This window comes from Hesperophylax consimilis, chromosome 19 (assembly GCF_061612785.1).
Source record: "Hesperophylax consimilis isolate HC1 chromosome 19, BYU_Hcon_1.0, whole genome shotgun sequence".
NCBI lineage: Eukaryota > Metazoa > Arthropoda > Insecta > Trichoptera > Limnephilidae > Hesperophylax > Hesperophylax consimilis.
Window position 1 is genome coordinate 1,200,744 of NC_142854.1, and position 144,179 is coordinate 1,344,922.

General features: G+C 34.1%; 2 protein-coding genes across 3 annotated transcripts; one reads left to right on the top strand and one right to left on the bottom strand.

The window, feature by feature from the left end:
• Positions 1-10,930: 10,930 nt before the first annotated feature.
• Inx7 (innexin 7) lies at positions 10,931-72,640 on the bottom strand. 2 transcript variants are annotated; one of them, XM_089643556.1, is made up of 9 exons: positions 72,620-72,640; positions 71,387-71,526; positions 27,271-27,507; positions 25,968-26,145; positions 24,555-24,702; positions 19,007-19,196; positions 14,592-14,742; positions 13,771-13,960; positions 10,931-12,764 (listed from the first exon to the last, which is right to left on the bottom strand). In XM_089643556.1, exons 2-9 carry the CDS (start codon positions 71,405-71,407, stop codon positions 12,512-12,514), a joined length of 1,368 nt encoding a protein of 455 aa, XP_089499682.1. In that variant the 5' UTR covers positions 71,408-71,526; positions 72,620-72,640; the 3' UTR covers positions 10,931-12,511. The 2 variants fall into 2 exon arrangements, with proteins under 2 accessions (XP_089499682.1, XP_089499683.1); XM_089643557.1 differs by lacking the exons at positions 71,387-71,526; positions 72,620-72,640 and adding an exon at positions 49,378-49,549.
• A 64,115-nt stretch (positions 72,641-136,755) lies between these two features.
• On the top strand, positions 136,756-139,534 carry Inx2 (innexin 2). The gene has a single exon (XM_089643571.1). The coding sequence runs from the start codon at positions 136,823-136,825 to the stop codon at positions 137,900-137,902; it is 1,080 nt and encodes a 359-aa protein (XP_089499697.1). The 5' UTR covers positions 136,756-136,822; the 3' UTR covers positions 137,903-139,534.
• The last annotated feature ends 4,645 nt before the right edge of the window (positions 139,535-144,179 follow it).

The window sequence follows — 144,179 nt, forward strand, 5'->3', positions numbered from 1 at the left end:
AAAAAGAAAATAGATTTAATGTCATCAGATATTTTAGAACAATTAATAACGGATCTCAAAAAAGCCATCAAATTTTCAATTCAAATCGACGAATCAGTTGATATTGAAGATTTCCCACAGCTGTTGGTGTACGTAAGATACAGAACTCCACAAAATTTCAATGAAGAGTTCCTGCTTTGTGAAAAGCTCTCTGAAACTACAACTGGGGCTGATATATTTCTTTTAATAGACAAGTTCTTTGTGGAACACCAATTACTGTGGGACAATTGTCTCGCAGTCTGTACAGATGGAGCACCGGCAATGATAGGGAGTCGCATCGGGTTTTGTGCCAAAGTCAAGGAACGAAATCCAGAGGTTGTTTTAATACACTGCTTTTTACATCGAGAAAACTTGGCTACACGTGATATGCAGCCAGATCTACATCAGGTGTTACAGGACGTAATACAAATTATAAATTTCATAAAGGCACGCGCTATGAACTCTCGGATATTTCGACTGATGTGCGAAGAAATGGGTTCAGAACACCAGAATTAATTATACCATTCGGATATTCGCTGGCTATCCCGCGGAAAGATTCTAGCTAGAGTTCTTTCTCTTAAAACAGAAATAGAAATATTTTTGACAGATAAAAGACACGAATGTGCTGATCGCTTCAGTGACAACAAATGGATGGCTAAATTGGCATATTTGGGTGATATTTTCCACCACTTGAATCAGTTGAACACAGAAATGCAAGGTCAAAATCGCACTGTAGTAGACATTTATGAAAAAATTACTGTTTTTAAAAACAAAACAAAACTTTGGCAAAATAAAATTGCTCAATGTCAATTGGCAGCGTTTCCAACATTAAACTTGTTTTTGGAAGATCTTAATCTTAATGGCAACCGTATTTTCGTGGAGACCATGCCTATTTTTTTAGAACATTTGAGAAGACTTGAAAATGAAATGGAAAGATATATTCCACAAAATGTCCATATCGTGAAATACAGTTGGGTAAGAAATCCATTTGAAGTAGATGTAATGGGCGTTGAAAACGATTCAGCTGGATTACAAGAAGAATTGCTCGAAATGCAAGGTGATGCACTTTTAAAAGAGAGATTTGCCAGAACGAGTCTCACAAAATTTTGGGCACAATTATCTGGGAAGCCTGTTCTGAGCAATGAAGCTGAAAAAGCCCTGCTACCTTTCCCAACTACTTATTTATGTGAAGCAGGATTTTCATGCCTTGCTGTTATGAAGAATAAGTACAGGAATAGGTTGGATCCTCAGCATGACATGCGGTGTGCACTTTCTATAAACATAACTCCACGTATACATGATCTTTGTTCAAAAATACAACACCAGGGTAGTCACTGATTATTTTGCTGTAAATTTTTTAACTGTTTTAATGCTGGTCTGATTTTAATACAGAACATTTAAATAAATTTGTTTATTTCTAATTTTACCAATACATCGTATAAATTTTATAGTATAAAATTACATAACCTGTCAATGGAAAAAAAATAAAAAATTAGATTAGGGTCGCGTACTTCAAATATATTCGTACCTTGGGTCGCCAGCCAAAAAGGTTAAGAACCACTGGTTTAGAGTTTATTTCCGAGGTTTCGCTCTTCCCTTCTCATTACAATTTCCTGAGCATTTCCCTTGAACTGAAATCCGCCCTGCCGATAGAGAAATGAATGCGCTGTTCATAAACACTGAATGCCTTACTAATAAACGTATTTTTAATTTTACGCAGCTGATAAACATCTATTTTTATAAGCAATAATTGTTCGCCTGAAACACTCATCCACATTGAAAAAATCTCCTGATAAAAAATACATGACGCCAACGGGACTCGAACCCGTGTCCATTCGATTTCCGGTCGAAAGCTCTGACCACTGAGCTATGGAGGCTTATCTCTTACCCGCGAAATTATTCAATATATGCTAGTGTTTCATTCAACAATTACTGCTTGTTACATTTTTTTCACCTGAGAACAACCAACTTTATTTTATATGAGAAAGGCATTGTAAGTGCTAACTCTCTCACTAGATGGCGTTGAGACAAATTGTCTACATTTAAGCCTCCATAGCTCAGTGGTCAGAGCTTTCGACCGGAAATCGAATGGACACGGGTTTGAGTCCCGTTGGCGTCATGTATTTTTTATCAGGAGATTTTTTCAATGTGGATGAGTGTTTCAGGCGAACAATTATTGCTTATAAAAATAATTGTTATCCTTTGTGCTATGCATAAATAAAATCTTGTCTTAAAAACATTAATTTATCAAAAAAAATAATAATTGATAAACATCTGTTAATGTATGGTGCATTAATACATGCACGTAGAAAAATTAGTATTGCTAATCTCTTCAAATGGTTGGTAATCCTGTTCAAAATGGGATATCAGGTCATTTCCTGAAAAACTTTTATTAAATTCCTAATATATCAGAACACGTGTTCATGCACCTGCATTTACCTTGATCATATAATATGACGACGAAATGCGAAAACATTAGGATTTTAATTAACACGTGTTACGACATAATTTAACAAAAGTTTATCAGGAAACCTGTTCATTCGTTCGTTAAGGCCTTGCAATCTCGTTTTTAACCGTATTACGAATAATTTGAAGATTTTTTAAAAATTAGCAAAACTCATTTTTCTCCGTACTGTTGTTTATTGTAAAATTTAAAACACCTTTATTGGGTGAGAAAGCTCCCCCGTTTTAACGTTAATATCATCAATACAACAAATGAGAACATTAGCCACAGAATTTGGAGGCTGTCTGGCAGCTTATTGTTTTTTGCGCGTTTTCATTTAACCTTAAAAAATTTTAAATTAAAATTTTTTTGGATAGTCAGTATTGGAAAAATTAAAGAATTTCAATTAGTATTCATCAAAGGTCTTAGATTACGAATCTAGAGGTGGCGGGTTCAAATCCTCCTACTACCACCACAGTAAGCGGAAAATGTTGCTCGTGTTGTGATGGAGGACTTAGCCAGCGGAGGAATTGAACACACTAAGCATGGGTGGGACCCAAACGTGATGCCGACTCAGGCTCAGCCACCGACCGGTCTAAAAAACGAGAGTAAAATGAGCTAAGAACTCTGTGTGGTCTTTTGATATGGATTCAATTTAGTAGTAACTGCGAGCTGCCACTGCAAACCTCCCCACGTGAATGCTATAGCTACGCTCATGACTACATCACATTTAGAATGACTTGATTTTATTTGATCTACAATCTCTATTTTCCGAATTCCAATAAGTCCTACTCTGTTTGCTCATATAAAAGTGACAGGTATGACCAATGACCATATGGGTATGACTGGTTTTAGCGTCCGCCCATGAATACCTTTACCAGGTAAGTAACTGAGCAAAGGAGACTGGGAGACAGAACTTGGACAGGCTGCATGATGCTTGCTGTGCTGAAGTGGGTTTGTGGAGAGGATACAGCTGTGTAAGTAGTACAGGTAGGTATTCCTCATACAACCGAGTTTCGTTCCTACAACTAGGTCTTAGACGAATTGGTTGATAAGCGAGCTTAATCGTTATTGTCTATTCTTGACGAAAAAAAAGTTAAATAACGTCAAAATACGTCAAATGCGCTGGATAGCTGGTGTTAAACAAGATAGATTATTATTTTTGTAACAAACTTAAAATATATGAAATAATTATAAGCAATAATTAGTCGCCTGAAATATCAATACAAATTGAAAATATCTCCCGAGTAAAAATAAATGCCGTCAACGGGAATTGAACCCGTGCCTTCTGATGTCCGGTCAGGTGCTCTGAAATCACTGAGCTATGTCGGCTTATTTCCAACCCGCCAAATGATTCAACGTGTACTAGTACCTCAATCTAGTACTAGTACCTGTAAACAACCAACTTTATTTTTGTAGGAAAGGCTTTGTTAGTGCTGAATTTCTCACTAGATGGCGTCGAGACATATAATATCTTCATTTATTGGTGAAATATATTTGACTTGTTAAATATTATTATTTTTTAATGATAAACTAATGTTTTTATAAGAAAAGGTTTTATGCATAGCATAAAGGATAACAAATAATTTTAAGCAATAATTGGTCGCCTGAAATATTTGTATTGATATTTCAGGCGACTAATTATTGCTCATAATCATTTGTTATCCTTTATGTTATGCATAAAACCTTGTCTTATAAACATTAGTTTATCATCAAAATAATAATTAAAATATATGGTTGGTAAAAACAACCCACATGTACCGTTTTATGTACTAAGTAAATTATTGAAATAAATACCGTGTACTTACTTATTTTAAGAGATCCTGAAAGTAATGGCAACACTGAGACATGTCTGTCCACTATTCAGACCGCATCAATATAATGCCTCGGTAGCACCGGGCTACCAGGAGCAGAGAAACGAGCGGGGGTCAACAAACGCAAGTAAACTCTGCTTCTTGTTACTGTTCCCAGTGCGCCGGGCAACTGCGACTGCCAATATCCAAAACACCAATCATTGTTACACAACAATAAATAGTACAGGTAAAATAATGTATGATAAATGACAAAATTCGTACATTAATTAAACTTTGGTCATATATTCTTCTTGACAGTATAAATAAAGATCTGCAGAGTTCGCCCACAGGAACACAGGCGAAAGCAGAGGGAAGAATTTAAGAAAAATACATATTTACAAACTAGGCGTGTGAGGTATCGTTTATTACGTTTTCAATCTTGCTGAATCGAATGAGACAACTTCCAAGTCGATATAATCAATCAGGGCCTATGTCGTCTGTGGGAATGCATTTAAGTTCAAGCAGTTTTTGATGAATTTACAAGATTCAAGAACTTGTGGAATCATTATTTGTGAAAATTCCGGAATAATGTTCATATCTGTGTGGAATAAAATTACTTAGAATTAAAAGTACATAGACGAATCAGACACTTCGGCGCGCGACGTTCTTATCAAATATAATTCTACACACCTAATAGAGCCGATAATACGTACTGCGTATACCGGCCGTAATAGCGCAGTGTTAGTGTTTGACAGATTTTTAAACCGCCCGACCCCCCAGGATTAAGGACGTATTAACGTCAAGGACGTATTTACGTAAAGGACGTATAACCGTATTACTCCACAGTCCATATGGTGAATTCAAGTACAGATAATAAAACACTCCACAGTCCAATGGTGAATTCAAGTACAGATAATAAAACACACTCCAGAGTCCATATGGTGAATTCAAGTACAGATAATAAAACACACTCCACAGTCCACATGGTTAATTCAAGTACAGATAATAAAACACACTCCACAGTCCATATGGTGAATTCAAGTACAGATAATAAAATTGCCATAAATAAGCAAGGACGATAATTAAGTGTAGGTACACTCTTTCGGGACTATTGCTAATTTATTAAGAACCTCTTGAAATTATTGGTAATCCGGATAAAAACGGGATTGTAGGCCCTTATCTGATAAATATTTAGTAATATATCGGAACACGTATTCATGCACCTGCGCTTTCCTTAATAATATACAATGACGAAAAGCGAAAATAACAAAATTTTTATGAACACGTGTTCCTACATCGTGTTCGACATCATATTCGGACTTTACTGAAAGTTTATAAGGGATCCTATCAATTCATTCGCAAACTTCCTGCTATCCCGTTTTGATACTGATTACGAATAACTTGAATAGATTCTTAATAAATTGGTAATATTCAAAATTAGGAAATTTTCTCTGTGCGCTCTGCTAAAAGACCATTGAAACATTGCTTCAAAAATCTTTAGCCGTGTTGGATGGCTAAAGCTGAATATCCAGATACTTCCCCACTTTCTCACCTCCTTCCCACTATCTTAAGCTTCAAATCCTCTACTCCAAATGGCTTCACGCAGCAGTTGGGACTCTTCTGCAGTATTCACTATAAAATGCCGAATGGAAACATAAACTACTTGTATTGAAAAGACTTTAGCTACTCTAAGCGACCAGTTTCTGAATATCCAGGAATTAACATATCATATACTTTGCCTTCCCTTTCTCCTGTCTCACAGCATTTCCCGGTAGAGAGTGCAATAGTCATAAGCGCTACTTATTCTAAATAATGGTTGACACATTAAAATGACCGAAATTAAAATAGTTGTTACCACTTGACTAGAATTTCATGAATAGTAATTCGTATAGAATGCAATACCCGTTAATTGACCGGAACATTCTGCTTGTTGTATACACTGTACATGTCGTCTTGTATTAACCGCACAATAAAATTTTATCTTTTAAAATTTCCCATCGAATATAGTACACGTGCTATTGTTTCACTATCTGCACAGACAGACAGAGCGATACCAACGCGTGGCGCAGTACAGCTAGTAAATAAATAAAATAAAAATGTAAATCATTTAACACGTTTCGGGATAAGACGTAGCCATTTGTAATTTGGACACCCTGTAAATATTAATTTGCTAGAGGCGATACTTGGGATGTAAATTATAACCAAAATGAAAGTTAATGTTTTGTGCAATTTTACTATCTATCGGCAACCTGCAATTTGGTGTTACAAATTAAAATACTGAACATTTTAAAAGGGGTTATTGTCGTAAATCTATTCGGTGAATGCAAAATAATTATAAATGTGGCCGTTAGGTAAGTGTTTTAATTCGTAATATCAAATATTTATTACCAACTTCTATAATATCAAAAGCGAATACCAAAAGCGCTGACAGTTCCATTACTAGTGGTGTAAATTTACCGGCTGAAAGTGTTGAGTTAGATATTATAGAAAAACCTGTGCATATTTCACGATGTTAGAGCTTCTATTTCTACAACATCCAAAACATATTTCTGCTTTACGTTATATTATGCTAATATTTATACGTGGAATATTTAATCAGATAAAATCGTTAGATAGGGTGTGTGATTTTTTGTTAATGCGATAAAAGTTTTATTCTAGGAAACCTGTGAAAGTGGGAACAGTGTTTTCTATTTATTCAATTTAGTATAAACATAATGTTTAGGTAATATAGTACGTAGCACAGAGTATGATATTTTTTTCAATGTTTCAAATTTCCAAAGTCGGCTAAACTTTAATTATAAAATTTGCTAAATTCAGAGGCATCACAGACAAGATAATAAGCATAGTTCAATCAATGTTTACCGATACCACTCCTTAAAATAATTCCATTAGACTATTGGAGTATTTGTAACAGATCTACATTTTTTCTCGTAACACTTTATCTTTTTCACTTTATCTATATTTATTATTCTATGTTGTGTAAAACATTCAATCGGACGAAATAAATGTTTGTTAATTACTGTTAGGAAGCTTTGTAGATGCACGCACAGATGGCAGTGCATAGAGCTTGCGGGGAAGTCCGCAAGATGGAGCCAGTGGCCAGTTGTCGTCATGGACGGCGCGAAGGCTCTCGGAGAATCTCACTGGCCCGAATTCCAATTAGCAAGCTTCTAGTTAGGTCGACTATCGAGTCAACGTTATAATACATGGAGTATTAATAAATCCCTGGTTAATATAAAGAACCATTCATTATTAAACTCCTTCCAAGACGAGTTGGAGACCTGTTTGTGCGAATACAACAATTACAATAAAGAAGTTTCCTTTCTACGTGGGTAATTCCCACCCCTCCCCGACCCCACTACCTACTCCGCTGCCCTGATGCTCTCTCCCTCACATTTATATACTTTCTCTTTCTTTATTGTTTACTTAATAATCTTCCTCTGTATTATATTTTAGTTTATATTTGTACTGTCCTGATGAAGGTTGAGTTCAACCGAAACCGGTCGACGTATATAAATTTAATAAAGTGGTTTAAAACAAAGATATTCTTTCATTTGTGTAATTACAATAAACTTTCATATTTATTTTTATAATTGTGTTAAAAAACTTACTTTATAATACTACTATAGTTTTTTTCTATTAGGTTTTACACCCAGACGGGCTTTCACATGGATTTTAAGAACAGAATATATCTAGTGAGCTTTCGAAAATTGTATACAAAAATTTGAACGCGTGAAATAACAGTAAACTGATAAACTGAATATGAATCATTTAGGGAATTTCTCCCGGGAGGTTTATATTTATTACACACGGATGTTATATTTATGGAATGTAGAGAATAGTCGATATTTTGTAATCAAGTCATAAAAAACATTTTGATAAAAAACATATGAGATAAATCACAATAATGTAGTACGGAATTGTAAAGCTCAAAAAGCCCTACAGAAAAGTCCGCCACGTCTATCTCTTTAGGATAACTCCCAGCACGTAATCAGGGTAACTCTCAGTCAACTCTCCCGGGTACACGTCAGCTCGTAATTCTATAAATGGAGTAAATAAATATATCAATAGTACCTCCAAACTTGTTGCCCAGATCATGCATCCGATCATCCCATCCTAGTGAGTGTGTGTTAGTTGGTTGTGTATGTTTTGCATATATATTCGCACATGGAATTTAATAGTAGCAACTATGGCAGGACTGTCAATTAAGATGTTAATGATTATGGGTAATACAACCAGGTCTAACATAATTATCCTGTAAGACAGTGTCATTAGATGCAATTGATTCATCAAACGGACATAATCAATATATTTATTTGGAATTTTGAGCTCAAAACTGACGTACCTTTTGAAATTAGAAATTTGTGCTGAATTCTTTCTATATCGTTAGAGTGAACTTTATACAATCGGAATCAAATTTGTGAATTATATTCCATTTGACTTCTGACTAATGAAATATAAAGGGTTTTCATACAATCTAAGGACTTAAAATCGGTTTAAGTCCTGCAAAGGAAGCCAAGCATCTTTAAAGTCGTATTAGTTATAGAGTTAAAGGGTGCAATGAATGTCGAGTTTTCATCGAATATTACACCCCGAATTTGTGACACTGGAATTATTGAAATATTATTATATCGTCATGTTAGATATTACAATGAGTTTTGGAATATCGTATTACTTGGCATTTCGGAATGTTAAAAAATAACGTATTTTGTTTACACAATTGATGCAAAGTTAGTATGTAAAATTTGGCAATCGTAAACATTTCGTATTTTTTTACATACTTTTAAGTCGTCAGCAAATAGTAGAACTTCTGCATCTTTAAATTGGTCAGCAATGTCATTGATGAGTAATAAGAAAAATATTGGGCCGAGGTGTGACCCTTTAGGAATCCCACTTGTGGCCTCAAATATATAAGATTTTACAGAACTTGTGGCCTCAAATATATAAGATTTAAGCTAAGCACCCTATTGATAAGGTATCTAAAAATTCAACTCAATTATTTACCTTTGAATATTTAAATATTGAAGACAATATTAGTGATTTCTAAACGAAAATCTGAAACAGAAAAGTCCCAGATGTGACCGTTTCCTTTTCTGATTTTTCTGTTTCAGATTTTCGTTTAGAAATCACTAATATTGTCTTCAATATTTAAATATTACAATTTTTGAGGTTTTACTCAATAAAGTTATTCCGAAAAATAAATATTTACCTTTGATTCCCAACAATCGGAGTTTATATATAAGTATGTATGTAGAACCTTAAGAGTATGTTATGTTTGTTTTTCAGTTTTTTGCATGGCTTTTTGTTAATTTTAGGAATTTTACTAACCCTTTCTCTGCCGGAAGGAATTTGGTGTGGACCGTCACGTGGTGTTACCGGCAGGCTGCGAAATAAAACCGTCATATAAAAGAGCGTGTTAACGTGTAAATTTTATACGGGCAGCCTTGAGAGTTTGTTTGAAATGTTTGATTCGTAAATCAATTACATCCATTTCTTTTCTCTCCTCCATTTCCTTTGTTGGAGGGTCCTATCTGGTTTCGATTTTATTCCATTAGGCGAAGTATTTTTATTAAAAAGAATAAGTTTTGCCAGCGCAGGGTCTTCAAAATCTACTTTAATGGGACTGATTTTGTTTGAGTTTTTACTATCAAGCCTGTAAATTTTAACTTCTTCAGGTTTGATAATACATTTTTCAAACTTTAATAATAATGAGAGTATTGGATCATTTCTATAGCGCCGTTTTGGTGAGAAAATCACCCCAAGGGCGCAAAATGCTTTAGCTATGTTCTATAAAATAACCAATCTGGCGTAATAAAGGTTTGCTAAATACAAACGTGCTTTACAACAAACAAATCATGTTATTTTTACTAATATCAACAAAGTTACTAGATATTGCTCTGTAACTAATTTCGTAGCATTACATATCTTGCAATATTGCTATTATATTGGTGAACGAAACCGGCGACACTGGGCAAAACAATTCCACACAGTATGAACTGCTCATAGCACATCTCGTTCTTCTAATATCTTTGATTGTACCCCTGAACAACTTACGTTTAACATGGCGTGAATAAATAAAAAAGTAAATACCCTTAAGGTTTTTTGTAAATAATATATCCAGTCAAGTCACATGGGAAGCACGTGGGTATAATGTATTTTAATCATTGAAGACAATATTAACTATCAAACGAAAATTTGAAACAGAAAAAGGCATTTTCGGACTTTCCGGTGCTTTGCTCTACCACTGAGCTAATTCGATTATATCAACTTCTAACGGTCTTAGTAAATATTTTTGACAAGTGATTAATGTATCATTATTTTTGATACAAATATATTTCTTTATTACTAATATACGAGACATGTTATACAATATTTATTTATTATTAATATATATTTCGACAGTTTTGGCCAATGAATTTCAATGTTGAAATTGAATTTTTTAACATAACCAGCTTCACCAGAAGTGATGAAGCATCATCAGAAGTGACGAAACTTCTTTACACAAAATAATAATGAAGGGATGGAACGAGATTTAAAAAAAAAAAAATTTATTAGTTTTATGTTATTTATTTAATCAAAACAAAATTAATCATTTGTTTGTAGCACCACAGTTTTTCAGTTTTAAATATGCAATATACTAATATCATTTAAAAACAAATAAGTAAATTTTCTGGCATAATTAACCTACTTGTAAGTAGGCATAATTTTGATTATTCGTAATTCTTGAAACTTGCAAATAATAATACTAAAAATATCGATCGACTAGATTACTTTACCAATTAAAAGTACTTAATAAATTTAATCGACCACAATTCATATAATTTTGGATACAAAAGATCATATTATCGAAACACATCATATTGTTATTTAATTTTACAAAAAATTGTACAAATTTGTACTCGAAAAAAATTTGGTAACTGTTTAAAAATTGTATCATTTAGAATATTGAGAATATATTCGATTTACTAAAATCCTACATGAGCATTTTCTCTTACCTAATGTCTATAATACAATTATTCATTTATTTCCACGTCGTTTTGTCTCATTCTGCGACTTCTCTTACGATGATTTTCATTTCATTCCTTATGAAAATCGTATTTTGCGTTATTCGACCAATTCTGATTAATCACATATTATTATCCAGTCCTCCCAAACCAACACAAGCCTTATTTCGTCCTAAAATGTAAAACTTACGTACACATGGCAATATATGGATTGCCTAAAGAAATATAATATGGCAGTGGCATATCCAAAATAATGACGATAACGCACGAGGTGTAGAAAGAAAATAAATCGACCAGTTTCAGAAAATTTGATAATGAAATATGGTTGCACTCATTACAACAAAAAGGTTTTATATATTTGTATCATACTTTTGCAGATAGGATTCCCGAAGAGTTGTTTCGTTAATTTATTTTTTCTGGAATAAAGAAACAAACTTAATTGTTATTAGTAAAATCACCAACATTTGCAATTGAAAGACTAAAACACAATACAATACAGTGCAATTGGTAGCCGCACGCAAGTAAATAGAGAAATCCCCGACTTTATTTTATGAAATTGTCTTCAAATAATTGATTATAAAGCGGGCCTTTTTAATATCCACTTTGGGAATCACTGCTAAACACAATAAGGAACTTGTGAATCTACTTGGCTTTTTATCAGCGTAATAAATCATTGTCGTTTTTACAAAAAATCTAACTTTTTCGTGGAAGCGAAAGTTATACGATAGCATTTTAAAAACACAATGACAATGCATTGTCAGCTTTCTAGATATTTGGTCTTGCTTTTAAAGTATTTAGTTATTTTCATAAATGTCAGGCTTTTTGTCATGATTTTTTCTAAAATACTGCACACCGATTGTCCAACGGAACTAATTTATTGTTCGATATTTGTGTTGAAACCTTTTAGATAATATTTTACTTATGCCGATGATAAGTAATTGAAGTAAAATTAGATCAGCACTTGGAAAGTCTCTCCCATTGCGCAGTAGTTACTTGGATTACTATTGGGCCGGTGGTGGCCGCGTTCGCCCATCACTAGTACCCACTCCACGGCAAGGAAGCGAGGCGAGGAGAGCACATCACTCAGGAAGTATCACACTCAAGCATTGTACCATTTACGTAAACAAATCGAAGAGTGGATCATTACTTCACCAAGATTTTCAAACTAAACAACTTCGAACAATGGGTCCGTTCCTTCACAAAGCGCGTTATAATATCCTAAGTATTATTTAATAAGTCTTCTCTCTCTATTTCTATTCGTCTTTATTCTTTCTTAGATCATCGTCACTCTCGCTGTTTTGTCTCTTAGCTCCCAGCTTCCAGGTGGAGTCATTAGGCAGGCTGGGGTAGACCTTCTTTTCGTCCTCGTGGTCCAGGTGGTCGGAGCTAGAGGGGTCTTTGCTCATCATGGGGGCCTTTTCGTCGGCGGAATAGGATGGAGTGCTGGTACCCGAGGTTCCGGCGTCTGCGATGTCCATCTCTTCGGCAAGGCTAATGAAAAGGTTCCTAAAAAAAGTTAGATAAAAATATTAATAATTATTAAAAATAATAATGATAATTAATGAGAAAGGTCATGAATGAACTTAGAATATAGAATATTCCACTTGTTTTCAATTAAGATGATACTTATGGTAATGTTTTTAACAAAAATCATTGTAGTTTGTCTAACTGTCTAGCTTGTCTAACCGGTAAATAATAATAGTTTGTGTTTGATGAAATTAGTTTTTTGGTCAAAAATGTAGTTAGGTACTATTTTTATGTATAATTGTCGTATATCTGGTACGTCAAATATGTTGAATATTTGGTTTGAGTTAGTCATTCCTTGTTTTTTAAATATATAATAGCTTTCAGATGCTTTTTGCTCCGCTCCAAACATGATATTGTTTCGCAGTGGAAACGGGTTTTAGAAGAATGAGAGAAGAATAAGAAATGAATAAAATATTAATAAGAGAAGCACATCATACACGTAAGATATTAAGAAGGCACAGGATACAAATGAGAGAATAATAATATGAGACTAAGATAAGAACATGATAGAATAGGATACGAATACGATAAGAATAAGAGAATAGTGCGAGATGAATAAGATATACCTAAGATAAGTATAAGAGGAGAGAAGAGTAATAGAATAATGAGTTAAGAATAGGAGAATAATAGAAGGAGATTAAGAAAATAATTAGAGAAAAATAAAGACAAAAGAAGGAGATTAATTAGGTAATAAAGAAAAATATATTGAAAAGCTGAGAGTAATCTTAGTTATAAGCCACTAGTAACAAGTTATAAGTCTAAGGGATAAAAATTAATTAAATACATAAATTAAGTTGTTAAGCGTCCTTGATGTGATTTTCTCACGAAAACGGCGCTATAAAAATAATCGATTCATTATTATTATTATAACGGTTGGCGCGACCAAATCTGGAGTTTCGTGGAGGTTTTAATAACCTTACCCCAAAGGAATGAGCAAAAAAACCTGGCGTCACTATTACAATCAAATATAAAATATAGTGCTTACTTGAAGATGAACCCATCCATGTTCTTGGCCAGGTAGTAAAGGAAGAGCCAGTCGCCGAAGTAGCACCGGTTGGTGACAGCCAGCACGTCCTTAAGCTGCAGCTTTCCAGGACTCGCGTTGGAGAACACCATCACGCTGAACTTGGCTGAGCGGGAGTGGAGCAGCACGGTGATTAGGCGCCAGATTAGAGCTGATAATGGAAATCATATTCAGTAATGCTCACTTCAAATAATTGTTTATTTGTATTTAGTCTGCAGTACTGCTAGCAATTGGAAAACGAATACCGCCAATAGCGAGAATTTAAAAAAAATCTTTTTAGTTATCAATGTTCTAAGGCTTTTGCGTAAACCAAATCGTAATAAATGTGAATTAACTAAATACAAATAAGAAGAGAAAAAAGCGATGATACCTGCCTAGAGTAAATATTAAACTCAACATTAAAAGAAAAGTATGTTGTGAAAATCAACACATAAGGGAACTTAAGTAGATTATGAATATTATATTATAATAATATTGGCAAAACAAAATGTTAGAAATTTCTTGTTCAAACTTTAGTATAGAATGTATTTCAAAGCCTATGTAGCCTTTGGGCGGACAAGAAGATCAATGAAATACATAGTTTATTTCACACGAATAAACAAAGAACAACTCTGGAAGTCTCTTATTACGATTTGGTACTCGTAACATTACTAGATTTGTTCAGACAGCCATTAACTAATTTATTGAGCTATTAACTAATTAACTTATGAACTAATTCATACAAAAGAACCAAATCACTCATGGTTCTTTTGCAAGCCAAATATTTTGAAACAATGTTTTACCTCCAAGGCTGACGATGAAGAGAAAGAGAAACCAGAACCAGAGAAAGGTGTAGATCTTCTCGTTGATGACGTTGAGCGCCATCACGCAGAGGGCGTCGTGCTTCTGGATGCTGCCACTGGGGCCGTACTTGTGGAACTGGCATTTGGTCACCTGAAATATTCATATTTAAATGTGTATGTACGCATCTATATATGTGTGTATATATGTATGTATGTGTATTTATATGTGTATTTAGATGTATGCATGTATGCGTATACATATATATATATATATACGTATAATATATTAATAAGTATGTAAGTTTCTTCCTAATAATTGATTTCGATCCTCCTTGCTCTTATATACACTCTTGTAATTAAATTTATTATTACTGTAACTAACCATTTATTATTACACAAATAATATTGAGATGAATGTCGTGCTCACCTATAATTAGAAACATCATTATAATAATAATAATAATAATAATAATTAGATTTATTAGATTTATTAGATTTATTAGATTTATTAGATCTATCAAAAAATTTATATATAAAGATGCAAAAGTCGGTCATTTTGAATACATGTAGGATAACAAAAGATTTTTTAAATATTTATGTTGAGGGATCAGTAGGATTTATAGGCCCTGTTAGAAGTTCTACCGAGCCGAACCCTCTGATATGAAAATATCTGGAGACGGTGAATTTTTTTTTCCCATTTGATATCTGGTGATTTGACGTGTTGTTGTTCTTGTATTGTTTTGTATTTATTTTACTTATATAATGCACTTACATAGTGTTGATTGACTAGCTGATCATTTGTGGAAAAGTGAGTGGAAGGATTAAGTTTTTCCTTTGGGGAAGACTTAACCCGGACAACTAAATCGGAAGTTTAAAATAAATTTAAGTTGTTTATTTCAGCTGGACAGAGCGGTGTGTGCAATGCTCTGCCTGCCATAAAAGTTTACATAATACATAAAAATAAAATGAATAAAGACATAAATGAAAATAAAAATAATAAATAAAAAATCAATACATTGATGTGCACATTAGGACTTTATGGTGGCTTGAGTGAAATTCTCCATCTCCGGTGTAGAGGCGCTCCCTGCCACTGGGCAACGGCCTGGACAAGAGTGTTGTCCGATCTCTGGTAGCGCTGACTCGTCCCGGCTATTCTGTGGCGCATCAAAGCAGCGAACCCATGCACCCTTCCTTCGGTGAACATCTGTGAGGCGCTGCATCGCCAGGGGAGGCCAAATAGGGCTCTGTATGCGTGGTTGTACTGTACTCGGAGTGTGTTCATGACGCCTTGTGTGTATGTCGTCCATAGCTCGCTAGTGTAGAAGCTCATACAATATGTTTGGAAAAGTTGCTTCTTCACCGGAGGACTGCATTCGTTGAATCTCCTGGCAAGCATGTTAGCTCGCACACTCAGTACTCTTCTTTGACGTTCTATGTCTTTTTTATCATTTAGGTCATCGGTGATGACATGCCCCAAATATTTGATTTCGCTGCAAATTGTCAGGTTGGCCCCGCCGAGACGTATGGGTGGAATGACAGTGGGACCAGTATTTGCTTTAAATATCAGCAGGGATGACTTTTTAGCATTGTACATCAGCCCATGACTGTCAACGTAAGCTTCGCATATTGCCAGAAGTTTTCTCATCGCTCTTATCGATGGAGCTAGTATGACCATGTCGTCTGCATAGCTAATATTGTTCATACATACCCCTGCAATATGGCATCCGATTCTTGTCGTATTTAGTGTTTTACTAAGTTCATCCATATACACGTTGAAAAGTACTGGGGACATTGAGCCTCCTTGTCTAACGCCGCACTTTAATTTGGCTGCTTCTGATAGGCTTTCATTCCATCTGACAAAGTTTTCCTGTTGGTTGTACCATGTTCTCAATATATTAACAATTTGTGGTGGAACTTGTCGTTCGGTCAGTTTTTTCCACAACGCATTATGACAAACCCTGTCAAAGGCTTTGCTTAAGTCTAGGAAGCATGCGTACACCGTTGTTTTCTGGCTTTATAGTATTCGATTGTTTGTTTCATGCTATATATGGCCGTATCAGTAGAGCATCCAGCTTTGAAGCCCATTTGAGAGTCCTCTGTATTGAGCTTGTCTTCCGTTAAATTTAAGATGACCTTTTCGAAGATTCTTGCAATTATTGTGGCAAGAGATATGGGTCTGTAATTAACAGATGATGTCAAGTTCAACTGGCGGCTTTTTGGGATCGGTATTATTATTGTTTTGGACAGCTCTATCGGAATGTGTCCGAGGCCGATCATGGCAGTGAAGAGAGAGGCAAGCAGTATTGTTAAATACTCCCCCGCATGCTTTACATGTTCTATCACTAGTCCATCGTGACCTGCAGATTTACCTCCTGCCATGTTGCGTATTGCTCGCTGGATCATCTCAGGTAATATGACGATGGACGGCTGTTGTTCTGGTTGATGCGTTGTTGTCTCAATCTCTTTAACCATTATTCGCGGTTGATCTGGTGCGGAGCAGAATGTTTTTCTGAAAACTTCAGAAATATCTTTATTTACAGATTTTCCATCAATTTGGCTCGGTGCGGTGTATTTCGCCTTCAATACGGCATTGGTTTTATTCCAGAAAGATGAAAAATTCTTGCATTCAAAGCTGTTCGCTATTTTGTCCATTTTGTTCTGCTCAAAGCTTCTTTGACAATTCTTATATTTTTTCTTAAAAAGCAATCTGGTTTCTTTTCTAGCTTCCATGATGGGACCTTCAGTAGGTCGTCCATTCTGCAGCCAATTTATATGTGCATTTCTAGACGCTTCATAATATAAGGCAACCTGCTCATTCCAACCCGCTGTAGCCTTCCATTTTCTCCCATTTTTTGGGCTTCTCCCTATGTTAAACGCAGATATAGCTGAGTTACTCAATGCTTGTACAATGTTTTTGTATAGGTCATCGATTTGGGCTACATTCATCGTGGTGCTGTCATAAGTTTCTGTGTTGGTTCCATAAATTATCTGAAGTTGACCTATTGCAAATTGGGCATACCTGGAGTAGGACTGCACTTCTACATGACTTTTGGGCCGCCATCGACACGGATCCTCTACTTTTGTGTGATTTGCGGTATATGTGGGTAACCCATTAGTTCTTAGAGTGGTGTGCATTGGTCTATGATCAGACCAGTCGGACTTGTAGTCAATATACATATTTTCTATTGTATTGAGTACTGCCTGAGTCACTAGACAGTGGTCGAGCCACTTCGTGGTATTATGTGCATCGCTTACGTATGTGTAGGAGTCGAGCGGGAGTATGTCAACATCCGCAATTTGTAGGTTATATTCGGAGCAGAATGATTTAAGCTCACGTCCAAATGGCGAATTCATGTCGGCATTAAAGTCTCCCAGAATAATACAATTAGGGTTGTCTCTTTCCTCAATTATCGTGTGCATTTTTGATAGACAGGATAAATATTCCGGTAAATTATCAGTATTGTCCACTGGCATGTATACACTCATGACAAGTAATGTTCCAGTGTTGAGTGTGATATCAATCGCTATTATCCTGGGAGTTTCACAGTCGATTGTCACTGCCTTGAATGATTTCCTCCATAGTATAGCTAGTCCGCCATATGGTCGTCCTCGTAGTGGGCCATTAGAGACGTCTACCGCTGAGGTACCATATAACCATGTATAAATGTAAATTACTGTTAAAATTATGTGATGTATTCTGTTGGCGAGCCAATAAATAAATAAATAAATAAAATAAAAATATTCTTTATTAATGAAGCTGAACAGTGAGGATGTTAAAGGGTTCATTTTAAGAAAAAAGTTACTTAGCTTTAATCACTAATTTGAGACAACAGCTTTGGCAATGATTATTTTTGGTTTCTTGAAATTTAACTATTACAACCTATGGTAGTTCCTTCGGCAACAATGCGACATAGTTTTTTTTTATTTAGTGTGTACTATGTATACTAATTTAATTTTCCCATTTATTGTAAAAATAATTAAAACTTAGTTAGAAAAATGAAAGAGATATGTAATTTTTTTATTATTTCCTCAAAGATTTTGAAAATATCGTAAATCAAAAGCTGAAAAGCCATTCAAATAACACTTATTCATTAAAAAAAAGCAATGTGGGCTTTTTTCTGGTCTTGACGTGGTTTTGTCAACAACTTGTTAGTTCGGTAGTATTTACTAAGCAAGACTTAAAAGTTGGCTTCAACACTACTAAGATGAAATAATTAATTAACTCGGGAAACATCACATTAAAAACTACTAGTCAATTTATAAAAATATTACTGCAATGAAACAGTAAATGTGGTAATAAAAGTGATATTAATGGGGTGTCTTTGGGAAAGTCATGTCAAAGACTAATAGTCAAATTGAAAGCTGTTTGCAATAAACAAAATATGTAGGTAATAGAAGTGGGTTTAATCTAGTACCTTGGGGAACACCACGTCCAAAGGGTCGACCCTCGAGTTCCAGTTGTCGTGTCCAATGACCGCGGGCCCCAGGCCCCAGAATAGTCCCCCGAGGAACCGGTTGGTGATGAGCACCTGCACGATGACGTTCAGGAAATTCAGGACTTCACAGCTGATTAGCCAGTAGGACCAGGTGCTGGATGCGTGGAGCCTGGAATTTATTCAAATATAAACAATGAATTAAACTACAAAAACATTATATAATTAGCGTTGCAAGTATTTAGATCAAACACACTATATTACTTTCAATGACAATATATAGTATTTAGCGCTTGAACAAATCTCTTCCGATATCGACATTTTTTTGTGTCAGTGAGGAGACTTTAGAAAGGGAAATCCTATTGATTCTTGAAAGAATCTCTCCTCATTGACTCGATCTTCACCACTGTCTAATTTTTATTTCTTATTTTAATATGTGTGTAAAACTTTTTACATGTATGATAATATTATTTATAATCTATAAGAAATTTAACTAAAAATAATATTAACTATTATTTTTTTGGTAAACTAATGTTTAAGACAAGATTTTTTATGCATAGCACAAAGGGTAACAATTATTTTACAAGCAATAATTATTCGCCTGAAACACTCATCCACATTGAAAAATCTCCTGATAAAAGATACATGACGCCAACGGGACTCGAACCCGTGTCCCTTCGATTTCCGGTCGACAGCTCTGACCACTGAGCTATGGCGGCTTATGTCTTATCCGCGAAATAATTAAATATATACTAGTGTTTCATTCAACAATTACTGCTTGTTACATTTTTTCACCTGAAAACAACAAACTTTATTTTATATGAGAAAAGCATTGTAAGTGCTAACTCTCTCACTAGATGGCGTCGAGACAAATTGTCAACATTTTCAGGTGAAATACTAGAACTTGTCAAATATTAATTATTATTTTTTTGGTAAACTAATGTTTAAGACAAGATTTTTTATGCATAGCACAAAGGGTAACAATTATTTTACAAGCAATAATTATTAGCTTGAAACACTCAGGCTCAGGCGTATCTTTGTATGTATGTATCTTTTATCAGGAGATTTTTCAATGTGGATGAGTGTTTCAGGCGAATAATTTTTTTTTTTATGCTTCCGATTTTGTTGTCCGGGTTAAATCTTCCCCATAGGAAAAACTAAACCCTTCCACTCACTTTTCCACAAATGATCAGCTAGTCAATCAACACTATGTAAGTGCATTATATAAGTAAAATAAATACAAAACAATACAAGAACAACAACACGTCAACTCACCAGATCAAAAGGGAAAAAAATTCACCGTCTCCAGATATTTTCATATCAGAGGGTTCGGCTCGGTAGAACTTCTAACAGGGCCTATAAATCCTACTGATCCCTCAACATAAATATTTAAAAAATATTTTGTTATCCTACATGTATTCAAAATGACCGACTTTTGCATCTTTATATATAAATTTTTTGATAGATCTAATACGCCTAAATTTTTAATTAGAGAGCTAGGTATAATGCCAGTAGCCGAAATAACGAATGGTAATATTTTTATAGTCTGAGAATGCCAAATTGTTAAAAATAATATTATTACAATTCGTCCGGACATAACTCAACTATGTAAATTTTGCTTTTCGGGACGCCATCCAGTTTTCTCGAAGGAAAGGATCAGATTGCGGAAATGTCCTGTTTTAGAAAGAATGGCCATCGCGACATCAAATTGAGAGCAAATATTGTTTTAACTATGGCGCCGAAAACATATACCGGAAAAATATTTGATCACTTATCAGTTGTAAATATATACAAGTATATCTAAGAATCGTTGCAAGAGTCATACAAATATTTTATTACTTAGTATGTATTATATTTCAACACGATGTATTTTCAAAGAAAACAACAATGAAACGTCGAACGAAAATGAATAACTAAACGAAATGAATTTATGTAATATCGGTATATATCATATTGTTATCAACGTAGTATCCAACGAACATAATGTTATGGCAGGTTTTACAATAACGCATTTCTACTTCTTCAAGAGCTATTTATATTTTATTTACTTTCATTAATTTAATAAATATCAATATACTTTTTACCGTTGAATACGCCGCTTTCTTGGTCTATTTTTATGTACACTGATTACCGCATTCAGTCCTTCAGTAAATATATCCTGAATTCATGCTTCATTAGCATTCCCGTAAGTTGCAAACATACTTCTTAAATATGTAATCATTCACTTGATCTAAGGAACCATCATCATCAACACGGCGCTACTCTCGGGGGGTTTTGGACTCTCCACTGACTGCGGACCCTCACCGTTAGTCTCCAGTCCTCAGTTCCAAATATGTAATCATTCACTTGATCTAAGGAACCTTCATCATCAATACGGCGCCACACCCGCGGGTTTTGGACTCTCCAGTGACTGCGGACCCTCACCATTAGTCTCCAGTACTCTCCAGTTCTTCTCGTCCTGCTTTAATCTTCTTCCAAGTAGTCTATCTACGTCTTCCTCGGTCTGCCGTTTTTTTTTGTTTTACGTTAACTCCACACGGGAGGCCCTGAGGAAAATAAATTTCCCTCGGGACCTGTCGTGGTGAGACCCATGCTGTAGGAGGGAAGAAACACGGAAGCCGGCAAATCGTTCTGCAGCCGAACTGTTGAACTCAACAACGAGTGGTAGAAGTGACTCGTTCTCATGTGACAAATGCCAACGGTGTACATACGAGTATTTGGGTGCGCGTTTGGAGTGTTTCCCGACTATGCTCCGGTGCTGAATGAATCAATGACGCTAGTTATTCAGCATCTTACATTGTAATACCGGTAGAACAAGGACAGCATACCTACCTGACGACTGTGCTCTAATGATTGCAATCCGTTTAATAAGATAGGAGATACTATCAAACGGTTCCTACACACTTTCAAGGGTTTTATCAGGTATTTTGGGGCTCCAGACCAGAGATGGCCGCCAAATTCAACAATGGGGCTCGCCCGCATGGAAGGGCGTGTTTCCCGATTTGCAGATCTAACAAGAACCAGGGTGGCAGGACAAGGATCAACAACTCCAGAAATATCCTTATCATTGAATCCCGTATGACTCCAGGATCGAGCATCGAGGAGCGTTGGAGAAATATGTTGGTCCCCGAAAATTGAAACCCCCTCGAACCGCTCTAATAAAAAACAAGGTTTAAGGGAGATGACAAGCAACCCTGAAAACGTCCTTATCATGGAATCCCGTCCAGACTCAAGCATCGCAGCGCACTGGAGAATATTGTTGGCCCCGTCAATCTAATGCTTAACGTCTTGTCTTGATGTTGTTCTTTTTATTGTATATATTTTATGGGATGTTTGGGATTGCACAAACCTCCCCACATTCCGGAATAAACTCGTATTATTATTATTATTGTTTTCTATCATATGGCATTCTTCTACAAGTCCAGCCTATAATTCTAATCACTGGCAATCAAACACCTCTTCTAAAATGAGAACAATATGTTTTTATTCCCAGTTTGTTTGCGTTCATTGTCATGAATTTGTCTGCGTTTGTTATCTGTGTTTAATTAAACAATGTGTCAGTTTACAGCAGTCAAATTGCAACATTTCTGGAAAAACCCTTTTCACTTTGTGTAAATTACGATTATTGTTTTATAGGTAATTCTTTTATCGGTTTATTAAAACAGTAAAAAGTGTTAAGGAAATACCAATAATCTTTGTGAAATCGATAACAGAGAAAGTAAAAGGAAATTAAGAAAGATAATGAATCGGTGAGACAATTCAATCCATTTTATAACTAATTTGTCACCCAACGAATCCGGGATTTAAAGACAATGTTACCAACACATTTCATAGGTGTGTCAACATATTCGAGTTATTAAAATTAAAAATTAAATCTTTAAATAGTATAAAAAATCCGTAAATAGTAAAAACTATCTGTGTATGTTTATTTGTGCGCTTAGTTCTTATAAACTAAGCAATGGATTTTGATAGGGTTCTCTTTAACATCATATAGGAAGTAGAAAAAAGTCGTTTGTAATCAAGTCGTAAAAAAAATATTTTCGGGTGCTTACATTGCTAAAGCTGGCTAAACCTTATAAGATACATCAAAATAATGTACAAAGTAATTGTATATTTTAAAAAGGCCAAAAGAAAAGTCCGTTATGGTATACGTCTACCTCTTAAGGATAACCCCCTGCAACAGCCGCACGACATGACACATCGCGACAGCTGGGAATATAAAAATTCAGCCTGAGTATGAATTAGATACCGAGTAGAATTAACGATGTAATATACTTTTTTAACAGTAACATTGTGGTATACAGTAATGAATGGTGGAAAAAGTCGGAGACGCCGGAGAAAGATCCTAGAAATATCAATAACATTGCGGGACCACCAGTTATTGATATAAATCAGTTGTCGAAGAATGCTAGACTAATGAAAGCGTAGGGACATATATATATATATTCGGAATCGGAGTTTTTATGATAAAATCTAAATAAATCATATTAACTATTGAGCATTTGATCTGCATCGACATAAATGGAAGTTCTTACAAACGGTTGTATTCTTGGAATACCTAATCATTGTGCAATAGTCGCAAATACTTAACGAATGACAAGTTTCTTGAAATCAAAATCAGCTTAATTAACGCGAAGTAATTATTAATGAAAGGAGAAAATTAAATTAACGTTTCTTGCGAAACACTTGTAGCAATTATCAATATGCTGACATAAAGTATTAGATTGGGGACAACAAAAATCGATAGAAAGATTATTTTGAATTAGGTATAATAATTTTCACACTGCGAAATTGTTGCGTTACGAAAACTTAACTCAATCGAGGTAGCCTGGAAATGTTCATGACGCAGAGTACGTAGTTAGAAATTTAGTTTTCATGACGCAAGATTTGAAATGTTCATAACGCAGTACCTAGTTAGAATAGAAATTTAATTTTCATGACGCAAGATTTGAAATGTTCTAGTTAGTTCCTAGTTAGAAATTTAATGCCGAATAAGGGACATTTATACTAGGGTAAGAGTATGGACTTCGATTAGCAATCCGGAGGTCACGCGTACAAATCTCGAAGTGAATTTTAAGTAAATTAATTAAGTAAATTTTATTTAATTAATTTAATATATAGTGAATTTGCGACAAGTTCCAGAGTGGAAGATACTCCCAGTATCGCCCTGGTTTAAGACCACCGTTCAGAATCGAAACGTTGCTTGACATGGGTTAGGCCGAGTTTGGTGACCAGATTTGAATATAGTTAATTCCCTCCAACCTCTTCCCCGTCTCCTTCCCCTCCCCACTTAATATATTACTTAGAAATTTTAACGTTGCATTCGAATGCGCGTGTGTTTGATACACCTATATTATATAAATGTCATCTGTGACCAGTGGCATTGTTTTCAAAATAAATAAAAACCAGTTTTGTGCATGAAATCGAACGTTTCTAGACTCAGTTTGTTAAGCGATTTTAATGCCTATTACCTAAAATATAAGGTATACCAAGAATATATACATTTTTGGCTTTCTGTTAAAGTTCGTACCTTGTGAGGAAATCGGTTCTGATGACTCCCATCTTGGCCTTTAGGGTGTCTCTTGATGGAACCACTTTTCCGTTGACGGTCATATCCTGGTCGGCGTAAGACATAGACGCCATGTGGAGACCGTCCATCAGGGCTTGAATTCGGCCACCTGCAAGACAAGTCTTTGTGTTACTATATTTTATTTGGTTTTGATTTTGTCGGCACATGGAATTTAATAGTGGCAACGATGGCAGGGCTATCAGTTAAGTTGTTGATGACTCTATGTAACACAACCTGGTCGGACATAATTTACTATGGATCAGGAAAACAAGACGTATATATTCACATATGAATGAAAAGTTTCTTGTAATGACTTTAGGACATGTTTAATGACTAACATGAAATTGAAAATTTTATAGAGGATGAAACCATTGTAAGGTTCTGTACGTTACGAAGACTGCGATGGGTTGCTCACATAGAATCAATGCCAGGTGATAGGACGCCGAAAATAATGAGCAAGTTGGTGTCCTACAAAGGCAGACCGTGGTGGATAGACTGCGTGACATAGGATGGAAAATGACAAAGGACTTGAGGAGGCCAAATACCACCCTGTGGTGTAGCACCGTGGTTATGGTAAGTGGTCTACATCTGAATATTCAGGTATTTCTCAACCCCTACTCTTCTGATTCGTCCATCCCCATTAAAAATCCCTAAATTATTCCGGGAAGTCTACCAGAGAAAGGTAATGAAAAAAAGGGCGATGCAAAGAAGGGTCGTGAAAAGAAAGGTCATGAAATGGAGGGTCATGAAAAGGAGGGTTGTGTAAAGTAGGGTCTTGATAAGACAGATTATCAAAAGACAGGTCATGAAAAGAAGGACCGTAAAAAGGAACATCATGGAAATAAGGCCTACGAAAAGGATGCTATTAAGAAAGATTGTGAAAATAAATATCATGAAAATAAGGATCGTGAACAGAAGGATCATGGAAATAATGGTGACGTAAAGAAGGACCATGAAAATAAGGGTCATAAAATCATGATCATGACATGAAAATAAGCGTTATCAAAAAAAGCATTATGGAAATAATGGTGACGAAATGAAAGACCATGAAAATAAGCGTCACAAAAAGAAGAACCATTGGAAGGGTCATGAAAAACAGAGTCAAAAACAACAAAGGACCATGAAAATAAGGATCACGTCATGAAAATAAGGGCCATGAAAAGAAGGGTCATGAAAAGAAGAGTTATGAAACAAGGGACCATGAAAAGAAGGATCATGAAAAGAAGAGTTATAAAACGGGGGACCATCAAAAGAAGGATCACGTCATGAAAATAAGGATCACGAAAAGAAGTGTCGTGAATAGAAGGGTCGCGAAAAGAATGGCATGAAAAGGTAAACATGAAAGTATCCATAATTGACATAATAGTAAGTCACCTTCAACCTTCCTCCAAAGCTTGTGCGGCAGGTAGAACATGATGGCCTGTCCAAACAGCATAAAGGGCACCCACTGGTAGTAGGCGTGGTGCCTGATGTGGTCTTCATCGGACGATGGGCCTACTCCGGCGTGGGGGATGTACCCGCTGACCAGGTTGGACTCGTTGTAGTGGCGGGACTGGATAACACAAACCATTATATAACTTTGAAATACATCCTAGACAAAAACCTGGTACATAGACCACAAGGTATTAACTAGTGCGAAGCCAGGGATAATTATCTTCATAAAATTCGCAGTCACTATAATTAATACATAACATATGACAATTGTTGAAATCGCAAATATGCCCAACTATTAAGTTTGATAGCAAATCCCTAGAAACCGAAACAAACTCTTGACTCTTAGTTGAAACGTGCAAACGTATGTTAATAGACGGGTTGCAGGTTTCAGAACTATACATCAGGAGGGCAGTTAATGTTTATAAGTTTATCTATTTGAATACTGCAGGGTCATCATGAAGACGAAGAATAAGGAAGATTCACTTGATTTCGTTATCTATCTTATTAGATTTTGTTATGTAACACCTCACAAGAGCGTATACTGGGTCTGTTTAGTGTAAAGGCAGAGGAGCTATGTCACCTCTCGGTTGGGTAGTGTTGTGAGGTAAGTTAAAGTAGGGACTATAGGAAGTGATTTATTACTGCGGGAGGAAAAACAGATGCCGGTAGCTTGTCTATGGAACACATGTGCACCGGTGCTCCGGGGATCAATGCTGCTAGCTCCTTAGCGCAGGTTCCATTAAAATACCTATAGCACAGATTCAGCATGCCCACATTACGGCTGTGCATTAGAGATGGCAATCGGTCTGTTAACAATGGATAATCAATCAGACGGACCGCTCTCCTTTGCACAGAATCAACTAGGTATATCAAGTATTGTGGGGCTCCAGTACAGAGGTGGCTCCCAAATTCAATTTTTGGGCGCACTTGAGATTTGTATAGGTTTAGCAGCAAGTTACTATTCAAGAATCTGCTAGCCCTTTACAAGACGTCTTCTTGTTTAATTACGTATTCTCTAATATTCTTTGGACACGTTGTCCGCCAAAATGAGAACTCAAATCAGGAGACACTCATGGTCACTGATAAAGTGAAAGACAGAAGATTCGGAGGAGGTTTTGGAGTAATCAAATATCACCTATGTCCCAGATTTGGAGTGGAGGAGCCTTGTCCACCATGGAAATTAAAGTGGGTGATACGATCCTTGAAAATCAGAAGAAGAATCAATGAGAACGGTTTAACTCACCACGGTGAATGTGCTGGTAAAGAAGCAGAAGGTGTTGATAACCTTCTCGGGAACCCCCTTGTCCACGATGCAGCGGATGTGCTCGCCGATGTACTCCCGCGAGCTGACGAGGATCGTGCAGATGATGAGCAGCGCGAAGGTGAAGCGGTAATGCAGCCAGAACACCAGGTTATCGATGGACGCCTTGTTCAGGTTCACCTTCATGGACTTTCCCACCACCGAGAAGGAGCTCAACATCTGAGAAAGAACAGAAGATATAGAAGATTAGTAAAGGGATCATGCAGACCGAACGGAGGACACACATGAACCAAAATGAACTGTTAAAAACGTGATGGCAAGCCACTTCCTAATAAAATATTAGTCCATTCAGAATATACCGGAATTCGTGTTCATGCAGCTGTGCTTTTCCTGATAATTATAAACACAAAATGCGACAATATTAGATATATCCTCATAAGACATTCGTGTTTTACTGATAATTTATCAGGAAATCTGTCAATTCATAAGTTAAAGGCCGGCAGTCGCGTTTTTAACAGGAATACGAATAATGTGGTCAGATTCTTAATTAATTAGCAATATTTTATATAAATATGTTTTCTCCGTGTAGTTTTCCCCACTTTTTCCGATACATAGGCGCCAGTGTTATTTCCGTTCACGTGAAGAACATTTCTAAAATCTCATCAGACCAGTGCTAAGTAAAGAAATGCAAGGCTCCCACGAAGAATTAAGGGTACCTTATTTGAAACTATGTCAATTTATTGTTTGAAGAGCCTTCGATGTCAATATTGTGTATAAAGCTGCAAGAATAAATGTAAAAAGAAAGGAAGATAGTCTCCACCAACCAACGCCAACCACCACCACACCAAGAGACTTGTCCATAAATGATCAATGTATTTATTTCCACAGGGAAGAGATATTTGCCATACTTTACATATGTCGTTATTTTATTGGTCAGTGGTGTAAAAAATCCTAATACTGTAAAATATGTCTAAAGACTGTTTACAACGCAAATAAATAAATTAACATAAATACCCTGGTACCTTAATTAAATGATTCTTTCGTAATAATGGGTACCTACTCTCGAAAAAGATTTTTTTTCAGTGGAGAAATTCTGGGACTAACTATTATAATTGTATGTACCTACCAACGATAAATGTTTTATTAGAAAGAAACAAAGTACAAAAGATTTCTCAGCGGTAAAACAAAAACATTTGCACTTAGATGATAACACAAGCAAATAAATAATAACGTATTGTTTTGTTACCAATAGATGTATATTTACTTAAAACGCATTAAGAAAAAGATATCAAGTCTTCGTCATTAGACAATAATTTAAGGAGTGTCTCCGACGTAAATCAATTATCGAATAGATTTTCAAGGCTGTCGTAAAACAATGATAACAATTGTATCTAGAATTATTTATACGTTATTAATTTGATTGCTAGCATAAACATTTGGTTTAAACTAATGATTTAGTATCTTATTATGTCCCCTAAATAAGAGCTTTGTACTTTGGACGTGTTATATGTTTGACGTGTCTAGAAACGTGTGACTAGTGATATTATTTAATAATTTATTTAGAATTAACAATATTTTTCGCTTTGTCTCTTTTACACTTTCCTGATATCGTATATCGTTATACCATAACTTCATAATGATGATGAAACAAAGTTTAATATTGGAAATTTAAGGCCCGATATGCTAGACTTAAGGATCATGAAACATCCCCACATCGCATTGTTATGTTCTTCTTTATTCCTTGGTATTTGACATCCATAAAATATGTATTTATTTCCGGGAACTTATTTTGTAATTGTAAAAGAAAAAAAAACATAAAAGCAAAGTTCTTAATACTATAATACGTCCATTTTAAATTTTCGACGTAGTTGCGCCATTTATTCGGCCGGCTAGTAGAAAACTTCAAAGAATTTTGTTTTGACTGAGAATTGAACCTTTCTTCCAGGGGCAGACTAATAATTTTATTTTTATTTTTTTTTATTGAATAAATAGTTAATACATATCAACAAACAAGTCCTGCTAAGCCAATTGAATTGGCTTGTCAACAGGTGCTTAAAGTTTAGTTTCATATACATTTTTAAAGTTATAATTTACATCTTATATCTACAGAATCAACAATTTTTTCATACAATTTTTCATACATATTAAAGTAAATAGTTTTTTCCGATAGCCAATTTTTCACCATATATTTAACCTTATTCATAGATTTACATTGCTTTATAGTGTCAGGTAATAAATTAAATACCTTCGGTATGTTGTATTCAAACGTTCTCTGTCCGTATTTATTATTAAATTTCGGAACTATTAACCCGTCATTGCGCGTGAATCTAGTACTGTATTTATGTTCTAATTTTTCTTTATGCTGCGGGGTAAATATATATTGAATTATGATTTTTTGCCATAGAATAGCCTTAACAGGTAAAATTTTGGCACTCTGAAACAGCAACGGTGTATTATGTCTCTGTTTAAAAATATTAGGGACGACTAGTAATTTTACAATTATTGCGTTTTGTACAACTTGGACTTGTTTCAGATTGGTTATACTAGTATTTCCCCATATGGTTAATCCATATCTTATAATAGATTCTGTCATTGACATATAAATTATTTTAAGTTTTTCAATTGATAGGAAAAAATTTAATGTGTACATTTTGCCAGCAATTGATCTGAGTCTTTTACAGGTTTTTTTAAATATGTTTGTCCCATTTGAAAAAGCAATCTACTGTAACACCAAGATAGACATATTCTGTAACTAATTCTAAGCCTTCACATTTACAATTAGTCGGGATATTTTTATGGATGCAATTAAAATTATGAGAAATAATATTAGGATTAAATTGAAATCTGGCATTAGGTGATCTTATGTGCATAACTTTGGTTTTTTTAGCATTTATTAATAGTCCTGCATCATGTGACCATTTACAAAGTTGATTAAAGTCAATTTGCATGAGTTCAATTGCAATTTTCAGATCTTTATGTGATATGACCAATGCCGTATCATCTGCAAATACAAAATGTTTAACAAAAGAGAAAAGTTTTTTTCATTATAGTTACATAAATTATATATAGTGTAGGTCCCAATATGGAACCTTGTGGAACTCCTGCAGATACATTCTTTGTTTTACTAAAAGTATTATTTATTTTGGTACATATTTTTCTATTTCTAAGATAATCTTTAAATAAATTTAACACTTTCTAAGGTTTCTAACAGTTTTTTAGAGTTAATTGTGTCAAAAGCTTTAGAGTTATCGATAAATAACACAATAACATGTAATTTATTATTTAATTGATAATTTATGTAATTGCAAAAATCTTGCAGTAATTTTTCATTTTTTTTTCTTTGAAAGCCATATTGATTTGGATCTATGATAGCGAATTTTTCAATGTAATTATTTAATTTATTTGATAAAAATTTTTCGAGAATTTTTTCTAACGCAGGTAGTATATACTAATAGGCCTATAATTTCCCAGTTCAATGTGTTTTCCACCTTTAAATATTGGTCTAGTAATGCTACATTTAAATTCTTGTGGAATTTTTGCTAGCTTTATTATCGTATTGATTAAATGAGTAATTATTGGCCCAAGAGTTTTTATATTTCTTTTTAAATCAAACATTCTTATATTGTCAATACCTGTGCTTTTAGAGTTTTTCATTTTTTTAACAATGTTTTCAATATCAGTTATATTAGCTCTTGGTATAAATAAACTGTGAGGCAGTTCTTCCAGTACAATATTAGTAGCTTTGTGATTGCATTTATGTAACATGTTGCTGATGCTATCCGAGAAGTAATTCACAAAATCATTTGACACAAAATAAGTGAACATCGCTAACTGCGCTAACACCTAAGCCTAATCCGAATTGGATAGGACTGAGATTTATTTTCGTATTAACTGCTGTAAATTTATAAAGATAATGCCATCCAATTTCAGTTAATGCGTTAAGTCCGCGTGTGCGTATGTGAGTGCCACCAAAAGTTGGAAGAATACATTGTCATCGACAACAGTGTATAATAAATATGTAATATTTCGTCGTGGCGTTCGTCACGACCTAATCGATTTAAAATGAATTAATGCAGTGCCAAGGGGCACGGTCCACCGCGATAGCGCCATAAAAGACTTCACAATTTCATCATGTATTGCATGAATTTAAACAATCACTAAAGATATAGGTAATCACCGAAATTTAGGATCGTTCAAATTAAATGCATCATCCAAATAATCATGGCGTTCAAAGTACTGCTATGAGTAAGATACTGTCCCCCTCGATCGCAGTTCTGGGTATTGTTACAGCACAATGATTTAGGACCTTGATCGACGCACCCCGGAAAACATGTACTAATTGGAAAATCGTTATTCGTTCGATATTACGTTCAAATTCATATGACGAGATTAGAGATGTATCATTATTATTTTTTAAATCTGTTGAAACTGTCTTTTACTCCGGTTCAATGAAATCTAGAACTATAGCTTTGCATTTAACTGTCATCATTTTCAAAATTGAAAGTGTGATTTGGAAAATACTATCCGTGATATTTCCATTGTAAGATTCGTATTTTTCACACTGTTATTTCAAAGACAGTACATGGCTCTATTATTCTGTAAAAACCCCCGTGCACCTATATGCAAATAAATAATAATTGATAACTGCATTTAGGATGCAGAATAAAATCGATTTCATCGTCAGGAAATGGAATCTAAACTAAGCAGGAAGATTAAAATCTTAATTTAATTTTGAGCTGAAGTCTCCGGTGTTGGTGTGAAAACAGATGCAGATTTCAATCATTCCTCGACGACCCTTTACTGAATCTAACTGCACTAATGGACCCATAGCCGTAGGTATATTATCCTTTTTTCCTCCACAAATCTTCTATTTTCTTCTTTAAATAATGTCAATGCTTGCTTTGTTGTCCTGTTTTTTCATTCTAAACGGAAAAACGGAGAAAACATAACAACATGTCAGACTATAGTGAGAAGTATTAAATTCCGGATACAAATTCCCATGTGTATACATTGCGACCTATTTATTTTTCTGTCTCTTTGTCTGTATCATGTTTCATTTGGAGTTGTTCTTAATTCTTAAACTTGCTCGTATACGGTTCCATGATAAATCAACACATCGACAATTCAAAACAGCTTAAAAAGGGATATAAATTCATTAAAAACGATGAAAACAAAATTTAAACCTAACCTAACCTACTTAACCCAGTTAATAAAGTTTTTGTTTCATCACTTTCCATGACTTTATATAACTTTTTAAAGATGTGATAATTTATCCGGTCACCCTCGAATACGTAGCTTTTTATGATTGATTAAATATTTTAAGAAGTTTCAGACAGTTTTTTAATCATAATGGAAATGCTCCAATGTGTTTAGTTTTTAGACACCCGTTCGATTAGTTTGTTGTTTATTAGTGTGTGGTGTACAAGGACATTTCGAAGCCATAGGAAGATTTGTGGTGGAAACAATCATGTGAGTTATGTTTATGACTTGTTCCAAAGCAATACATATTATGTTAACCTTATCTGCTATCTGTTATCTGCCAATGGTGCATCGGGTTATTAACGCATATCGTTTATACGTTCAGACCATGTTACTAAGCTAGGTAATGTCATGTTGCTTGCTTGTTATATATTATCTTTCTAAATCCGCTTCTAACAAGAATCTACTAACGTTTTTCTAAATCTGAAATTCATTTTTTATGTGAATGCCGCACAAGAGTCCCAACTGTCCACTGTTCCAAACCATCTGAAGCAACTGAGATATGGCATCCCTAATTAGAGTATTTTGAGAGGCTGAATATAGTGAATAACTTGGCTATTCGAATCTGGTCACCAAATACGGTTAAAGCCATTTCAAGCAACGTTTCAATTCTGAATGGTAGTCTTACATCAGAACGATACGTATTATTTGAAATAAATAAAATATGAAATAGCATAAATTAATAAAATAAAGTTGCCGGGATTTGACACGCGACTTCCGGATCACTAGTCGAGAGCCTTACTCCTCGATCACGGAGGCTGCCATATGGCAAAACCAATGTGTCCCAAGACCGGGATATACCTATAGGTCACCCAAGTAGTTCGCCACGTTTGGTGACTTAGAAGGGATGCGCGGGTTCATCGGGTGAAGTGTGTTGAGATATTGGCGGCGCCCAACAACTGCATGGCGGGAGGACCTTTGACGTATGCAGCTGTTCCCTCTCGAGCCATAGTATTGCACTGCAGCGGATGGATGGATGGGTTCAGCCATCACTTCTGGACACACTGAAACCTAGATCCCTTCCCAGAATTTCCTCTTCTTTCTTTCCTTAAATACACCCTCCACACAATATCTTCAAAGATGACATAGGGCCTCCTGTGTGGTGGTAAAATAAAAAAATAAAAAAATAATAATTATTATTTTAAAAATTCAAAACCAAAAATATTGGAATTGATTTAAAAAATCGACCAGTTGCGAAACCTTGTTACAGTACAGCAAGTTGCCACGTCATGTTTAAATAAACCTGTACTATCTCAACTAAAACCATCAAGACGAAGGTTGTACAACTCAAGTTATACAACCTTCATATTTACAATATAATGTTGAAATTTAAAAAAATATCAAAACACACTAACCCAATTGGTTCCGATAACACAAGAACCTCTTCAACGTGAATCATTTAAGATTATTAGAGTTTTTCAAAGTTAATTAATCTGAAAGATAATAAAAAATAGTAACTTCTAGACGAACAATCATAGTTCACACACACTTTTATAAATCTTAATTCCATTGTCGTTCAAATTCTACGTGTAAGATTACAAACAACGTATCAATCTACGTGACATACAAAATGTTCTTCAAAACAGACGTGACTGCATCAACATACGATAAAAATATGCTTGAGAAAAAACATCTGTTTAAAGTTTGAGATGGGATTAGTTACCCCGGATGAGATAAAATCCGTTATCAAACATACTGAAAATTTGTGTAATTGTATAATTAAATTAAAATTTTACTTCGCGGATCTCTGTTTACTAATCATTATCGTTCAAATTGAATGTAACTTTTACGGATATTTGAATAAACTTCACAGATTCCGTTTAGACCATCATAGACATTCAAATTAACAGACTTGCCTATCATTAAATCTGGGTATCATTTCGAAAAGCTGAAGGCTAACCATGTGATCATATTTTTGGCACCAAGAAGGATCGAGAATGCTTTTAAAAAATCTAAAACATCAATTAATAAAGTTTGAAAAGTAAAATAAGGCAAAGGTTTGGGGCGCTGTCCATAGTGGGACTTTTCTATGATCTGAATGTTCGTTCGAGGTGCGTAAATTATAACACATTTGTAAAATTTTCTAAAAATTATTTTGGAAACAGTCCGAACTTTTGTTTAATCATTTTGGGATACGTAGTTAGGTTTTACACAGTCAGCAATTTGGGCGCCATTGTAAAAAAGGACTAGTAAGAATTACAATGCGAATTGTCTGTATACTGTCAGATTCAATTATTGAAAAGTCACCGAAAGTGGAACTGTCACGCCACCTTCGCGCAAGTTGATTTATTTCCCTTTCCCTAATTGGCTCATCCGTCAATTTGGATGTCTACGCTACAGACGATTTTTTTTCAGTTGCCATTGATTGAAATGAATTATTTTCTTCCTAAAAACACTATGACAAATAGTCATTTCGTCTACAAATGAAGCATAGGCTCTGAAATACGTATTTTATTATTCGTATGTCATCAATCTGAGAATGCGATAATAATTGCAACATTTTAAAAGGTAAGATATCGCAACAATCGGCAATTCAAAAATAAATAACATGTATACATTTTTCTAATGAAGCCGCTTTTATTTCTGTAATATTTTTTTTTTATTATTTTTATAGTACCCATAAGAAATTTTGATAGTCACAATCGTCAAATAAATATTTTTTATGAATAATCTTGGTGATTTCCAATAAAGCAATAAACTTTCATATGTTTATTGGTATTTGAATTGCTTGTTTTGATAGATAGTAATAAGTATGTGGTTTTCTTCTAAAAGGAGCAAAGTCGGTTTTTCAAATTTCTCTAGGCCTGTTAGAATTTGGTCTGTTTAGATGTTTTAATTTTAAGAAAAGCGATTTTCTTAGTCTAATATTGGCCCCAGAAAAAGAAAAAGTCTTTCTCAAAATTAAAAGTTTCTTTTAGAACTCGGAAGAAAACTCAATTTTGTGGCGAAATCGAAAAAAAATTATATTGGAAAACTGACATTGGCGGTTCTAGAAGCAAGTCATCGAATAAATGTCGGAAAATGACCCTACAATCAAGTATCATCTCCGTGTCTGTATACTGTGTACCAGCGTGGAATAACTGATAAAAGGAACATGAGTATTATTTAAGATTTGAGATATTCATCTGCCTTGATTTAAAAGAGAAAATTAAAATATTTCTTTTTAGAAAAGGCTACCAGCTTTAACAAAATATGAAGCGCCGCTTATCACAAAATGGCGCTATAAAGTTGACCGTTTTCATAAATTACAATCTTCTGTCTATATATAAAAAAGTGGGTGTGTCAAGCCTACGCAAGACAGAAGTGAAACTTCTAGTATTCCTCTCTCTCTATTTTCAAATTTAATTTATTCCTCTCTCTCTATTTTCAAATTAACCGTATGAACCACAATCAATTACGTATTTCACTCGTATTACACTCACGACGCAGTATACTAACCAAGCAGCTGATGCTTGGCGTGGCGCAGTTCGCTGGTGTCTGAGAGAGAGGAAAGAAGAGAAGAGAGAGAACGTTCGTGAGCGGCTCCCCCACCTCAACAAGCGCATATGGTGAGAGAGGGACAGTGAACGGTGAGCGGTGGTGGGGGTACCCGCATTTTCGTGTCGATTCTGACTCGGTTTTACTCCGTCCCCGAAAATCCATTACGCGCCTAAAGAAGTTTCACTTCAATAATACTTTTATTCCAGGATGTGGGGAGGTTAGTACAATCCGACAACTTCTATTGTTTTTAAAATATATCATTCTCGTGCATAACATAGATTTCACAACTCCAAGTGAAAATGTTTTTCAGTAAATATGTCATTTAGGATAAAGGAAGGATGTAAGGACAGGATATTCCATACGCATAAATATCGTTTTCTACGACACCTTGATTTTCGGGGCTGTCGTCCTAATCTGAGCTCTAATCTGAGAATGAGAGTCAGCCGCGTTTTTCAGGATTCGTCAATTCCGTGAACGTACTGTTTTTACAAAAAATAGCCACCTGCGTGATATAAGGCTTAAATTAATGAATTACTTAAATAATTCAATTAAGATAAGTCATTTGTAAGATTTAATAATTATGCAGAGGCAGCTTCATACTTTGGAATTGATTCACTGAGTGTACATAAGAATGCTATTCGTGATTCAATTCAAAGTACCTGCGCGTTCAACACGCTCTTCTGTCCTGTTCAGGGTGGATCGATGCAAAACGAACTCTAAGCAGAATTCTTGCCTGAACAGAATATGCAATAATTACAATAGCGTATCATCCAAGGCAGATATTTTCAATTGCGAACTTACCAAATACAAGAGGTCCATAAAATAATATTTCTATGATGGTTTGTGAATACTGTTATGTTGCTATTGTTTATATTTGTATTATGATTTGATTTACTATAAATGTTTTGTTTTGTAATTTTTCTTTTTATATATATAATCTTTTGTTTTGTATAAATTTTTGAATTCATATTCTTTTTTTACAAATTTAATTTACTTATTCCTTATTATGCTGTCTCAGTAGAGGTAAAGTCACAAGGAGGAAATCCATAATTGGTTTTATTTAGGCTATATAATACTTATGTACAAACTGAAATAAATGTAGAATAATAATAAATAAATAACTGTCGATTTCCAGAAAATTTATATATAAATAAAATAAATATAGAATGCCCATCAGACAAAACCACACAGTAAACATCCCTCAATGCAACACTAACTCAAACAAAGCATATCCATTCTCCGCGCTCCTTACACGATTAACATTTCATACAGTGAATTCGACATATTTAACTCATTTTCTAACCTAAATTCAATAAATAAGATTCAAACAATACATATTATCTACGCAGACTAGATCCATCCCCTTCCCCTCCCTCTCACTATCCCATCACAGGCAAACATAATCTCAATTAACATAACTTATAGTTGTATCGTTTTTTTTCACAGTAACATGTGATAATTTGAGATATTAATATTAAAAAAAATACATATTTATATTGAATTAAGTTAAAAAAAACTCTTCCCTTTTCCATTTATAAAATTAAGATATGTGAAAACCTTTTATTGGTGGAATAATTAAAAATATTTTAACTGTCAGTTTTCCAAAAATAAATTCTTATTTGGAATTCTCAGTCTCGCCCTAAAATTTTTTTTCTTCTTTTTCGTGTGTTTTTGTAAATACATATTGTTTGAATATTATTAATATTGTTACAGTAAACAATTTTACAATAAAATTTACACAAGATAAAAAAGTTAATAAAATTAATTTATTGTTATTATCTGGGTTGGTTGGTTGGAAGAAGATTCCATTTGACATTTAGCAGCTCACTGACACTCATATTACCTATGTACAATGTTTAATAAATCCATTTAACTAATTGTTGAGCAACAATTCTCGCTTATAAAATGACTAGGGTAGAAGTAGTTTTTCAAGAATTATCGTGTTATTCGTAAGCCGGAAAATTATATTGTTTAAAAAAAAAGTTATAACATTTTGTCAATAATTAACAAACATCACACATTTTAATCACGTCACTTTCATTACCACAATCATAACGATATCTTCCTGTTTTTACAAGACGAGTATTGTAATACCATAAAAACCGCATGATTCAATGGAAACTTGAATGAATTTAATAGTGTGTCAATTTAATTAGATCATTTGTAAGTTTGACTAGAAAGACACGTTTGATCTTATCTATCTATTTAAATAGTGATGAATGTCTGTGGTGGGAGGGCGAACACCGGGCGAACACCGGGCAAACACCGGGCGAACACCGGGCCAACACCGGGCGGACACCGGGCGGACACCGGGCGAACGTCGGGTGAAGACGGGGTAAACACCGGGCGACAACCGGGCGAACATCGGGTCGGCGGAGTTTGCTCGATATTTATACAAATCTATTTGTAGATTTATTCCGAGATAGATTAAATTTTGCACACTTGACCTTCAAAACTTGAGGAAGGTCACTGTCTTATATTTTGAAATGCGTATAGCCCGCTTAACGCCGGAGACTTCAGCCAGTATCAAATAGCAAAAAATGTGAATAGCCATTTTAACAATGCGTATTATATAGATACTCGTACTTCATTTTTATTCACCTCGATACACTTCACTACATTCCGTGTATATCATATCGACCATGGAGGAAATCCTCCAAGATATTATATTATATGAAGCAGCTAAAGCCATTTGTGACCTCAGGGCCAAATAATTCTTTTCAATAATTATCATTAACTCACAAATAAATGCCAAAGTTGCCTCCAAAATCACAAAAAATCCAATTCATGATTATTATTCATTATTGGCCTGTAGGTACATATCAGTGTTAGAATTCTTTATTAACCTGTGGGAACATATCGTTGTTAGAATTCTTTATTGGCCTGTACCTACATATCATTAATAGAATTCTTTATTGGCCTGTAGGTACATATCAGTGTTAGAATTCTTTATTAGCCTGTGGGTACATATCGTTGTTAGAATTCTTTATTGGCCTGTAGGTACATATCATTATTAGAATTCTTTATTGCCCTGTAGGTACAAATCATTGTTAGAATTCGTTATTGGGCTATAGATACATATAATTATTAGAAATCTTTATTGGCATGTAGGTACATATCATTATTAGAAATCTTAATTGGCATGTAGGTACATATCATTATTAGAAATCTTTATTGGCATGTAGGTACATATCATTATTAGAATTCTTTATTGGCCTGTAGGTACATATCATTATTAAAAAATAAACAAAAAGCTTACATCCGCAGTCGGTACTGGATATTTGCTTTGCCTTGGGATTAAACAGAAGTGATTCAGTTTCGTTATTTTTCACAACACTCGGTACATAATTTAATTGTAAATGTGTAGAATAATGGACAAATAATCGTCTAATTATTAATCGAACCTAATTATTTATCAAGTGATCTTGATAAATAATTAAGTGGCTACTTAAATTATACCAATCGTCACACAGATGTACATCTAAATAATTTATTAATTATGATGTAACTACTTGTATTAATACAATATGTTGGAGGCTTAATGCTTGGACAATGACAATTAAAAGATTATGACTTTTGATGTAATTATTGAATATTTGTTACATCAGAAGATTAAATACCTGAGTCGGGCCATATCAAGTGTCAATACGAGAAGAGTATGTATGAAACAATGTCCGAATGTGAATGAACCAAGGAGTGTGTGCCGATACAGAGTTGTTGAGTTCTATAGTATAATTATTATTTAACTAATTATCGATTTAATTGTCAAAATAAACATAAAACGCCATGGTTTTTCTACAATTTTTTTTTTAATTTATTAAAATATTATTTCCGTTCAAGCATCAATATTTTTTAAGCGTCTTTCAATTAATGGATTCTGAAAACAATATAAATAAACACGAATAAAATCATTCCCGAAGCCGAGTATTAAAACCAGTACATAAAATAATATACATTATGAAAGAAACTAACTAACTCACCATCACGCCGTTTCCGAAGGGGTAGGCAGAGAGGACGGACCGCCAAGCAAGTCGGTCTTGGCACATAATCCTTGCCTCATTCACATTCATACATCGTCTCATACATATTCTTCTATTATTCTGATTCTTGACATGGCCCGACTCAAATCTTCCTATCTTTTTTATTTTTCTCTTAGTAGTGAATAATCACATTCCTCTTGACAACAACGAGCTTAAAAATTTACTTGAATAATTAGCAAACCAATAAACGAACCAATGACCCTAATAATACATTAATTAATAAAGTAAGGAAAATTGCTTACTCCCCACTTCTAAGTATGTTCTCAAAACCAAAACAATGTAACAAATTTAAATAAGTCAATAGCAATCACGTCATTATTAAATAATTGAGATTACATAATTTTAGGGGAAAACTGACCTCAAATTACCCCACAGAATAAGAAATCTATTGTCACAATCAGTAAATCGGTTTAATCGGTAATAAATCATTTTAGACATCATAAAATTTAAATTGGGATCAGGTAACATAGAATTATATAAATAAGTCGTCCAAACGAAAATGGCCTTGAAAGCCGAAACAGCTATACCAATAACAGTAACCAAAATACTTGCAGAACTTAATAATTATACTATTAAATTTGATTTACGTTAAATTAAAAAATAATAATAGTAATAGTAAACCAGTTACTTTGCACGACTTTATGGAAAAAGTTGTGCATATTGTCAGCTTATACCTTAGAGGTCACACTTAAACTTGTGTTCCTATTGGCAGCTTATGCGATACCTTGGAGGCCACAAAGTTGCGGATTTTGTCTACCGGCTGTCGGGATCATATTCAGACCGTGCTAGCAAATATCGCTATCTGACCATAGATTACGGGTTTATATTGCTCTTTATCGATCGTTCATGTCGATGACTTGAACGACTTGTCGATGGGGTGTGGTTTGTCCATGTCTTGGCAGCGAATGCGTCTGCCCATCAGCTGCGGGTTAAGGGATACCCTTTGACCTCTCCAGACGGAGTCTCTCGACCCATAGCTTTTCACCACAGTGGAAGGAATGGATTCACACATCCTGGACATACTGACCAGCATCTGATCAGGAGGACTTGTCTATGATCTAGGACTCCACTGGAGTATTCTTCCCGACCTCCGGGTGTCCTCAAGTAACTAAGTCCTAACGAAATACATCATCTGCTACTCTCATTTACTGACTGATCCATTCACCAGAAGTTCGTTCAAATTAAAGTCATTGACTTTTACCAAAATTATAATATCCTGTCTACCATGATTTTATAATTTTTATAACAGAAAAGGATAGGTAATTTTTATAGGGCCGTTTATGTGAATATTCTAACATGGGTGCTGTACAAATATTACTTGCTAGGATTTATCTTAATATGTAAAAGAAAATTTGTAATATTTAGGAGGGTAGCTATACCGATTTGACAGATTTGATGTCGGCAATTTAAAAATCTCGATTGCTGTGCAACAGAAAGGCCAAAGAAATTTAATGTAGACAAGAAAGAACTTTAAAATATTTTGTTGAACTTCCTTCTGGCAATATTATGATTCTCTTGGTTTTAATTCTAATACATATATTTTTGTATTAATGCCTTGTATTGTCGGATTTCATATTGAATTTTTTTTTTTTAATTTTTATATAAAAATAATATGTCTTTTCAAACATTATATGATAATGTGGGCCGGAATGGGTACTTTGTCCGTGTTGAGGCCCCAAAAATTATATGATAATGTGGGCCTGGCTGGGTACTTTTCCCGTGTTGAGGCCCCAAACATCATATGATAATGTGGGCCTGGCTGGGTACTTTTCTCGTGTTGAGGCCCCAAACATCATATGATAATGTGGGCATGGCTGGGTACTTTTCCCGTGTTGAGGCCCTAAACATCATATGATAATGTGGGCCTGGCTGGGTACTTTGCCCGTACTGAGGTCTCTATTGCACAATTTAATAAAATTCAATAAAAAGCTAATTAATATCCAGTCGAACGATTATTGGCGTACTATAGTAAGTTTTGAGCGGTTAGAAATTGTATAAACGGCGAAATCTATGTATTTTCATTGACATGAAATAAGAAATTAAAATAATATACAAGGCGGTAATGAAAAAAAAGTCATCAAATATTATGAGGTACGGTTGTACGAGTGTGTATTATAATTCTGATGGTATTGTGTATTACGTATATAGTTTAGACCAGAGGTTCCCAAAGTGGTTTATATGGACCCCCAGGGGTCGATATCGGCATGCTGGGGGTCTATGTCAGCGAGAAAAAACATTGGGGGTCCACGAGATTCAAATGGGGGTACATACGAGCGGACCCCCATTTACTTCAAGTAAACATTTAGGAGTTCCGTAAATGACACAATAGACCTAACACAAATATAATAGACTGAGAAATTACTTATTTGGTATTTGTATTTTTATATTTCGTAAAGTTGTTAATTGAGGTATATAAATAGAGTCTACGTTCTTTTTCTCGTCAGAATTAATATATTCAAGCAAAACATTGCACATTGGAAGCCGCGAATTTTCCTAGTTCCCCAACTTGTTTTTGAAAAACGTCCGAGGTAATAATGACGTTCAACATTTAAATGCACTTCATACAGACTTCAAAACTAAGTTTGAGGACATTTAGACTATGGATATGCAACAAGAATCGGATATCATGTGACAAGAAGAACTGACCGGAATAAGCACTGACAAAGAACTTAAGGGGCAGTTCTGTAGGGCCATCTACAGAAAGAAATTCCCGTTGCTTATCCTGCTTCATTTTCATTTGGTGTAATACCTCACAAGGGTGCCCCTGTCTGCACAATGTAAAGACAGAGCAACTATACCGCCACCCGGTTGTTGGGCAGGCAAGGGAAGGGAATATTTTTACTAAAAAAATAAATGATTATCACATGGGACGTTAATAGTTTTAGGAAAATTAAATATTCGGCAGGCAGGGGGTCTACGGGGCAAATAAGTTTGGGAACCTCTGGTTTAGACTTACGGATTTCAATACTTCGTTTGTGTGAAAGCACTATGAAACAATACACGATTATATGTTTATTAGTTTTCCTTATAAATTTCATACACCTACATTGGTTTTATTATTTAAAAATTGGTTTTAATATACACCTAATATGTAAAATTCAGTTCTTCGATTTCCACAGGTAAACGTTTTAAGACTTTGTCCACAGTTTTACGCTTTGGCGATGCAATTCCAACCTTTTGGCGCAAGGAGTACGTATCCCTTACCGAATTTCTATGTCATTTCAGAGCAGGCAGCATGCATCACGTTAAATTAATATTCACCAAACGATTAAATGCTGTAAAAATAAGATCCCTCAAGCGAACGTGTGGTAAAAGAATGTAAAGCTGATGTAAGCGTAATGACTAAGATTAGGGACGCTTAGATGATTTGAATAATGAATGGAGTATAATAATAATATAATGACGCGAATTTGAATGGCAGAAGAAGTCTGCTACGCCTGAGTAAGACATGGCAGGATCAAGTGAACCAAATACTGGATTTGGGCCTTGTCATGATTCATAATATCGTGTGCCAAGACCGAGCTGTGTAGCGGTGCGTTCTCTCTGCCTACCCCTGGAAACGGCGTTATGGTTAGTTATAATGATGTAATTACCGCACAAGATTCTCAACTGCCGAAGCCAGTTGGACTACGGCATCTCCAAACGGTTTTAAACCTGAAGGAAGAGCATTCAGATCTGGTTACTAAACATGGCTAAAGACATCTTTAGCAACTTGTGATACTGAAAGTATTGATATGCTGTGAAAGGCGCCAGTCTGATTTAATTAGATAATAAATACTCTGAATTTGATCACGAAATTCTGTTATCATATAAAAGATGCATAGTTCATTATTTAACTGTCAATAGATAAGTAATTAAGCACACATTATTGATTACACTATCGTCACCTTGATAATTGATAATCATTTATTTTCGGCATAGTTGGAAAATAATTATTCTAGTCATTATATTTTACCTTTATACTTTACACTTAACTTTATAATTAACCTTTACACTTTATACCGTATATTATACTTTATACTTTACACTTTATATTTAACTTTATATTTAGCCTTTACACTTTATACCGTATACTATACTTTATACTTTACACTTTATATTTAGCTTTTACACTTTATACCGTATATTATGCTTTATACTTTACACTTTATATTTAACTTTATATTTAGCCTTTACACTTTATACCGTATATTATACTTTATGCTTTACACTTTATATTTAGCCTTTACACTTTATACCGTATATTATACTTTATACTTTACACTTTATATTTAACTTTATATTTAGCCTTTACACTTTATACCGTATATTATACTTTATATTTCACTTTATATTTAGCCTTTACACTTTATACCGTACATTATACTTTATACTTTACACTTTATATTTAACTTTATATTTAGCTTTTACACTTTATACCGTATATTATACTTTATATTTTACACTTTATATTTAACTTTATATTTAGCATTCACACTTTATACCGTATATTATACTTTATACTTTATATTTAACTTTATATTTAGCCTTTACACTTTATACCGTATATTTTAACTTTATACTTTATATTTCACTTTATATTTAGCCTTTACAATTTATACCGTATATTATACTTTATACTTTACACTTTATATTTAACTTTATATTTAGCGTTTACACTTTATACCGTATATTATACTTTATACTTTACACTTTATATTTAACTTTATATTTAGCCTTCACACTTTATACCGTATATTATACTTTAAGCTGTATGCTGTATACTTTATACCTCATACGTTTTATCTTTTTATTTACGTTAATGGCACCGTTGTGCCGTTTGTATTTAAATAAATAAATAAAGAAGTTCTTAATTCTTCAGTCAATTAAACATGAGATGAACAGACAGAAGTATATCTTGGGCGTTCCGTCTGTACAAAGTAAGGTTTATTTACCATACTTTGGCAGAAATTTTTCAAAAATATCAATATCTTTCTTGAACAAATGTTGCATTTGATTGGCCTATCTGGGCCAATGGAATCTACAGGTGTTGTGATATGGCGACAGCAGTTTTCTTTCACATCGGTGTAGATTCTCTTGATCGCTATAGATTATATAGATTGCTTTTATCTTGATTTTTGGTTCATTGGATAAAAAAATGGCTGAGAATTTCAGTTTCAGTTTAAGTTGAGAAATTCACTTTATTTCAGCCAATGAAAATGAATTTTTATGAATATTTCGCACCTAATTTAAAAATGTAATTTGTGTATTGATTTAGTCGTTTAGTACTGTACTGTAAATTGGAGTTTTATGTATTTGGTGTAAAACTTTGAAATCGAAAGAAATATTTTCAATTCTGAATATTAAGCATACTAATTTCAGTTGTCGGTGAATGCTTCATTTGGTATTCCTGAGTAAAGCGTGAAATTATAGAAGTTCAATGAACTATTAATTTTTAAAATTGGAACTGATGAGTGTAAATCAAATTGGACAGGCGATAAAGTTGGCGCTAAACTTATTTTATTAATTTATTCATGGGACAAGTACCTTGAAATACACATATTCACGTATGTGAAGGTTCAGTTAATGTTCTGACATTATTTCAGTTTTTTGAAACAACTGGCCAACGATGATATAATATATTTTATAAATAAATTGGTATTGACAATATTGTTACAGCAAAAAATATTTTTAGTTCGTTCGCGACTTTATTGGGAACATGAAATGAAAACAATTGCAATAATTGTTGTTAATAGGGGAAATAATGATTTTAAAAACAAAAAATGACACCAGATACCAATCTACCAAGTAGATTTAGATATTCTGTCTGCATATCTTTTGTTTAAATATTTGATAGATACCGTAATTTTTTAGGTTTACTAACATTCGAAAGGTTAATTTTTTCTTTTGGGCGATATATTGAGGCAAATATTTTTTTATTAATACTTTAAGCTTCACAAATCCTTCAATTATAATATGTCGTGATTTTTCACGGACCTGAGACAGTGTTAATAATAATAGTTTAATTAATTACAGAAGATTTCTTCTGTATTCTCATATCTCAATCCATTTTTTCAATTTTAAACTATAACTATAGATAAGAATTAATATATTTTCGGTGTCTCACTATAATAATAAAAATTTTGCAGATATTTTGGAAATTCTACGCCAAAACAATTTTTTAGGTTGTAACTTCATGTCAATCACGGGCTTTAAGTATTCAATTAACGTGATTTTTTCATTGCGATTGCTTCGTTCCTTTCCAATAAGTCGTGGTTCAGCTCGGCAGTTTGGTTTGCGTGTTTATACGCGCCCTAATGGTACGTATACATTTGCGTTTTGGTAAGCCGATCGATGAATTACGGGAATATTCCCATGAGTTAAGGTTCAGCTTGGCAGTTCGGCTCGCGTATGTATACGTAGCATTACGTAAACAAAAAACTGGCGCTTTAGACTAATAAAAGATAATAACTACAGACTAATAAATAACTAATAAGACAATCACAGAATGTCTAAAGATAACGAGGACATTATGAAAAATAACTTTTTATGCATTGCCAATAGAACTGACCTGCATTTTCATTTCACATTATTTTATTTATTTATTTTATCTAATAGTAGTATTTTTAACCATATGTCTAAAAATATATTCCTTTTCATCCTATTTTACACACTGCATACTTATACATTATTTACACACTTCATACATTAATTCTTCACTAGTATATTTAAGACGATGCACTACGTCGTGTAAATTCCCGCTTAACACCATCCGCCTGTTTTGATTTATACAAGAAAAAAACATGGCCAAAAAGTGCCTTTTATTTTATTATGTGCATGTTCAGGCATAAATATTTAATTTTTTTCCGATCATTTTATAAATAACTTAATTTGCCACATTATACAATAAAATTATAACCGAAAATGGGTTAGTAAGTAGGAGATTTTGAACTTTAAAGCAGTTTTCATAGGCCTTATACATTTTTTTTCTGGGCTTATAAAAAGACTTATCTAAAAAATACTCTATTATTTCAAAGGCCAATTTTAATTTTTTTTTCTACTCGCAGTATTTATTAAAGCATCTGAAACATGTCTAGGCTACCAAATTTTCAAACCAAAAACACATGATTTTTCATTACTACGTAGTGCATCGCCGTAACACTACCTAATCTGTCAATAACATTACAATTAAATATTTTATATTTACATTAGAACAAGTTATATCTAGTGTGGTATATAATATAAAGCATTCATACAAATCAAACAGAAACTTAATTATGGTACCTACTAATATTGTTTGTTTTTTTTTGTGTGACAATGTAAAAATTATATTTCAACGAAAGCATTGAACTGAACTGAATTACAAAATAAACTAATTAGTATCGGGCGAAACCGGCTAGTAACTAGTGACTACTGGAAGGTCATCACTATGCATCTAACTGTATTATAAATTTCCTACTTAAAATCAATTATAATATGTTCAAGTATTCAAATTTTCCGCTGACACTGTTCGTGAATGATTTCAGTTTACTGAAAGATCTTAATTTATTTAAGATATGAGACACCGAATGAAATGGCTTCAGCTATTTTTGGTGATATTCCATATCGCTTTCCCTGTTTCGACAACGTGACTAGAAACTTGAAACTGGCAAACATAAAACTGTTATAGATACGCCTGTCACTAAAAATGCACATAAAAGACAATATAGTGTACTTTAATTCTGTGATAAGCGACCCTACAGATAAATAGTATATTATATGTCAAGAGAAGTGGCCATAAGAAAGTATGTAATATACGAATTGTTATCGGAATGAAAATTCAGCCCAAAACTGGTGTTGAAATCAATTATAATTATTATGTTAATTTTAATAGTTAGTCCTCGTGTGTGTGTATTATTTCCCGTCTTTCACGAAAAATACCGGTGAATTGCTTTATAAACAACGTTGGTCGTCATTGTTTCCATTATTACCTGGAAAAACTCTAGACTGTGACACTAACATAGACAGGCGGAAACGCTGTGCTTGTTCTACCGGTAGTTCAATGGAAGATGCTGGAAGAATGACAATTTGTTGCTGGAATGCATGCCGTTGGGAGATATACGCTAGACAAATGATATGTGTAACAAGAGAATTAGTCGTTTTTTAAAAATTGTTCACAGCTCGGCTGAGGATAGATTGGTAAGCTGTAATGCTGCGTATAGAAATGAGAAAAAAACGCACGAGCTAAACAAAGATTTACGGGAAAAGGACGAAGCAACAGTTCAAAGCGGCAGTTCGCGCCATTTACGGTTGCTTCGGTCCTTTCCCATAAGTCGTGGTTCAGCTCGGCAGTTCGGCACGCGTGTTTATCCGCATTCTTATATTCCCTACCCCCTATAACCACCCTACAACCTCCACCCCCTACAACCACCCTACAACCTTCAATATGGGTTCATATCTTCTGCGCGGAGTGGATTCAAATAAAACAATCACAGTGTTATTTGTTAAAAACAGATAAACACTTTATCAAATAAATTCCTTAAATATAAATAAACATCTTATTTAAACCAAATTATAAATTTAGATTAGTTTTGACAATTTTGTAATGATTAACAGATCTTATGGCCGATAAGATTATATACGTGCGAAATCTATGTTTTTTAACATATCAAAGCATCAGGCAATAATTGACACGCACGAACACGCACGGCGTGACATTCTCAGAAACACCCTGGTATAATAGCGCAGTAGTTGCTTGAATTTATATTGGTTACTACCGTCTCCACACCCCTACCACTATGATGTCTCGTTTTGCGTCTTCTGACTTCTGCACAAAAGCCGACACAGGAACTAAGCAAGCGAAGGAATCGCAATCGCAAAACAAGGAACTGAACTGTATTCTCACGCTCCATTTACTTCGGATATTCGCATATTTTAATAAATCATCGTAAACACGAAACGGACAAATAAAAATATATTATTATAATACTAATATTAGTTGTTACTTAAACATCAATTTTAGATTGCTTGAAAATTAATGTCCAATTAGAACAAACTTCCATTTTCCAAACCTTAAAAAAAACAGGAAAAATGGACTCACGTGATCGGAAAACCACGTGAATTATATTTTCATTTTGTCATTCTATTTACATATATGTGAAACACGTGGAAATTTTAAACAAACAAACAATGAATTAAATAATTGAATTCATCAAATAATAAAAATAGTTTTATTCTCTTTTTGATGGAATGTAATCTACATAATAAAAATAAGTTCAATTGGATTGCCCAAAAAACTTTAAAAAAAGTAACTTCAAAATGAGAATTTAAAGATTCTGAAAACATGACGTACCTTGATTGATTTTACTCCTTAGCACCAGTATTAAGTAAACTAATTAATGCGCTAATTACACTGACCGGTCACTGATAAGTCACCAATTATGATTTATTTATTAATTAGGTTTGAAAGCGAGCAACGCCAGTGGCAGATGACGGCAGATGGGGCGACCTCTTTCGGCTAGGAACTTCACAGCTCGACTGAATCGGGCTATCGTTCACTATATATCACTGTGGTACAGGGAGATCGTGATATAGATTTAACTTACTCACAAAATTAACTATAAATAATTATTATTTTGTAATGAAAGATATATTGTTGAGTGCGGCGTTTTTTATAATAAATGATTTTTTTATATTTTTTTAGTCTTTTAAACTATTGGTTAATTGATCTAAAGATCTAGAAATGTAAAGTTTTATCAAATTTCTAAATTACCCCTTGGGTATTTTGTACCTTTTGGTACACGGTACATTTTGTGTACTTTACGGCACAAACTAAGACAGAACCTTAAAAATCGTTATATCAGCGATGTATGTTAAGCAGTGTTACAAAGTGGAAACACCACGCTTCGTATTTTCAAGTTTGACATGGATACTTCTAAATAATTATAATGTATTGCTCATTGAACGCCATTGCTTGCACGTATATCAAAGATTTTTAAAGATTGTGAATTTCGTGTTAATTATTTTTATATGAATTGAAAAGAAAATTAAGCAACAATAAACTTTATAATGCGATTATGAACTTTACTGTGTTCTAGATTCGTATGAAATGGAATTTTTACAGTTTTTAAATAAAAAAAATAACCGACAATATTTATGAATAAATTATGCATCTTACAGAACAGAGACAACAAAATCTCCATTAAAGAATTGGTATAGAATCGATTGGTTATGTTCCAAGTAAATTCTCTTTTTCTAATGGTTCCAAGTTAAATTTCGAGCAAAGTGTAAAAATAAATCAATTTACTTGAGTTTTGCATTCGTTGTGTGAGCATATCGGTCTGAATACATTTAGCACATTCTTCCTCACATCTTTTTAATGCCAAATTTATTTGCTTTGTTAACAATAATTGACTGCAAACGGTCTGATAGATTTCACACTTGAAAAAGGTATTTTTTGGAGATACCTTAAGTAGTGGTTTTACTAATTTTGAAATCTTGAAGCAGATTCATTATTAGAATTTTTTGGATAAAAAAAAGGGTAATAGGTTGCAGATTTTTTAATGTTTGCAGTCTAATGAACGTGACAAATGGTTATCAACTTATGTGTTTAAACTCAAACGAAATAAGTCCTGTTTCAACTCCATCACTTTGCATTTCGTCCTGTATGTGAATTTTTTTGTGTGTTCCGGGTCCGGTCAATCCTGTCAAGATGATAGCCGTGTTTTTTAGTACCTTTTTATCCCGTCAGAGCGCACTCACAGTGACGCGTGACACACAGGTTGTGAGATCGGAATAATCAACATTACGCGATGTCTTCTGTTTACAGAACTACTAGTGAAAAAAATGTTTTTTCGTCCGTCATTTTCTATTTTCCGTTTTCTTCAGCCAGCAATTACCACAAACCTTTAGAAAATTTAAAAAATAAGCACATCTCATTTTCTCAAAAAAAAAACTCTTTCCAATCTTTTTCTTTCCTCTTTCTTATGAAAAATGTATGCATTAGCCACTAGCCAAAACATGTAATTTGTGTATAGACTGTATAGTAATAAATAGGCAGTAATACACAGCAATGCGTTATCACTGGTGTGTTCACTGTTAAACTGTCAAAGTCAACTACGTTGTCTTGTGTTACAGTTAGAACTATATATATTTGCCATTTTCGTTAAGAAAAATTGACATCTATTGAAAATATGCATTCGATGCTCGAATTTGCCGCTAATGCAAATATCGTTAATAATTATTTTGACCGTCTACACATATGAGTTTGTTGATCAGTTCCTGACCTCTAAGTACTAGTTGTATAATACATTAAAAGCGTATAACGTTGACACAAATAGTTAGTGAACTCCGTATGCCCAATGCAAACGCGACCGACGGACGTCAACATAAAGCAGAGTAGAAATTGATTGACTTGGGCGAATTTAAATTAGGGACCTAGAAATAAGTTTTTTTATAGGTACGTTCATAAATACGATAATTTTTTAGCAGTAACAAATTTAAATATAATTAAAAATTTTAATTGTAAATTTTAATTGTAAATTTAAGGACGATGGAGCTACTCGTTTGGAAGTTTTGTAGTTTTAGAAAGCAGACTGATGTTTTAACTGATAAGACTGATAAAAACGACATGAGGGAGGATTTGAAGAAGAGAATAGGCAAGAGTAAGAAAGATACAATCAATTCCTTTATTCCTGCCCATCCTAAATTCCAATATTAGGTTGCCAGTAAACCGGTCGATTAAACTCTAACCTCCTTCCATTCTTAGAGCACGTGTTATAAATCCTAACAAATCCGTACCCCCTGGTGTACCATTCGTATCGGAACAGGAATGCTCCTGAGTGAGGTGGTACAATCGTATCCCTTATGAAGTCCGAGAAGTAATGCATCTAGATCTAAATGAATAACACAAAGTTAAACGCGTGAACCAATTGTATAAAATAACCACACACAAGATGAATCTAAAGTTTCCAATTAAAATCAGGATAAAGCTTGTAAAAATCAGAGCCGGCGCGATCGCTTTCATCAATAATGATTCTAATTGAAACATTCTTATCAGAGTAATTAATTAATTAAAACAATGAATATTTTTTTACAATAATAAGCTTCACTAAATATGTCAATATTAAAAAAAATATTCTGTCCCGATAACTTTAGACTTCTTAGGTGTAAAGTGGTAACCCATATTTCTCACACTAATTTGTCATAAGGTAGATAAAATAAATTGAAAAATGATGTTTTCATTTTGTCGACCTTGGTCTGGAAAACATGCACTTTGAGGGGGAAAAGACGAAAGTCAGCAATCATTTCACGGCGTAAAAACGATCTGTTTACATGCGGTAAATTTTGATCATGTGTTTGGCATGGCTCCCGGCTACGTAACTGTGTTAAAATGATAAAGGACGTTACTATGGTCTTGTTGAGAACCAACATTCTTTGTAACCAGCTCTGGATAGATAGGTACTTCGTGTCAGACTTATTCAAGATTTTCGTTCCCCTTCCCCAAATTTAAATATGCAGGTATAGGATTACAAACACCAAAAGGAAAACCACGATAATAGACCTACTAAAAATACTACAAACAAATATTTTGTAATAATGTAATTCAAATACATCACTGGAAATATATCCGTTTAGTTGTTGAGCGATGAATCATCTTAATGCGGTAAAGATTTGCGATTAATTTAATTATTTTAAGATATCTATACTTTTCTGTAAACCCAGCCTAACGGTAATTTATTACGGAAAACCCCATACGCATAGTAAATTAAAAAACCTATTAATTCATTCTCGAATCGAATACAAAGTACAAACATAACTTGAATACAATTCAAAGTGAATCATAAAGACCATACTGAAAGTACCCATAATTTTCAATAAATATATGTCAAAAATATATTATTTAAATTATTCCAAAATATGAAATCCTCTAGTAAACCGCGTATCCATCACACTAGATCGAATTAAAATGATATAAAAAAATCCAAGTTATAAAACCGCATTCGGACAAAGAAACTAAATTTATTTTGCAACAAAACTCCACAACATCCTTTCCACCGATATATAATGAATTAAAAAGTTTAATGAGTACAAACCAACAGTAAAAATCTAGCTTAAAGAGGTCAATGAAAAATACAAAAAATCCTTTAAAATGTCATGGAAAACAAATAAAATCGAATTGGATTAATTTGGTCCGGTAAAATATATAGAATGTTATATATATTTTTTAACATTCTAAATATTTAGTATAGTAATAAGTGGGTACAGTGGTTTTGTATAAATTACATATCGGTACAAAATATATTTATAATCGCAATCTCACCAAAAAAGAAACTAGTTCAAATATATACCTACAAAATCCTCAAACTGATTCGACTCACAGCAATACCTTACTTCTACCATAGAAGTTCTATGTTACCTGTTTGTACTTTTACCTGCAGTGTTGTTGTTGTTGTTTTTTATTATTATTATATAATATTGACTTATCACTGACAAAACGGGTGAAAATGCAAGTATGTTAGTTGTAAGTCTAACTTTAAGCCACGGTTGTAAATATGTATGTCAGTTAATAACTAGTTTTAAATCAGTAGTTATAAGCCTTAGTCTTAAGTCACTAGATAAAAGTTTTAGATGTAAGTCACTAGTTACCATTATGAATCTTAGTTGTAAGCTAGTTATATATATATTTGTACAATGTCTTGAGGTGAATTTTCACGAAAACGGAGCTATAAAAATCAACCAAATATTATTACATGTATATGGTGATACAGAACTTTTCAGAATAGTGACATCACTTGAAATGGCTTTAGCTGTATTGAGGGACCAAATACAAACAGTCAGCTACTTCTCAACCATCCCCTCTTCATCCGTCTCACCTCCCTTCAGTCCCTTAACATCCCCCACAATTGGGAACACCATAGTCCCCTAGTCAGATAAAGTAATTGTAATTAAGCGTAAACGAAACAAGAGTTATAAACTTAACGTTCATAGATGGCGTTAATTAAAATATTTTAGAAAAAACCCCTTTTCGCACGTTAAGCTAATAAGTGTTAAGATGAATTAACTTTTTGAATTGAACAACTAATTTAAAAATGCCTCGTATGTCATTAAAATAATTTTATTTACTTTAAGATTCATTTTTTTACTTCACACAAATTCAAAAAAAAATCTATTTGTAATGTATATTTCCATTCCTTCAACAAGTAGAGTAATTATTTATTTTAATTTAGAGAAATCAATAGTTTATAATAAAATTGTTTTATACGTGTGCAATTTACTTTTGAAACCAATTATTAATTATAGATTTCATATTCAGTATAACAGTATGTTAAAAATTAACAAATTTATTACTAAAACTTATATTATAAATAAGAATGAAAATAATAACGGTAGCGGGTGTTTACCTGATAAGTGAGAATATGTATTGTAAATTTGTACATACGTACGTGCAACTAATAACGTTGCGTAAAATACAAAGTTTAATTGCTTATCGATATTATTATGTATATATGTTCGTTGCACAATCACAGTAAGATATAATACATAAATAAACCACGTCAAGTGATTAATTAATGCATAACAGGCTACAAGTCAGTGAAATGTAAATTTCGAAGAAATATGCGGTCATTTCTCCGAAATTGATTGGCATTTTTAAGACAATGAAAATGATAAGTTGTTATGAATTAAGATAAATATTGCATCTGTGAGGTACGCAGTGAAAGGACAGATAACATGGAATTTTCCCAGATGTATTTTGATAATACAATTGAACTTGAAACACTTGCTAAATCAGAAGTGATTTATTTATTAAATGATGGATTAGTGGTTCCGAAATGTACCAATAAGTACGGAGAAAGAACTCTTAACTAAGAAAATGGCTATTGGACACAGATATACTGAGGCCCTACTGAGGACCTTGTATAGCTAATTAGAATTCACGTAAAAATATATAGGAAATTGTAACTACCTATGTATGCTAAATATGGATATTCTTTCGATGTGGCTGTTTCAATTGTACTTGTCTGATATATAACGCTTATACTGCAACTAGGGAATGCAATCCCGGTATACCGGGATCCCGAAATACCGAGATCCCGCAGACATTTAGCGGGACTAATCTCAGTCGAAAATTTTGCGGGATCCCGCTGGACTGGCGGGATTACAGAGAATTACCTTCAATTCACTTACAATGCGCTAATGACTATTGTGCCAACCAGCGTGGAAGCTGAACGAGCTTTTTCAGCCGCTGGCTACCTTGTGTCCAATATCAGAAGCCGTTTATCAGATGACACAATTAATACTTAAACTTTTTTACGAAGCTATTTCCAAAATAATGTTTAATTAAACTTATGATGCTCCTTGTACAAGAATATTTTTTATCGTGTGAACGTTATTATTTAAATTTAAGTTTCAGTTCAGTTTCAGTTTCAGTGCCGGCAATCCGGGCGTTTATTTTATTTTCATTTGTGTACATAGATTTCTTTTACCCACCTCACTAGACAAAGTCTGTTCCGAGGCGGGTATATTATGTAAATTTATGTATTAACTTATTCTTTGCCAATTTATGACTTAAACTTTACCTTCGTCTAACTAAACGTATACCTATTAATAAATCATTTAAAATGTCCCAAAGAACTTGTTTTATTATAGGTATAAATTTAAAAGTCTAAAAACAAGGTTGGTAGATCGAGGTATCAGGTCTTTATTATACGATTGATTAGATATCTAAGTCCACTCTGCTGGATCCCGCAAATACCTGGATCCAGCGGGACTAAGATTGTTCAGTCCCGCAAATACCTGGATTGACATTTTCTTGCGGGATTGCATTCCCTAACTGCAACTATATTTTTATTTTTTCTATTCTGTTATATTAACTTAACCGTGTCATTGTATGAAGTGTTGTCTGTATGAACCTGCTGACAAACTGCAAAAGCAGTTTAGCAGGTTTAAATTGTAAAATAAATAATAAAAAATAAATATTATTGTCAAAAAAGTGAAGCTTACCTACTGAATTCCCACCAAGGGGCGATTTAAGACTTAAGTCGCTTCAAATCAAGCGTTCAAAGTACTTGGGGTGATTTGAACATGATTTTTTTCAATACTTTATTTGAATTTAGCTTCACAATCTTGGAAGCAGAAATTAACCCACTTCCCGACATCCGATCGAGCTGAAACTCGTCGGATAGACTCATTAATTTGTAGCAATCACGTAAACGTGATAGACATATACGCATTTATCTGAAATCGGATGACATTAGAACAGTTAATATACGAAATAAATGTCGGTACTACCCAATCAAGATTCGGCATCTACCAGAGGTTGGTAGATTGGTCGACTCCACTTCCTGGATAGGAAGGTTCAGTCAAACAAATTTCAAAAGACAATTGAAAGAGATGTACCTATTTGATTTTTGTTGTTGCTGAGAGCCACATTTGGTGTCATTTAAAGGTTTCCATTTCATATTTGATTCCAAGAGATTTCGTGATCAATCAATTTATTTTCTTTATTGATACAAGTTATTATACAAGTATTGTACATGCTTTTTGATTACAACAAGAGCACAAGCACATGCTAATATTATGGTAGTCGAGATATTTTTTTTCTTACAGTGAATACCTCACAAGAGTCCCAACTGTTCCCGTCTGGAGCCAGTGAGACTATGGCATCCCCAATTGGGGGATGGTGTGAGGCTGAAGGTAAGTGGGGAAGGGAAAGAGGAAGGTGGGGAAGTACCTGGCTATTCAGATCTAGTCACTAAACACGGCTAAAGCCATTTGGAGCAACGTTTCAATTCAGAATGGTGGTCTTACACCAGGGCGATACTGGTAGTATCTTCCACTCTGGAGTTTATTTATGAGTTTATCTATAAATAGTATAAAATAAAGTCGCTATCCGCGTCTGTCTGTTTGTGCGCTTAGTTCTTCTAAACTACGCAACGGATTTTTATAGAGTTTTCAGTATCATCAAGAGAATTTCTTCGTACATATGTAAAAAAAACACATGCTTTATATAGAAAGTAGAGAAAAATCGATGTTTTATAATCAAGACCTGAAAATGTATTTTCTATATATAATAAACATAATATCAAAATAATGTACCACGGAATTGTATGTTTTAAAAAAGCCTACAGAAAAGTTTACCATGATAAATATCTATGTCATGAGGATAACCCCCAGCAACTCGTCAGCTAGTTACTTAATAAATACCTCGACCAACTTTCAACAAAGTACCGGAAAGATTAAATTCTCAATTTCTTAAAAGTTTGTGGTAATTGTAATTGACTGAAGAAAATGGAAAATTGATAATTTCGAGCGAATAAACCAATAAATTATATTGTACTTTTTATTGCTTGAAATATACAGGTGTTGAGGGACACACTTGTGATTAAAGTAAGTCAAGTATGTGATTAAAGTGATTGTTTGTAGGGCAAAATATTACATGCGATATAACTATATAACATCGTAAACAACATTACTCAATGTCCTGAATTATTAAATGGAATGTGATTTTCCGAACGACAGCAGTTATTGGTTTGTAACTGTTTTGCACCGGTCCCGTTTTAGTGGAGTATGTACCATTTATTGGTTTGTCCAAGGGTCTTTGTAACAGTTTTGCACGGGTCCCGTTTTACAGGAGTATGTATCTATACTAATAAACAACATTTATATATACGGGTGTTGGGACTTGAAGAAAAAAATATAGTTGAAAAATGGGCAATGAGCCTAAAAAACGTTGAGAACCTCTGTTCTATATTCTATACTGTGTAGAAAGCTACACCTACTACAAATATTAGAGATCTCTTAAGAATAAATTAAAAAACCACCTGTGTTCTTTGTATTCGGCTACGTAAATACCTATTATTAGATTGCCAGCTTGCAATTAATTAATGCCACAAATTAAAACACGGAAGCCGAAAAAAACATATTTATGCTATGCTGTTAGAGAAGCAATTTTGAAACTTATTATACTTTATAATACTTTTACTTGAATTTGGTCGTTAGTATGGAGGGTTAGGTTATCCCTAATCGTGACTATTGGGTGTAATAGAGTGTTAATATAACAAAAAATACCATTATTGATGTTGTTGTAGCCGAAAACGTATTTTTTTTTTTTTTGGAAATTCGGTTTTTTTATGAAGATTTTCAGTAAATCCGCGCCTAACTGAATTTTCCTGAAAATCTTCACACAAAAAAATTTGATTTTCGAAAAACAATAAAAAATCGTTTTGGACTAAACAACATCAATAATGTCAAATTTTAGCACTCTATCACACTCAAAAGTAAGTAGCAGCCACTGTTCCTAGCTACAAAATAACGTAATAAACCAAAACCTCCTAGATCACAAGGCCGGGACACTGAATCAAATCAGCCTTCTAAATTGTATGGGAACCTCCAAAATTATTTATTTTTTTAAATTAACTAAAACATTTTAAGATGTTTTAATAAATAAGAATAAATTTTAAAAGCAACTTTTTAAAAAATCCCTTACAAGGTAGGATGCTGCTTTGAATGAGTGTCCCGGCCTCGTGGTCTGGGAGGTTTGGAATAAACAGAGATCGGATTATATATTGCGTAGTTAACATTTGAACCTTCACCTATTTTCGCCATAAAATTCTTCAAAATATTATGATCTATTTAAATTAGAAAAGGTCGATATTCTTGTCTTATCTTGGGAACGTTTCTCGATCTTCCTGGGAACTTTTCTTAGTTTTTTTACGAACGTGATATTTTTATAAAAGGTTTTAAAATTTTTTGAAGAAACTGTGAAATAAACATTTCCAATAAAACCAGTTCCAAGACATTTTTTATTTTGTGATTTAGCATATATTTGCATGCATATTTCGTCATATTGATAGTGCATAATATTTATTCATGCCTGAAATGTTTTTACATGTATACATTGTTATAGGAAAGCTGTTCAGGAGTATAATGAAAACATAATAAACTGAGTAAGAACGATATAAGCATATTCAATACAATCATAGACAGTTTTGTTATACAAAGGAGTCCAATAATTGTACATAATAACAAGAGTACAAAATAAATACAAAGCAATGTGTAATAACTTTGTTAATATAAAACTAAACATGAATAGTTTGTTGTAAAGCATGTTTTTTTATTTAGCAAACCTTTATTACGCCAGATTGGGTGTTTTATAATTCTATGAATGGTAATAAACAACACAAATAAATTAATATTTAGAGTAGGTAACTAGTACCTACCGATATACTAACAGCTTTGTATACCGGTGCACATATTATTCTAATTGTAATATCACAATCAAGCTAATATTCTCATACTTGGAAAACCAATAAAATGCTGCCAGTTTTTGATGTTCAAATATTATTTTGTTGATAAAGACCGAATATTGTGGCGTCAATAATTAATTATTTGGTGTTCGGCTAACAGCAGCTAATTTGTAAATAGTATAAAATAAAGTCGCTATCCGCGTCTGTCTGTTTGTACGCTGTTCTTTTAAACTACGCAACGGATTTTGATAGGATTTCACTATCACTTCTATGACGGGTACCCGTCAACTACTAATACTGCATCTAATTAAATAATTAATTAACCTTGTATCGTCTGATTTATTTTCATCATAACTTATTTGTTTCAAAATCAAAATTTTGTAAATTGTACCGTGTTACCAGATAATTTGTAATTGTACTATATGTAATTTCACCCGAATAGCTAGTTATAGTAATTATATTCAGAGAAACGATTTTTTTAAACGTATCCTTAAGGTAGGTTAAAATTTAGTCTTAACTGTTAAATCATATGTATGCAAGTATAGTAAGTACCATGGATCGCTTTTTCTCAGACAGCTCTGTATCTGAAAGAGTCAAGTTTCACCGCGATGATGTCAATGCACATTTAATCTGCACTTTCTAGCAATCATGTTGTTTGGGTTTGGTGTCGTGTCTGTTGACAAAACGTGATTAAATATTAAACAAATATAAATCGACCTAAATTCTTTGTCTATGACTAAGTAAACTAACAACGAAGATAATATGTCTGGTAGTTCGGTAAATAGTAGACTTAGCGTAGTATAGTAGCGTACTTGACAGCTCGCCACTTTGTGGAATAATCTCTGGCGGAAGAAAAAAAATTGGTACTATAAAACGCAGCTACCTTCTCGACATGATAAACGTGACATGTAATCGTATAATAGTATAAAATACATATTAAAGGTGTTCAGAAATATATAAAAAATTTAATTTAATTTATTTTTATTTTTGGAATAATTTTAAGGAGTTAAAAAGGACAATATTAGCCACCCTCAAGAGAAAATTTAAATCTAGGAATTGAACCCCGAAACTAAGCCTTGCCGGGGCGCCGCTCTACTAGGAATTGATCTTCGGAACTCAGCCTTTCCGGGTAGCAGCTCTATTAGAAATTGAACCTCGGAACTCAGCGTTGCCAGGTAGCAACTCTAGTAGAAATCGAACCTCGATACTCAGTCTTTCGGGTGGCAGCTCTACTAGAAATTGAACCTCGGAACTCAGCGTTGCCAGGTAGCAACTCTAGTAGAAATCGAACCTCGATACTCAGTCTTTCGGGTGGCAGCTCTACTAGAAATTGAACCTCGGAACTCAGCGTTGCCAGGTAGCAACTCTAGTAGAAATCGAACCTCGATACTCAGTCTTTCGGGTGGCAGCTCTACTAGAAATTGAACCCCGGAACTCAGCGTTGCCAGGTAGCAACTCTAGTAGGAATCGAACCTCGATACTCAGTCTTTCGGGTGGCAGCTCTACTAGAAATTGAACCTCGGAACTCAGCGTTGCCAGGTAGCAACTCTAGTAGAAATCGAACCTCGATACTCAGTCTTTCGGGTGGCAGCTCTACTAGAAATTGAACCTCGGAACTCAGCGTTGCCAGGTAGCAACTCTAGTAGAAATCGAACCTCGATACTCAGTCTTTCGGGTGGCAGCTCTACTAGAAATTGAACCTCGGAAATCAGCCTTTCCGGGAGCAGATCTGCTAGGAATTGAACCCCGGACATCAGCCTCTCCGGGGCGCCGCCCTACTAGGAATCGAACCCCGGTGAAATTTACGTATTAATTTACGTTAACATTTTTATTTTTAATTGATTACAAATAAATACAATACAGTGTAAGCGTACTAATAATTTATTTATGATTCAAATTAAAATCCTAACAAAATGTAAACTATTCAAAATATCTGCTACTTCTGTATAACTAAATAAGCATTATAATTTCAAATCCAATTAGGTCAATTTATTATTTCTTCAATTGATTTCTGATCGTATCATCGTTCTTATGATGCGCTACCGAGATATATTATTAAAAATTAAACAAATGCTGTGTTGGGCTGGGTTGTTTGTAATAGGAACCTGAATTCGGAAAATATCTTCTGAGCTCCAAGAGAAATCATTTGAGACTGTTCGATTAGATTTTCCACGCACTCGGGTAAGCGAAGTTTTAACTGATCACTGTTAGAAGCCGAATGGTACAAAGCTAATGGTTCCCACCCGAGGTTAAATCCTTGTTGGCACACTAACAAATTTTGTCAAAATATTCGTAAAATTAACGTCTCTGATTTGTGCAAAAATTTGCGAACGTTTCAAGTCCGAAGCGACTTACTTTTTTTTTTAAATTATGGAATGATAAATCAAACTAATGCAGTCATAAAATAAAGAATAACACAAGAAATGCCTCGCCTACGATGTCAGGTGAGTGTAAATGAAACGGAGTGCTGGGATATTGGGAAGCTACAAGCCAAAAATGTGTATATTATTGGTGTACCTTATATTGTAGGTAATTGGCATTAAAATCGCTTGACAAACGGAGTCTAGAAAAGTTCGATTTCAAGCACTTTGATTTTTATTTATTTTGTAAATAATTTTATAAGAAAGCAAAAAAGTTAATCTAGTGAAACTGTCACAGATAATCTTAGCCATTATACTGTATTTTTTTAAAGTTGTTTCCTTTATGCGTTCATACATTTCTACTGAAAAAAAAATTTTTTTAGTAGTTTACATTTATATTCTACTCAGAGGAAACAATAAGAAAACCTTCAATTTATCTAAAGCATATTTTTTGGTATTCATAATGTAAACCAATTCGTTATAAAGATTAATCAAAATGGTGATTTAGCATTAAGCTTCACCTTGTATGGAAGACAGTTCTAGTGTTATCTTTATTCTATGGATAAGAAAAATAAATTCAATAAAATTTATCGTTTTGTAATCGTATCATTTTATTGTCAACAAATATTTTCTCATGAATAGTCGAAATCATTTCCTGTCAAAATCATAAATGAAAATTCCTGTTAATTGGGTTTGCAGTAATTAGTCGCAGCAGTAAGCATGTTGAACATGTTTTCTGAGAAATAATCTATTGAGTGTAAGTTTTCTGGTGAATATCATCGTTGCAAATTCGACATAAACAATAATCAAATGGAAATCTTGATTGTAATAAATATGTACATTTTGGTGATTTGTAATAATTTAAAAAAAATTAAATGAAAGATAGGTCATATTAATCAGGATGGAAATACAGGGTTTTCCAATAAGAGGTGTTATTTTATTTAAACCGCACCAAACAGTTACACATTGAGGATAGAGAGGCTTTTCAACAATAACTCTTGGATTTTCCGAGCCCCAGATGCGACAATTTTGCTTGTTGACGAAGCCACCGAGGTGGAAATGGGCCTCATCACTCAAGATGATTTGCATTTGAAATTTAATAATGCGTTGTTGAAGCGTGTATTGTTCCATTTTTATTAATGGCGTAGTTTCTACTTGTCAAATGTCAAAAAATGACAGCTTCAAAAGTAACATCTACCGAAATAGCGGGCTATTAAAAATAACTCCTCTTATTGGAAAACCTGTATTATAAAATAATAATTTCGGTTGTGTATCTTGGTTGTGATTTGCTTGGAATACAAGCCCCCGATACCGATTTATAACAAGTTTCTCTTTAATGTTTTAAGTTCCAAAAAAAAAAATTGTTTTTGAAGTTAATATATATATATATATATATAATGCGCCTTTGTATATTTATATATTTCAAATATGTTAAATGAAACAGTTATGAAAAGGCGCATATGTATATTTATATATTTCAAATATGTTAAATGAAACAGTTATGAAAAGACGCCTATGTATATTTGATATTTTTTAAATAAACAGTGATGAAAAGGCGCCTTTGTATATTTATATATTTCAAATGTGTCAAATGAAACAGTTATGAAAAGGCGCATATGTATATTTATATATTTCAAATATGTTAAATGAAACAGTTATGAAAAGACGCCTATGTATATTTGATATTTTTTAAATAAACAGTGATGAAAAGGCGCCTTTGTATATTTATATATTTCAAATGTGTCAAATGAAACAGTTATGAAAAGGCGCATATGTATATTTATATATTTGAAATATGTTAAATGACACAGTTGTGAAAAGGCGCCTATCTAATATATATAAATATATATATATATATATATATATATATATATATATATATATATATATATATATATATACATTAAATATATATATATATATACATTTGTTATGCAGAAACGTTAATTATATGAAATACCCTCGATAAAAAAAATCGCAAAGTAAGCTCCGTAAATGATTAAAAACACGTTTTGGGCTGTTATTTAATAATCATGAAAAAATTCACAGGTTATATGCAACAAAAGAATTTGTCGAGAGATTTTTGCTCTATTTAAAATGAGTCGTATTGTATTATATATTTCGTATATTGTTATCTTTTTTATTTCTAACATTCGTATTTACATAAAGCCTTTCAAACCATCTTTGAACGCCTACTACGGGGCCTTAAAGGTCATTTTAAAAATTTATATTGATTGGGTTAAAAATTCTGACAAGCGATAAAGTTTTTACTTAAGTACCTAGAGTACAATATTTTAGAAGAAAATTATTTTTATTTTATTTTTCAGTGTCTGCACTCTTATATATAATATGTTTGATAGGTGACATGTTCAAATTTGATATAGGTATATTAAACGAAACAGTTATGAAAATGCGAATATGTATAATAATATATTTAAAATATGTTAAATGAAACAGTTATGAAAAGGCGCCTTTGTATATTTATATATTTAAAATGTGTTAAATGAAACAGTTATGAAAAGGCGCCTATGTATATTTATATATTTCAAATATGTTAAATAAAACAGTTATGAAAAGACGCCTATGTGCATTTGATATTTTTTTAAATAAACAGTTATGAAAAGGCGCCTTTGTATATTTATATATTTCAAAAATGTTAAATGAAACAGTTATGAAAAGGCGCATATGTATATTTATATATTTCAAATATGTTAAATGAAACAGTTATGAAAAGACGCCTATGTATATTTGATATTTTTTAAATAAACAGTGATGAAAAGGCGCCTTTGTATATTTAGATATTTCAAATGTGTCAAATGAAACAGTTATGAAAAGGCGCATATGTATATTTATATATTTCAAATATGTTAAATGAAACAGTTATGAAAAGACGCCTATGTATATTTGATATTTTTTAAATAAACAGTGATGAAAAGGCGCCTTTGTATATTTATATATTTCAAATGTGTCAAATGAAACAGTTATGAAAAGGCGCATATGTATATTTATATATTTGAAATATGTTAAATGACACAGTTGTGAAAAGGCGCCTATCTATAGTTATATATTAATATATCTAAAAATAACCACCCCTAAATGTTTGTTTACGATAATTCATCTTTTTTCAATGTTCGAACTAGTTAGAGGAATGAACTGCTGTTAACTTTTAAAATGTCTTTTAAACTTAAAAATGGTTCGACTGAGGATTCAACCTTCCTCCCCAGGGACTGAAGTCAACCGTGCCAAATCCCGATTGGGTAGGATGGGCATTTATTTTCTGTATTAACTGCTGCATGCAATGCGTGATTGCCAGATGTATTATAGTTTTTTAAAAAAAACTTTGATTTTTTACGGGTTATTTTATTTATCTATAAAGTTAGGCAATAAACTCCCACCTAGTATCAAACAAAGTAAATTCATGAATAGTCCCAGAAATGTTAGCGCGTTCATAGACGGCGTTAATTTTATGGAAATACATATTAATGAGTACAATATACAAGTTACTGAAAATACCCTACCTTCAAGTTGAACTATAGATGTCGCTGAAAACCCTATACTATATAGGTACATAACCTTTTTTAATTAAAAAAAAAGAAAGACAAACGTTCCCAAAAATTTGAAAATCTCCTACCACCACCAAAGTAATCGTAAAATTTTGCTTGTGTTGTGAAGGAGTACTTAGCCAGCCGAGGAATTGAACACACTACGCATGGGTGGGACCCAAAGGCGATGTCAACTCAGCCACCGATCGGTCGGTTCGCCTAAGCACAGGCGAACCTAGTGAGAACTAAGAAATATTCCGTATTTTTATTTACATCTTCTGAAGATGTCAAAATAATATGCTAATTAATAAATAAAATAAAAATGCAATTGTCTATTAGTTTTCTTATAAGCAATAGTGAGTCGCTTGAAATATCCATACAAATTGAAAATATCTCCCAAGTAAAAATAAATGCTGCCGGCGGGAATTGAATCCGCACCTTCTGATGTACGGTCAGGTGCTCTGAGACTTATTTTATTTTGATTATTTAGATAGTGACTTATTTACTGAGGCTTATTTCCAACCCGCCAAATAATTCAATATGTACTTAGTACTTCAATCAACAATTACTGATTATTATATTTTTTCACCCGTAAACAACCAACTTTAATTTGTAGGAAAGGCTTTGTTAGTGCTAAATTTCCCACTAGATGGCGTCGATACATATTATGTCTACATTTGTTGGTGAAATATTTTGACTTGTCTAATATCATTATAAGACAAAGTTTTTTTTATGCATAGCACAAAGAATAAAAAATGATTATAAGCAATATTATGATTAGACTATTTTGTTATCCTTTGTGCTATGTATAAACTTGTCTTATAAACATTAGTTTATCATTAAAAAGATATTTCTTACTTTTCTATTGCGCATAGAGCACTCATACGCACATGCATATAGATATGCTTCAGTATGAATTTGAAAGATTTTTTATTTTTAATTTAATTTTTTTTCCATTGATTCATCTTTTGTGATTTCACCCTTTTAATTAAACTTTTAACTAATTATAAAATTCCTTATTTAACGATGAGGACGTTGATAATAATAGATATTCCATAGCACGTATTTTTAATGAGGAATATTTAATAAACTTTTCCGTTGTGTAGTCAAATTATTTTTATCACTCGCCATTTTATGTAATTTATACTCATTTTTATTTTTATTGTGGGTGTAATATTGTTTTCATATAATTGGAATTGGATCAGTTAATCTACTGCAAGTAGCAGGAAGGAGTAATAATATAACAATAAATAAGACTCATCATAAAAAAGCAACAAATATAAGAAAATACTAAAAATATTCTTTAAATTTTTTTTCAATTCTACATATCAAAAAATGTGTGCTAAAATTATTAAAATATGAAATGTTAGTCTCGCGTTAAATCTGGCTAAATGAACTCAAATTTTGTATGAATTTAAATTTAATCAGTTGTGTTAAGAATTCAGACAAGCCATAAAGTATTTAGTAACGAGCTACAATTAGAGTAAACAGCGGAAATAATTTTTTCGCTTCATGTATCCGTGCCGTTTACTGGCACTTCTTCAGGGGGAAACCTTCAATCATATATATGATTGCAGTACGAAAGAATAAGTACGTGCAGATAAGAAAGTTGCATTAACGTGATAACATTCTAAATATGTTTTATTTTGGCATTGTTATTTTTATAACATTGGATTAAATTGTCTGCTTATAATCAGTTAGACATTGCGGGGGAAGGAATGGAAGATTACCTTTATCCATTGTTTATTGTTTAGTCCATTAACTCACGGCACGAGTCTTCGGCTTTGTTCAAAGGTGTTAAAAGTGTTAAAGGTGTTAAAAGGTACGTACGCTACTTATATTACAAACAAACTACATCTCCACCCGGTCGGGCTGGGTTGTGATGCAGGTTAAGGCGATGCACTACGTCGTGTAGTATTTTAAATTGAGCCGCTATCAATAACAACCCTTACGTAGATGGCGATAAGGTTTAAATTCCCGCTCAACACCATCCGCCTGTTTTGATTTATGCAAGAAAAAAACATGGCCAAAAAGTGCCTTTTATTTTATTTTGTGGATGTTCAGGCATAAATATTAAATTTTTTTCCGATCATTTTATAAATAACTTAATTTGCCGCATTATACGATAAAATCATGAACCGAAAATGGGTTCGTAAGTAGGAGATTTTGAACTTTATAGCAGTTTTTATAGGCCTTTACATTTTTTTTCTGGGCTTATTAAAAGACTTATCTAAAAAATACTCGATTATTACAAAGGCCAAGATGTATTCTACTCGCAGTATTTAATTAAAGCATCTGAAAAATTTCTAGGCGACCAAATTTTCAAACCAAAAACACATGATTTTGCATTACTACGTATGGCATCGCTTTAATGCTCAAAATGAAGTAGATTTTGAAGGGAAATACATAAATACGAATGTTAGAGGGAGTGCGCTGATATTAAAAATTATAATAATTATGCGGAAATTATGAACATATTTTTAACACGCCACCTTTAAAATACAGCAAAAATCTCTCGACAAATGCCTAAGTAGCATTTAAAGATGCATTGTAAATTTTTTCATACCTGTAACATAATAATCATATAACATGTTACTGTAACTTGAAAACATATAAAATGCAGCTTACTAAACTGATAACTAATTTTTTATTTTGTGAAATAATACTACCACTATTTATAAATATATAAATCTAAATATATAATCATGCGTAAACTGTATTACTATTTTACTTGTTTTATAATATTTTGTAATTAATAAATATATTGTGTAGGTACAAATACTAAATCAATAACTAAACTTAAAGGATCTTTACACATGAATAATTATTAATAACTGTTTATGCTTCAATGTACGACTGTTTGTTTCCTTAATAAAATAAATAAAAAATAACAAAACAAAATGTGTTTTTTTTAATAATATTTTTTGTTTTTTGTGATATTTTTCTATCGAGGGAATTTCTTATAATTACCATTTCGTCTCTAGAAATGTATAGATATTATCTTCAAAAACAACATATATTTTTTCAAAGAGTTTTTTTTTTATTTTTATTTTTATAGTGAATACCTCACAAGAGTCCCAACTGCTCCCGTCTGGAGCCAGTGAGACTATGGCATCCCCAATTGGGGGATGTTGTGAGGCTGAAGGTAAGTGGGGAAGGGAAAGAGGAAGGTGGGGAAGTACCTGGCTATTCAGATCTAGTCACTAAACACGGCTAAAGCCATTTGGAGCAACGTTTCAATTCTGAATGGTGGTCTTACACCAGGGCGATACTGGTAGTATCTTCCACTCTGGAACGTGCCGCAAATATACTATATATTATTTTAATTAATTAATTGTGAAAATAACACAAATCAATCAAATAAAATTTATTTGCGCACGCCGGGTTCGAACCCGCGACCTTCGGAATGGCAGTCCAATGCGTTACCCCTGGACTATGCCGGCCGTCAAAAATGTGTTCAAGAGAAATATGTTACAAATCGGAAGAAATTCGGAATGCAGGGAAATGCGGAATAAAGGTAGAAATCTACTGACTTAGACATCAAGTTCTTTGTGATCATTTACGTAAAAAAAATATTTTTTTGACTTTAACAACAAGTAGGTATTTTGTGTTGATACGACAATCGGTAATAATGACACTAGAAAATTTGAAGAACACTCAAAAAATTACATTAAAACTCAATATAACAAATCTTATCATAAATTAATTGAAGATCTTCGATAATCTAAAGAAAGTAAGGATGACAAACGTTATCACTGTTCAAACGTCCACTTTGTTTTCTGAAATGTTTCTAAATCGAGTGATTGATGCAACCATATTTGTAATCATAATCTCTTGTAAGTACATAACTCTATTCTGTATTAAAGTATGTACATTTGTACCTAGATCACCAACATCTATAAGTATCACCATATTACACATTAGATATGTACCTCCCATTGATGTAACCAAACATAATACATTTAATCTCGTATAACTGATATCACACATTATATTATAACTAGAAGTTAAAAACCCGCTCCACGGGTTTTTTGCTGCTAGGCCCTCCGGGCGGCACTTGGTTGGGCTTCGCCCAGCTTAAGTGATACTAACAATAGTTACATTTAGTAGGTGCATATTAGGTCATTCACAGAGAGAGGGTGAGTATATATTGTAAATAGATTATTATAATATAGCGCCCCTGAGGTGATATCTCACAAAAGCGGCGCTAAATAAATTGTCCAATAAATAAATAAATATAATGTTTACATTTTATTGCGTACATATGCAATGATATACAATGGAAATAGATAAAATAATGTAATCTTATTAAACTTTATTTCAAACACAAATAACTTTGTTTACATCACTTTATTATATACAACCACTACATGTTTAAAGTTCACCTCATCAGGAGTATGTATACTCCGACTCCGAAGTCAAAAATTAAATATAGATTACAATTGGAAAGAAGAAGTGGAAGTAGGGGGGAGAATTAGGAATCACAATATCGCTAGACGAGAAAGACCCGTTGAGTGGGAAAATATTTAAAAGAGGGTTTATAATTTTTTTTGCTTATTAATTATATCTGATTTTATATTGACATGTTTTCTTATTTCTAAAATTTCAAAATTATTTATCCTGTGTGGAAAATAAATAATGCCATCACAAAGTGATAAGCTTCCAGAAGAAATCTTCTTATTGAACGCTTGTTAATGGTCAATTAATTTTTCGTATTGTTAGCTGCATATTTAAATATTCGCGCTAGTCATTTGGTTCGTTCTTGTACCGCCAGAGGGGCAGAGTGGTCGAATTTTGCCTGCAGACCCCCTATTCGGGATTTACCCGAAAAATACGATTTGAATTCGACCAATCAGAGAGCCTAGATCGTCCAGACGCTAGCGTAATAATACTATCAGATTTAATGTATAGGAATATCGAAGTGGGGGTTTTTCAGCGTGTTACTGTAGATTCAACCTGATTTCAGCCCATTCAACTATAGAATCAACCTGATTTCGCCGCGTTTAACTATAGAATCAACCTGATTTCAGCGCGTTCAACTATAGAATAACCCTTATTTCAGCGTGCTCAACTGTAGAATCAAACTGATTTCGGCGTATTAAGTTGTAGATTCAACCTGATTTCAGCGCGGTCAACTGTAGAATCAACCTGAATTCAGCGCGTTCAGTTGAAGAATAACCTAATATTGAATAGCACAAGTAAGCTATCCCAGAGACTTTTCCTAGCGGTTGTTGTAACTATGTCAGCAAAAAGATTTTCTAAATGTCATATTTAATTCAAAAAATATATGATCGTGTGATAACTAAAGCGGGAACATCTCTTTTTAAATATCTGAGGACGTGAAATTTGCTTGGCTCATCAGTATATATAAAACAAACATATTCATCTGGAGGTCACTTCAGAAAAACACATTTATTCAAAAGTTTATAGACACCATAATACAAACACTGGACATTTGCTATTTTAATTTCCATTATTATTGATATTACATTTATCACTGTGGCAAAATTAGGGTTGATATTTATTTAAATGGCTGTAGAATTTAGAGTTTCTTTCTGAACTTTCTAAAGAAACTCTTGCAAAGCCGGGTAGTACCTAACAATGCGTCAGTATTTTATGGTACTACCCGGCTTTGCACGAGTTTCTTTCTGAACTTTCTAGAGAAACTCGTGCAAAGCCGGGTAGTATCTAACAATGCGTCAGTATTTTATGGTACTATCCGGCTTTGCACGAGTTTTTTTTAACTTTCTAAAGAAACTCGTGCAAAGCCGGGTAGTACCCAACAATGTGTCAGTATTTTATGATCATTTATGATAGTTAACAATTAGACACTCATTTCAATCGTCTCATTATTAAATTAATGATTAAAAAGAACCTAATAACGCGCTGCGCTTGTTGCAATAAATGCCTAGAATTTTTAACTGCCGTCTGACTAGAGCCAAGCAACTTCCTTTCAAAATAAGAAAACAGAACATACAGAAAATAAGGAGATACATGCCTGACTTGAGCCAAGCAACTTACTTTCAAAATAAGAAAACATAACACACAGAAAATAAGGAGAAACGTGTCTGACTTGAGCCAAGCAACTTCCTTTCAAATAAGAAAACAGAACACACAGAAAATAAGGAGAAACGTTTCTGACTTGAGCCAAGCAACTTCCTTTCAAATAAGAAAACATAACACAAAGAAGATAAAGGGAAACGTGTACTTACAGTTACCGGGGGCGCAGCCATGATGATCTTGTTGCAGAACTCACAGATGTACTGGAATCTACTCAATTTCTGAGTCAAACTTTCAACGAATCTATTTTACGAAACAGTTAAAGTTGAACGTGACGCAGAACGTAAAAAAACTGAAAAAAATAACACGTTTTCTTACTTGTCGCATGAGAATATTAAACAAAAATGAGTGATTATCTATAAAGAAAAATTGTTACTATCTCAATATTATCAGGTATCTTGGGAAGATTATCAACGCTATCGAGAACTAACGATAATGGCATCGGAAACGGTCATAAATAAATTTAAAAAAACTATTGCTAAGAACTTCGGATAATCCTTAACTAACTTAATAGTTAATCTAAGAAAATTAATCAATATAATATCGAGAATTTTAATGATGTTAATCAATAGATATATTAAAAATGACGTCAAAATAATTAATTGCAGATGGAAAATATGTAATAGCTGCTCTTCAAAGTTTATATTATGGTAATGTACAGCCCTCTAACGTGTAGGGTTGACTCCCTTGCTTGAAATGGCTTTAGCCGTGTTCGGTGACTTATTAACCCTACTTTCCCTCAAAAATCATTTCAGTCTCACAACATGATGATCGCTGTTGGGGTTGCCAAATTTCCACTAGCTTCGGGCAATTGGGACTCTTGTGCAACATTCATATAAAAATTGAATCAAAAACCAAAAAGTCAGTATTTGGACGTTAAAATAAAATTTAAAGTATTATTGTAGAAAGCAATCACTTTATGGTTTTAAAAAATAAAACCATTGTTTTGTTGAAAAAAACTTTTTTTAAATTAATTTATTCACCGACCGGTTTCGTGTAGCTCGAACATGGTGGTGTTCGAGGGTGCAAATTAATACAAAACAAGAAATACAAAGTGTGTGCTTTTATATAAAGAGATAGATGCCGAGAGAACGAGAATTAGATAAAGATATTATAAAACAGTGAGTAAAGTAAATGTATATTAATACAAAGCAAATGGGGTAAATCCAACACACGGGGGATAGAATAATCTATTGAAAGAGACAAGGTGACAAGAGACATGCTGACTCGGGGAACTGGGAAATTACTCACTGTTTGCGAGATTCTGTTTGTTATTGTTCTGTTCTATTTGTTTTATCGCGATCATCCACAAAAATGTAGAAGTTAATATTATAAAAACTAATTTTCCATCTTCAATTAATTGATCAACGTTATAAAGGACTAACTCGGCACGTCCTCCCTTCACTGAATTGGATTAATTAATGGATATTTTATATCCCGATAGTATAGGATGAGCCAATAAAACCTCAGTTTGTAATTATTTACAACTTTCACGGGCACAATGCAAGACTTGGCTTCGAACTTTGCAATTCATTTTCTCGGGTTCTATGGCGTCGAACGGAATGAAAATATGGAATCGTACTAAGAATCATGGTTTGAAGCTAAATCGATATCAAAATCTTCATAAAGTAGCATTTCTGGAAAAATCATCAATTTTACGGGCACATTGCAAGACTTGGGTTCGAACTTATAAATAGGAAAATAATACAGTACAGTTTGCTCCTTTGAGGTGATTTTCTCACGAAAACGGCGCTATACAAATAATTCAATCATTATTAATTATTGATGACATATTTACTAGTAAAATGATTTCCACAGAAGCTTTTTACAAACCTTTATGATTTTACACAGTTTGAACAAAAACCATTTAAAAATTGTGTTTTAATGTCTTTGGAAAAAGGTCATATTCAGAAAACAGGTACCACCAAAATTTTATTAAAAAAATTGACTCTCTTTGTTTGGTGTTATTTTTAGTGAATTTATTTGTTATTTTACGCTGGTTGCATATTTATTTACTAACCTTATTTTTATATTTAAAGAAATGTATTTTCTGTGTAATTTTACATGTGTTTAACACATGCGTTATGATTTGAAACTCATTTTATAAATCAATGCTATCGACCATTGTTACTACAAATAGTAACAGTTAATTCAACTATTTTATATTAATTTAATGTTAAATAAATAATCTTAAAAAGTAAATGTAGATTTATTATCAAATTGTGCTATTTTTATAAACCAACCCTGTACATAATATTAATTTATTGGTTATCATTTATTTATCTGTGGTGAAAAGTGAGTCGCAGGAAATCGCCCGATAAAACAACCCACGGCTCGCTCCAAAACCACAGCCTAAAGGTTATGGCTGCTTATCTCCCAAGTAAATATTTAAATTATTGTACTATTTTACTCATTCACGATGTCATGTCTCCCACGTTAATTATTTATTTCTTTAACTCCTTGAGGTACGAACTTTTTTTTCTTATTTTTTACCTTTTTTTTTTTTTAATCAATTGATGTAACTTATAATAACGAGGAAAAAATATTTTAAAAAAAATTGGACTGAAGGCTTTTCAGGAATGAGGTGGTCAAAATTTTATACCACAGTACACATGGGAAAAAATATTAGGTTCAAATCAAAAGTTTATTAGAAATAAAAAAAGGCCATTTTATATGACTAATTGTGGAAATTTTCAAAACAGTTTTTATCTTTTTTTACGCAAAGGGGTACTTTCCAAACACAACATATCCAGTTGGATATGTTGACGGCCGGCATAGTCCAGTGGTAACGCATTGGACTGCCATTCCGAAGGTCGCGGGTTCGAACCCGGCGTGCGCCAATAAATTTTATTTGATTGATTTGTGTTATTTCACAATTAATTAATTAAAATTAAAATAATAATATATAGTATATTTGCGGCACGTTCCAGAGTGGAAGATACTACCAGTATCGCCCTGGTGTAAGACCACCATTCAGAATTGAAACGTTGCTCCAAATGGCTTTAGCCGTGTTTAGTGACTAGATCTGAATAGCCAGGTACTTCCCCACCTTCCTCTTTCCCTTCCCCACTTACCTTCAGCCTCACAACATCCCCCAATTGGGGATGCCATAGTCTCACTGGCTCCAGACGGGAGCAGTTGGGACTCTTGTGAGGTATTCACTATAAAAAAGGTATTCACTATAAAAAGGAACGTATGGGCCTGTCTTTTGTACTACAATTCGCACAACGACGTGAAGTAGTATGTTCTGGCAGGTGGGCGCTATTTTTCAGACGTATTTCAGGGTCCACGTAAGGCTTATGTCTCTTAATTTCCACCACCTCCGATGTGGACCCACGCTTTTTGGTGCATTTCAGCTCCTCTTCAGCCAAAAGTCCTCTGTAAACTTGCCTCCTGAAATCTTTGAGCCTCAATGGATTGTCTTTGTCAGCCTTACCCAACTTGCAGAGCTCTGTGTAAACAATGTAAGAATTTACAATTGTTGCATCTAAAAAGTGGAAAAATAAACGATGCCACCATTTTTTAGACTTTCTGTTTATCGAGTAAACCGCCTTCTTTTGATCAAACTTGTCCACATAATTCATGCAGTTGTTATAATTATTTAGAGCCAACGGACATGGCACCCTTGTGATCTCACCAGTTTTCTCTTTACGGTTGACATGCATGGCATCCTTTGGGTTGTGAAAGTTTGAAAGGAGGTGTACAGCTCTTCTATCTCTCCATTTTATCATGGAAATTCCTGTATCACTCACGTACCAGTCATATTCACCTCTTTTTAGGTTTTTATCATCCTTCATCTTAGGCAAATATTTTCTGGTTGATTGGACAGTTCCACATGAGCGAATATTCATATCTTTCAGCTGTTTTTGTAGGGGGTAGCAATTAAAATAATTATCAAAGTAAACTGTGTAGTTACGACCTTGAATAGATTGACAAAAATTTAAGACAACTCTTGGCCCTAAGTTAGACTCAGCGTAGTCACCAATTTTTCCTGTGTATATTTCAAATTTTAAGTTGTATCCATTTTCTGCACACATCATCCAGATCTTATAGCCTCTTTTAATGGGTTTTTGGGGCATGTATTGCTTCAATGTGCTGCGGCCTTTGAATTTGACCATGCTCTCGTCAATTGCCAAAGTAGGTGATGGCTTGTAATTTCGATCAAAGGTGTCTGACAAGCAGTTCAACAAAGGCCTTATTTTATATAATTTATCGAAATTAAGTTGACCTCTAGCAGGCATCAATGAATTGTCGTTGAGATGAAGGTTTGACAACAGCCAGCCAAACCTATGGACTGTCATAAATCTTGAAATATAGGGGTCGTGTAAATCAGGGGACGATGACCAATAGTCTCTCTATAACTGGGGGATTTTTTAATTCCCATTACTAAATTTAGTGCAATGAATTTTTTAATTTCCTGAACGGTTGTGGGTTGGTGATTTTTCCCGACTTGTTGTGCGTATAGATTGGTCTGGAAGCAGATATTTTCAATCAAACTAGGAGTCCAAAATTTCAGAAAAATTTCCAAAGGTGTGGGATTTTCCATCGTAAGAAAGTCATTATGTAGTCCTGTTTCTTCACGGAATTCACCAGGGAGGGCGGTATTGAACGTACGGCTCCATTTAGGCACGACTATAATCGCAGGTATGACAGGTGTAGATGCAGTTGTGCCTGGAACAGCAGCGGTGGATGACAAAACGGACATTGAGATATTAGGACTATACTGGGCAGATGGAGAAGACGATACTGGTCGGTTACGCGTACGCGAAAGATGAACATCAAAAGTAGATGGTGATTGTGAACCAGAAGGGCTGGATGTGCCTGCTATAGGGTGATCGAGTGTGGTAGATGAAGAAGACGCCGGGATTTGATTCCTCACACAAGATAGAGGCAGTTCATCATCATCATCGTCCGAAGAGGCGCTAACTGTGACATTTGCTAGATGCTCCTCCTGTAGATCCTCTTCCTCATTGTCTGAGCACCCATAACAACTGTCATCATCAGAAGATATCTCTTCTAAAAGTATTCCTGCGATTTCTTCTTGGCGAAGACCTTTCTTCGGCATGGTGTATCTGTAAAATTATAAAATCAGAATAACCATGTTGTAAGACTAAAAAAATTACCTCAAGTACGGTGGTCGAAAAGCAAAACCACCAAAAAATTTCGATTTTACAAAAAAATACTATATTTATAGACATTTCTTATTGATAATTCAACAAATGAAATACAAGGGCACTAGAATTCATAAGAAATGGACAAAAATTCGAAATACATACCGTTATATTTCACTTTAAAGTCGGAGATCACAAAAAACCACAATTCGCTGGCAATTGTCAAACACATAAACAAACCGTGCAAAGCCACCTATTATCGCTATTGGAAACTAAATAATAGAGAATCTATGTCTCACATGGCATTTAAAAAACTTGTCAATAGATGGCCGTTTTAGCATAATTATTTATTTTCAAGGTGGCCGAATTTTGAAACCACAGTACTTCAAAGAGTTAAAGCATTAAAGAAATCCGTCAGACATATTTGTGGTAAAACCATGTACCTAAGACCGTATAAAAAAGTTTTTTTACATTTTTTCCTCAAGTCCTATGTCACCTTTAGAAATGCAGTGTGGAAAGTCTTTTTAAGTAAAGAAAGGAGAGGCAGGTTCGTGTGTGAATTTTGCATTTTGCACATAAGATTAAGTGATATGCTTAGATGGTTTTGGCATGTAAAGTCGGGCCATTTCAAGAGTCAGACAAGCAATCATGCGATAAATGCTACTAGACTCATGGAGAAATCCAATGTATCACTCACAACCAAATCATCCCTCGCTCAAAGACAATGTCACTTGTCTTTCTTCGGGCCAAAACTATACAACTTTATACCTGATGCTTAGAAAAACGAAAACACAGGTGCTCTTCGTAAACCAGTTATTGGCTACATAAATTAGAAAAAAGGACAGTGAACACTTACTTTTCAAAAAATAATATCAAATATACACACAAAACCAAAACAAAATTTAAAAAAACCCATACAAACAAAACAACAAGAACAAAAACAGTTACCCTTATGTTTTAATCCTTCTCTATTATTTTGTCATTATGTGTACAGCCCATCAATTCATCTGTGGAAGAAAGAAAGTAACGTGTGCGCGAATGCGCATACTCATTCGTAGATAAAATTTAGTATCGAATGAAGTTAATGTACCACGAAATAATAAATTACATTATTTAAATACATACGCAAATTCACACACTTCAAACATCAAAGAACACTTGTCTTACGAATTTGAAGCTAACCGTGCCCCAGGGTTCGGACCTTGGTCCAATAATATTTATATTATTCATGAACGATGTCACTTCCATATTCTCTGATGTTAACATAATATTATTTGCTGATGACATAAAAATATACAAAATCGTAAAAAAATGTCAATTACTGTTTGTCCCTACAATCGAATTTTGTAAAATTGTGAGCGGTGTGGCATTTACAAACTTGATATTAAAAATGTCATGAGAATCAATCAATGAAGTAAATCATGAGAACTTCAGAATAAAAAAAACCCTATCAAATATAGTTATACACTTAAAAACCATTGTTTATTGTCTACCTGAAAGAAGGGATCTTGGAATAACCTTTGATAAATTAATAAATCACATAAATATCATTACTAGTAAAGTAATGAAAATGTTGGGTATTTATTTATTTTTATTAAGTTTAATTTGTAGAACTCCATTTTATTTTTTTATATATTCAATAATATTGTTATTGGGTTTATAAAAACAGTTTATTTTTAAACAAGTTCTGCTGTGTAATTATTATTACGCGTGACAGCTGTTTCGCCCTCTGAAGACAGTTTGATAATGCCTTCAGAAGGCGAAACAGCTGTCACGCGTAATAATAATTACACAGCAGAACTTGTTTAAAAATAAACTGTTTTTATAAACCCAATAACAATATTATTGAATATATAAAAAATAAAAATAAAAAATAAAAAAAATAAGAAATAAAAAAAAGAAAATGTTGGGCTTCATCCTAAGAATTTCAAAAACATCCTTACATTCAACATACTTTATACAAGTCTTGTCAGAAGCCACACAGAAAACAACTTCTCTATATACCCGTCCTACAACAGCCATGTAAATTCCATTGAAAGGATCCAACGAAAATTTCTCCGATCAATTAATTTTAAATTATGAATTCCTGCGGACGACATTAATTATGATTGTCTATTACGAAAATTGCGACTCCTATTGTCAAAAGATAGACGAATACTTAATTTTTTTATTTAGAATAAACAGTAACTGGTTTGACTCCCTTGAACGATTCTCGCTGATAAATCATCATGTATCTAGTAGACCAACTCGACTCATATCGCCATACTATTGTAACAATACTGCCACTAATGCAGAATAAAATACTTTAATATTTCGCTTGCATAGATTAGGAAATGAATACTTTATGATGGAAATCTGTTTTCATAAAAAAGATGCATAAAAAAATATTTTTTACGTGTGCAAGAATCAGAAGATAAGTAATTAAGCATACATACACTAACTATATTTTATGATAGTGTTAATTAAATCACCGTAACCTATTTTATTTGGAAAACAACAGTTTGTAATATAATAGTTTATGTACATGTGTAATTTACCTGAGAAATTATTTAGTGATTTCATTACTATACTAACACATTATGTTTTTAATAATTATACAGTACAGCTACTACATTTTATTTAAAATTACAACAAGAATTACCCCACAATTTTTTTTATTTATTTATTTATTTATTTAACGCCCAGAGGGCTTTTACATGGTTGGTAGTATAATTTTAATTTGACAGAGACTTTGAAACATAAAAATAAGAATAAAATTACATTTGATAAAAAGCTATGCAACAAGTCATACAAACACAAGAAACAAAAACAGAAAATTACAGCTATTTGTTGGTTTACATGATGTGTTTATGAGTATTGTTGAAATAAATGTTTTAAATGATCCACAAAACTTGCCAAGTTGGTATTGAATATGTCAACATCACCCAAGTAATGATTTCCCATGGTGTGAAGTCGTTGTATCGGAGAGTGGGCAATGTAGTTACGCTTATGTGTGCTGCTGTAGAATATTGTATTTTGTCGTGTTGTTACTGTGGGTGTATGTATGTTTATAAGTTGAAGGAGTTCACAACAGTCGAATTTAGATTTAAGTATTTTGAATAAGAACGTTAAATCGTTTATTTTACGTCTATCTTCTAATGTATGTATTTTTAGAGTATTTAATAAGAAATTGTATTTTAAATCTTCGACAGGGATATTTAATTTAAAATTTATAAAACTATTCGCTCAATGTTGTTAATGTGAATTTTATAAGATGGAGACCAAACTACTGAGTTATATTCAATTAGACTTCTTACTAGAGATACGTATAATAGTTTAATGGCTTGTAAAGAATTAAAGTTTTTAGTTGTTCTTAATACGAAGCCTAGTGTTTTCATACATTTGTTCACAATTTGATGGATATGATTGGTGAAACTTAGTTTTTCGTCCAAAATAATTCCAAGATCTCCCATTTCCGTGACTCTTTCTAAAGCTATGTTATTGATGGAATATTCGAATAGAACAGGATTTTTGTTTCTGAAGAAAGTCAAGGTTTTGCACTTTACTACATATAAAAATAAATTATTTTGAACGCACCAATCTCTAAACTTACTAATATTTGACTGTAGTATATGGCAATGATTTATATCAGTTATTTTCTTGTATAGTTTGACGTCATCCGCAAAGAGCAATACCTCGACATCGTTGAAGCAATTGGTTATATCATTGATGAAAATGAGGAACAAAATGAGGAAGGTGACTACCTTGCGGTAGGCCACTGCTAGCCCGGAAAGCTTTCGACATCCAAGATTTTATTTTAACGAACAGTTTACGATTTGACAAATAGCTACTAAACCATTTTAGCATGTTATCCCTTATTCCTAGAGAAAATAGTTTTTGGATTAGTAGTTTATAGGATACTTTGTCGAATGCCTTTGAAAAGTCTGTATATATACAGTCGACTTGTTTATTTTCTGCAAATGATTGTATAGTGAAGTTTTGAAATACCGTTAAGTTAGTTGTGGTGGATCTTCCTTTGATAAAACCGTGCTGTTTTTGATTAATTAATTTTATTAATTTGGGATAGATTTCATCAAGGACCAATGATTCAAAAAGCTTTGGCAGTACTGACTGTATACAAATGGGGCGATAATTAGCTATGTCAGTATCGTCTCCTTTTTTGTAGATCGATGTAATGAAGCTAGATTTCCAGCGGTCTGGAAAATGTCCAAGGGACAAGAGACGGTTAAATAGTAATGTGAGTGGTTTAGATAATGTATTAGAGCATTTTTTGAGGAATATTGGTGGAATGTTGTCTGGGCCAGCGGATTTGTCAGTGTCTAAGGAAAGTAATTTTTGTTCGCAACACTTTTGTGTGATTTGGCAGTTTGTTAAGTTTGTAGTCATATTAAATTTGTATTCGGGTATTCTATCATCTGGAGTGTCTTTATCATATACATTTTTGAAGAAGTCCGAAAAAAGGTTTACAATATCCTGTGTATTGTTTGCACTGATTCCATTCATTTGCATTATTGGCGGGTAGTCTGTGTTTTCATTGTTCATTTTTTTAAGAAATTTCCAAAGGTTTTTGGATTTAAAGACAGTGTCCTCGACAGAGGTTATGTACATTTTGTAACATTGTTTGGAAAGATCTTTACATTTTTTCCTAGTTTCGCTAAAGATTATATAATCATTTATGGATTTACTTTGTTTGAATTTTTGGTGTTGACTCTTTTTTTTGCTGAAGAGAGGCTGTAAGCTCTGATGAAAACCAAACCGGGTAGGTATAGCTTCTTGGTGTGTAAAAAGGTACATAGGATTCAATAGTATTAGAAAAATATAAATAAAGTATATCTAACGATTCATCAACGCTTTCATCGGATAAAAAAGACCAGTCTGTATTTTAAAAATGGCAGTTCATTGAGTCGAAGTCGGCTCGTTTAAAGTTTAGGACGCTTTGTGAAGGTTTCCTTTCATTATCACATGTCATATTTAATTTAATGTATAGGGGAGGATGATGATTATCTATAGGTAGAAGTGGATCATTTGAGAGTTCAACAGACATTTTAGGATAGTTTGATAAAGCTAAGTCTAATAAGCGATTATTACTGTTATATATAAAATTATGTTGATGAAAGTTTAGAAAGTTTACCATGTCCAAAATTTCACGTGCACGATCGTTTTCACTTTCGTTTATGATGAGACCACAGTTATTTGCTTTCCATATTAAGTTTGGTAAGTTATAATCCCCAAGAATAACAATTTTCGAGAGAGGATATTTTGATGAAATTGTTTCGATGTCTTCACGGTGGTTTCTATATGACTGAGGGTCAGAAAGTGGTGGTAGATAGGCCGTTCCAAATATAATTTTCTCGAGAGGAGTCGTTATTTGCACAAAAATATGTTCGATGTTATTGTGTTTTGTGGTTAATTTTCTTGCTGACAATTTCTGTTTTATTGCAATTAAAACTCCTCCACCTCTTGACTTGGAACTTGATCTGACGTTTCTGTCGCAACGAAATACTTTGCAGTTAGTAAGACCGAGTTCAGTCGATTTTATTTTCGAGTTTAGCCAGGTTTCCGTAAGTATAATGATGTCATGATGATGAGAAGGTAGAGCTGCTTGTAGGTCATCGAGTTTTGATCGCAGTCCTCAGATGTTTTGATAATAGATTTTTATGGTTCTGGTTCGGTTAGGTGGGATTTCTTGAATATTTTTGTAACTTCCTAGTTTTTTTGTCGATTCGGCACGATTCGGGGAGTGGAGTTAATCTATTGTATGGTGACATCTTCACCATTTTCTTTCCTTTTCTCCAGCTGAACCCTCAGATCGCTCAGAAATTTTTGTTGCGCCGGTGTTAAGTCGGGGTAAATTCTGACATTGTTCTTGAGAAGACTTCGTTTGTTTAGAATATTTCTCGATTGTGTTGAATTTTGTAGTTCTATTTTTATTGGTCTAGGCTTGTCATTTAATAATTTTCCAACTCTATAAAATTTAGAAATATTTTCATTCGCTGAATTGTCGATTACACCGATTATACTGGTAACAGCTGCCTGGTCATCCAAGATCCTGCCAGCTTCTGTCGTTTTAATGCTTTCGGGCACATTGCAAATAATAATATTTTTAGATCGCACTTGTTGTTCATTCATTTCCGAAATTGTCTCGCAAATACTAAAGTTATTTTGCGAAGGATTTGCTCTAATATCCTTGTATGCACGCAGTTCACCTTCTAAATTAGCAGTTTTGGTTGCTACAGCTGAAGACATGGTACTTATGGCACTTAAAATTTCACATGCAATTGGGGAAATTTTAGAGATTTGATCCTTGTTAAATTTGTTGGCCGGATCAAAAAGTACTTTATTTAAGGCATTGACAGCTATTTCTACTTTGGAGATGAAATTTTGCACATCCATTGTGAAACGTTTAAAAATTTACTATTCACTGCTTATCACTGTTGGGAGTCGATGATTTGTTTTTGCTTTTGTTGACACAGTACACAAGCACTTCCAATGCTAAATACTGCTATGTTAGTAAATAAGTGCTGCTTGTTAATATTCGATAATATTTATGTGTAATAATTCACTGTAAATAGTTTAAATGTTTAATTTTGACAGGAGTAGATCAAAATATGTTTGTACTGTCAAAAGAGTATTGTTATTATTAATATTTTATGTACAATAAGAATACATTTATAACAGATATTTTCCTTGCAATTGAAGATATCTACTTCAGAGAGAATAATTATTATATTATGTTGAACACAATCCAAGCATTTTGATTCGAATTCGTCTACAATGTTTTTCTTTAAAAATAAATTATTTATTTAGTATTTTCAATTCAATTCCATTTAATAATTCAGAACATACGGTAAGGTAAAGTGGTTTACGATTTTATATGATAATATCTGCAAACTATTTACGTAAACTCAATTAATCAAATTTGGAAAAACAGATTTGCAACAGATAATTAATTTTTATTTTTCGGAATAACTTTATTGAGTAAAACCTCAAATTAAAATATTTAAATATTGAAGACAATATTAGTGATTTCTAAACGAAAATCTGAAACAGAAAAATCAGAAAAGGATACGGTCACATCTAGGACTCGAACCCAGGACCCTTGTCTTTCCGGGACACTGCTCTACCAACTGAGCTAATGGGACCCTATCCCCCTCGGTCACTTTTAACTGTATCATACTTCGAATAAGAACTACCAACATTGTCTTCATTTTTTCACCGCACATTTTTTATTGGCAACTATCTTTATGTATGATCGCAAGATTCAACCCGAACTAAATGCAATCTAGACAGCCGACATCTTATTTGATTAATAATTAATTAATTATAATTGATTATTTTTTATTATTATTTTTATTGATTATAATTGATTATTTTATTTAATAATTAATTAATTATAAGATCGATTGCGAGATTTGTAAGGAATGTATTTCATGACTTACTTTCTGACTAGATTCCATTTTATTTAGTGTGAATGTTGTAATGAGACTAAAAAATATGAACGAAAGGATTATAATGGGAGGCGATTTGAATGGGTGGGTGGGAATTAGACGTGACGGATTTGATTCGGTCTTAGGTATGTTTGGGGATAAAAGAACAAATGACAACGGGAACAGAATGCTTGAAGTATGTTTAGAGTGGAACCTGTTTGTGTCGAATACTTTCTTCGATCATAAAGGTATCCACCAATATACGTGGGAAAGAGAAAATGAGAGGTCAATTATTGATTTTGTAGTAATTGACTCTAGGTTGAGAGCTGTTACCGAGGACACAAGAGTTTTCAGAGGGGCTGAGGTCGAAACTGACCACTTTCTTGTAGTGTCGAGAGTAAACCTCTTTCGCGGTTGGCGCTCTAAAGTGAAAACGGTACCAACTCCGACAAGAGTCAAAATAGAAAAACTGCAAAACGATAATGTGAGAAGTAAGTATGTGAACTGTGCAGAGATAAGATTGAATGCGAAGGAAATGGATGGTCTAAGCATAGACGAAACATGGAACCACATAAAAGTGTGTCTTTGTGAATCTGCTAGGGAGGTTTGTGGAATAAGTACGCAAGGTAGGAAGAAAGGTGATGCATGGTGGGATGATGAGATTAAAGCACTGGTCTCAGAGAAGAAGAAAGCATGGTTTGGTTTGAAGAGAAGTATCGAGCGAAAGAAGTATATAAGGAATGTAAGAAAAAAGTAAGAATTGGAGTGAAAAAACGAATGAAACGCCTGGAAGAGGAAGAAGGAATGAAAATGAGAAACCATTTCCAAGAAAACATTTAGTTGTTTTGGAAAGAAGTCAAAAGGTCCAGAAGTGGCCCAGAAAACGGAAGCATGAAAGTGATAAAATCAAAAGATGGAAAAATGTTGACGAATGAGGAAAAAATAAAAGAGAGATGGATGAATTATTTCGAGGAAGTCTTCGAAAGCGAAGTGAGTGACAGTGATTCCAGCGGCGAATCAGATATGAATGACGATGGAGTGAATGTTACCGAATTAGCATGGATGAGATAGAAAGCTCGATTAAATGTATGAAGAATGGTAAGGCTGTTGGGTTTGACAATATTGCTGCTGAATATTTTAAAGGAGGTAGCCGTGTAATTCTCACATGGTTGTGCAATCTTTTTAACCAATGTTTAAAGGAAGGTTACACGCCTTTAGATTGGAGAAGGGCTGTGATCATGCCATTATACAAAGGTAAAGGGTCACGTATGGAATGTGGGAATCATAGGGCTATTAGCCTGCTTAGTTCAGTTGGCAAGCTGTATGGTAGAATTTTGATTGAAAGAGTAAGAAAGGAAACAAAGGATAAAATATGGGATGTGCAAGGTGCTTTTATGAGTGGAAGGGGGTGCATGGACCAGATCTTCTCATTGCGTATGCTCACTGAGAAGTTTCTGGGAAAAAACCAGAAACTTTTCTGTGCCTTTGTAGATTTACAAAAAGCATACGACCGAGTCGACAGGAAAAAGCTATGGAAGGTGTTGTCCAAGTATGGAGTGAATACGAATCTGACTCAGGCAATTGCGTCTCTGTATGAGGGAAGCGTTGCATGTGTTAGGGTAAAGGGTGGTTTTACGGGGTGGTTTGATATCACAAAAGGTGTTAAACAAGGCTGCGTAATGTCACCGTGGTTATTCAATCTATACATGGATAATTGTATGCAAGAATTGAAAGAGGTGGGATTGGGCGCGAATTTGAATAATTTGAAAGTATGTTGCCTGTTGTATGCTGATGATGCGGTGCTGATTGCTAATAGTATAGATGATCTACAGTCTCTCGTGTCTAGGATGAACGAAGTATGCATGAAGAATGAGTTAATGATGAATGTAAGTAAGTCTAAGGTAATGGTGTTTGAAAGAGAGAGTACGAAAACAGTGTGCAATATAATTGTGAATGGGGAATACTGAGCAGGTGGATGAGTTTGTGTATTTAGGAAGTATGTTTACGAGAGATGGGAAGGCTGACAGAGATATTGAAAGAAGGGTAAATGCAGGTAATTCCGTTAATGGAGGACTAAACGCCGTAGGCGTTAACAAAAAATTGTCCAAACAAGCGAAGTTAGCAGTCCACAACGGAGTGCTGGTACCTACCTTGATGTATGGAAGTGAGGCATGGAACTGGCAAAGAAAGGATGAAAGTAGATTAAATGCTGTTGAAATGAGATCCCTGAGGCGTATGTGTGGTAAAACCATGTTTGATCGTGTGAGGAATGTGGAGATCCGCAAAGAGTGCAAGGCTGATGTAAGCGTAATGAGTAAGATTAAGAAAGGGACGCTTATATGGTTTGGGCATGTAGAGCGAATGAGCGAAGATAGGAGTGTAAGGAGGATATATGATGCAAATGTGAATGGTAGCAGAAGTCGGGGACGCCCGAGGAAGACATGGCACGATCAAGTGAATCAGATACTCGAGTCGGGCCATGTCAAGAGTCAGAATAATAGAAGAGTATGGATGAGACGATGTATGAATGTGAATGAGGCAAGGAGTGTGTGCCAAGACCGAGTTGTTTGGCGGTCCGTCCTCTCTGCCTACCCCTGCGGGGAAACGGCGTGATGGTTAGTTAGTTAGTTAGTTATTATACTATGTAATGCATAAATGAAATCCACATAGTAGATGAAAACTCTAATTCATGGATACGCAAAGTATAGTTTGATATGACAATGTTTGTGAAGCCTTTTGTATTTCTTGTTCCAGGTATTTTAACTTGTTTATTATCTGATAGAGTTACATTTATATTGTCGTAAGAGATTATTGTTTTTCTTACAATTATTAAATTTGGTCTTTTCTTGAACCATAACAAATAAGTGGTTATTCTGACAACAGACAGACGCTCCTTAAGTCACCTTTAATTTGATAATAACGGTTATTTACAGGTTTGTACAGATTGGCATCAATGGAAAATAATTTATTATATTTTATCAATACGTCATTTTAACTTTTGTTTTTTGTCTTTCTTTTTGTATTTTTATATTTTCATATACTTTATTCTTTGTACTTAATAACTTAACACCTATGTTAAGGGCAGATGTTAAGGGGGTATTTGCAAAAACCGAAATAATATTTCGGGGCGGAGAGGAATGAAGTAAGTTGGAACGGGGACCACACCGCGTGCGCTGGTCAACCCAGTTCGAAATCAGAGCAGCGATGAAATTCACTAGATGGTACCCATGAGTAAGGTTTGAACATGAAACGCTTAATAATGAGCGTCTTTCAAATAAAGTTTATTAAGTTGAGTATGCATTTTTTAGGTAAATTTCGATAGAAGAATTGCAGAAGGAGCTCATGATTTTATGAGATTTAGATGAGATTATCAGATTTCTATCAAACTTGATAAATTATCGATACTATCAACTACACTGCTAGACGGTAGGCATTACCTTATGACTCGTGACCGACGTGTTCTTCATTGACAGATGTAAAAACAATACGGTATTTATTTTCATAATATCTGATCATAATTATATCTGAATATATTGGCAAGATAAATAAAATATCGGTCATATTCAATATTTATTATTATTTTTTGCGGAGGCCGCACACATGTTTACATTAGGGGGAACATTGTCTGTAACTACTTTATTTTAATTGTAAATATTCGCAGTCCATATTTAAATGTATTTTTGCATTGCGGCTCATGGCACTGCAATAAATTCACTAGTTCTGGTCAGGGCTAAAAAAACATATGTTATAAAAAACATAAATAATAGGTATGTTTATTAGCTCCAACGGCAATACTATAATCGCTCAGGGTCGGAAGTGCATTAGATCCCCTCGCTCCGGAACCTGTAATAAACGCGATACATAACAACACCAATCTCCTCCAGTGTGCAAGGTCAGGGGCAATGTCATCCCATGTTATGTATTACGCCATGGGGGGACCATGGAACCTCCCACGGATATTAAAAAAAGATTTATTTAAACCGAACACTTTAGTCCAGTCAAGATGTACATCCGTGCTTGCAAAAGGTCCAGTCATTCTGAATTTTTTATATGTTGTTAGGACTTAAACCAGTATTAAAAAAAAAAATTTGCAACTTCGAAAGTGCTGTGCGAGCGGCGGTGGACCTAAAAAACCAGGAAATTTTCGGATTTTTTTCAGTTTTTGCTCAATATCTCAGTAAAGGAAGGGTCTGACCGGTAAAGTCTTTATACATACTTTTAAAGAAGACTAAATTTGCTATAATTTGAGACCAAAGCAAGCTATAGAAAGCCATTGGTTTTCAAGATACAGTTCTTCAAAAATAGGCAATTTTTTTCAAAAAGTGACATTTTTTCGAACTGGTCACTTATTTTGTAAAATAATTTCTAAAATACGCATCTCACGTCAAATATTGTATGAAATAAAGTTGTTGTAAATTTAATAAGCTTTCATTTGAGACTAAATTGATATCTGTAGACTAAACGGTTATCTCAAAAATGGCAGATAACCAAAAACAGTCACATGTGGGTTTTGGGTGAAATGCAAATAAACTGTTCTCGCGTCTTTTTATGGTTATATTGTGCTGTGAAGTAAATCCATTAATCATCGTGGGTTTATCCTAGGGTTATAATACAATTACGACTATTTCAAATTTCAAGTACCCATTAGTACCTATACCCATGGGTACCCATATGAATGGGCACGCATATTCACGAGCTGTTCGAGCCCACATTTTGGCAAACCTCACACTGGCCAGCATTGTTTTTTATGAGGTTGACATAACTCCTGAGGAGCGAGACGAGACTGAAAAATTGCTGCGAGACACTGAAAGGTCTCTCACTATATCAGCAGAAGAAATTGATACCTACCAAATACTAAAGGCAAAATTTAAAAATGCCTTGGAGAAAATTAAAGCGAATGGTCCAACATCACAGTTGTGGGTCCAATACTTTCGTATGACCACTTTGATAAAACTATTCATCCAGGCAGAGCGTGCTTGTGATTGGAACCTTCATTTGTACACTGTCCACAAGATGCTCCCTTTTTTCCACGCAGCTGGACATTTTTTGTATGCTAAGAGCGCGCACCTCTACCTTCAGGATATGATAGCTCTACAAGATCGGATGGATAAAAGTGAATACGACATGTTCACAAAAGGATCCTTCACCATTTGCCGGTCTGACAAGTTTTGGTCTGGGTTGTGGTCAGACCTAACAATTGAGCAGAAGCTGATGCGATCCATGAAAACCTACGGTGGGTTGACCCAAGGAAGAGGAATCTCCCAAAGTGTTCTGGCAAGGTGGACAACAGAAATGGTGTTTATGTTGAACATTTGTGAAGAACTGGAAAGTTTTTGCAGCTTATCATGTCATACTGGAGAGCAGCATGTAGACATGAGACCTTCTCAAATCATCCGAGATAATAGTGATGTGGAAAAACTAAACAACTGGTTTGCTCTCCACCCTCCATTTCCCAAAACTGACAGTTTAATTTCTATCAGTAGTGGTTTACTGGCAGGTCCTGAAATTAATTGCCACACAGCCCAGAGAGTTGGATCGGAAGGAGTAATGAAAATTGTGGGGAAAATGTACGACAAGGTAGTAATATAACGGAAAAATAAAGTTACCACGCTGGCATCGATCACCTCAACCGTTAAACTGCCGGACAAAAACAGAAGAGTGGCTGTGGATCCGCTCACAATTTTTCAGCGAGTGTGTATTGCAAAGAAATCTGAACAGGATTTACAGGATGACTTCAAATATGAGTTGGCCCCGTTCCCGATGTCTCTGTTCAATGCACAAGGGATGCGCAAGGGCACAAAATCTACTCTGCCTTCACTCCTCTTTCCAGCCACACGCCGATAGATGCCAGCACTCACGTCACTTTGGATGTTGGCTACCTCTTGCACAAGGTCGTGTGGCGGAAAAGCACGGTTCGAGCACTTTTGGCGCGTTATACCACCTACATCCGAAACCACTTTGGGAAGAACGTCTCCATCGTTTTTGACGGCTACCCCGAAGATGCTACCAAAAAAACACCAAAACAGCGGAACGACTCCGGCTCTACGCAGCTCATTCCAGCTACGAATTGACTTTCGATGAATCCACAGTAATTCAAATTGCTCAAGAGCATGTTTTGGGCAATGAAAACAATAAGAGACGCCTTATAACTCTTCTCTGTGACGCCTTTCAGAAGGAGGGAGTAGAAGTGGCTGTTGCCGAAGAAGATGCTGATCGAGAGATCGTCATGACGGCGTTATCAAAAAAAGCAGATGCCGATCGGGTCGTCATAGTGGGAGAAGATGTCGACCTGCTCGTTCTTCTCAATGGTTTAGGCGCTGAAGAGACAAACGTCTATCTTTAGAAGAGCACGAAGGGAGAAGCTGGTTGCTGTCACTACTCTACGACCTCCTACAACAACCAGGACTCCCGACAATTACCAGGAACGGTACTATTTACCCACGCGTTTGCCGGGTGCGATACCACCTCAGCACCGTTTGGCCAAGGAAAGACCAAAATCAGCACACTTCTGAGCAAGAGTGAACCACTTGCTGAGCAAGTGGAGGTCTTCCTTCGGCCAGACTCTACCTCACAAGCCGTGAGTGAAGCAGGCATCAAGTGCTTCATGGCTCTATATGGGTGTGACATCGCGAGGGATACTTTGGATTTCCTGAGGTATAAGACGTTTGTCACTTCAACAAACATAAACCTCGCCCGTTTTCCACCGACGGAAGATGCTGCAGGCCACCATGCAGCAAGGTGCTACCTCCAAGTGCAGAAGTGGCGGGGAGTCAACTTGAATCCCACTGAATGGGGGTGGAAGCTGTCTTCTCAAGTACTCACCCCCATCCCCACCACGATGGATCCCGCACCTCCTGCCCTTTTGCGAAAAATTTCGTGTAAATGCAATAAAGGATGCTCTGGGAGCTGCTCGTGTAGATAGGCTGGGCTCCACTGCTCAGTCCTCTGTCAGTCATGCGGTGGCAAATTTTGCATTAACGTCCCGGATGTGGAGCTGAAATGCTCGGACGATGAAGATGACCCGACTTCAGACTGGGCGCCTCTCCCAGCTAAGATAAAAAGAAAGACATGATTTGGCAACCAAGACACAATACTTACATGATTTATATTAGTTTTATTTTTTTGTGTACATGTAATTTGTCCTTATAGTAGGTACCATGATGTTTGTACAAGCATTTTGGTATGTAGGTATATAAAACAATGTTTGAAGATGACGTAATTCCCGATAGATGTAATATCTTTTCTTTTTTTCATCAAATATCTGTTAACTGTTTGATAAATAAAAACATTAAAAAACTTGAGAACAGTTTATTTGCATTTCACCCAAAATCCACTTTTGACTGTTTTTGGTTATCTTCCATTTTTGAGAGAACCGTTTAGTCTACAGATATCAATCTAGTCTTAAATAAAAGCTTATTAAATTTACAACAACTTTGTTTGATGCAATATTTGACGTGAGATGCGTATTTTAGAAATTATTTTACAAAATAAGTGACCATTTCGAAAAAATTTCACTTTTTGGAAAAAATTGCCTATTTTTGAAGAACTGTATCTTGAAAACCAATGGCTTTCTATAGCTTGCTTTGATCTCAAATTATAGCAAATTTAGTCTTCTTTAAAAGTATGTATAAATCTTTTACCGGTCAGACCCTTCCTTTACTGAGATATTGAGCAAAAACTGAAAAAAATCCGAAAATTTCCTGGTTTTTTAGGTCCACCGTCGCTCGCACAGCACTTTCGAAGTTGCAAAATTTTTTTTTTAATACTGGTTTAGGTCCTAACAACATATAAAAAATTCAGAATGACTGGACCTTTTGCAAGCACAACCCCCTTTTCATGTTTAACTTGACTGGACTACTTGTCCTCTGATAAACAATGTGTTATTTTATCTGGTTGGCCATGAAGGACGCTGAAACTTGACCGGTAATACACGTTTAGTTTCAAATCACTTCAAATATTAATAATATTTGGATGATTTGTAGAACGCCGTTTTTGTGAAATATCACCTCAAGGGCGTTGTACAAATATATATTATATTTCTACAATGATTTATCTTATTACTAATTAACAAACTTCTTAAACTATTACTAGCCCTTGAGGTGATTTTTCACAAAAACGGCGCTATATAAATCATTCAAATATTAATATTATTATTATAACGGATTGCATCCACCGGTTCGTTGGTCATTAATTTAAAACTAAGGACGGGTTGTTTCAAAAAAATTTAACAATTCATCAAATTTCAAAGTTAATTTTCATGTTCTATGTAAGTTATATTGAAGTTCTGTTATTATAAAATTATCGGCGAGTAGCTTCATAAAACTGAAATGATAACAGAACTTGAATAGACTTTCACAGGACATGAAAATTAACTTTGAAATTTGATGAATCGTTCAAATTCTGTGAAACATATAAAATGCATTTGAACAAAGAACGTGGTGCTGAATTAAAATGTACATATTTCATCATTTATTTATATTTGCTCGGAAAGATAATATAGATACAGGAAAATACTTAAGAGGTTACTTGGGATTAACAATATTTATTATTTATTAGAGACTTTTAGATACAGTTCACACGCAGAGGACACAATTGAACACATGTAATTGAAAATGCAATTATTTATTTCAATAATATATATTGATATTATTTAATGAGCGTGTTTAGAAGACGAAAAGCAAATGTTATGTTGGGCGGTACAACAGTACAAGGATTTGATTAGAATTTATCTTCCTAATGTGATGATTCGCCCCTCGCACAGTAGACTGAAAATCGCCTTTCATAGACTTGAATTTTCAACGGTTTTTTTTTGGCTCTAATGGATTTTGCTGATCATTACTATGCTATAGAATAAATAAAAAAACTAACTTTTGTGATTTCTTAAACTGTTTTGGTTTGCAGTGTAAATAAAATATTGTAAACTAGATAAAGCATACTCATATGTAAAGCATTTATGCATTAAAATGAATCATCAACATAAAAACGTTTTTTTCAACTTTGAGAATTTAAAAAAAAAAGCGCAAGTTGCGCCACAATACGGTATGTCAAAAAATACAAATAAATAGTAGTATATATGTGTGTAAGGATATAATGGCCAACCTTATGATTCCAGAGATAGCCTCATTTTGAATGTCAGTGCCATACATTTTTTTCTTAAAAAAATGATAACTCCTTCATTTGTACACGCAATTGCTTCATACAAAATTTTATAGCATAGTAATGATCAGCAGAATCCATTTCTAGCCAAAAAAATATCATTGAAAATTCAAGTCTTTATGTCTATGAAAGGCGATTTTCAGCCCACTGTGCGCCAGTGCGACAGATAGAAAATAGGTCCACTTCGTGTTCTTGGTACATTTTAACTTACACTTCTAATACTCATTACTTATAACATACTTCATTTTTACACTTTTCTTTGAACTTTCTTACAACTAGGTACATCTTTAAGTACACCTATTTACATTTCTGTTTTGTTTTAGGTAATGAATGACTACAAATCTTGAAAGTGGAAATTAACCGTCTTCCCGACATCTGATCGAGCTGGAACTCGGCAGATAGAATCGTTGTCAATGACAATGCATTCCATCAATCATTCACTTTGGTGCCAATCACATACGCATTTCTTTGAAATCGGATCATGCAGTTAATAAAAATAATAATAATAAATAAATGTCAATCCTACCAGATCGGCATTTGGCAAGGATGGTACAGTTGTCGACTCTAGTTCCTGGGTAGGAAAGTTTAATCCTCAGTAAAAACATTTTTTTTAAGTTTTAAAATACATTTTGAAATAGATGTATTTTAGCAAACAAAACTTGTTTTATACAATTAACAAGATTTTTTTGTTTGTTCATTTTTTCAGTTTGATGTGTTCTTTCTGTCTTGTATGGTGTATGTTTTTGTGGGTTCCATGATAACTGAACACAGTGACAATTCAACACACTTTTAAAAAGTGATATAAAGTCATTAGAAACGGTGAAATAATTTTTTTAACTTAACCCAGTTAATAAAGTTTTTGTTTCATCACTTTCCATGACTTTATATAACTTTTAAATATGTGATGATTTATCCAGTCACCGTTTTTGTGTGGTCTTCATTACATTATAGTTTGTCTCGAAAGTAAGTTGATGATAAATTGTTAAAAACTTTGAAGATAAAAATTAAAACGTTACAGAAAATTATTTGATTAACACTTTATATCCAATTCTAATTTATGTATTGGTTTATATTTATTACACTTCTAAATTTGTTTAATTGCTCTATTCTAGATTATTTCGAGTTTTTTTAAGCTACCTACATTAGGTAGATAGAAAATACAAGAAGAGTAGACTATAGTATTACGTGGGGCAACAATCTGTATAAATCAAAGTGAAAATGTTCCTTTGTTCAAAAACTTAAATCTCCGAAAGTTCTTCGCCGATTGCTTTGAAATTTTGACACAACTTTGCATTCAAATACGAGTGTGTTTTTATATACCCATATTATATAGATGTCACCTGGGACAGGTAAGAACATGTTTTTTTTAAGAAACAGCGCCGTCTGTTGGATTAACATGCTTTTTTGAAAAACAGCGCAATCTGCTGGACGTAAAAACAACACGCGATATTGTTTATATATATTAGCAACGCGTGGCAGAATAGAGCTAGTAATTTTGATTAATTAGTGCAAGGCGTAGTGAGTAAGATGAAGAAAAAGGCGCCAAGATAATTTTCGTATTTAGAGCGAAGAACAGAGAAAGTAATGTAAGGAGAATATATATGACGCGAATGAGAATGATATAAGTCGGGGATAAACGAGTAAGACATGACACGTCGGGTTACGTCAAGAGTCAGAATAACAAGTACCTATCTATGAGATGATATATTATGTTTGAATAAGAATGAAGGCTGAGATAAGATTGTCTCGTGTGGCGGTCTATCCCCTCTGCCTGCCCCTGCGAGGAAACGGCGTGATGTTTGCATAGTCAGATAACTAAAAAACTAAACGACGTACCTATGAATGTCACATCACTTAGTGACATGTGAATTGTTTACATTTTATAACCACTTGATGATAAATAAGAACCTGGTACTTTGCACATTATATTCTGTTTAACTTTAATTGTTATTAAATAGATAATAATATAGTTTGGTGTAGGTAAATTGTAGACATAAGTGCGAGTATTTTTCCGCCGCCGTTCTCGAATATCCCAGAGTTACAGAGTAAATAATTCATTTATCTTATCTCCTCGGAATGCATCTCCCCATCTTGTCAGTGGAAGAGTGATTTGAAAGTGTATCTAATTTTGGACAATACATGTGAGTCTTTAGTATGACAGGTATGTTGCTACCGCAACCACTAGTGTTAGGGTACCGCACATGAGGGTAGGGTGGAAGCAGAGCACGATTTATGATCTTATGACCATCTTTATACTCCATAAAAGGATTTGGTCAATGAAGTGGGTGGCGTCCTCACCCTCCTGCAAACAGTATCCCCACCCTTCCGCAAACAGTGTCCTCACACTCCTGCAAATAGTATCCCTTCTACAAACATAGTGTCCTTATCCTTCCGCAAACAGTGTCCTCAATCTTCTGCAAAACAGTGTCCCCATCCTTCAGCAAATAGTGTCCTCACCCTTCCCCAAATAGTGTCCCCACCCTTCCGCAAATAGTGTCCCTACCCTTCCACAAATACAGTGTCCTCACCCTCTCGCAAACAGTATCCTCAACTTCGTGAAAACAGAGTTCCCATCCTTCCGCAAGATTCAACAGTTCAGGCAAGATCTTTCAACGCCATGCAATTTAATGACCTCAAAACCTGTGTTCCTAACCCCCTTTACGGTTGTAGGCAGTGGGGTTCGGGTTTTGGGCGTTTTAGAGTGCTACTATTACAAAAAATGACATTATTGTTGTTGTTGTAGCTGAAAACGATTTTTTCGCAAATTTGTTTTTTCGTATGAAGATTTTCATGAAATCCTTTCGACTCACGGCTAAACTAAAATTTCCTGAAAATTTTTATAAAAAAAATAATAATATTTTTCTGCTACAAGAACATCAATGATGCCATTTTTTAATACTCTAGCACTTTTAGCACTCTGGAACACCCAAAAGTCACGAGCCGCCACTGGTTATTGGTAGACATTATTATTATCTTCTTAAGTACTTTTATCAATGCAAAAGACCTTCGCATTACATTTCATGATTCAAATTCACGATGCAATCACACACACGCAGTTTCTGCACGTATTGTTTTCGTTTGATATTGAATCAATAAAACGAATAAAATAATTAATGATTAAATTATGTCTGCAATTGCATTAAAACGTACATTATCCGATGTAGTGATAAAAACTACAGGGTTTTACAATGAGAGGTGTTATTTTGATACTCAATCATAAAAGATCAATGGTTTCGTTGCTTGTGTGGCACGTAGCGCCGTCTTGATGAAAGTAAACGTTGTCCAGGTCAATGCCATCCAATTCCGGCCATAAAATATCATTAATCATAGCGCAATCTATTCACCGTAACTGTTGCTTCAGCCTCATTTTCGAAAAAGTAAGGTCCAATGACTCCGCCGGACCATAAACTGAACCAAACAGTCACACATTGGGGATAGAGAGGCTTTTCAACAATAACTCTTGGGTTTTCCGAGCCCCAGATGCGACAATTTTGCTTGTTGACGAAGCCACCGAGGTGGAAATGGGCCTCATCAGAGGCGGATTTGCAGTCTTGGCCGCCCTAGGCCCTAAGGCCCCAGACCATGTAGCCGCCCCTTTCTCAGTACCCATCATATCGACCAGGAGTATCCAAACTTTTCAGTAAGTTCCTAGGGTCAAAACCGTTTTAATTTTCCTGCCATTATCATTCATGGTTCATGGGGTGAGATTTGTCCAGGTCTTGGCGGCGGATACGTCTGCCCACCTGCTGCGTGGCGGGCTGGATCGAGAGAGACTGGGTGAGGGAGGCCTTTTGACCTTTCCAGCCGGACTATCTTGACCCATCGCCTTGCACCGTAGTTGGAGGCATGTATTCATACGTATGTCACACCTGGACACACTAATCTCCAGATTCCTACCCACTCCTCATACATTTTCCTTTTCAGAACTTCCTATCCTTCCCTTCCTTAAAAAGACCCTCCACACAGCATCACCTAAGATGACATAGGTCGTGAGGGAAAATATTTTCCTCAAATATTGCCTCCTGTGTGGAATTAATGTAAAAAAATACGCTTGCTAAATTCGCTAGTTCAATTACTGTATAATTGTCGTATGTCGTGCGCTGTGTGCTGTGTGTGAACACGCTCTTGCATATCGCTATTTCGTACGTAGAATATTTAGGTACTTAGGAAGTTATTTCTTGTTATCATCTGTGACTTTTTTGTCACGATTGGCCGCCCCTAATATCTGGCCGCCCTAGGCCCGGGCCTACATAGGCCTAAGGGCAAATCCGCCTCTGGGCCTCATCACTCAAGATGATTTGCATTTGATTCACTCAAGCGAAATTTAATAATTTCAATGCGTTTTTGAAGCGTGTATCGTTCCATTTTTATTAATGGCGTAGTTTCTACTTGTCAAATGTCAAAAAATAACAGCTTCAAGAGTAACATCTATCGAATTAGCGGGATATTCAAAATAACACCTCTTATTGGAAAACCCTATAGATAGATACCTACCTACCTATATGCACTGATCAGATAAACAATTTGAAACGCATTTCAAATTCTTTATCTCAAGATGTGGTACTTATTAAGCCGATATTTTTGTTATCTTTGTATTCATAATTTACCTTCTATAAATTATTGTATCTTATGAAACAATTGTTTCATTCTTATCTTTATAAATTATCGTGATAGGAGTTAAGTAAATTACAAACAATATATATTTATGTAGGGAGGTAGATACTAGGTTCATAATAATTCATGTCTTATGCTACGTATACATACGCGAGCCGATCTGCCGAACCGAACATCAACTTATGGGAAAGGAACGAAGCAACCGCAAATGGCGCGAAACGCCACTTGCAGTTGCTTCGTTCCTTTCCCGTAATTCGTGACTCGGTGCGCGTTTCGGTTCGCAAATGTATACGTACCATTATATGAAGTATTGCTTAAGTTTATACTTTATTTTATGTTACTGTTACCTTTTACTAATTTGCCGGAATTCCTGGTCGCGGGTTCAAATCCCGGTATGCGCAAATAAATTGTATTTGATTAATTTGTGTTATTTCACGAATTATTCATTTGAATAATATACATATAGTATATTTCTGGCACGTTCCAGAGTGTAAGATACTCTCAGTATCACCCTGATGTAAGACTACCATTCCGAATTGAAACGTTGCTTGAAATGGCTTTGGCCGTAGATTAAAATATTTTTTATATAGTATGTTTCGATGTGATTCATATTTAGGTAAGAGGATCTCGTCCTTCGAAATTAATTTGCTAGAGATGAAAAGATTTTCTTTAAATCCTGTTTATTGATATACGAGTATTCTTCTTCAACTAAGTTTTGAAACCAAACCTATGAAATATTTACGACAGGTAATTGGTTTAGTATATAGAGCTTATTTTCAAGCAATATTTCCATTTCTTCAATTATAGCAAAATTAAAATTAAATTAAATAAAGAAATAATTATCGCAAGTTAAACACTAAGTACTTAATTAAAAAAACACCGTACCTATTGATATAAAATAAATTACAGTAAACAACTATGTAGTTGAATTAGAACTCTGCCTTGAATAGAACGAAATGCTATGCTATTATTTCATTGAAATGGCAAGCCACAAAACGCTTTCTTTAAAAATATGATAATTAATATAATTTTGTACTTCAATTCCTTTCAATTGATTGATTAATAAAACACTTGAGTTACTCTGTAAAAAACAAAGCTTTATTTCATCTGTTTTACATCACAAACCTGTAAAAAACAAAGCTTTATTTCATCAGTCTAACATAACAAACTTGTAAAAAACAAAACTTTATTTCATCTGTTTTTCATCACAAACCTGTAAAAAACAAAGCTTTATTTTATCTGTTTTACATCACAAACCTGTAAAAAACAAAGCTTTATTTCATCTGTTTTACATCACAAATCTGTAAAAAACAAAGCTTTATTTCATCTGTTTTACATAAATAACCTGTAAAAAACAAAGCTTTATTTCATCTGTGTTACATCACAAACCTGTAAAAAAACAAAGCTTTATTTCATCAGTTTAACATAACAAACTTGTATAAAACAAAGATTTATTTCATTTGTGTTACGTCACAAACATGTAAAAAACCAAGCTTTATTTCATCAGTTTTCAAGTCAATTTATTTCCAATTTCCTTTTATGGTTTATTCCAAGAGTCTATATTATTTTGGTTACTTCTGCCATGTAAAAAACTGACGCAATATCGCAATCTTGGTTTGCGTCATAAATTGGTTTGCATTCTGTCTTATCTTCCACTATCATGTAGTACTTCCTACATCATTTGGCAGTTTTGAGGTTGACATTCTGAAGCACTGCTTTGTTGACAACAAAAGAATGTGGCAAATATCAAAATTTAATAAAAACACATTTCCTATACATAAATATTAAAATATTTTCCTTTTTATGGCCTGTATTTTATACATTATATTATACGAAAACAAATAGGCCAGTGTCAATTCGTGAAACATAATACACCATAGAACTTATTAATTGCTCAGGAAACTTCATATCCCAAGACCCAGGATTGACCAAGTCAATTGACTATCCGAGAACCAGTAGATGAAATTAAATACACTAGGTACGGTCCGCTTTCAGCGAAGGGCAATTACATTTAGTTGGGCCTGAAAACTGAAAATATATGGCTATTCAGTCTAATATTTATTATCACTTTTCAATATAAAATATTTCTTTTGTTAACCACAAAACGGAAATCTCTAACAAGGGCTTACAAATATTGGGATTTATAACTAAAATAACTAGAAATTTTAACAATATTAAGTTAATACTGTTATATTTTGTTAGAAGTCAACTTGGATACAATTATGCCACCTGGAACCCACATTGCGATATTCATTCACAAGCTATTGAAAGAATACAAAATATATTCATAAGTTTTCTAAGTTTTAAAATGGGTTTCCAGCATTTTTTTTAAACTACAACAATGTTTTAAATTATATGAATATGCTTAAATTGTCTGACAGAAGGATTTTTATTGACTTAGTATTTCTATATAAAATTCTTAATGATGCATCCGATAGTCCAGATTTGCTTGCATTAATAAATTGATAAGCTTTCGGATTCTACTACGTAATACTAGAAGTCGGAATTTATTTATTCACAGTGCGGAAACTGTGGTACTAACTACCATATGGCTCAGAATGCCTTTAACTATACTGACTTAGAGGACATCTTTAATTATAATCAAATGTCAAAGCATCTGATCCGCCGCTTTGTACCGCTCGGTTCATCAAGTGTTATTTGTCACGTAGGACACTTCAAGTGGCGATTACCATTTGATATATTCGCACCGCGCCGCATCGCGTTCGAAAGCGACTAGGACTTCATCTGCCACTTAGTTATTTGTCACGTAGGACACTTCGAAGTGGCGATTACCATTTGATATATTCGCACCGCGCCGTATCGCGTTCGCAACCACTAGCACTTCATCTGCCACTTCTTATTTTCTTTTTTTGTTCTACCTAGCAGAACGCGACAATCAACAGAGCGACTCAACTGATTCTGCATTGACCATCGAAATTTTCAACGCACTTACAGACAGTTTTTGTGGAATATGTCAAAAGATAGTAACACTGCCCCATGGCCCTTAATACTTACATGTAGGTACCTCAAATTTGTGATTTATTCGTAACTTATTGGTGTATTACCTTTATATGGAGAACATAAATAAATAAATAAACGAATAAAATAATATATATGTTTATTTTTACTCGAGTCAGACATTGCTTCGAATTGTTTCAGACCCCTGTAAGTACCGCGGGTCAAGTGACTATTAACCGTTGCGGAATTTCAAAAAAACGAACGTCTTCCCTGTATATAATCACGTTCACACAGTTGTTCAAGATGCCATCTAGAAAATTAATGCTTATAATATTATGTCAAACCATTGATTTACGAGACGAATGGCACTTAACGTACCCACAATTATCATACAATAGTTCACTAGTAGTCGAATGATCATTAATTTATAATGTTCGCAATGGGCAATGTAAAAATACCTATATTAGACTATAAGACGAGTTCTTGTTCATTTAGCAACTATTGCTGGCTATTGAATTACCTAGTATTTAATTTAACGTTGGAGAAGTGTTAATTGCAAGATGCCCACCGTATTGTATGTTCAATTATGATGAAAGGGCATAATATTGAAGCAATTTATTATTATTTGAAGGTCATGAAACAGTATTTTGTGAAAACGTATCAAAAGAAAACATTTTTCTATCCACACAAGAGTGTCAAGTATCGTTTTGATTGTTTGGAAAATGTACCTACTGAGAAATGATGAGTTATTGTAGGTTGTTCTAAAAATGGAAGGACTTAAATAGTATGCGCTTCATTATTCATTATGAGTCAAATTAAGTACAACTCGACAATGTGGGCACCTAGTTACGCTAGTCTTTCACTCTCGATAGAAAGATTTCAAAACAAATTCTTAAGATTTATTAATTTCAGAATGGGTATTACAAGGGAATGCGTCAACTATGATTATCTACTATGTCAACTCAATTTATTAAAATTATCTTAACCTAGAATAGTTAATGACCTCAAATGTTTATATAAAATCATAAATTGACAGCCCTGAATTATTATACCTGATTTCTTTACATATACCTCGCAAACCAACATCGAGGCATTATCCACTGTTCTATTGTGATATATCCAACACAGAATCACGATTCTATACCCCCGTTCGCCGTATACAAAATTTGGGTAATGACTATAAAGATGTTGTTGATATATTCAACACATCATTCACCAAATATAAACAAGTTACTACCCAATTTATTTCAGAAAGAAGAATATCAAATATAATATAATTTAACCATAGAAACTACGTAGCTCTGTTTATCTCACCAAAGCTTTGTAATTTTCCAAGTATTATATTTTCCATGGTGGAGTGTCTAGTTTCGACTTTATTTCGTGTTGACATTGTTTTTGTTTAAGAGGTTGTGTTTTATTATATTTTCTTTTTGATTTTGTTTTTTTTTTTTATTTCAAAAAATTAGAAAATAACATGTAAAAGCCCAGACGAGCGTGAATTTATAAATAAATAAATTGCAAAATTATGAAGAAAAATCTGACTGCTACATATTTCATTTTCTAAGTAAATCGGTTTTTAACAAAAATATTAATAAATCACCTTAAACAATTTGGAAGGCGGGTTTGGGTACCGCCGCCTCGGGAACCTTATATTGGATAACCAACACCTCTGCCATAGGTCACCCCAAGTGGTTCACTCGTTCACTTAGCAGGGGTGCTCGGGTTCATCGGGTGAGTTTATTTCAGGATGCGCCTGCCCAGCTGCTGCGTGGGGTACCAGATCGGGAGAGGCTGGTTTTGGGGAGACCCTTTGACCTCTCGAACCAAAGCCTTGCGCCGCAATGGGAGGGATATAGTCATTAAATGAATAATTCATATGTCCGTCACTCCTGGATACACTGATCCCTAGATTCCTACCCAACCCTCATACCCTTTACCTTTCCAGAACTTCCTCTTCTTCGTTTCCTTAAAATAACCACATTTTATTACAATGATAATATTGACCGGTCGTAGTGTGTTCAATTCCTCGGCTGGCCAAGTCCTCCATCACAACACAACCAAAATTTTCAGCTTACTGTGGTGGTAGTAGGAGATTTTCAAATATTGTCAGGTTATTCGTAACCCGGGAATGTTTGTCTTTCTTTAAAAAAAAATAAATAACCTCAAATACTTGCAAAACTTAATAATAACATTATTAAAGCCGGCTGATTCTTCCGGTAGTTTTGGCTTAGACGTTTAATTCAATATGAATAAATAGTTTGAATTCAATATGAATAAATAGTTTTGGACGAATAAAAACTCAATTCGTACGTACAGGCGCAAACAAATAACACGTCTTTTTATTTTAGAGCACAACTGGCAAAAGGTATTTTTTCCTAAAATAATTGAATTAGCGCCATCTATGAACGAGCAGTTTATTAATAATTTAACTTTTACTCTTAATTCTTATTCTCTTGAAGTTTTTGGTGAAAATGTCTAAAGCTGCTGCCACACGCAAAGCTCACATCAAAAGTTAATGTACAGCGCATCATCTTTTCTACCGACACACGACGCTATCAAATATTTCTTCCTATGGTAGGAGAGGGGGTCAGTTGAATTCGAGAGCGGCCGAGGAACATAATTTCATCTGTCAAAGTGACAACTTTACTTACTGACAGCTTGAGCACGTTTTCGAAATGGATGATACTTGTCGCCTATTGCTGGATCTGTTGGACAGCTCATCCTCAGATGATGATGCCGCCAACTATATAATTATAAATGCTATTTATAAACTTTTTAGATTTTAAACAATCTGCGCGTAAATAGCGCATTTTCACATAATGTGACATAACCTCTCCGTCGAATCAGGAAATTCGCAGTTCGCACGCCGATCGACGAAAGCGACATATAATAAATTATTGTAAAATAAGCTCAAATTTCGTCCAAGCCGTCCAACTTTTATCAAAAAACCGAATGATATTACCATATAAACATACTGAGATTAAAAATATGATTAATTTTGAAAGGGCGAAAATTTGTTTACTTCAAATTCAAATATTAATTATATTTATATTTTAAATATATGTTAAGTATGTTTGCCAAATAAAGTTTTTCTTTTATGTTTCTAAATTTACTAGCACACATGACGATATGAGCTAACATAATAAATAATAAATGCATTATTAGGCTGCTTATGTCATGGCTGTCAAAGGGAACACGGAACTTAGTTGGTAGCTCCGTAATTAAAATGACCCCCTCTCCTTTTTACGGCGGAGAGGGGGACGCATAACTTTTCAAATATCGCGTCGGGAGCGGTTACGTAAAATAAATTCGGTTAGCGAAGTTCAGAACCACACTTATAGCGCGTTATCTTTTTACGTGTGTCGGGTCTGTATGGGATTGTATGGCGAGCGCTATTGTGCTTTATATTATCTGTTGATGTGAGCTTTGCGTGTGGCAGCAGCTTTAATGATGGAGTCCACCAAACTCTATTTAATTCTTTGACTCAAATACTCTCCCAAATGCATGTATTATATAATTGAACAGTATTCATTCATTACATTCGTCACACCAATTGATGCTACTAAGGCGAAGCTTAAGGCGATGCCATACGTAGTAATGCAAATCATGTGTTTTTGGTTTGAAAATTTGGTCGCCTAGAAATGTTTCAGATGCTTCAAATAAATACCGGGAGTATAATACATCTTAATCTTTGAAATAATCGAGTATTTCTTATATAAGTCTTTTTATAAGCCCAGAAAAAAATAATGTATAGGCCCATGAAAACTGCTTTAAAGTTCAAAATCTCCTACTTACGAACCCATTTTCGGTTATGATTTTATTGTATAATGTGGCAAATTAAGTTAATTATAAAATGATCGGAATTTTTTTTATTATTTTTGCCTGAACATCCACAAAATAAAATAAAAAGCACTTTTTGGCCATGTTTTTTTCTTGCATAAATCAAAACAGGCGGATGGTGTTAAGTGGGAATGTAAATCTTATCGCCATCTACGTAAGGGTTGTTATTGATAGCGGCTCAATTTTAAATATTACACGACGTAGTGCATCGCCTTAATCAGTATTTTAATTAATCTTTTTAAAGATTTGGTGTACATTACGAATACCAAAAAATGTGCTTTAGAAGGTTTCCCTATAGTTTCGCTTGAGTAGAATACAAATGAAAAATAAATTACTCAATAAAAAATATAAATGTAAACTACTAAAAAATATATTCTATCGATATAAATGTATGAACGCACAAAGGAAACTACTTTAATAAAGTACAGTATTTTAGCTAAGATTATCTGTGACAATTTCACTTGATTAACTTTTTTGCTTTCTTATAAAATTATTTACAAAATAAATAAAAACCTATTTTGTGCTTGGAATCGAACGTTTCTAGACTCCGTTTGTCAAGCGATTTTAATGCCTATTTCTTATAATATAAGGTATACCAAGAATATACACATTTTTGGCTTGTAGCTTCCTCTTAATGAACACGTTTTCATTTAAACCCGCATAGAAGGATTTTGCGTAACCTAACCTTTGTAATCTTCCAGTCTCCAAACTCCCTGGAACCAGTAAGACTATGGTACCTATCTACCAAGAAAAGCCAGGCACACATCCAGCAGATAGTTGAGATAATGACGGATATAAGTCTATGAAGAGGGGAGGACCTTGAAAAGCAGATTACTGGGAATATGCTGTTATCCAACGCGAGATCTCCAGACTTGCCTACCAATATCTAAGCACCCAAATCCGCCAGCCACCAATATATGGACAGCTGCCTAAATAATGGAACGGAGAAGTAGAAAAATAAGTATTCTTGTTGTATTTATTATTTTATTCCTGTTTGTATAAATATATATTGTGAAAATTGGGAGGCTCAAGGGAGTGAGAAGTATTCAGAGTAGGTAGGTAGGTACATATATGGTTTTAGCCATGTTTAGTGATCCGATCTGAACAGCCAGTTTCCAACATTTCTCTATCCCACCTCTTCCCCTTCCCCACTTACTTCAGCTTCCCAACATACGTAGTTCCTTTTTTTATTTATTGTTTTTGTGTTTAGTTCGTAGTTTGAAAATGGCCTTGAAAGCCTAAACAGCTGTAACAATAACAAAAACCAAAAAATACTTGCAGAACTTAATAATTATATTATTAAATTTGATTTTAATTAAATTTTTTAAAAAATACGTACTTCCACTGGACCCGGCGTCGAGAGTTGGAATATTGTGAAATTTTGCAACTCACGTAATATTGTACATATCAACAAATAAAAAATAAAATAACTCATTAGGTCATTAGTGGGAGGAAAATATCCTGGATGTTTTCACTACACCAAAGACTGTACATAGTAAAATTGTGTTTATTTTTATTTAATTATTTATTTATTTAGCTGAGGGCTTTTACATGTAGGTGGTACAATTTTAATGACAGTTTTGAAACATAAGAAAGAAATAATAAAAATAAAATTACATTAAAAAATAATATATGCAAGAAACAAAATTAAAAATAACAAGAACATAAATTAAAAAATTCAGCGATTTGACTGGTTTATAAAAATATAACTTCCATTTAGGAATAGTGTTGAAATAAGTCTTTTACGTAATCCACAAAATTCGCAAAGTTAATATTAAATATATCGACATCACCTAAGTATTGGTTTCCCATAGTGTGAAACCGTTGTATTGGGGAGTTCGCAATGTAATTGCGCTTATGTGTGTTGCAGTGGAATAGTGTATTTTGTCGTGTTGTTATTGCAGGTTTTCGTAAGTTTATGAGTTTCAGAAGTTCACAACAGTCGAATTTAGAGTTTAGAATCTTGAATAAAAAAGTTAAGTCGTTTACTTTACGCATGTCTTCCAATGTGTGTATTTAATAAGAAATTATATTGGAAGTCTTCTAGTGGGATATTTAATTTAAAATTTATAAAACGTAGATTTTTTTTTGTATTCGCTCAGTGTTATTAATGTGAATTTTGTAAGAGGGAGACCAAACTACTGAGTTGTATTCAATTATGCTTCTAACTAGAGATATGTATAACAGTTGAATGGCTTGTATGGAGTTAAAGTTTTTAGTTGTTCTTAATACGAAGCCTAGTATTTTCATGCCTTTGTTTGGTGGATATGATTAGCGAAACTTAGTTTTTCATCGAAAATAATTCCGAGATCTGTCATTTCCGTGACTCTTTCTAAAGCTGTATTGTTAATGGAATATTCAAATAAAACAGGATTTTTATTTCTGCAGAAAGTCAGGGTTTTGCATTTGTCTACATTTTAAAACAGATTATTTTGTACGCACCAATCTTTAAACTTATTAATATTTGACTGTAGTACGATTTGACATTTGACAATGATTTACATCAGTTATTTTTTTGTAAAGCTTGACGTCATCAGCAAAGAGCAATACTTCGATATCGTCGAAGCAATTTGCTATATCGTTAATGAAAATGAGAAACAAAACCGGACCAAGGTGACTACCTTGTGTTACGTTAGCGAAAGCTTTCGATAGCAAAGATTTTATTTCAACAAATAGTTTACGATTTGATAAATAGCTAGTAAACCATTTGAGCATGTTATCTCTTACTCCTAGGGAAAATAGTTTTCGGGTTAGTAGTTTATGGGATACTTTGTCGAATGCTTTCGAAAAGTCTGTATGTATGCAGTCGACTTGTTTATGTTTCGCAAAAGATTCTAATATGAAGTTTTGAAATATTTTTACGTTAGTTGCGGTAGATCTACCTTTGATAAAACCGTGTTGTTTTTGGTCAGTTAGTTTTATTAATTTGGGACAGATTTCATCAAGGACCAGTGATTCAAAAAGCTTAGGAAGTACTGACTGTATACAAATGGGGCGATAATTGGCAGGGTCAGGATAGCCATAGGGCTATGTTGCGGGTTTGTTTGATAACAGACGTACTCCAAAGTAAACTCAATGCAAATATTATCAGCTGATAGTGTAGCGTAGGTATCGCAGAAACGTGCTCAGAAAAAACTATTATCGTTGTTAGTTTATTAGTATCGATAAGCTACCTGATTTCATAATATTGTTCTTATATGACCCACTTTCAGAATAGTTTCACGTGGCAAGTGACGCACAAGAGTTCGTCGTCAGAACGGTCTACAGCAAGGATAAGTTAGATGGAAATTAAATCATTTATCTTACACACGCACTCACAATAACATTATTCATATAAGTACCCACCTAGATATTTACAATTATCATTTCACGACTATTTATTGTAATACTATCGAAGACCCGTGATAAATTACCAGATAGTCTGAATTATTTACACACCGGTTCCAATTTTGCAAACGACAATTAAAATAATATTATTGGTAGGTATTTTATCGCTTATCTGAGTTCATTGAACCAATTTTACGCAGACAGACACACAAGTGAAATTAGTATTCTTGATTATATACTATATCTCTAAATGTGCACTTTAAATAAATGTGCTAATTAAAAGTGAAAGCATTTTTACAAATTTCTTGGTGAGAGTTCAGGTCAAAAAATAATTGGGTTCTGGCACACTTCTGTATATTTACTGAAATGCCTAGTGCATGTAATGTCATTGATCAATTAATCTATTATATTATATTAATAATATATGACATGAATAGTGCTCATCCTTTGACTTTTGAAAGCCTTATTTATAAGAGTGTGAAATAGTTTGCACCAAAAATTAGTTTTTTACTACAATCGATTCCAAAGCTTATTATTGAACTTACGGTGAAAGTTCCAGACGGAAAATTCTGGGAAAATTATTGCTCCTTCACAAAACAGATTTCTGCTTTATAATGTTGTTGATTGTTGAAGCTTGGCGGACGGTTCAATCATCGAAAAATATTAATATCAAACGTTGATTCTGAAGGTGCCTAGTAAAATAGACGTACCTACCTCAACATTGCCAGAAGATGATTTTTTTATAACGATGGTGCGTTACATATTATTGCACGTATTTATTATATATTACCTATCTATTAATATAAGAGAGAGTGTCTGTGGTGGGCTGCATGGATTTGATTTATATACCTGAAAGCCCTAACAAGTGCCCAAGGTGATTTATTATCCCTTCCGCCGCCTTTTATTTCGGAACAATGCACCACTAACATAATCACCAGAAACAAGTGTACAAGGAGATGGAACGTCACAGCTGCCAAGGTTTGTTATCTATGTGAGGATACTGTGACAGCGCTTAATTAGCAGCAGACACATACCTGGACGGATGACGAACCTCGTGCTGGCACTGTTGGTGGCGCGGTGCACTCTTTCGGTGCAGCAGCTGGTCCAGTTTCCTCACCACCTGGGATTCTTGCTGCAGAGTCTCCATCCTCTACCTTCGTTGAATGTCACAGCGGTGCTGCCAAGGTCTGGAATCCATGAGAGGACATTGTGTCAGCGCTCTATTAGCAGCAGACACATACCTGGAAGGATGACGAACCTCGTGCTGGCACTGTTGGTGGATGCGGTGGACTCTCTCGCTGCAGCAGCTGGTCCAGTTTCCTCACCACCTAGGATTCTTGCAGCAGATTCTCCATCTCCGTGTCACCTGTTTCTGTACTTCATTTTATTTAACTTAATTTCAATTTGTAATATTTATATTTTTTTTTGTAATATCTGCATTAACTGTACAGCGCCCCTGAGGTGATATTTCGCAAAAGCGGCGCTATAAAAATCATCCAATAAATAAATAAATAAATCTACAGCTTAATTCCAAGATTGGTGAAATATTTCGCCTTTCAACATAAGACGAAGGTGACATATCTACATGAGATTTCGAAGAACCACCCTCTTCTTCTTTTATTTATTTTGCAAAATCAGAACAAAAGACAATACATTGCAAAAGCGATAAAGAAAATTACAAAAAATATACAAGATTACATATGGGACAAAAAAGGTATACTTTACTTTGAATACTTTGTACTTAAATTCGTTGTAAGACGTTGTGGAAAATGTGTACATTTCTTGCTAGGCAGTAAATTAACCTTTCTTTAAATTATACAAATATTCGCAGGGGTATTAAAATTGGTAAGTTTTTTATTATTGCGACTGTTTAAACATTGTACATACAAAATATGATGTTAAATATAGGTATAGTAAATTGTATTTCTTAGTGCATTTCTGTTTTATTAGTTTTCTATGTCGTTTTTAATGTTTTTATTCATTAATCTCTTTCAGCCATATTTTTATTCTTGATTTGTAATCATTCTAATTTTCTATTCGCTTTATAAATGGGGAAGGATGTTGTGGAGTTTCGTAGAAAAATAAATATAATTTCTATGTTCGAATGTGGTTTTATGGCCTGGAATATGGTTTTATGTCATTGTGATTAGACCTTGTTTGATGAATACGCGGTATTTTAGATAGTTCTGCACAAGGGAAGAATCAAAAGCCTGTGTTGGCGGCCTCACTTGAAACTATCCGGGACACAGAAATGACTTTTAAAATAAGAGGATAATTACTAACTGTCTATATCTGACTTCGAAATAAGAGGATAATTACTAACTCTCTATATATGACTTCGAAATAAGAGGATAATTACTAACTGTCTATATCTGACTTCGAAATAAGAGGATAATTACTAACTGTCTATATCTGACTTTGAAGTAAGAGGATAATTACTAACTGTCTATATCTGACTTCGAAATAAGAGGATAATTACTAACTGTCTATATCTGACTTTGAATAAGAGGATAATTACTAACTGTCTATATCTGACTTCGAAATACGACAAACTGTGTAAAGGCAATGCCGGGAGCCTGAAGCTTCTAAAGATTACCATTGTGAATGAGGCTTTATACTTACTGGAGAGCAAGAATACATAACGCAAGGACTTGAGATTGATATGACCTTTTCAATTGAACGGCCATTTAATAATGACTAATGACTGCAAACTACTTCGGCTCGTTCCACCAGATATTGACACTAGAATTCTATGAAAGAAACAAAGGAATAAAAATGTTCCACATTTTTAACCTTTTTTATCAATTGGGAATATATTTATTTTGTAAATATTTTATTTTAAAAGTCTCAATAATTGAGGTAGCTTGATAATGATAGTTGAATTTGTCAGCCACCTCTGGTATGAAGCCCCGAAATACTTCAAACAAAACCCTGGACTCGGCGGAAATGGGCGTCGGAAAACGGTCCGGTCGATAGATTCTGATCTGAGGATTCCCCTATCTTAATAAACTGATTGGATTCTCTAGAGCACAGGTGGGATTGCTGTCTACCGGTATTTCAATGAAAGATGCTCCGATGAATCAACGTCGTTAATCCCTTCGGTACCGGTGCATAGTCAGAAACACTCCAAACGCGCGCCCAACATCGGTTCACCGTTGACATTTATTATATGAGAACGGGTCGTTTCTACGACTTAGCAGCTCGGCTGTAGAACGATTTGCCAGCCTATTTGTTTCCTCCCTCGAACCACATGGGTCTCTTAAAGATCCATGTATACTCCTTACTCTTCTCAAAAAGACCCTCGTCTCAGCAACCCCAAATATGTGGCCAGAAGATCGAATTCCGCTTAACTGCACCAGATATACAAACTGAGATTGTGCGAGGAGAGGACCCGAATAGGACAAGAGGAAGAAGATGTTTGAATGTATGTAAAAATGAAAGACCTCTGTTCCAAACTTTACCTAAAAACACAATCTTATGATTGAAGAACACAAAATGAAACATATAACATAATAGATTAGAAGCATGAGATAGCGCCTGACTGGTAGTTCGTGTATTGAACTCAATTAGAAGTATTTACTAAGAACAGAACATCCTAATGTACACTAAACTACTGAGTACACACACGAGTACACTACTCTATTGCGTAACATTAAACAACTGTGTTTGTTTTTGGTACATACTTGTTTCATGTCTGTTTTTGAAATTGACACATTGACACAGATGGATGGCAGATTGAGTCTGTATGGTGTGTGTGTACTTAATGATACAATATTTTTCCTGTATTGATTTACACTTAATAACAAAGTTATAAATAATCAGAGCGCCTTGGAATGTATTTAGAGTTTGTTATCAATATTTGGGAACTATGTCTTGTGTAAGTTAGCTAGTATATTCAGTCTGACAAATATAGGAAATACAGTGGAAATAAATTGAGGGCGCTGCAATCGTTAAAATTGTTTATTTCTAGAGAATAACTATTGACAGTGGAGAACATAAAAACATTTCATTTCTGCCGATACAAAGGTATATAAAGGATGTAAAGATATAGCGTAGTTTTGCCATAAAAGTGACGTCAAGGCCACTTACCTTTTACGATAACAGTTAAAGAAAATAGTACCTAAACATTTTACTTTGCGGTTGTAAGGCAATAAACGTTTATTTTAAAATTGTTGATTTCTAAAATTACCATGACTCCGTAATTTCTAGGATAAATGTTTTAGAAGGTCATTGCGTATTTTATAACAATTTTAAACGTAAGTATTTCAATGAAGTTCCTAGAGTCATACATAAAAATGTCCACCCGACTTGGAAACATGATAATAAGGAACACTGCAAATGTTATGAGGAGACCACAATAAAATATAATGTATGGTCCAAGTGTAATTAACAATAAAAAAACCTAAATTTTAACAATACGTTTTAAGGGTAAAAGTAAGGTATTTTATAATCTGTTCGTTCATAGATGGCATCAATTTGATTATTTTATGAAAATAAATCAAAAAATAAGACAAACACCTTAAAAATACACGAATATATAAACACCGACGTCTGCGAATGCCCTTCTCTAGAAAAAACAGAGCAAATAAAATATCTACGAAATACAATTGACCACAACCTCAGATGGACATATCATATCGAACTCACCAATAAACTCCTCAAAACAATTCACAATATTGTGTAAACAAAAACCTAGCTAACAATCACTCTATAAATTGCCATCTCAACACGGGCGTTACACACCTAGTCAGATGGGCAATACGTCATTATTGTAATTAAATGTAATATTAAAACAATGAAATAAAATAAATATATAAACTAAAACAAGTGAAAACAATATACTTGGTCAGTCCATAATAGAATATGGAATCATTGTTTGGGGAGAAGCAACAAGCTCAGCTATCGGTCAGATTGAAGTCGCACACCATTATAAAGATAGTACTAATAATGTTTTTTTTCTGTACAGTACGCCAAGCTTCTGAAAAGCTAACTTGACTCTGTCCTCCTCATTATTTCACAAATTACTCATTTAAAATTATATTTAGTATATTTGCGGCACGTTCCAGATACTCTCAGATCCGTTCACAGTTGATGTTGCCTTCACGAGAATGGGCCGCTTTTTCGACTCGTTTTGACGGCTTGTATGTGGAACGAGTTACCGGCATTTGTTTTCCGCCTTCATATAATCCGGGTCTCAATCCCTTCCTACAGTTCCTACTTTAAGCCGACTCACAACGCTGCCCAACTGGGTGGCGATCCTGCCTTTAAATTGTACAGATAGGGGCAAACTTGTGAGGTGTCACATTAAAAAAAATGGTATCGTGAATAAGTATACCCAATATTAATGTGGTTTCCCAATTGAAGAATGATTAGGTAGCTACTTTATGAGTATGACAAGTTAGTCGATGTAATGTCAGTTAATGTGTTGACCTTCGTACTCGGACCTATTATTGAAATGAACAATTTAGAACTCTGCTTTCGTCCACTCCTAATGGGATTGGCCCCAGGTACATGAGATAGAACTGTTGTTACAGGAAGTCATTAGTACATCCCGCTAGTACCGAGTATAAACCTATTACAAAGGTTGTTAGACCACCAATATGACTGTGTGTAAGACGTCTAGACTCGACAGGACACGTAGTGAGGGAAGGAAATATTCTGACACAATACCCAGAGGTAATAATTTTATAGAAATGAGAGGTTAAGTTTTCCTAGAGGATTATCCAGGTAAACTAACTAAGAAGGATTGTTGTGAGGTCGATACCGTATATATATAAATATAATGTATTTATTTGTATTTCTTGAAAGAATTGAGTTTTTATACGGACATAGCTTTGGGGATTTGCTAAGGAGACTAATGAAAGAGGTTGTGATGTAACAGCGTTTATTGAGTCAGTTTAGTAGCACGATGATTCCGGACCGATGATGCTTAATCAGTTGGTCTTTCTCCGATTTATTCGGGCGAAAATCGACACCGCGTCAGTGAATGTAGTCAGCGGTGAATTCGAAGATCTATACCAGATTTGAGCGGAGATGAGCGGTGGTGGGGTGGTCCAGGCCATGGAGTCGGTGACTCGAAACAGGGTTGGTGGAGACCGGACTTGTAGATGGTGTTCAGCACTGGGGATGACATTGAGTCTTCATGGTACTCCAGTGTGAAGTAAGAGAACCGATGGTAGGGTTGACCTTTATTCATTTATATTCAAATTGCGTACGTACGGGAAAAAATAAATAATTCGTCTTCATATTTTGAAATGGCGACCTTATGAATCAATATGGCAATGTTTTGCTGAAAATATTAAATGTAAACAAACTTTTGATTTGTGGGGATCACTCTGATATACGTAGATTTTCCTACACGGAGAAAAATGAGGTTTGCGAATCTCTTCAAATTATTCATCACAGTTGTGTACCCAAGTTTTCGCACATTTCTGAACACCTCCGAAATCTTCACTGGCTGAAGTATCCTGTGATCCAGTACAAGCTATGCTGGATGGTGTTGAATCTGATGGTGTTTTTGGCTATCAACGAGATGGCGCCTCACTATATTTCTGAGCTATGCATTCCGGAAAATACTGGTCTGAGGCAGTCAACTCTTAGATCAGCGACATCATCTGCAATTGGAAGGTTGAAAGAGCCTAAGCGAAATGCGAACACTAAGTTTGGTGATCGTGCATTTGGAATATCCGGCCCTAAGGCTTGGAATAAACTTCCTATTCAAATTGAGATGTATAACCAGCCCAACAGAATTTATATCCAAATTAAGAACTTACCTTTTCAGAAACTCATTTCCATAAATCCGTCATTCTATCCAAATATTGCTTTTTTTCCTTTTTGTTATACCGTAATTGTTGATGCATACATTTAAATTCTCTAGCGATTCAACTACTTACGATAAAGTCAAAATGGTATTGAAAATGGACAATATCAGTGGGAACAGAATATATTAATCGGGTTAATTGTTGGCAGATGATTCATCTAAATGCGGTAAAGATCGATGATTAATTTCATTTATTTAAAATATACAGGGTGTATCGGCACTAACCCGACAAACTTTAACCAGCTATTCCTTACCACATTTGGAGTAAAAATGTTATGGGCACTTTGCTGTCCGGTAGCATTTTTTTTTCAATTAAAAAAAAAAAATTAAAATTTCCACAATACATCACTGTCATTGGCATTGCGTTTCGTGTTCAACAGCTGTTATAAGCAAGTATGTCAAAAAGCGTCTTCGCTCTTTCGCACACACTAAATAATAATAGTTAAAAATGAGACGAATGGTGCCGTGCCATTTCGTTGTGATTGTAAAAGTGCGCCAATATAGATACACACGTGCATTATTCAACGGAATTCGAATAAAATATTTGCCAGATGGGTTTTCAAACTTTGAGAAAGGATAAAACAGTGGTGACATGTGGTGAAAATATGAATAATAATTTTTTTACTAAAAAAAAACGTTACCGGACAGCAAAGTGCACATAAGATTTTTTACTCAAAATATGCTAAGGAATAGCTGGTTAAAGTTTGTCGGGTACGTGCCGATACACCCTGTATATCCAGCTAACCCGCTGGGCGCATTTTGCACCCATGTTCTAAAATTAATTATAAATATATTATAGAACTTCCAAATTATTAATATTAATATTAATGTTAGTTGTAAGTTTCTACATATGTAAATATATATGTCATTAAGATAGTAGTTACAGGCCTTAGGCGTAAGTCACTAGATATAAGTCTTAGATGTAAGTAACTAGTTTTAAGTCAGTAGTACCTACTAGTATTAATTATTTAATAAATATATTTGTGCAGTGCCTTTGAGGTGATTTTTTCACGAAAACGGCGCTATATAAATTAGCCAAATTATTATTATTATTATTATAAAGGACTACATGGACCAATATTATGTGTCAAATTCAAATAAACCAATGTAAATAAGTGTGCTTAGGTAACTTAATGATTTTATACTAGACAAGAATCCCAACTGCCCGGAGCCATAAAATGAACCATGTAGTGTGGGCGATGTTTTTTTCTCTTTATTGTGTTTATATTCATCTCTTTTCAACACTATTTGGTACACATATGTCAGATCTACCCGTCCTTCTCTGACTGCTGTGGTGTAATATCCTCTGTCCCTCTCTGACCCCGCATGTCTTTATATTTCACGCGAAGCCCGATGGTCAAAAGAATAAGTAAGGAAGAAACGCACTACCTGTATTAAATAGAAAAAAAAATATTAATCAAAATTTTAATAAACATATTTGTATGTATAGGTTTTGTATTTAATAGCACACAATTATGTACATCATCTCACCCAGGGATATGCATTTTTTTTAAATTACAGAAATAAATAGTACATGATTTACAGAGAAGAAACAATATACCTACAGCAATAAGATACTTCATGTTGTGTACCTATGATATGTTTCCTTGTAATGTCTGCTAAGTGGTATGTTTATTCTTTAATTACCAGGTGACTTGTGTAGTTTATATGTATGTGTGCGACGTGTGTAATGTATGTGTGAGTGTTTGTGTGTGTGTGTGTGTGTGTGTGTGTGTATGTATGCGCATTGAATAGTTTAAATTATTGACATGATGCCACCTTTGAATTTGGACAGTGAATCCGAAAAAATGTCAATGTTAGAGTTAAGACAAATATTATTTAGAGTATGAAGAGCTCGGTTAATTGTCAAATTAGATGCTGCATTCGTTTTATAATTTAGCGTGTGGAATAGCACTAATACAATTGATTTAGTTCTTTGTTATAGCTCCTTGGCATCCCAAACAATTTGTAATGAATATATTGGTAAGGTACTGGCTAATCATTTTAAAGAGGTCAAGTTTTAATTTATTTGTTCTCTTCGATAGTTCCGAAAGTTTAAAAAAAGTAGTGACACATTACGCTATTAGCATTATGGCTTGGCCTATTTCAGCATGTACTACCAATGGGAATGTACGGCGAGTGATATGTTGAAATAGGCCAAGCCGTGGTCGCATGTATAAACCATAAGCAATGTTTATCGCATTAAAAAACCTCACCGAAACATTTGTGATGACTAATGAGGAACGTATGTATACATATTACTTTGCGAAATGCAAATGTCAGTCCAACATGCAGTAATTACTCACACAATCGAAAAATTTATTTTTTAAGCAATCTAAATACAATTATTTCTGACCGTAGAATAAAACAAACTATTTATTTCTTCAATAATCCGAATTTCGCTTTGTGGCGTCATTTTAATTTAATGAATGAAACTGACTTTGGAGTGAATAGTAATCTACGCAAAGTTATTTTTCATTAATCTGTTTATTGTATAAGACCCCGTAGTAAGCATCAAAGATGATTTGAAAGGGTGATATGTAAATACGAATGTTAGAGGGAGCGCGTAAATATTAGAAAACGATAATAATTTTGCGAAAATAGTAAAAATATGTAATAAAACTAGACTCGCTTGAAATAGAACGAAAATCTCTCGACAAATGCTTTAGTTGCATTTAAAGATACACTGTGCATTTTTAAACGTCTTTAACATATTAGATAACAGAACAAAATGTGTTTTTAATAATTTTAAGAGTTTATCTGGAATTTTTTTCTATCAAGGGATTTCATATCATTAACGTTTCTACATAACAAATGTATAGATATTATCTTCAAAATTAACATCTATATTTTTTAGGATCATAAAAACTTAAAGAGTTAGCGAGAAACTTGTTATAAATCGTTAGGAACTGGGTATGCTTTAATCTGTTTATAGATTAAAGGGTGTTTAAACAAATTAATGTTTTTTTAGCACACTTATCATGAACCACCAATTGACTTCAGAACCAAAGTATCGCGTAATAAAGATTTGCTAAATATAAACATGTTAACGATAAACTGTTCATGTTTATTGTTATATCAACAAAGTTACTACAGATTGCTCTTGCTAAGTACTTCCAAAGTACCATGTTATTATGAACAATTATTGAACTCTTTTGTACAACAGAACTCTCTATTATAACAACGATAGGAGAGGGGTAAGAAAAGAAGAATAAGCCGTAATCTGAGAATTGCATTTTTTTTCAGAACATCAAATTATAATATTTTTTCAAATTATTTTATTCAGTGCGGTTTTGTCCTTATGATCTTCTCTCCCTTTTACACTCGCTTACATGATTTTTTAACAGGTATTTCATCCTTCTCTAACCGATAGTCAGGTAAAATATGCATAAAATAATATCAAGCGGAATTCACCCGAATTCTTAGGAAATTTCATACCACGTTTATCGAATTTTACTTGCAAGATGATGTTTTGTGATGCAACTATTTGGTATGCATTTATTTAAAATTATAACACATCGCCAGGAGTTTAAAAACCGACAAATCTCTAAATATTATAAAATAAAGTCTGTTCGCTTAGTTCTTCTAAACTATGCAACGGATTTTGATAGGGTTTTCAATATCACTTAGAGATTTTTCCGGAAGGTTTATATATATATAATCCATTCATATTGTATTTATAGAAAGTATAGAAATATCGATGTTTTGTAAACAAGTTGTAAAAACATCATTTAGGACGCTTACATCGCGCTAACACCGGCTAAACCTTATGAGTAGAGACACCCAATCCTAGCTTTAATTTTTAAGAAATGTAGCATTAATTATTGAAAAAATAGCTGTTAAATAGTATAACGTCAAGGAATGGCAGTCGGCAAGAGGGGAAAAACAATTAAATTATCAAAATCACTTGAAACATGTTTATTGCATTATCGATTGGCTCAAGATGGCACATGTTTCTATAGTAGAGTGTGTCATGTTCGTTATACGATCTGTCAATCCAAGATTATAGCGACTAAAAAATCTTTTTTATTATCGCTAAAAACACCATTTATCGCTTTAATTCGCGAAAATATCGTTAATGCTATGAATCTACTTATGAGATAACTCAAAATAATGTATTACGGAATTGTATATCTTACAGAAAAGTTCATTGTAGTAATTGTCTCTCTCCTAAGGATAACTCCCAGCAACGCCGGGTCAGCTAGTATTAATAATACTATTAAAGAATCATATGTCGAAAGGATAATAATAATACTAATCTGTGCATGATTTGGCATCTATCTTATTTCTAAATATAAACTATTATCAACTTATCGCTAATAGATTGCATTCAAAGCTATCTTTAAATATTTAATAAAATTTCATAATATTTTAAGGTATTTCAATGAGACTTTAAGATATTTTTAAACATTCATGGAAATTTATATTTTGATATATTTCTAAATTTCAAAAAAACTGATTTTTCTCGATGTTTGAATTGAATGAATTTTCTCTTATAGCTTTTCATGATATTTTTAAGAAAGGTATTAGATTGCGTAGGTAATCAGTTCTGATAGTGATTCTTGACATATTTCATAAAATTGCTTGACATTTCATCGGTTCTAATTTTGATGCTTGACATATTTCATAAAATTGCTTGACATTTCATCAATTCTAATTTTGATTCTAGACATATTTAATAAAATTGCTTGATATTTTATCAGTTCTTATTTTGACTCTTGACAAATTTCATAAAATTGCTTGACATTTCATCAGTTCTAATTTTGATTCTTGACATATTTCATAAAATTGATTGACATTTCATCAGTTCTAATTTTGATTCTAGACATATTTCATATAATTGCTTGGTATTTCATCAGTTCTAATTTTGATTCTTGACATATTTCATAAAATTGCTTGAAATTTCATCAGTTCTAATTTTGATTCTTGACATATTTCATAAAATTGCTTGACATTTCATCAATTCTAATTTTGATTCTAGACATATTTAATAAAATTGCTTGATATTTTATCAGTTCTTATTTTGACTCTTGACAAATTTCATAAAATTGCTTGACATTTCATCAGTTCTAATTTTGATTCTTGACATATTTCATAAAATTGATTGACATTTCATCAGTTCTAATTTTGATTCTAGACATATTTCATATAATTGCTTGGTATTTCATCAGTTCCAATTTTGATTCTTGACATATTTCATAAAATTGCTTGAAATTTCATCAGTTCTAATTTTGATTCTTGACATATTTCATAAAATTGATTGACATTTCATCAGTTCTAATTTTGATTCTAGACATATTTCATATAATTGCTTGAAATTTCATCATGTTTCAAGGTATTTCATAATACACACTTAAAGTTATTTTTGAATACCTTATAGTTTCATGATTTTTCGAACGTTTCGAGATTTCGAGATCAAATTAATTGATATTTCACTACGTCAAGTGATGTTGTAAGTATTTCATGATTTTCGCTATATTTTCAAGATTGGATGAAATTTCAAGATGTTTAGTTATAATCAACGATATATGCTTTTTAACTGTACCTTTTAACTGTAATTATGGAAATCTGGGTGAGCCGCCATCTTTGTAGGCAGTTTGATTCAATCCCGCATTCCAGTTTGACTCATCTACCTACAGTTTAATACCTATGTCTAGGTTCCATATGCTGAAGAAAAGGCAATATCGGTGAGAAATTCTTCAAAGACTTGAAGAGGTTGAAACGCACCCATTGTAATTAACGTCGATGATTCAGAACACTGCAAGCTACATTTTCGTTGTAACATCAAATTTATAATTTCTTATTACAAACGGGTAATTCTGTAGTTACTCTGTACCTGTACAACCGGTAAAAAAATAATATCATTACCCGGTTGGGGAGCAAGGGGCTGGGGGAAGGTATTTGTTAATGCGGGTTTTAAAGAGACCCGCTGTAACACAATGCTTAATAAAACCGAAATTATCATTTTTAATTTGTCGGTCTGACTCATGTTATATTCCCGGAACTATTAAGGGCTTCCCTATATAACCTAATACATAAATGCATTACACTATATTATAATTCTTTTGTGTCTTTCGGATTTACAAAGTTCTTGGAAATTGAATAAATCTGTTGTTAATTTCCCGTAGGCAATGAATGGGCTTAAAATAAAGTAGGTACAAAGTACAAAATAAATTAAATTTATTAACTGGGTGGAAATTCCTTTTTCTGATTACTTTTAACATTACCTTTTTGTTTTTTATCGTGGTATATTATTTGTTTTCAGGTGTAGCTTTAATATTCTCAGAACACAGAACGGACTAGTGGTGAGTCCATACTTCAAGTCACAGTTGTAAATATGTATGTCATTTTGAGACGCTAGTTTTAAGCCAGTAGTTAAAAGTCTTATCCATAATTCACTAGCTATAAGTCTTCGATTTAAGTCACTAGTTATATAATTAGAAATCTTAGTTGTAAGCCAATTATATTAATTTTATTATACACTTATTTGTACAGCGCCCTTGGGGTGATTTTTCATAAAAACAACGCTTTACAAATCATCCAAAAATGATTATTATTATTCCCTGTTCCCTCCCTCATAAGGAGAAAACGCAAGTTCATGGGAGAACAAGCCCGAAGAAGATCGAATAAAACTAATACTTGACCTTTTTTAAACAGAATAGTACTTATAAGTAGATGTATAAATGTGATAGAAACGAGAAAGAGTGTGCCAAGACCGAGTTGTATTGCGGTTCGTCATCTTATCTTATGCCAGCGGAGAAATGACATAACGACTAATTAGCTACCAGCAATATTTATAGTTATTATACAATTATATTTTAATAAAATATAGTTGGAAAACATTTTTAAAAGTGCAAGGTAAATAAAAATATACCTATCGGCGTTTATTCCCTTTTTGGGTGCTTTTATCAATAAAGATAGCTATTGAATAATTATTTTTATATAAAGTAAATACTTATATACAAACATGTATTATCGATTGTTGGAATAAGTCGTAAGTACCCGCTGATACGGTTGGCAAAGGTGATATGCAAATGATATCAAATTACAATATACGTAAATTCATAAACAATGCTATTTATTTATATTAACCGGTGTCTAATTTGATATCAATATAATAATCAGTAAATAGGTGGTGTTTAAATAGACCAATTGACTGCAAGCATGGTATCTGACCAAAGAGAAGGACTTTTAGCTACCTACCAAAATTAAATATATATATTGATTTAGCTGTAATCAATGAGCGGTCGTTTTTTTAATGTAACTACTAAATTCAACCTTATCACATAAATGATTTCTAGTGAAGAAAAAACTCTTGCACGGTGATCTCTGGCGCCATGAAATTGATACAGTTTTCGCTGTCATGAATTTCTGGGTCAATGCAACCACATAATATCAACTCGCAACGTACCAATATAGCTTTCAACCATCACATCATATTGTATACTGCACAGAAATTACTGTTTCAACCGGGTAACATGTAACAACTATAAATCCATTAAATTTAGTTGGCGCTAACAAAAAAATGTCCAAAGAAGCGAAGTTAGCAGTCCACAATGGAGTGATGGTACCCACCTTTATGTATGGAAGTGAGGCATGGAACTGGCAGAGAAAGGATGAAAGTAGATTGAATGCTGTTGCAATGAGATCCCTGGGGCGTATGTGTGGTAAAACATGTATAATCATATGAGGAATGTGGAGATCCCCAAAGAGTGCAAGGCTGATGTAAGCGTAATGAGTAAGATTAAGAAAGAGACGCTTAGATGGTTTGGGTATGTAGAGCGAATTAGTGAAAAAAGGAATGTAAGGAGGATATATGATGCGAATGCGAATGGTGGCAGAAGTCGGGGACGCCCGAGGAAGACATGGCGCGATGCAGTGAATCAGATACTCGAGTCGGGCCATGTCAAGAGTCAGAATAATAGAAGAGTATGTATGAAATGATGTATGAATGTGAATAAGGCAAGAAGTGTATGCCATAACTGACTACCCCTGCGAGGAAACGGCGTGGTGGTTAGTTAGTTAGCAATTTATCGCTTACGAGGATTATCTAATCCACCGTCTTTCAACGTGTAAAAGAGATGGGTGAAATAATGTCGCTTGCTACGCTCTTTAAACCAGGGAGAACGCACCTGTGTGAGACGGACGGCAATAATGCGCCCGCGAAGAGAGCGAGCGAGAGGCGAACACGCCAGACTGACTTGCTCACCTGACGGGTAATACGGAACCTGTCCAACCTGACTTGTACGGCCAATCCGCCGCAGGCTGAAGTTTTTACTGGTTTGGCGGTCTATCCTCTTTATAATGTGAAATAACTGTAAAATTAGACTAGGTAATTAGACTTTGCAACGTTTCGAACAGTCTCACTGTGTCCATTTTCAGGTCCAAATCGTTCTCCAGTCTCCAGACAACTCTGCAATGAGACAAATAAATACTTTTCAGATATACCTACTCTTGACATGACTCTACTCAAAGTATTTAATTGACTCGATCGTGCCATGACTTCCTGGGGCATCCCAGATCTCTAAAATCATTCACATTCACATTATATTATTCTTCTCAAGGTCTAATTATCAAACATTCTAACTGACGACATAGTTGTTCAGTTGAGATTATTCACAGTTAAAGAAATACTCGTGTGTGTAAAAATCATCTCATTTCGTAAACACGAAGCATCTTCATTTTGTTCACAGTGCATATTATGACTTGTTATATATGCACACGCAATATCTCCGTCCAATAGCTCCAGCATCTTGTTCTTCGCCAGTTTTTTTTCGAGCCCAGTGGGTATATATTATATACCCGCTACAACTGCAAACTGCATTCCACACTTTTTATTTGTCCCGGGTGCGATGTTGCCATCCAGGTTTCTTCTTGTAGCAAAAGATTGCAGAACAAATACCTGAACGCTTCAAAAACACAAAACAAACGCCAATGAAACTGAAGGCACCCCAAAAAAGGTTGATGTTACTAAAGAAGAAGAAAAATTTAAAAGTGGTCCAGAAACACGCTCTTGCGGAACGTCGCTTGCTTTCATATTTACATACTCTGCTATAGACATTACCTGTATTTTTTAAAGTTCAACAAGCAACTGATATTATTTTGAGTAATTTTGTAAAAAATGTCTGCATCTACACATATGACTATCTTTTATATCTGGTATTGAAATCACTTTTGGTGAGGCGCCTAAAAACTTGTTTTGTTTAGATCCAAAAATCCAAAAGCAATTCAGAGAAAAGTAGAGGAAAGGTAGACAGCAAGCAAAATTAAACCTTTACACAAAAGCGTGTAACATCTCCACAGGGTATCATCTTGTTAGACTGATAAATAGTATCCTTTTTGATGATATGAGAATCTTTGAAGGAAACTGGTCTGCAGAGGTTCAGATAATTATTGAGATTTACAGATTTGAATGCATAAAGTAGCCAATGAAAGTTGATTAGGTTTTTGCTTTAATCCGCTGTAACGAATGATTTCTCGTTATATTGGGACACGCCACTCGGAAGCTAAATGATTTGATGCTCCACTAGTCAACTTTATTCAAGTGTGACAAAAATCGAAATTTAATTGATGATTCGAAGAATTTGAACAAAGTTGCGAAATAATATAACGTCTTTTTCTTGGGTTATCTTTTTGATCGATGTTTGTATTTTTTTACTTTCTTTACTAACCGGCTTAGATCTTAGATGGAAAAAAAAAATTGATTTTTAACAATTCATCAAATTTCCAAGTTAATATTCAAGTTCTGTGAAAGTCCTATTCAAGTTCTTTCACTATCCAAATGCTGTGAGACAGCCGGTACATGATGAAATAATAACAAAACTTGAATAGAACTTTCATAAAACTTGCATTTAAACTTAGAAATTTGAGGAATTTTTAAAAATTCGGTGAAACAACCCGTCCAGAAGACCTATAAAAGACAATAGTCATTTAAACATTTCCATGTTATAATGCGAGTCACACTAAGAGTCAGAATAACAGATGAGTATGTAAATGAAGTATCTGAATGTAAATTAAGCAAGGAGTGTGGAACGAGAGAGAGTATGTATGATGTGGCGGTATATCCTCTTTTCCTACCCCTGCGATAAAACGACGTGGTGGTTATTTAATCAGTCAAACACCTAGGCTAAAGGTAATCTCTCTGATACTTAATTAATTAAAGTAAATTTATGTAACCCTTTATTATCACTCCATTTTATAACAACGTGCCAACCGATTCTTTGCGATGGGATAGATGTAAATATATACATTTAATAAATATAATATGTTATCTTTATTGCTTTACAATCTTCAAAAGTTTTCTAACATGTAACACTACAGCAAAAATTCAAATGTACGCTAGTAAATTGATCGTTACAAGCTTAGAATTTGGGAAGCCGGTATGGGTACGTCCGCCCGGGAAACCATTTATTGGATAACCAACATCTTCGCCATATGTCACCCCAAGTGGTTCGCTACGTTTAGTAACTTAGCAGGGGTGCCCGGGTTCGTGGGGTGACGTTAACACTGGTTGACAGACCCATCGCCCTCTACGAGAAGAAGTGGGAGAAGAGGATTTAATCGTTCGTCACTCCTGGACAAACTGACCCCCAGATTCCCACCCATCCCCTCATATTTGTTTCCTTCCCAGAACTTCATCTCCTTTATTTTATTAAAAAGACCCTCAACGCAACATTTACAAATATGATGAGGCCCATGAGGGAAATTATTTTCCTAAAGGCCTCCCATCTAGAACTAATTTAAAAAATATAACAAATTGCTAGCAACATATAACTTGACGATTTCGTTCGATGGATTTTATCGTCGTCGGATCTAATCATATATAAATAATCCCATATAGATAATGATGATATATATGCACATATCAATATGTATAAAAACTCCTCTCTTTTTTATCTTCGAATCTCTTTGTTCAGATCAGACGATAAATCTTTCAAAAGATAAGTAGGTATATGTTAATGTTAAGCTAATAGACAATGATTAGCAATACGCCTAACCCCTAAATGACTTCGACTCGAAGAACGCTACTACCGACAATGAGAAAATACATTTTTAGTCCGCTTCAAATTTTAAATCAGTAAACTCTGGCCAACAAGACTAAATAACCATGTACAAAGGTAACTCTAACTACGTACGTAGATATGTATCGACAAAAAAATAATATCCATTACAAATATATGAATATTTAAGAATGCCCACGGCTAAAAACAATCGATTGCGTCCAGTTTTTCTTTGTCGTGACTTTGGATGACAGTTATGGACAAAATAGTGAAAATAAATCCAGCCATAGTGTCAATGAACTGGCAAATATTTCGGAATAGTCACCCGCTTATGACAGGTGTGACAAGTACATAAATATGAAATTAAATATTAAAATATTACAATTTACTCATCGAGTTATTATTAAAATAATAATTTTAATGCTATTTAACCTTTTGGATCTACCAGAGTATTTATTTATATCTCCTTATCAATATTTTTAACATTGCTGCACTTATAATATGTATGTCCTCGTGTTATAATATTATTATTTACTATTACCGTATTAAACAAATTAATAATAATTGACCTTCACAGATAACGCGACAACATTTTTGTTAAAAATTCATAAAAGTAAGGAATTGCGGATAAGGAATGTATTATATTAAATATTTACATTATTCAACTAGTGATTACATGCCATGTCAATCATAAAAATAATATCTTAAAATTCAATTAATCTTGGGTTTAATTGAATTTTCTAACGAGACGAAAACGTCGCAATAAATTTGAATTAATTCGAGTTATGGCGACAATCTGATGTAATAGTGCTACTAACCAAAGTTCAAGTGAAACTTCAAAAAGATTACATTCTGTATCGCCTTTTGTTTTAACTAATTACTTCAGACCTGAAAAGTGCCATCCATCACCTGTCAGGTGACATGTACATGACGTGTCTGGATCTTTCTACTGTATTGTGAAGCTGAATGGAGTGGGTAGGGGAAGAAGATGAGAAGTTGGTCATACTGGAGTACCAGACAATACAGATGAGATCACTGGCATTAACCGGCACAATTTGTTAATTTAAAAATAATATATACAGAATATATGTACAGCCCTGGTGAAAGACCACCATTCAGAATATGCACTGCTTAAGGTGGCTTTAGCCGTGTTTGGTGACTAGATCCGAATAGCCAGATACTTCCCAACCTTCCTCCTTTCGTCTGCTTTCCATCCCCACTACCTTCAGCCTCACAACATACCCCCATTGAGGATGCCATAGTCTCACTGGCTCCACACGTTTGGGAGCAGTTGGGACTCTTGTGAAGTATTCACATTAAAAATACGGGTGAAGCCATTTCAAGCAACAACGTATCGATTCTGAATGGCGACTTCTGGATTCAGTTATATATCCTTAGTGTTCCTATCCCCCTCGTTTTGGCTTTGGAATGAACTAGAGCGAGTGAGATAGCCGCCTTAATATATTTAAAAACATCTTACCTTTCATAAATCTTAACTTCTTCTCAATATTTTATAATAAGCCATATTCTAAAACTTCCGGTGATTTTTTTGTTTCGGTTGCCTCCTTATTGTACCTTTTAAAATGTGTGCTCAGAAGATTCTCATTTCTGAGCACAAACTGCCCCTGTTTTATATTATGTTTTAGTTTTAATATTATTGTTTTGTCCTGTCCTGCTGTTATTGTTATTCTTTGTTTTGTCATCACTTTGTATAAAACAGTATATTTAGTGTTAGTAAGTAGTAAGGCGTACTGCAGGAATAATTTCAAGAACATGACCACTAATACTAAATTACCGTTTTGAAGTTTGCTATAGTAAAGCGCACTTGAAGATAAATGGCACTAAACTGAGCTATATAATGCCATGTTATTATTATAATAAATAATCGCTAGTAGCGATTGCTACGCGGCTATCTCACTCACTCTAGTTTGTGCCAAGGCTGAAATGAGGGAGTTAGGTATACGTCTATCGCTGCAGCAGCTGGTCCAGTTTCTTCACCACCTCGGTTTCTTGCTGCAGAGTCTCCATCTTCTATCTCCGTGTCACCTGTGCCTGTTCTTCATTACTTACCTTAACTTCACTTTATTTTTGTAATATTTATATTTTTTGTAATACCTGCACCAACTGTAAAGCGCCCCTGAGGTGATATCTCACAAAAGATATATGATATCTCACTTTTTTTTTGACTAGGGATGGAGAACGGGAATCCGCCTACTGGATTCGTAGACTAAGGGTCATCCAATACGAGTAAAAATTAATAATATGAATAGGTAATACCTAATACCGCAGACCTTGAAGGCACACAGAATGCACTCTTTTTATTTATTTATTTATTGGATGATTTTTATAGCGCCGCTTTTGTGAGATATCACCTCAGGGGCGCTTGTTTGTAAAGTACGTATATAATTGGAAACAACTTGCATTTCGCAATAAATTACTATCTACATTCTGTATAATGTTACAATATCGTTAATGTTGACTTTTCGCAATAATCCCAAGATTGCTGATTATTGTTTAATGATTAAATTGATATTTCTCTTTTACTCAATAATTCCCAACAGTCGGAAATGGATTAAATACATTTCATGGAAATGTTTAATCAAGTAAGCAGTTATTATTTCTGAAACTAATGAAAATAAAGATTGTGAGAGCAACACTCAAGAAAAAAAATTTTTCATCAAAATTGTTGTGAAATTACAGCTGAAATTTGTTAGCCGATTCCGATTAAAAAAATTGAAATAAATGACACACATTTTACTGCCAGGAAAAACAGTTTTAAAAATATATGATACTAGTATAAAAATACACAGTATTCGTTTAAGAGGACTTTTCGTATCAATCATATTTCGAAAACTAACTAACTAACCATCACGCCGTTTCCCCGAAGGGGTAGGCAGAGAGGACGGACCGCTAAACAACTCGGTCTTGGCACACACTCCTTGCCTCATTCACATTCATACATACTCTTATATTGTTCTGACTCTTGACATGGCCCGACTCAAGTATCTGATTCACTCGGTCGTGCCATGTCTTCCTCGGGCGTCCCCGACTTCTGCTACCATTCACATTTGCATCGTATACATATTCTCCTTACACTCCTTTCTTCGCTCTACATGCCCAAACCATCTAAGCGTCCCTTTCTTGATCTTACTCATCACGCGTACATCAGCATTGCACTCTTTGCGGATCTCCACATCCCTCACACGATCATACATGGTTTTACCACACATACTCCTCAGGGATCTCATTTCAACAGCATTCAATATACTTTCATCCTTTCTTTGCCAGTTCCATGCCTCACTTTCATACATCAAGGTAGGTACCAGCACTCCATTGTGGACTGCTAACTTCGCTTCTTCGCTTTCGAACTAGCAATATTATTAAAAAGTCATTGAGACGGTAACAGGGTTAAGAGGACTATTTGTGTCAATCATCTTTGGTACTGGTAATATTATAAAAAAAGTTATTAAGGAGGTAACTTAATAAATATTTTAAGACTGATAAAAACGATAGTTAAATATATAAAAAACAAAACTGTCACTGACAGGATTCTATCATTATTGAGTATTTTTTTCAATCCCGCAAATTCCACACATCGGCGAGATGAAACATTGCTGAAATCCTGTGGGATTGCGGGATTGCAAACCATATGTACAATACATCGTAAACAACTTAAATATTGTATTTAGCTTAGAGTAATCTTGTAATCTTGATATCTATATACCTGGCGTAGATTCCCAAACGGAAAGGGGATTACCAATACAAGCAGACTGCTTCAAGCATTATTATAGATAATAGAATAGAAGATCACTCAAGTACTTAATTCATTTTATCGGTTACCAGGTGAAAATAAAACTCATTGGAACTCGTAATTTATTTTTAGCATATGATTTTTCAGAAATACCTGATGGTGACTTTAAAATTAACTACCTCCTGGATTAGGTATAATTAAAAATCGGATTATCTGGGCATCACAAGAATCATACTTCGTACGTATACATATACACAATAGATATCAGCAGAGCACCAATTATTACGTGCATATACTAACGTATATGCGAGTGCTAATAAATGTATAAGAATACGGCGCATTCGCCGCGCGGCCTTTTTCGTACAAAACTTTAAATTGGATTTGCACCCAAAATACCCAACCAAACGAATAATCTGTTCTTCCTCCTTCATATATTTAATTTATTGTACCTGCCCCTACCTTAACCCGCCTCACAACGCTATCCAACCGGGTGGCGACATACCTCCCCTGCCTTTACAACACACTTTTAATCACAAGGTATTGCAAATATATAGTACTTATATAAGCATATATGTGCTATTATTTAAAAAATAATATTGCCTTTACCTATTATTTTAATACAATGAAAGTTAAATAAAAAATTGAAAAACGGTTTTTTGGATAAAATTTTTAATTTATATATGAAAAATGGCATGCCACAGAAAATTGCTTAAATAATGTAATATTTAACCAATTTTATGATATAATTGAATTAATGCTCCTCAAAACACTTTTTAATCGTTTATTTTTTGTTTGTTTATTTTACGTTTAATAATATTCATATACCTAGTACAAAAGCAACATTATTTTTCTTATATAATTGTCATCAACTCTCAGATAATTGCCTCTTAAATTCTTTAATGGTCATTGTTTTATAATTTAAGAGGAAGCTACAAGCCAAAAATGTGTATATTTACTTAAATTGTAGGTAATAGGCATTAAAATCGCTTGAAAAACAGAGAGTCTAGAAACGTTCGATTTCAAGCACAAAACTGGTTTTTATTAATTTTGTAAATTATTTTATGAGAAAGCAAAAAAGTTAATCAAGTGAAACTGTCACAGATAATCTTAGTTATAATACTGTATTTTTTAACGTGTTTCCTTTACACATTCATTCATTTCTATTAAAAAAATATTATTTATTTTAGTAGTTTACATTTATATTTTTTATTAAATAATTTATTTTTTCGTAATTTTAAAAAGCATTCACTTTGTGGCTCATCATAATTTATAATAAAAACACATAAATTTGTTTTTATTATAATTTATTTTTTATTTGTATTGAACTCAAGCTAAACGATAGGAAAACCTTTTATTTATCTAAAGCATATTTTTTGTATTCATAATGTACACCAATTATTATAAAGATGAATCAAAATAATGATTTAGCGTTAAGCTTTGCCTTAAAACGCAAATAAAAGTGCTTTTGTATCCACGATATCGTACAGAATTCAGTTATCAACTTCCAATAAAATGGTTTAATTCCCGCAAACATTGATTCATCATCAATCACGCAAAACAATGATGCATCAACAATCACATAAAACTTTTCAAGAAACAACAATTATACTATTTATTCCATCGTTAACAGAAAAATGATTCAATTATTTTTCTTTGTTAAAATTTATTTCGCAAAATATCATTTCCTTTTATGTGAAGATTGCAAAAATGATTAACTGATACTGATTAGAGAATAACAATTTTTATCCATCACATTTTAATTACCCAGACAATAATCATTATTTGTATCGATTTATCAATTTCCGTGCGAGGTAAAACGTTTTTATTTCTTATCTCAGAGATGCGCAAATGACGGCCCGCGGGCCACATATTTAGATATGACCCGCGAGCACTTCTTATGGCGCCCCTGGGCCTTTTCGTGCTTCCCGATTAATATAAAGATTTTATTTTAATAATAATAATTGTAAAAACACTGGGCATCACATGATTTAATATTTTACCCTTTATTACCATTGTAAATACATTTATTAGAAGATTAGTGGCACAAGTGGTTATTTTATTTTTTGGAATAACTTAATGAGTAAAACCTCAAATTGTAATATTTAATTAGTGAAGACAATATTAGCAATTTCTAGAAGAATATTTGAAACAGAAAAATCAAAAAAGATACGGTCACATCTAGGACTCCAACCCAAGACCCTTGCCTTGCCGGGGCGCCCCTCTACCACTGAGCTATTGTGACCCTATCTCATTCGGTCATATTTAACTGTATCATACTTCGAATAAGAACTACCGACATTGCTTTCATTTTTCTCACCTCACATGGTGAAAATTTTATGGATATGATTGATTGAAAAGGTGAGTTTTAAGTTTAGCTATAAATCCTGTCGAATCATTCAAATCATGTGGCAGTCCATTCCAGGCTTAATATCATGACATTCCAAAAGGGCTAAAATAAATAAAAATCAAAACCAGTTTTTTTTATTTTAAAAAATTATCGACCACAGCGCAATTTATATTGGGTTCCGTTTTATAGGGGTACACAGTCAAATTATGCATCTGAAAACATAGATGCGAGAATCTTATTTAAGGCGATAGAAGACTCTAATAACGGGGATTTGCTAGACGATCACATCTTAACTATTTCTGATGAACGTATTACTAAAATCTCAAATGTTTCAAGAGGTCAGTTATTAAATTTAAGATTAATAACCAATAAAATTATTAAGGCGAAGCTTAATGCCAACTCATTATTTTGATTAATATATATAACGAATTGGTGTACCTATATTATGAATACAAAAAAAATATGCTTTAAATAAATTGAAGGTTTTCATAACGTTTCGCTTGAGTAGAATACAAATAAATAAAAAATTACTCAAAAAAAAATGTAAATGTTAACTACTAAAAAAAATTTTTTGTCAATAGAAATGTATGAAATCACAAAGAAAACAACTTAAAAAAAATACAGTATTATAGCTAAGATTATTTGTGACAGTTTCACTTGATTAACTTTTTTGTTGTATTATAAAATTATTTACAAAATAAATAAAAAACCGTTTTTTGCTTGAAATCGAAAACTTCTAGATTCCGTTTGTCAAGCGATTTTAATGCCTATTATCTACAATATAAGGTATACCAAGAATATACACATTTTTGGCTTGTAGCTTCCTCTTAAACGTTTTTCAACTTTAAAATTAGAGGTAAGCACCAGATTTTATTTTTATAGAAAATTAACTATCAACTTGCCAATGGATCCATTGGAACACTTTAGATTTTAGTAATACCTTCATCAGAAATAATTAAAATAAACCCAACGGAAAGATCGATTTTCTAGACCTGCTAGGGCAAAGTCGACCGTAGGTTCGTCTATTACGCCGGGCCTCGCGTTGAATATTGTTTTGTACACGACTCCATCACTTAAGTCGCTAAGATTCCCACTTTATTTTAGAGATTTGAAAATTTCCAATACACCGGGGCCAATTTTTGTTACCTCGTCTTAATAGCAATTATTTGGATTGCCGGGAATTATGATCAACGTATTTAACGGTTTCCAAAAATGTTTTAAAAATTAGGGTAGGGGCACAGCGACAAACTTATCTGTTTTTAATCTTTGCTTTCAGCCGCCCGACATTACAAGCATTCTTGTCCTATCTACCTAATATTGTAATTATTGTCTTACCTACAAATATTATATCTATAAAATTTCAGACTAATTAAAATAGACAGTTACAGCAAATAAATGTTTGATAACGTTTTTATTTCGTTTGCGCTGCTTTTTTGTGCGTTCTTTGATTGTGGTAACGGTTTTACAAAATACAAAAGGTTTACTAGCGCCAGACAGTGGAGACATTTGTACAGGATTTGCTAGGGTAAACCCACTGCAAACAAGTTAACCATGGCAAGCTGTAGGTGCACACTATCCCTGCGGTCAGCTAACATATACGATAAAAACAACAACAACAACAATCGATAAAATTGTTCCTACGGCTAAAAAGGTTGTGCTTCACTGGTTTTTCTTAGACGGCTGAGTTTGTTGACGTGCAATTTTTTTTTAATGTCACTTAAATGAAATTAATGACATTTCTTTTCCGTTGATAACAAATCGATCGTATCAAAGTCAAATAAAATAGACCTTCAAATAAGTACGCTTTGAATTAGGTAGGTATTCCACACAGAAGGCCCTGGGGTAAATCATTTCTCGGGACTATGTCATCTTTTGGGATGTTATGTGAAGGATCTTCTTAGGAAAGGAAGGAGTGACCCATGTTTTTAAGAGGGATGAATGGAAGGCTGACAGAGATATTGAAAGGGTAAATGCAGGTAACTCCATTAATGAGGACTGAACGCAGTTGGCGCTAACAAAAAATTGTCCAAAGAAGCGAAGTTAGCAGTCTACAATGGAGTGCTGGTACCTACCCTGATGAAAGTGAGGCATGGAACTGGCAAAGAAAGGATGAAAGTAGATTGTATACTGTTGAAATGAGATCCCTGAGGCGTATGTGTGGTAAAACCAAATATGATCGTGTGAGGAATGTGGAGATCCGTAAAGAGTGCAAGGATGATGTAAGATGAGACGATGGTTTGGGCATGTAATCAGATACTTGAGTCGGGCCATGTCAATACAAGAGGTGTGTGGTGTGACCGAGTTGTTTGGCGGTCCGTCCTATCTGCCTACCCCTGCGGGGAAACGGCGTGATGGTTAGTTAGTTATTCTATATGAAGCCTTTGACATGTATACATTGTTATAGGTATGGAGTACAATAATAAGGGTATAGTACATAACATTATAAATTGAGTGCGAATAATAAATGCAGGTACAATACAAGTTGTCATAGTGAGTTATGTTGTACAAAGGAGTTCAATAATTGTGTATAATTAAATAACAAGAGTACAAAAAGTACTATGAGAGTAGTTACAGAGCAATGTGTAGTAACTATTGATATTTATACAAATAAACGTGAACAGTTTGTTGTAAAGCGTGTTTGTATTTAGCAAACCTTTATTACGCCAGATTGGGCGTTTTACAGAACTAATACAGCGATAAAGGGTAGACATGTAGAACTATGAAAGATATAATTATATTTCTAAAGTTATACAAAATACAAAATAAATCCTTCTTTACATTGAGTTATGTAAATTATGTTACTTATTGCGTTTAGGACAACGAAATACAAAATATAAAATTGAATAACGTTTTTTTCCATTGTTGTATTATGTTTACAATATGTTGTCATCTGCCTACAAAATAAAGCACATTTTGTGTCTGGTAAATTCCATGGGATAACCTTCTACCTTCCATATGGGATTGGGGGGCCTGGCTATCCAGCCGAACTCGTATAACTTTCACCGACAAAAGCCGAATGGTTCCGAAGTGATTTCGAGTCTGGCGGTCGGGTTTCAGACGAATAATATGTAGACGGCTGGGTAATTCCTGCAACTGCCTACCCAGGGGGGACATTGCGGCGAATTTCAAACTTTTTTGACCTCGGCACCTCTTTAAAGGGGTACCCTTGATTCATCGATTGGATAGAAAATATATATATATCTTTATCTAACAGTTCTCAAATTTGCTTATTCGATTCTCCATTTTCACTTGAGATTGTAAATATTTAAGCCCTCATGACCTATTTCTCTTACAACTTACAACGTTCAGTCTTTACTGTAAGTGTACAATTTACAATTGTATCTTCTATAGTGTTCGTGTGACGTTATTATAAATCGTGTATTCGTGTGTAAAAGTCCATTTTGTATTTTGTAGATTAAAAGGTATATGTTATATTCGTACAATTTTCTAATTTTCAAGAAGTTCATTTCTTGGTTTAGGTTATTCGTGGGAGTATCTAGATTATTGTTGAAGAATTCTGTATTATTTGTAAATCGTTTAAGTTTGTTATGTATGCGTTTCCCCATATTTCTTTCAGAAAATTTAGGTGGGACTTAACCTAACCTAACCTAACCGAAACCAACCTATTATTTTAACATGTTCTGTTTTGTCCGGTTTCCTTCTGATTAGATGAATATTGCATATTTACAAATGAAGATTGCATTAACGACTATGGCCCGGTATATCAGTCAATCCGTATCCTGCGACGTTCCTCGCGCAAATTTAAGCGGGCTAAATCGGCCGCTAAACCTTGGTAAGCCGCAGAATAGTTCCCTTTTTATACACCGCGGCGCTAGCAGTAAAAAATGTTAAATATGATGTTTACGTAAGTATTTACGTTCTCCAATCTTACTGAAATAATCGTAAATTGCATAATTTTATCAGTATGGACTGTCATATCCATCGAACGATGGGGGATGTTGATGTTATTAATTTCTAATCCATCTAAAATAGACAAATAGTCTGGTAAGGAATACGAGGAATTTTTCAACGTCAGGACAGTATTTTCAGCGGTGTGTTTGTCATAATTTCATGAATAGTGAATTGACTACATCAAAACAAATACTATTTAAAATGAGTATTCTCGCGTATAGCGACATTATAAAAAAATCAACTCGTAAATTAGCCCACCTAAAACATTTAACATTTTGAAAGCTCAGGTCTCTGGCATTTTGGCCATTATATTTCTTAAAGACGCTGCAAGAAGGACGTAGAATTTGAGTTGTGAAAATCTAATTAAATTGAATATTTCGTAATGTATTCGAAAACTGTTTTTGAAAAGTGCTGAAGTAAGATTTCAAATTTTATTATTAGAAATTAACATTTGCGGTTGCTTCGTTCCTTTCCCATAAGTTGAGGTTTAACTCGGCAGTTCGGCTCGCATATGTATGCGTAGAATAAGTAGAGGTTTAGCTCGCATGTGTATACGCAGCATCGTGTTTCACCGTGTTTCTTGAACTAGGCTCGAGAGAAGTTTTTATCTTTATTTTTTTCTCATTCTGAATTCAAATAAATCTGAAAATTAGATAATAACTTCATTAATTACGTTTAACAGTTATCCGTGATTATCTATAAAGCGAAACAAACATATTTTTTATCATTGAAGACAATTTATTATTAATGTTATCTTATAATTAACAGTATTTTGATCTTTTTAAATCGTTTAAAACTCACATGAATACTTTTAAACTTTTACCTTTCACCCTTTTAATTGTTTCTGTTGATGGCATCAAGACAACAAATTAATAATAACTATGTTTGGATCTTTTCTATTAATATACCCTAACACTAGTAATAACTTACACTTAGGATTTATTACCAGTGGCTCACAACTATGGTTAATAACTAGTGACTTTCAACTAAGACTTATAACTAGTAAGACAATACCATAAACAAACTTTATTAAAATAATTTCGCATCATTTTTATGGTTTGAAACTGGTTTTCATTATATATTATTATTTTAATGAAATTGAGTACTTATTACCCATTCGTTAAAATACCGCACCACCGTTGATGGATCCTCGCCACGAGGAGTGGCCAGGGCGGGGCATGGGGGGAAGGAGGGGGTACAGTCGGAGGTCTGGCAACAGCGCCTGCGTCGCTAGGCCCCTCCGCCGAGAGTTCAGTGTAACTCAGTAACTCAGTACCGCTCCGACTGCCGCGAACAGCGCCCCCGGGGCCCCAGCGACCTGCACCATGTTTGACGTGTTCGGCTCCGTCAAGGGGCTTTTAAAACTCGACTCGGTATGCATCGACAACAATATCTTCCGACTGCACTACAAGGCCACCGTCATCATCCTGGTGGCCTTCTCCCTGCTGGTGACCTCCCGCCAGTACATCGGGGACCCCATTGACTGCATCGTGGACGAAATTCCGCTAAACGTGATGGACACGTATTGCTGGATATACTCCACCTTCACCATTCCCAACAGGCTGGTGGGCCGCGTCGGCAAGGACGTGGTCCAGCCCGGAGTGGCGTCCCACATCGACGGGGAGGACGAGGTGCGCTACCACAAGTACTACCAGTGGGTGTGCTTCGTGTTGTTCTTCCAGGCCATCCTGTTCTACGTTCCCCGCTACCTCTGGAAGACCTGGGAGGGCGGCCGCATCAAGATGCTGGTGCTTGACCTCAACTGCCCCATCGTCAACGAAAAGTGCAAGAACGACCGCAAGAAACTTCTCGTGGATTACTTTACCGCCAATCTGCACACGCACAAATACTACGCTTACCGATTCTTCATCTGCGAAGTGCTCAACTTCATCAACGTCGTCGGGCAGATCTATTTCATGGACTTCTTTCTGGATGGAGAGTTCTCCACGTACGGCAGTGACGTGGTGAGGTTCACCGAGATGGAACCCGAAGAGAGAGAAGACCCGATGTCCAGAGTGTTTCCTAAAGTCACCAAATGCACGTTCCACAAATACGGTCCCTCAGGAGGGGTGCAGAAGTTCGACGGACTCTGCGTCTTACCGCTGAATATCGTGAACGAGAAGATTTACGTGTTCTTGTGGTTCTGGTTTGTGATCTTGAGTGTGTTGAGTGGAATTTCTCTGATCTACCGTCTGGCCGTCATCATGGGACCTCGCCTGCGCCTGTACCTGCTGCGCGCCCGCTCCCGCCTGGCCCCGCACGAGCAGGTGAAGATAGTGGCCGGAGAGTGCCACATCGGGGACTGGTTCGTCCTCTATCAGCTCGGGAAGAACATCGACCCGCTGGTCTACAAGGAGCTGGTGTCAGATCTGGCCGAGAAGCTCGGAGGGAAGGCTCCTGTCTAAGGAGCAAGATGAAAGAAGACAAGACTGCTAAACAGCCTGAACGGAGCAGACAGGTGAAGAGTGCGTTTGCGGCCGCCATGTTGAGACGCCGAACTTTGTATACAAAGACATTGAGAGGATTGTTGTGTACGTAAGAAATCTAGTGGAATGTTTTGTTATGTGGTGCTCAAATCTATAAAAGCTTCCCCCAGCTCTGTCAGGGAACCGTTGATACATATCCCATGTGACAGTATTGTTGAATTCAATTTATACGAAGGGTTCTCCAATTTATACAGCACATTTTATGCATAGATATCTGATGGACCAATTTATATTATAATTAGATAGTCTGCTTCGCTTATCATTTTTCTTCTCGATTCGGTTTGCTTTATTGGAGATTTGTCCTTTGTAGCGGACACTTGATTCGTTACTCATAGTGGTTTTATTAATTCGATTTGTGTTTCTGACTGATTCACAACGACGGCCATTATCCCTTTTCGGAGATTCCGTCGTGTCGACGAGTCACCGAGGAAGGAAAAAGGCTCAAAGAGCGTTTCATTTCAGCCGCCATCTTGGATTTTAAGCCCCTCAGGTAGAAAATAGTCGTTTGGTATTTAAACAATGAACATTCCTGGTAATGCAAGCCATACACACAACACGCTGAGAACACGTCTTGTTCCCCTTACTTGATTCACTTGGTATTCATTGCAAACAGGGACGAAATTACTAATAATTGGGGTTTTGTTTAGCTCTGTTTCTCGGAAGGCCATTCCGTTATCTGCGAACCTAATCGCCATATTCATAATATTATAATTCCATAGTTGTATTTAACATTCCGCCGGACATTGTGTATGCCATGCCCTGACTTTCGGGGTCAAAGTGTAGTTTTATATATAAATTATTTAGTTGCTACGATTCGCCATTAGACATAATATGTTTAGTTATTTTAAATAGTGACCATGTTTTGATAATTACACTCCACAATCTTCCATTTACATTATTTTTAAACTATGTTTGCATGTAGAAGTAATTTGTAAGTCGCATTGCTATTATTTGTCAATCTAATTTAATGTTTTAATTAAGTGTTGACGTTATACGTTCAAGATAAGATATCTTTTGTCTTGGTACGAGTACTATGGTGATAACATTGGTTCAAAGTTGTAAAAATATATATCTTTCGATTGGCCAACGACAGAAGATATGAATGCTGTTTGAAGTTTGTTGATTTTATCTCGAATATGATATTATTATATTTTACAAAACATGTGGTTGCTATATCTCTGTGAAGAAATACTTTTGATATTTGAGAATTGTAATGTTTACATATTAATTTCGACTATACTTCGTTTATAATTGGACCATTTCAATCTCACAAGATGTATTATTGTAATTCCTTGATTTTAGATGATAAACATTTTTTTGGTGTTTTGGCAATTTGAGAAACTGTTAAACATTCATTCCACGCAATAAACTGCCTTTAGAGTAATAAGATTAGCTGACAATAAGTCAGAAGTTCTTAAACTGTTTTCAAACATTTTTTTTCGTTTTTTTGTATCCATAAAAAATGTGTCATTGTTTTTGTCAAAATAGTGTGATAAATTTTTCTAAGATAGTTTGTAATAAATTGAACGAATACATGAATATATTTTATAACTGCATTTTCACTGTACATTATCCTCCCTCTCTATTTTTTATACAACAATGTCATGTACGAGTGAATCAAATACTCGAATACAACTACATTTAATTTAACTACACCTAATATTAACATGGCATGATCAAGTTAACCCAATAGAATCGGGCCATGTCAAGAATCAAATGTTTGAGTCGATGTATGAATGTGAAAGAGGCAAGGAATGCCTATCTGCACAGTTAGTTGGGATATAACCGAATAGGTTGATATTTTTTACATTAGCTCTATACAGGGTAAATAATCTCCATCATTTCATCTTTAGGGATTCTGTGTTGAGGGTCTTTTTAGGAGAGGAAGTTCTGTAAGAAAAAGGTAGGTATGAGGGATGGGTAGGAATATGGGGTCACTGTATCCACAGTGAGTCCTGCGGAAGAGGTCAAAACTACCTCAACCAGACTCTCTGTCGTCAAAACCTCACCCCGTGAACGCGGGCACCCTTGCTAAAACACTAAACGTAGAGAACCACTTCTTTAAAAAATTATTATTTTCCTATCAGTAGGATTCTGGCATTTTAAGTTTTCTGCCTACTACTGCTGGAAGCTGTGTGATGGTTATTAAACGGCCGTCTGTTCGATTCCTGTCAGATGTATAATTTTACACAACCACCATGCACTTTTATGGCAGTTTGGCAGTATGTAATGGATAGTACCTAGAAGGGTAAAACCACGCGATAAACCTTAACTTCCTGAGAACCGTTTGGTCATTAATGATTTTGTGTAAATCTGAAGAAATTTTATAAAACAATTTCCCATTAATCCCAACAGGAAATTACTTGAATACCCTGGAAATACGAATAAATTAGTTATTGAGAATCCAATATTACCTATCGATGGCTTAGTGTACGCATGTGTTGACTGCACATTTAAATAATAAAATTGTGTTTTGTAAAACTTATTGTTTTATCAAGATTTTTAAACAGATGTTTCAAGGGAAACTATGGTTACATGACTTATTTCATCTTAAATGGATAAAAAGCGAAAATTCTCTTACTTTTATTGCTTTACATCTTATACACAGAGATGGCAAATATTAGCATTAATTTTCAGATTTTTTAGCATTAACAATTGGAAATTTAGCGTTTTAAAGCATTTTGAGGCATAATTTAGCGTTTTGTAGCAAAATAGAAAAAAATGTATTTCCTGAATGTTTTTAGCGCATACTTTAAGTATTTTTGGTAAAATATATGTTTAACCTTCATTTGCAAGTATTTCCATGTGAAATATTATAAATAATAAATTTTAATATTAAATTAATAAGGAAGGAAACTCTAAGTACGGGTCTAACACAAACACAACAAATGCAGATTGCGATTAACATCAATAGGCGTCATTTATTTCGCACAATTTGTGTAATGTCGAAAAGCAATTTTAGCCTAAAGTACAAAAATATTAAATATTTACACATAAAATAGTAACAAAATTATAAAATATCGTAATGTAAATATCGATTTTTTGAAATTCTCACATATTATTTTAATACCCGGTATTTTCGGGAAATTCGCGCCTATTTCGCTAAATAGAATAATTTAGCTGAAATACGGCCAAAATCACGTTTTTCGCGTTAATTCGCGAAATAGAAATCACTGGAAACACTTTCAAATGCCTTGAAATGCAAAGAAAACTTATATATGCCCTATTTTCGAAACATAAATATTTTTTCGCGTTTTTAGTTAAAACGAAATTTTGCCATCTCTACTTATTCATAATAAAGCTAAAAAAATTTCATAGATTAAATTTTCAAATTGAACTTAACATCGCTATACACCTCTAGCTTCAGATTTATTGAATACCTAACTAAATTTAATAAGCATGAATCTTGTTTGTTCTCCTCCCGCTGCAAAACGTGCGCGTTGTAGGTATTCAGCGCAAGAGTCCCAACTGTCCTGAACCAGTGGGACTATGCCGATTATGGCATCCCCAATTGGGGCATCTTGTGGGGCTGAAGAGAGTTGGTAGTGAAGTAAGTTAAGAAAGGACCAAGTCTGCCGCTATTAATTATTAGTCCAGAGAGTAGTACCGCTCTGGAGTGTGCTGCAAATGTGCTACATTACAATATTTGCAATGACACAAAAAAATTATTTGCGCACGACGTGATCCGAACCCGTTATCTCTGAATTCATAACCGAGGGTGCTTGAAATAGCCATTTACTTCTCAACCCTCGTCTTTCCCATTTCCTTCTCCGCCTCTAAACTTTGGATGTAAAAAGATAACTTTCTTAATATTATTGGATGTCGGTTAATTTATATTTAACATATTTTCATTTGACTATGCCCGGGTTCGTGAAGTGAGGTTTGTCTAGGTCTAGGTCTAGGTTTGTAGAGAGGGACTGGTTGAGGGAGGTGTTTTGATCTCTCCGGCCGGAGTCTCTCGACCCATCTCCGTGTACTGCTGTTGTTGTGTAGGATTCCTACATGCGTCACTCACACACCGACCTCCAGATTTCTACTCATCCCTTATAATACGTTTTTTCTTCCCAGAACTTCCTCTCCTCAGAGACCCTCCACACGGCATCCCTTACGAGGCGAATGATATAAAATAATGCTAATTTATTCAAAATTATTCTTAATTCTGTTAAAAACGGGACTGCAGGCCCTAAACAAATGAATTGATAGGTTTCATGTTTAAATTTTTGTATAAAAGAAATATATTAACGCTATGTAGGAATAGGTGTTCATAAAAATATAATAACAGGGCAAATGCAGATGCATCAAGAAATGTTCCGATAAATTCGGAAAGTATTAACATTTTATAAGGACACGGCCTCCTGTCCCGTATTTAATTTGTCTCCTTGTAAGATGACATAGGCCCTGGAAGAAGTTATTATATCAGGGCCTCCTGATTGGAGCTAATGTAAAAAAAAAACATAAATAGGCAATAATTATCAAGAAAACCATTTCTTATAAACATCGGACAGTGAAAAATGTGAGTATTTTTCTATTGTAACCGCGTGCTTGTTCCTAATAAAAGATAAGTGACCTCAAATATCTATACTTGCTATTATTATTTAAGTAAACACCACGATTATTAAGTAAATATTACCACGATGTAGGATGTGCGTCGTGCTTCTGTCTTATGATTTAAATAAATAATATGCATTCTTTTCAACTAACTTTATACGTCAATCAATTGTCCTGAAATATACATACCTAATATCTATAAGTAATTTAGTTTTTCTTTGTCTTTAGTAACGTAGCTTTTGGTGCTACTAAATAATAGTTATCATTTCGGCTAATGCACTGAAAACGATAATTTATGCACATATTAACAATGGCGGAAAGAGCGTCACATAATATCTATGTCTATTTTTAATGTTATAAAGGTAGGTACTTACTATTATCTATAAATGTTCCGAAAAGTAGTAACACGTAGTTAGCACATACCAACACTTCAACCCTTTTTGTCTACCCTGGAAGTCCAGAGGAAAATAATTGACTATTGAACAGTATCCAATAATGTGGAGTCTTAACGGATCAATATGAAATTTTTTAAAGTTCGTTTTAAGCAAGTTGCAAGGGGTTAATATTTGCATTAACATTAAATACACATTTTAATTACAGACTGAAACAGTTACGCAAATTTGCTGACGTAGAATTCAGGTTCGAGTGTTTTTCTTCATACACACAAATGTTTCATTTCAAACTGCTCCATACACACAAATGTTTCATATAAAACTGTTCCATACACACAAATATTTTATTTAAAATGCTCCATACACACAAATGTTTCATTACAAACTGCTCCATATACACCAATGTTTAATTTCAAACTGCTCCATACACACAAATGTTTCATTTCAAACTGCTTCATACACACACAAATGTTTCATTACAAACTGCATCATACACACAAATGTAACATATCAAACTGCTCCATACACACAAATGTTTCATTTCAAACTGCTTCATACATACAAATGTCTCATTTCAAACTAATTCATACACACACACATGTTTCATTTCAAACTGCATCATACACACAAATGTTTCATTTCAAACTGCTTCATACATACAAATGTCTCATTTCAAACTGCTTGATACACACACACATGTTTCATTTCAAACTGCTTCATACATACAAATGTCTCATTTCAAACTAATTCATACACACACACATGTTTCATTTCAAACTGCATCATACACACAAATGTTTCATTTCAAACTGCTCCATACATACAAATGTCTCATTTCAAACTGCTTGATACATACAAATGTCTCATTTCAAACTGCTTCATACATACAAATGTTTCATTTCAAACTGCTTCATACACACTAATGTCTCATTTCAAACTGCTTCATACACACAAATGTTTCATTTCAAACTGCTTCATGCACACAAATGTTTCATTTCAAACTGCTTCATGCACACAAATGTTTAATTTCAAACTGCTTCATACCTACAAATGTTTCATTTCAAACTGCTTCGTACACACACAAATGTTTCACTTCAAACTGCATCAAACACACAAATGTTTCATTTCAAACTGCTTCACACATACAAATGTTTCAATTCAAACTGCTTCATACATACAAATGTTTCATTTCAAACTGCTTCATACATACAAATGTTTCATTTCAAACTGCTTCATACATACAAATGTTTCATTTC

Coding starts and splice junctions, on each gene's coding strand:
- Inx2 (XM_089643571.1), top strand. CDS start 136,823: ATGTTTGACGTGTTCGGCTCCGTCAAGGGGCTTTTAAAACTCGACTCG.
- Inx7 (XM_089643556.1), bottom strand. CDS start 71,407: ATGGCTGCGCCCCCGGTAACT. Junction 19,197..24,554: donor AGAACCGATTTCCTCACAAG/GTACGAACTTTA, acceptor AATAAATTCCAG/GCTCCACGCATCCAGCACCT. Junction 13,961..14,591: donor CTTCATCGTCAGCCTTGGAG/GTAAAACATTGT, acceptor TTCCATTATCAG/CTCTAATCTGGCGCCTAATC.